This window comes from Pteronotus mesoamericanus, unplaced genomic scaffold (assembly GCF_021234165.1).
Source record: "Pteronotus mesoamericanus isolate MK-2021 breed Mesoamerican mustached bat unplaced genomic scaffold, CSHL_Meso_final scaffold_137, whole genome shotgun sequence".
NCBI lineage: Eukaryota > Metazoa > Chordata > Mammalia > Chiroptera > Mormoopidae > Pteronotus > Pteronotus mesoamericanus.
Genome location: NW_026555306.1, coordinates 6,058,859 through 6,168,571, shown reverse-complemented (window position 1 = coordinate 6,168,571; position 109,713 = coordinate 6,058,859). Strand labels below are relative to the sequence as shown.

General features: G+C 54.5%; 2 protein-coding genes and 1 non-coding gene across 7 annotated transcripts; 2 read left to right on the top strand and 1 right to left on the bottom strand.

The window, feature by feature from the left end:
• Positions 1-2,838: 2,838 nt before the first annotated feature.
• KCNC3 (potassium voltage-gated channel subfamily C member 3) lies at positions 2,839-15,047 on the top strand. Of its 3 annotated transcripts, none has more exons than XM_054588759.1 (5): positions 2,839-3,711; positions 7,653-8,760; positions 10,225-10,416; positions 13,485-13,544; positions 14,492-14,616. In XM_054588759.1, the coding sequence occupies exons 1-4, from the start codon at positions 2,839-2,841 to the stop codon at positions 13,499-13,501; spliced, it is 2,190 nt and encodes a 729-aa protein (XP_054444734.1). In that variant the 3' UTR covers positions 13,502-13,544; positions 14,492-14,616. The 3 variants fall into 3 exon arrangements, with proteins under 3 accessions (XP_054444734.1, XP_054444733.1, XP_054444732.1); XM_054588758.1 differs by lacking the exon at positions 13,485-13,544 and adding an exon at positions 10,653-10,780; XM_054588757.1 differs by lacking the exon at positions 13,485-13,544 and having other exon boundaries at positions 14,492-15,047.
• A 3,314-nt stretch (positions 15,048-18,361) lies between these two features.
• MYH14 (myosin heavy chain 14) lies at positions 18,362-98,797 on the bottom strand. Of its 3 annotated transcripts, XM_054588751.1 has the most exons (44): positions 98,747-98,790; positions 97,772-97,964; positions 97,129-97,341; positions 93,244-93,654; positions 87,874-88,030; positions 85,512-85,539; positions 85,282-85,384; positions 84,598-84,621; positions 83,228-83,320; positions 82,820-82,883; positions 80,388-80,486; positions 79,292-79,432; positions 69,090-69,185; positions 65,570-65,688; positions 64,173-64,325; positions 63,786-63,959; positions 63,327-63,500; positions 61,859-61,973; positions 58,134-58,321; positions 56,756-56,877; positions 54,492-54,561; positions 54,208-54,368; positions 53,054-53,162; positions 50,303-50,434; positions 49,241-49,447; positions 47,478-47,615; positions 45,665-45,788; positions 44,918-45,089; positions 42,842-43,054; positions 42,224-42,368; positions 41,433-41,639; positions 39,508-39,612; positions 39,270-39,422; positions 37,842-38,090; positions 33,566-33,778; positions 31,600-31,812; positions 30,633-30,794; positions 29,211-29,339; positions 28,463-28,551; positions 28,254-28,377; positions 22,988-23,196; positions 20,797-20,905; positions 19,430-19,602; positions 18,362-19,072 (listed from the first exon to the last, which is right to left on the bottom strand). In XM_054588751.1, exons 4-44 carry the CDS (start codon positions 93,649-93,651, stop codon positions 18,919-18,921), a joined length of 6,018 nt encoding a protein of 2,005 aa, XP_054444726.1. In that variant the 5' UTR covers positions 93,652-93,654; positions 97,129-97,341; positions 97,772-97,964; positions 98,747-98,790; the 3' UTR covers positions 18,362-18,918. The 3 variants fall into 3 exon arrangements, with proteins under 3 accessions (XP_054444726.1, XP_054444727.1, XP_054444728.1); XM_054588752.1 differs by lacking the exons at positions 97,129-97,341; positions 97,772-97,964 and having other exon boundaries at positions 98,747-98,797; XM_054588753.1 differs by lacking the exons at positions 97,129-97,341; positions 97,772-97,964; positions 98,747-98,790 and adding an exon at positions 96,417-96,527.
• TRNAC-GCA (transfer RNA cysteine (anticodon GCA)) lies at positions 43,680-43,758 on the top strand. Its single transcript has one exon. It is a non-coding gene; the product is annotated as a tRNA-Cys (tRNA).
• Positions 98,798-109,713: the final 10,916 nt, after the last annotated feature.

Below are 109,713 nucleotides of genomic sequence, written 5' to 3'. Positions count from 1 at the left end.
CCTGGCTGCTGTCAAAAGCAGAAAAGTAGAGTTGGGTGGGGGGTGGGGCGGCCGGTGAGGATAAGTGTAGATGGCTGACTAAGGTCCTTACCCTAGCCCCTACCCCCAGCCCCTAGTGTCTACCCAATCCCTGCTCCAGCCTCCACCCCCCACCCCTGACCTGCCCAGAGCCTTATTCAACCCAAGCCCTCACCTCAGGATTCACTGCTTTTGCCTGGGGATACACCCGACTTCGGGACAGAGAGGAGTAGGAATCCCTGATGTCTTCTTTCTGTCCTCCTTGGTCCTGTCGGGGGCTTGAGGACTACCGGAGGATCCTGAATCAGGGACAGTGGGGAGCCCAGGGTCTGAGGGGTGACAGAAACTGCCTCTCTGGTCTGCAGGACAACTCTGCAGTGACGCAGCTTGGAGACCTGGCCAGGACGGGGGTCAGAAGGGAGAATGTGGGCATGTGGGCAGGAGGTAGAGCCTGAGAGAAATGGACAGAGAACCAGCGATCCAGAAACAGTGGCAGAGACTGAAGGACAGCAGGACAGAGTCCCAAAAAAGTGTGAGCAGAGACCCAGAGAGAGGGAGACAGAGACTCAGAAGGAGGTGAAAAAGAGGGTGGCATAGAGACCCGTGGAAGGGACAGACAGAGAAGGGGCAGAAAGAAAAGGCGGGGGCCGGGGGGGCGGTGGAGAGACAGAGGAGGGAGAAAAGATACAGGAAGGGAGATCAGATCGCAAGAATGAGGGGAACAGACCCAGATGAATGGGCAGAGATCCAGAGTGGGAGAACAAAACCTGGGGGCAAGGGGAGGCAGTGTCGGACAGAGCCACGAAGAAGAGGGACAGAGATCTAGGGAGAGTGGGATCGAGGCCCAGAGAGAGACCAAGAGAAAGAAAGTGGGGGTAGCAGTATCGAGACACGGTGGGAGGAGAGGCTACTGAGGCTTAGAAGAGAGGCAAAGACTCAAGGAGGCAAACAAGTTCAGAGAACAATGGGACAGTGACCCAGAGAGGACTTAGAAAAGAGGGGCCAGAGTCTCAGAGGGGCGAGGGCAGAGACGGGAGGACAAATTCTCGGAGAAAGGGAATAAAAAGAGACACAGAAACGGGAGCAGGGGCGGGTGGGCAGGCAATACGAACCACACGCCGCCCTGCAGAGGGAGGCGGCGGGCCAGGGACCAAGCAGCGAAAGCCCGCAGCCCCTGACCCGCCCCCTCCGCTCCCACAGGCACCGCCCCCTCCCGCCGCAGCCCCAGCCGCAGCCGCTGGCCCCGCCCCAGCCTGGGCGCCTGCGCCCTGCCTCCTAGCTGCCAGGCCAGCCTAGGGGGCGGGGCCGGGCTCGCTTCCAGGCCCGAGCTTGCTCTGGCAGCGCCCCTCCACTAGCCCCGCCCCACTCTCCATCTCTCCCCTCTGACCCCCAGGAATCTTCCACTTTACCCCGCCCTGTTTCCCATTGGCCCCGCCCACTGCCTCGGCCGAGGCTGTGCTTCCGGGAGCGCTTTGGTTTCTCACCTGTTCCTTGCTCCTTCTTCATCGGACCTCATCCATCCTTTGTATCTTCTGTCTGCACTCGGCTATTTTCTAGACCTCGTCCCCTTTCCCACACCAGTTGGAAGTTCTCGTCCCAGCCTCTAAGTCCCATTGACTCTTAGGACTCTCTCCCAGGTTCTCTGGTTCTCAATACTCCCCGTTCCAGGTAGCCCCTCCCGCCCCCGTCCAGCCTGGTAGCTTTGTACTCTTTACAGGTCCCTTCTCATCCCTGTCTCCGTTCCTTACTCTCTCTTAGCCCTCCCCCTCCCCAGCTTAGCTTGGTTGCTTTCAAGGCACTTAAGGCTACTATCCTTCCTCAGTCTCGCCCTCCCACAGCCCATTCAAGACATTTTCTAGCACTTGTAGACCCCACCCACCTTTCTTAGTCCCGCCCCATCCACCCTGACACTAATTATCCCGGTAGACTCCCGTCTAATCAGACCAAACTTAAAGCTCTGGTCCCACCCCTTCTTTACGTTGCCCGGACCGGTATTCCTAGCCAGGCACTCTCATGTTTCCAGGCCTCGCTCATCTCCGCCCCTTCTCAGTGGGTCTCAGTCCCTGTAACCTTTCCCTTTTCCCCTTTCAGTCCAGCAGCCTAGTACCATTTTGCGTGACCATACTCGCCACTGTGCATTTCCAGCTCCCTCACTCGTTTAATCCCGCCCCCTCACACAGCCAGACCAATCAAGAAGTTTATTACTTTTCTCGACCCCGCCTCTTTTTAAGATCCGTCCTTCCCCGTCCGAGCGATATCGGGAGCCCAATCCCGCAGTCTCCATCCTCCCTTCCCCACAGTGTTCTGCTTATCCGCTCCTTAAATCCGGGCCCGCGATACTTCTCTGTCTACTCAGAGCGGTCTCCGCCGTTGCCGCCTCGCTCCGCCCTTCACGGCCTGTCCTGCCTCTTTAAATAGCTTGGACATGTCCCTTTTCTCTGTCCCGCCCCATCCTTTTTTTATTTTAATCGGATCTTTCTTATATCTAACCCCGCCCCCTCCATTTTTTTGTGCTGTCAAACCAGCCAATTTTAGAGGTGCATCCCTCCTCCTGTAACACCTCGCCCCGCCCGTGTTCTCGGAAATATCCAATCGTTGTGTTTTGTCTGCTGTCCCACCCCATTCTTCTTGGCCCGGTTAGATCCCGGCCCTCCTCCCTCTGCTTCAACTCCGCCCTACTACCTCAGGCCAATCACTTCGGCTAATCTCCTATGTAGGCCCCGCCCCCTCATCTATTGCTTTTTCTACCCAATCACGTCTGTCTCTACTCTGAGACCCCGCCCCTCAGGCCCCGCCCCACTGGCCCCGCCCCCCCGGCCAATGTTGAGCTCAGTCTGCGTCTCCTCCTTCCGCCGGCGCCAGGGGGCCAGCAAGCAGCAGCCCGCACAGCCGCCGCAGCCTCCCGACTCCCCGCCGCCGCCAGCGCCGCCGCTGCAGCAGCAGCAGCAGCCTGCGCAGCCCGGCCCTGCCGCGTCCCCGGCGGGCCCCCCGGCATCCCACGGGCCCGGGGACCGGCGCGCCGAGCCATGCCCCGGGCTGCCGGCGGCGGCCATGGGGCGGCACGGCGGCGGCGGTGGCGACAGCGGCAAGATCGTGATCAACGTGGGCGGCGTGCGCCATGAGACGTACCGCTCGACGCTGCGCACCCTGCCGGGGACGCGGCTGGCCGGTCTGACGGAGCCTGAGGCGGCGGCGCGCTTCGACTACGACCCTGGCACTGACGAGTTCTTCTTCGACCGGCACCCTGGCGTCTTCGCCTACGTGCTCAACTACTACCGCACGGGCAAGTTGCACTGCCCGGCCGACGTGTGCGGGCCGCTCTTCGAGGAGGAGCTCGGCTTCTGGGGCATCGACGAGACCGACGTGGAGGCCTGCTGCTGGATGACCTACCGGCAGCACCGCGATGCCGAGGAGGCGCTCGACTCCTTCGAAGCGCCCGACTCTGCGGGCGCCGCCAACGCTGCCAACGCCGGGGGCGCCCACGACGCGGGCCTGGACGACGAGGCGGGCGCGGGCGGCGGCGGCCTGGACGGCGCGGGCGGCGAGCTCAAGCGCCTCTGCTTCCAGGACGCGGGCGGCGGTGCCGGGGGGCCGCCAGGGGGCGCGGGCGGCGCGGGCGGCACGTGGTGGCGCCGCTGGCAGCCTCGCGTATGGGCGCTCTTCGAGGACCCCTACTCGTCACGGGCAGCCAGGGTGAGCGCGCTGTCGGAGTCCCCATCCCTCTCCCCTCCCCACCCACTCCCAGATCCTTCAGGAGCGCCCCACTCCAACCCTCAGAATCCCACAGCCGGTCCCAGCCCCTCCTGGCCTCTCCCGACCTCCCAGTCTCCCACAAGCCTCTAACCCCAACGCTGAGTCTCCCGCACTCCTCCGAACACACCCCCTCTCCCGTCCGTCCCCAGATCCTCAGAGGACGGCCTCTCAACCTTTGGAATCCCCGAGATCCCTTCGCTTCTCTAGGTCACCCTAGACCCTTAGTTCTCCAGGACTCTAGCCGAGACTCGCAGGAGAACTTTCCGCAACCCCCAGTTATCAGAAGCCCTCTGAACCCCTCACTTCTCTTGGCCACCCCTCGGACCCCCAGAAGACCCCCTCCTTAGCCCTCAGTTTCATGGACCATCCCCACACCCTCAGAAGACATCCTTCCCTAAGCCTCAAAGTATCCCAAGTTCTGTGAAAATGCCCCCCTTTCCCCGCCCCCCTGCGGACCTCTGCCCCAAGCCTCCTGTCCAGCCCACCAGCCCTTAGCTCTCCCCAAAGCTCCCTGCTTCCTTTTATCTTTGGCCCTCTCCCTGATCCCCCCCCCCCAAGTTTGAGTCTCCTGGCTATTTTTGAAGCACCCCCACTCGATTCTTCTGCCAAAGTCTCAGAAGACTCCCCACCCTAATTTCAGGGCCTCCCGCACCCCTCTGAACCTCCAGACCACTTGCTCTGGCTAGGATACTTCCCCTCCCCCTCACTGCAACGCTAAGCCTTGGGACATCTTTCCTCCTGGGACCTGCCGGACCTCTCTGTGTTCAAGTGCCTCCCGGCATCCTCCACACCAACTCCCGTCCCAGGGACTTTCCCCGTAAAGCTCCAGACTTGCCCAGAGCCTCTCACACTCCTCAGTCTCTCCCGAGCCCCCAATAATATGCCTGTCCTCCTCAGGACCTCCCATATGCTTCCCAGAACTGCGGCCTCCTCACCCGTAGATCCTCCCAGCTTCTTCCTTCCATCGTTTCAGCTGCACAGCCGACCCCCTTCCCTCTCTCTGGGACAACCCCCACCCCGGGCCGCAGCCCCTTTCCTAGTGGTTACAAGACTTCTCTGCTCCAGAACTTTATTTAACCTTAATCCTTGGGACGTCCCTCAAGTTATCAGCCCCAGAACTTCCTCCTCAAAATAGCTCCCAGTTCTTTCTACCCGGTCTTGGTGTCTTTCCACCCGCCCCCAGCCTTGCTTGCTCCCCTTTCCCAAACCTCCCCCCCTCCCCGTCCAAAACCCTGGGCTGAGCTCCTCAGCTTCTCCCCCCACGCCAAGGTGAACCAAAGAGCACACACCCTCCAGCCTTCCCTTTCCTCTACCCCTGTCTCCCTTGAATTCCAGATTTTCCCGGAGCTCCCTTCATCTCCCCCCGCCCCAAACTTTTATAACTTCAAGCATTTGTAACTTCCCAAGCTAAATAGCTCCCTTTCCCCCTCACGCTCCCTTGAACCTCTTCCTCCTCCTAACTTCCCGCGTTGGAAGAGAGGAGGGCAGTTCCAAATGGGGGGAATTAGAAGGAGGGAAAGAGCGACTCCAGGGACCCCTCCTAGCCTCCCGGGGACCTAAACACCTTGAGGAGCCAGTCCGGCCCCCTCCCCCCACCGTGCCGCGTCCTGAGCCGGGAAGGACGCGGAGCCGCAGTGCCGCATTCATGCTGGGGGAGGGAACAACGGGGAGGGGGGCCCGGAGGCTCCGCATAAAGTTTGGTCCCCGGGAAGCGCTGAGTTGGCGAGATTTGGGGTTGGGTGGGGGGAGGTGGGGAGGACGAGGTACAGAAGGGACATGGCCCGACATGCCCCTGTCAGGCTTCCAGGTGGCCCCTTCCCCCCACGGCCTGGGGGCGCCCTTCCTTCTTGCGACCCCATTGAAGGGTGCGGAGGTGAGGCTAGATGCCCGGGACAGCTACGAGGCGGGGGGGGGGTCACTCATTGAGTCCACAAATATTTTTGAGTGTCCCTGGCATGCCAGTCACTTTCCAGCCTCCAAGTGAGATAGCTTCGTAGAGTTGGGAGCTGAGGCCAATGAAAAGTGGAGGGTCCGGCCCTACCTCCCCCTCCCCCCTTTCCTCATAATCTCGCCTTTACTTCTTACAGAGACTTTATGCCCTCCTACCCCTACCCCTTCTGCTTTTGAGGCTTCTCGGGACTGGGGGTTAAACCAGTCCCGACGCTGTCCATCCTCTACAGCTGCGCACTGCGGCGAAGCCCACCTTCCTCTCTCTGTTCTGGGAGGGAAGGAGTTAATATAGCACAGGGCCCGCGGCCTCCCGCGGTGAAGCGGCGGCACTGCGGCTGCGCAAGGCCAGCTCTGTGGTGGCCCCGAAGGGGTTAAGACGGCTCCCAGCCCCTGCGGCTGCGCACTGCGGCGGGGGGAGCTGTCCGCGGTGCTGGCCGCCGCGCGCCCCGCCCCCCGGCCCGGCCGGCCCGCCCCCACTGCGGTGCCGCATCCTGCGCCGCGCGCGGGGTTCGGAGCAGGCGCGGGGGAGCTCCAGGCATGCGCTCTGCGGCGGCCTCTGGCCTCTTAAACCACTGCGGAGAAACGAAGAGTGGGGCGGGGCAGAAAGGACCCACCGGGACCCCAACCCTCCCCAAGGCTTAGGGTCCTCTCTGCAGCCTGACCCTGGCCCTCCTCTCTTCTCTGCATCCCAGGCCCTTCCTCCTCCTCTCCCCATCTGGTTAAAGCCCCAACATTGATTCCCTTCCCTAACCAAGGACTAACTTCACTCCTTCACCCTACGTATTTGGTAAAGCCCACTATCATCTCAAGGGGCCTGATACATCCCCTTCTCCAAGATCTTGACTCCACCCCCTTTCCTTCCTCAGCGCTCTCCTCAAAACCCACAGCAGTTTGGCAGGGCTGTGGCCATCCCCATCCTGAAATAACCAAGCGCGCCCCGACTCCCAATTCTCTGTGCCTCTGCAAAGCTCCCTCACCTTCTTTCGCCCTAAGTCCTGTGCTCTCTCCCAGGTGTAGGCCCCTGACCCTCCCTCCCTCTTGAGAGCCTTAAACTCCACCTCTCCTCATCTCTACCCCCCTCTCTTTTTGCAGACTTGACACTTCCTTCCCCCTTCAGGGCCCGAACATCCCTCCTCCCCTCTGTGCTTCCACCCCGGCCCTGTCCTCTCTGGGCGAGGGCCTCATGCAACCTTCTCACTTTTCTGGGGCTCAGACATTGGTGCCCAGGCCCTTAAACCCTGGCTCCTCTCTGAGGCCTTGGCCTTGTCCTCGTCCCCCCTAAAAAACTGATGCTGCCATACCCTTGTAAGAGCTCAGACGTTAGAGTCCCAGGCACTGTTTTTCAGCCAGGACCTTCGTCTACTTACCTAATGTAATCCTCACAACAATCCTGTAAAAACTTGAGGTTTGGGAAGCTTAATCGCCTTGCCCTGGTTAGGCAGGGGGAAAGCTGGATTCAAACCCAAGATTTTACTGTTAGCCACCTCGTGACTCTGCCTCCCCACCCACTTTCTCTCCTTCCCCTTCCACTTCCTTCAGCTCCAGGCCCACCCCCAAACCCCAAACCCCGGGATACAGGATGTGTGACCTTAAGTCTCCCCTCCCACACCTGGATCCCGCAGCAGAGCCCAGAGACAGGGGCCGGGAATAGGAGAGAGAGGGGAGGTGGTCCCGGAGGCAGAGCATGGGCCAGAGATCGCTGTTTCCCCGCACAGAAGTTGCCCATATGCTTTGGCCACTGGGGCCAGCTCCTCTCCGGAGCTGCATCTGATCCTCCGCGTTCCCTTTTACCAGAGTCAGTGGGGAGGGCATCCGAGGAAAGCGTTCGGGGCTGGGCAAGGAGCCGCTGGGGTGGGGGGGGTCTTGTGGAGGTGGCTAGTTGATCGGATACCCGGGTCACCTTTCGCCTTCTCTCCCGCCCTGTCCCACAGTATGTGGCCTTCGCCTCCCTCTTCTTCATCCTCATCTCCATCACCACCTTCTGCCTGGAGACCCACGAGGGCTTCATCCACATCAGCAACAAGACGGTGACGCAGGCCTCCCCAATCCCCGGGGCCCCACCGGAGAACATCACCAACGTGGAGGTGGAGACGGAGCCCTTCCTCACTTACGTGGAGGGCGTGTGTGTGGTCTGGTTCACCTTTGAGTTCCTCATGCGCATCACCTTCTGCCCGGACAAAGTGGAATTTCTCAAGAGCAGCCTCAACATCATCGACTGTGTGGCCATCCTACCCTTCTATCTCGAGGTGGGCCTCTCGGGCCTCAGCTCCAAGGCCGCCAAGGACGTGCTGGGCTTCCTGCGGGTCGTGCGCTTCGTGCGCATCTTGCGCATCTTCAAGCTCACGCGCCACTTTGTGGGGCTGCGCGTGCTGGGCCACACGCTCCGCGCCAGCACCAACGAGTTCCTGCTGCTCATCATCTTCCTGGCGCTGGGCGTGCTCATCTTCGCCACCATGATCTACTACGCCGAGCGCATTGGCGCCGACCCCGATGACATTCTGGGCTCCAACCACACCTACTTCAAGAACATCCCCATCGGCTTCTGGTGGGCCGTGGTCACCATGACAACCCTGGGCTACGGAGACATGTACCCCAAGACGTGGTCGGGGATGCTGGTCGGGGCGCTGTGTGCCCTGGCCGGGGTGCTCACCATCGCCATGCCCGTGCCTGTCATTGTCAACAACTTCGGCATGTACTATTCGCTGGCCATGGCCAAGCAGAAGCTGCCCAAGAAGAAGAATAAACACATCCCCCGGCCCCCGCAGCCCGGCTCGCCCAACTACTGCAAGCCTGACCCGCCCCCGCCGCCCCCGCCCCATCCTCACCACGGCAGCGGTGGTATCAGCCCCCCGCCACCCATCACCCCGCCCTCCATGGGGGTGACTATGGCCGGGGCCTACCCGCCAGGGCCCCACACGCACCCCGGGCTGCTCAGGGGGGGAGCGGGTGGGCTCGGGATCATGGGGCTGCCCCCTCTGCCAGCCCCTGGGGAGCCTTGCCCGTTGGCTCAGGAGGAAGTAATTGAGATCAACCGGGCAGGTGAGGAGGGGGCGCGTGGGGGGTGGGGGGGGTCGCGCGCAGAGATGTGTGGGCGGAGGGGGGAGCTTCTGAGGGGGGCAGGAGGGGGATGCTGAGGTTCGGAGAGACAGGGCGCTCAGCCACAGACAGGGAGGAGAAAAGTGGATGGTCGCGGCTGAGGCCGGGGAAGGGGCACAGAAGTAGTGGCAGAGACGGAGATTTCGTATGACAGACGGTGTCTGAGAGAGAGGCAGACATGTGGCCGAAGTATTCAGGGGGGCCCGGGGGAGAGGGTCTCACACGTGAATCACGGGCTGGCTGGAGATGAGAGGCCAGATGGTTGCGGCACCTGAGCTTCCCAGAGAACGCCCTGAACAAAGTCTAAAGGCCACGGGTCTGAAACTGAGAGACCGTCAGTGAGAAGAGGGGGAGAGAGAGGGGGGGGGGACCCGGACAGAGGGAGGGGCGGAGAGTTTGGGTTTGAACAGTGAGACCAAGAGAGGAAACAAGACTTAAAACGAAAGAGTCCGAGAGTGGCTGGGGGAGACAGGCCCAGCGGCTGGAAAAGCAGAGCCACGTGACAGGACAGTGACTTGGGGCCCAGCCATCTCTGGCTCGGCAGAGAAGGGTCTGAGAGATTCAGAGAGATGAGAGGAAGAGGTGAAACCAGGGAGGCAGGAGAAGAGTTGCCTGCGTGCATCCCTCCCCCCAGGGGAGCCGGTGCCTCAGAGCCAGTGACTGGGGTGTTAGTCTGGGACGCGGGAGAGGCCGGTGGGCCCCACCCCCATGTCTTAAGTAGGTCAAGAAAGGGAGCTGGGCCGCCCGGCCCCTGGCTTGCTCCCTCAGCCGCTGACCCAGTTTCACACCAATTAAAAATAGCTGGAGTCAGAGCCTGGGGGACCCCCACTTCCCCCTCCCTCACCTGTCACCTTCTAACCCTTCCTCACTGTGTCCTTTCCAGCGCCCAGCACCCGTCCCTAAACAAGCACCTCCAGCCCCTACATTCCCACCAGCTGTCTACTCCAGGCGGGCGCCCCACCGACTCCACGCCCCACCCCAGTCCTGCCCCGCTCAGGTCGCCCGGCTGCTTCCCAACTGCCTCTTCCCTGCTGCCCCCTCCACCCATCCTTCCAGGGGCTCAGCTCCGTAGCCCGGCCCTTCCCAGCACCTGAAACTTGGCGTGAGGGCCACTTCTTAGCGCTCAGCGCCCGCCCTCCACCCACCTCCATCCAACACTGTCCCCATGTTGCCCTTCCCAACACTCAACACCCGTCCCCAGTGACTCGCCCCCCAAACTCAGCAACCAAGCCCCCAGCGCCCAGCTCCCAGCTGATCGCCGCCCCGTCACCCCCTGCCGCACCCTGCCCTTCTGTCCCTTCCGGCACCCGAGTCTGCCAACACCCTCTCCTTGCTAGTGTCACCGCCACCCCGAGTCCCCACACCTCACTCTGTCCTTTGTGTCTCTGTCTGACCCTGGGGACGCAGATCCCCGCCCCAACGGGGACCCAGCAGCGGCCGCGCTCGCCCACGAGGACTGCCCTGCCATCGACCAGCCCGCCATGTCCCCGGAGGACAAGAGCCCCATCACCCCCGGGAGCCGGGGCCGCTACAGCCGGGACCGAGCCTGCTTCCTCCTCACCGACTACGCTCCTTCCCCTGACGGCTCCATCCGGAAAGGTGAGGTGCCCTCCACTGGACCCCGGGACCCTCCCTCTCTCGCCTCCCCCAGGGGAGGGGGGAGAGGGGGGCGGGGGAGGAGGTGCTGGACTTCCCTTCCCCCATCCCCTGGCCCCAGGCCTCCTCCCTCCCAGAGCCCCCCCAGCCCAGGTTTCCTCACCACTGACCCTTCACCTGTCTTTATTCCATCTCCATTTCCCCCACCCCGACCCTCTGGCCTCTTCCCCCACCCCCAGCCACCGGTGCTCCCCCACTGCTCCCCCCAGACTGGCGTAAGCCAGGCCCCCCCAGCTTCTTGCCCGACCTCAACGCCAACGCTGCAGCCTGGATATCCCCCTAGTGGACGAACCCCCTCCCCCCCGGGGTAAGTAGCCCCCGCCCTCCGAACCCCTGCCTCTTGACTAACCCCTCTGAGAACATGCAGCTCCCACTGACCGAGACTCCCGTCCCTCGCCATGAAGAGCTCCATCCAATTAACCTTCACGCGTGACACTGACCCCACACCCACCTGCCCAGGACTTGCCCTGCCCCTCACTGACCCTCCGGAACTAACCCCGACCCTCCCCACCACGTGCCTGACCTCCCTCCCTGCCCTTGCGACTGACCTCCATCCTCACCCCATCGACATCTCTCTCCCTGCCCCCCGCCTTTTGGTTTTTTAAAAATCAATCAGGAAAACTGGGGTGCAAGCCCAGAACACCCTTTGGAGCGCACGATGGGATGAGAAAGGCTCAGCCACCCCTTTAGTCACCTGTGACCTGACCAGTTTGTAAAGCAGCCACAGGCACCCCGCACGGGGCCTCCCCAGTGGACAGGATCGCCCCTCGCCTCCCCGGGAGCTCTCAGTTTGGGGGGGAGAGGCAGTCACAGACAAAGTCGCTCCTTGAGGCGACATGGAGGTGGCACAGGGTCAGACAGTGCAGAGGAGCAAGCTAAACCCCCCAGGTGGGCGTGAGCGACAGGAAAGGCTTTCTGCAGGAGTTGATAACTGACAGGGTTATCCTGCCTGCCAGCAAGGAAGCGACCCCAGGAGACAGCAGTGGCCGGGGTGACGAGCACAGGCAAAGCCCAGAGACTGGGGGCCAGTGTGTAACTGTGAGGCAGGAAGGCAGGACCCGGCTTTGGGGCTGGGAGCTTGTCCAGGGACCTGGGGGGAGCAGGTCAGCTCTGGGCCCTCGGGGGTGGCCTGGCGGAGGAGGCGGGACGAGGGCGGGGCGCGGGGGGCAGGGAGAGGGCAAGTCCTGAGCCCTGAGCCCTGGTCAGGGCTGTGGGGATAGAAAGGAAGGAAGGAAAGGACTGGGGACTGGCCCTGGGGAGGTCAGGGGACAGAGGGAGAGGGGAGAGAGAGCTGTTAGTGGACCATTCAGCAAACCTAACCAAGCACGTACCACGTGCCAGAATGTGACACCTGTTCTGCCACCAGCACAATGACCACAGCTAACCCCTGGCTCCATTTATCCCTCCCTCCATCCGCCCATCCATGCGGCGACCAACTACTGAGGGCACAGCTCCAGGCGCTGGAGGTCTGGCAGGGCACAGAGTAAGAGCGCGCCTCACGCAGTTTACACTCTGGGCCGCGCTTCTGTGCGCAGAGCCACCCGGGGGCCCGCTGTCAGCCAGCCGCTTCCGAAGTACAGCTTTCCTGGAGCACAGCGGCTGCTCTGCTGCAACAGTAGAAAAAAGTAGTTGCAACAGAGACCGTGTGGCCCACAGAGCCAAAAATACTTACTCCCAGGCCCTTTGCGGGATAAGTTTGATACCGCCTGATTGGAGGAAGCAGAAAGTGAACAAGTACAAACAAACCCACGAAATACCTCCTGCCACTTCAGATGAGAGGGTCTGTGGAAGACCTTTCTGAGGTGACGGGAAACCTGAAGGGTAGAAGGGGCCAGCAGCCAGAAGGAGCAGCAAGCGCCAAGGTCCTGAGGTCCCAAGGTGGGATGAGCTTGGTTTTTTAGAGCAACAGCAAGGAGGGAAGCGTAGCCACAGCCGCGTAGCAGAAGGGAGAGGGGTGCCAGGCAGTCTGTGTGGAAGGATCGAGAGGGTGTTTTTGGCCACTGCGAGAGGCTGGATTGATCTTGAAAGTGAAGAAGAGCCACCTGAAGGAATTTGACCCAGCACTTACTCATGCAACAAACATCTGCGGACTCTCCCTTAGAAATACAGAGAGATAGGTCCTAAATCCGCCCCCACAGCCTAAGGAGGTGCTGTCCGGGGCTCGGGGAGGCTCCGGAGACGGCCGTGTCCAAGCCCCTTGTTTCACAGAAGCCCAGGGAGGGACATGGCTGCCCCAGGTCACACAGCAGAGGCCGTGGGAACCCAGAGGGGCCCGTGGGACTTTTCCGTCTCGCCACCTCTCCTTGCACCACCCCCCCCACCATCTTCCATTTTCATCTCATTACCAGCCTCCCCCAATCCCATCTCACCCCCCTCCCCGCTTGCACCCAGTCCTGTTCCCGCCCTTTGTCCCCTCCCCAGGTCTGGATGGGCCCCTTGGAATGGAGGGGGAGTGGGGAGGGTGGGGCGATGCGGGGGAGGGAGGGCCGGAGGTGCGGTGGGAGGTCCCTGCTTCTCTTGCCTCAGATGCCAAAATCCATTCATTGAACTCAAATGATGGCCGGAGCTGATGGGGCTGACTGAACCCTGGACCCGCCCTGCCTCCCCTCCCGCTTCCTCTCCTTCCTCCGAGGCCCGCCCCCCCCCCCTTGCCCGCCTCCCCTCCTCCCGCGCCTGCCCCGTGACCCCTCCCTCCTCCTCCGCCGGCCCTCACCACCCTCCTGGGTCTAACTCCTGACCCTGTTCCCCCTGCTCCCCGGCCTTCCCCTCCTCCCGTCCCGCCTCCTCCTCCCCGGCCTCCACCCCCCACCCCACCCCAGCCACCCCGGAAGCTCCTTCCATATTTGATGTCTCTGGCCGCCCCCCATTTCACTGCTCCCCTTCCCCGGAAAACACCAGAGAGGAGGAAGAGATCCGGCGTTTCTCCGACCCCCAACAGTGAAGCTGTGTTGGGGGGGTTCCCCATGGCCACCCCCACCCCGCGCCATGACTCTGTGTATTTCTGTCCCCAGCTCTTGTCACCGCCTGAGACCTCGCGAGACCCTCGGTCCCCCCCTGCCCCTTCCCCCCAGGTTAGCAATGGGAAATGGCTGGGAAGGGGTGTCCCCAGGATAGTGGGCTTCCGACCCCTCAGGCTCGCTCTCCTGGGGCCAAGACGCCGTTGTCCAGACAGACCCCTTGGCGCCGCTTAGAACAGCCCCGACGCTGGCGGGACTCCGGGGACATTGCCGAGCTTCCCGGGAACCACACACACGCCCCTCGGCCTCAGATCCCCGTGGCGACCAAGACCCGGCTAGGGCCTCCCCGTCCGAGGGTCCCGGTGAGGTCCCCTGGCCCCCGAGAGAGGCCCCGCCCTCAGCCTGCCCCGGAGCTGCCCGCCCGCCCGCAGCGCCCCGCGGGCCGTGGCTGCCCGCCCTCGGCCCGCACAGCCCCTCCCCGGCTGCCTCGACACCTAGGTTCGCCCCCCGCCCCCGACAGCCCTGCCAGCCCTGCCAGCCCCTCCCCAGGCCTCCTCACGCTGCTCCCCCACATGCCTCCCACCCGAGCGCCCCCCCCCCCGCCCCTGCTGCCACCATCCGCCTCGCTGCCCCGCCACCTTTGCCTCAGATGAGGGGGCCAGTGCGGGGAGGGAGGGGGGCCGGGCGCGTGGGGCGGGGTGGGGGAGGCTCGGTGGGCGCCACCCTGCCTCCTAACCCGGAGTCTCTCCCCCCTCCCCATGTCTGAACCTTTCTCCGTGATGCGACTGACTGTCCGATTTGTTCACTTCTCTCTCTCTCCATCTCCTTGGTCCGCCTCTGTCCATCTCTCTGCCTCTTGCCCTCTGTCTCTCTGTGTCCCGGTGCCTCTCCGTCCGCATCTCTCGCCTTCTCTCTGTCCCTTTCTCCACCTGGCGCCCCTCTCTGTCTGTTTCTCTCCTGCCCCCCTCCCTCCCTCCGTCTTGGGGTCTCTCTGTCTCCGGGACCCTCCCCACGCACCCCTGCTCCATGCTTCCTCCCCGTGTTTCCGCCCCTCCCCCCAGGTTACGAGAAATCCCGCAGCCTGAGCAGCATCGCGGGCCTGAGCGGGGTGTCCCTGCGCCTCGCGCCCCTTGCCACTCCCCCCGGCTCTCCCAGGGCCGCCCGCCGCGCTGCCCCAACCCTGCCCTCCATCCTCTAGCGCTCCCCTCCCCCCCGTGGGGGGACTCGGGGGTGACAGGGAAGAAGGTCAAAGGAGCTGGGGGTGGGGGGCTGGGGAAAAGGGTTTTTTTAAAAATCAAAAAGTCATTAATAATATGCAACGGAGACGACCACGCCAGCAGACACCCCCGGGCCCCTCGCCCCGACCTGGGCCCCAGGATGGAGGGGGAGGGGCCAAAGCCCACGCCCCTCAACTCTCCGCCCCGCCCCCCAAATAAAGCCTTCTCAGGTCTCCATGAGCCATAGGACATCCCCTCCCATCAACTCGTGTAAATACGTCCAAATTATGCCAATTACATTTGGGGCACCTCCCCCCTACTCTGCATGCCTCCCCAACCTGGACCCCTCCCCCCACAACTCCACCTCAGCAATAAGCGCCCGGGGGCTGCATGCCACGCGGCTGAGGGAAGGGGCGCTCTGGGGAGGGGCGGGGCCTCAAGGGGGTCGGGCTGCCCTTTCAGCCACAGGAGGGTTTCCTAGCCCCCTGCCCTTCACCCCTGCATCAAATTAATTAGCGACAGTGTGGGGGAAGGAGGAACAGTGGCCCAAGCCAAAAACCGGCGCTGAGCTCAGACGGTGAGGGAGGGGGGCTGTGGGCAGCTGCTCCCTCAGCCTTTAGGAGGATCCCTCTGGTGAACTGCACCCCTTCACCACCCCCCCATCTGCTCGCCTCGGTTCTTGCTGCATGGACTCAGACCTCCCACCCCGACTCCTGGGATGGTCTGGCCCTAGCACACAAATCTCCCCAAACACCCCCACCCCCGGATTCCTAGGACATGAGACCTGCACCCAGAACTCCTGACACTGACCCCGCACCCCCAAACCCCCACACACCCCTGGAACTCGGCCTCTGCGCACAGACGCTGCCCCCCAAGCCCCGCCGCCACCCACTCCCTGGAGTGCACCCTGGCACCTCTCAGTCCTCCAAGAGGCGGCCCTGCCTGCAGCTCACTTTCAGCCTTTGGGATGCTCCACAACCTTCCCAGTCTCGGACATTTCCTGGACATCCCCCAATCCTCAGGCCTCAAACCACCAGACACCCCCCATCTCCGGCATCCTCCTCAGGTTCCCTGCAGCTAGCATCTCCCGGATGGGCCCTGCCCGTCTGCCCTTCCAGGGAACCTGACCTTTCCAGGGCACCCCCTTTCGTATGCCCAACCCCGTCCCCCACCAGCGTCTTCCCTGAAATGGCACCCTCTTCGCGGACACCACTGTCTCCCAGAGGGTCGTGTTTGTGCCTCTGCCGGCGTGCTGAGGTTTTAGGCAGCGTGAGGACAAACGCTCGAAAGGTTTGGTCTTTCATGGCACTTCGCGCCTAGGCCGGGAACTCCAGATATGACTGCTGGGCCAGAACAGCATTTGTTTAGGCCAGAAGTGTCTCCATTTACGGTAGAGACTGTGCCCGAGTGGACGGACACTGGAACATCAGAAGCTTAGGAAGCGACAACCTACCCACTCGGGCTGGCGCCCCAGCCCGCCGTTCCCAGGCGTTCCTCGCCCTGCCACGCCCGTGGGTGGAAAATCACTTCTCATATCCCATCCTGGCTCAAGGATGCGCTACCTCCCCCACGCCCGGAGACCACACCGGTCCCAGAATCCTTAGAGGACCCCCCCTTTTGGAGCCGGGGGTCCACAGAATTAGCAACCTTTCTCCCTCTGCTCCCACAGCCTCAGGAACACCCCCCCCCCAAATTCCCCATCCGAGGGTCGGGGAGGGTGTCACTGAGCACGATTCTTGATGCAACGATTCCTATGCAAGGGGCATTTTGAGTCCCCCCCCATCCTTCCCTCGGACCCTAAGCCCTGGCGAATCAGGGGTGAGGGGTGGGGCAGGTTCTGCGGGGAGCGGGGCGGGGCAAAGGGCTAGGGGCTCCAGACACCAGGGTATGGGGGTGGGGACTGATTATATTGCCAAAGGGTTTAACTTCTTAAAAAAAAAAAAGCCCCCCAGATTCCCCAGACCCTCACGGAAGCCAAACGGTGCGGGGGAAAAATGGGGTGAGGATCTTTTCCAAAGGGTACAGACCTCTTCCCAACGTCTCCCCCCTGCTCGCCAATCTGCCACACGTACCCAGCTTTTTAGTTTAGCTTTTAAACAAGAACCACGGTCATTATAAGCCTCTACAAAACGTGATTCTCATCCCCCAGATCAATAAACAGTGTGGGATTCGGGGAGGGAGAGCGAGCGAGCTAAAGGGACGACTTCCAAGTCCCGCTCCCCTTTCCCACCCCCCCGGCCGCCAGGGTGCCCGCAACTACACGCATGCGCTGCATGACGCGCTCCCCACACGCATGTCGCGCCGCTCCTGCGCTCCGGGAACGCACGGGCACGGGGCGGGGGCGGGGCGATCGGGGAGGAAGGAATGGCGGGGGGCCTCCTGAGCTCAGCGGCTCCCCCTCCCCAACACACACAGCAATAAGTTTCTCTCACTCAAACGTGGGTGGGACGGGCCTGGCCTGTCCACGCGCAGCGGGGGGAGTGGCGAGGGGGGCGCTCTCAGGGATGGGGGCGGGCGTCCGGAGTCAGTGAGGGGAGGGGAGGTCTGCAAATCGTCCAACTCTGGTGCTAACGGCGGGTCTTCTCAGCCCACCCCCAGGGCAGGGAGGGAGGGGTCGGCACGGCCTCTCCCCCAAGCCTCCCCCACGCCCACCCTGGGTGCATGAACCGCCCAACGCAGAAGCTGCCGCATGTCACCCCCCCAAAGAAAAAGTGTCATGCCCCCTTCCACCCACCCTCTCATTCCCCACCAAAATTAAAGTTTCCTTTTCATTTAAAAGTTGTGTCCTGTCTGCGTGCTGGGAAGGCCTCCCGGTTGGGGCTGGGGAGCTTTGAGGGCAGACAGGGGGGCTGGGTCTTCAAGAGCAGGGGTCAGATTAAAGTGGCAGGCGTGTCCACTTTGGGGGCCCAGACATCCTTTTGATCACCGGCTCCCACCTTGCGGTTTGGGGTGAGGGCCTGCCTACGCGCCTGGCTGGGAAGTCTGAGGGCACCTGGGTGAGCTCCTGAGTGAGGATGACTAGTCTGGCGCGGGGAGAGGACCTGGCTCCAGTGGGGATCCAGGGGCCACGGGCAGCGCGCTCCATATCGCTGACTAGGAAGCCAGCCTGCATGGGTTCAACGTCGTGGTGGCTGTGTGTCCTTGGGCACGTCCCTCAACCTCTCTGGGCTAGTTTTGGCACTCTTGAAAGGCCAGGACCGCGTGATCTAGTCATTCAGCAAACACGTGAAAGCCGACGAGGAGCCAGGTGCTGTCCTGGGTGCTGAAAAGCAATGGGCTCCTCGCCTCTCGTGGTTGTGCTGGGGGTGGAGACAAACGTCCCATGTTTGGCCCAGCTAAATAAATGGGTCACAGACTCAACAAAGTCACTGCTGTCTCTGTTTTGCAAAGACCTGAGAGTACAGCAAGCACCTCTTCCGTCACTCACGGACTGGGAGGTTTGGAGGGAGGGACGTTGCGGCTCTGAGCCTCAGTCTCCTCATCTGTGCAACGGGGGCAATACCTCAGAGGGAGGGGGTTGGGGGAGGGGAAATGCCCAGTACCCGGGCGGCCCCCCGACACTGGTCAGCTGTGATCAGAACCAGCAGACTGCCCCACCTGTGGCCCCGGCAGGCGGACGGAGTCGGTGCCCGTCTGGACCCATCAGAGACACCCTCCCACCCCCCACTACCGCCACAGGAACACATGCCACCCCAGCAGGTCCAGTCAGGGCTGGAGTTTATTTCTGCCAGAGCCGGAGGCTGGAGGGCCAGGGAGACTCTCCCAGCCCCTGCAGGGACTCCCACTGAACTGTGATCACACAAGAGCAACCCGAAGGAAGGGCAGGGCCCGGGGAGAGGGGACGATACAGGCCCCCTTATCCTGCCCCTCTGCAAGGACCAAAGGCCGTGGCGTCCGGGGAGAGGGAGGGGCAGAGGAGGAGGGCCGCGGGCAGCCCTGGCTGAGGAGGGCTGGGGAGCCAGGCTCCCTTCCTAATAAAAACCGTTAACACCCGAAGGAAGGACGGGAGCTGTAGGGGACCACAGCGTGCCAACTACACCTGAATTTCCACTCCAGGGAGAAAGCCCCGGTCCCTGCCTCCCCGCTCCGCGGCTCCTCTGTGTTTACAGGAGGTCTGGTGTGGGGGGCCCCTCTGGGGTGGGGTTGGTAAGTGCTGTGGTGCCAGCAGGTGGCGCCATTTCCAAAGTGCAAGAAGCCACAGGGTGGGTTCGTGGGACCAGCACCTGCCAGGACCGGGGAGGGAGGGGCTGACGGTTGGGAACAGGGACGGGTCACTGGGGCTGCGCTTCTGGGGACGCCTCAGCCTCGGGGGGCTGCGGTCCAGACCCCGGCTCGGCCTCCTCGGCCTCCTCGTCTGATGCCACACCCTCCTCCAGTCGGAAGACCTGGCGCACGGTGCGCGTGGTGAAGGTGAGGGGGACGCGTCTGTGGGGAGGAGGAGAGACCAGGAGACAGAGATTAAGTGAAGGGAGCAGAGAGGAAAGAGAGAGAGAGGCGGGTGTGGAGAAGGATAATGAGAGGGGAGAGATGAGACAGGAGAAATGGAGGGAGATGGGCGGAGGACAAGGGTGGGGACAGAGAGAGATGAGGGGACAGAGGGACAGAGAGATGAGGACAGAGGAACAGAGAATGAGGGAGACAGAGGAACAAAGAGATATGGAGGGAAAGACAGGCAGAGGGAATGGGGGCAGAGAGATGGGGACAGAAAGGGCGGGGGACAGCGAGAGGGGGAGATGGGGCCGGTGGAGGGAGGCTGTGCCTGCACTGGGCGGCCGAACGTACCGGAGCCGGTTCCTCAAGGTGGTCACCTCGCGGTTCAAGGACTCGGCGGTCTCCGTGACGTCATCCAGCTCCCGCTGCAGCCTTCTACGGTCTGCCTGAGCCCTGGACGCCTCCTCCTCGGCCTCCTGCACCTGCCGCTTCAGCTGCTTCACTCGAAGGTTCCCCTTCTCCATCTTGGGGGGAGCGGGGAGGCCGGGTCACATCTTGGGGTGCCACCTGCACCCCTCATTCTCATCGCTCAACCTGCGCCCCCACCCTATTCTTCTCTCTGGCCAAACCAGTAATCTTTGGGCTCCAAAGTCACCAAGCTCATTTCCGTACCCCAGGGCCTTTGTACCTGCTGTGCCCTCTGCCTGGCTCTTCCTTACCCTTCAGGTCTCAATTCAAAGGTCACCTCCTAAGAGAGGAGTCCCCAATTCTCTGTGTCTCCCTTGCTCTTTATTCCCTTTTTTCTTCATAGGCCTTGTCACAATCTGGAATTACTTTTGCTTGCTTACTGGTTTCTTGTGGCTTTTTTTCTTTGCTGAACATGTGAGTTCCGTGAGGGCAGGCACCTCCGTCTCACCCACAGCCCTATCCCCAGTGCCTAGCCCAGCGCCCAGCGCATAGTGGGTGCTCAGCGGTTGTTGTGGAATGAATGGTACACGAAGTACGGCTGAGCTTTTAAGGGCACGGCAGTGCCATCTAGAGTCAGACAGACCTGGGATCCGATCCAGGCTCTGTCTCTACTAACTGTGACTTTGGTGCCAATTACGTCCCCTTTTAAAGTTCCTGAGTCCTCACGTGGCAAATCGGGCTGGTGAGAGAATGCAAGCGTGTAGTTTTTTAAAAGCAGCTGGCGCAGAGCTCGGGATTCAGTAACTGCTCAAAAATTAAGAGCGTAGACTCAGCAGCCAGGGCTGGGGTTTGACCCCTGGCTCAATCGCTTTCTGGCTAAATAATTTTGAGCAAGATACTTCACCTTACTGTGCCTCGGTTTTCTCACCTGAGTACCAGAGGGAAAGAACTACGCTACCATCGGGTTCTGATGAGAAATAAATGTACTACTACACAGTGTGTGTTGAGCAGAGCGACTGACGCATTGAGAGCACCCAATAAACACTACATGTGGTTATGGAAGCCCTGGCCTAAACTCTCCTTGGCTGTCTCAACTTCTAGAAAGCTCAGCTTTCCCAGATGCCAGAGTTTATGGGTCTCAAAGCCCTTGATCCCAGCTCCCGCAGCAATGGCACCAAGGCCCGGGCGCACTCACTTCCAGGGCGGTGCCTGCGCGCTGCCTCTTGTGATGGAAACTCCCTACCTCCAGGGAAGTGGGCTGCTATTCCCAGTCGGTCGGTGCCCCGCCCCCGCGCTCCCTGGAGGCTCACCTGGTCCCTGAGCTGGTCGGCCAGCCTCCGCTCCTCCTCCACCTGGAGCACCACTTCCTTAAGGCGCTTCTCGGCTCTGCGCACCAGCTTGCCTGAGAGGATGCGCTCCCTGAAGAGCAGACAGGTCAAGAGAACTCCGGAGTCTAGCTCAGGTGGGGCACCCCGCTAGACCACGACCTCCCTGTCTCATCCTTCATTGTTGCCCCAGTGCCCGGGCGGGAGAGCGTAAGCAGTACACTCTCAGCACATGTTTGTTGAATGAATGAATGCAAAAGGGAGCCTTATATACTCTTTGGTATTAAAAAAAACTCATCTCCACCCAACAATGGTAGAGGAACTGAATTACAGATCTGACATTCAAGATTTATAGCCTATCTTAGCCTAAGATTTCCTGGATATAATAGAGGAATAACAATGGGCTTTCTCTCACAAGGATTGTGTGGCCCATATATGTGTCTACAAGTACCAGAGTCCAGCGTCTGACATAGTAAGTCCTCAATGGAAACTGTTATTTTTGTTACTGAATAGTATTGCGTGTAGAAAAATCTACTGCGCTGAAATAGCGACACTTATTAGGATTAGTGGTAAGCATTCTGTTAGTTTTATTAGCACAGTGGTTCTTTTTTTTAATTTTTATTTTTTATCCTCACCCAAGGACATTTCTTCATTGCTTTTTAGAGAGAGGGGAAGGGAGAGAGAAAAACATCAAAGCGACAGAGAAGCATCGATTGGTTGCCTCCCATACACACCTGGACCAAGGATCAAACCCACAACCTTTCAGTTACAGGACAACTCTCCAACCAACTGAGCCACGCAGGCCAGGGCAGCAGAGTGAGTCTTAACTGGGAACACTGGAGGGTGTTCCTGGTTTTTCCAAAGGCTGGAGGTGGAAAACTCGACGGCTGTTTCCTGGCTTTTACATGGATGTATGGGTGTGATGCTGGTTTCAAGCGCAGCCATTTTGTGACCATGAGGGAAAGAACAAGGGAACTACCGAGACACTGACCCAGAGCCCAGCCATTCTTCAGCCACCCAGCTCCTTGTCGTGCTAGCAGAAGAAATCCTTTGTGATAAACTGATGACAAAAATGGCTTCAACTGTCACTCCTTCCTGTATCCATATCCAATATAACTTTGCAGCTGCTCTCATCAAGAGGTAGAGTCTATTTCTCTGTTTCCTTAAGCCTGAGCTGGCCATGTGACATGCTTTAGCAACAGGATGCAACAGAAGTGACATTGTACCAGTTCTGAGTCTAGGCCCCGAGAAGCCTGAACACTTTCCCTCACTTTTGGAAGCTTGACTCTGCCATGTGAAAAATCCTGGGCCAGCCTGGAGCAGAGACAAGTGAGCCTAGTGGTTCCAGGTGGGACCTCAGACACCAGAGAGCCCGGCCAAGATCAGCCAAGCCACCTAGCTCCCCCTCAGGTGAACAGAGATGTGTGAGTGAGACCCCCTAGGCTCAGATCCGTAGACCCTACCAGCCAGTCCAAAGACTCATCAGCAATAATAAACCGTTGTTGCCCTGGCCAGCTGGCTCAGTTGGTTGGAGAGTCATTCTGTATGCCAAAAGGTTGCTGGTTCAATCCCTAGTCAGGGCACGTGTAGAAGGCAACCAATCGATGTTTCTCTCTCACATCTCTGTCCTCTCTCTCTCTCCCCCTCCCTCCTTCCTTCCTTCCTCTTTCTCTAAAATCAATAAACATATCCACAGGTGAGGATTTTTTAAAAATATTATAAGAAAACAGTTATTGTTGTTTTAAATGGGCAAAAGACTTAAGCAGGCATTTGTTTCACAAAAGAGGATATCCAAAATGCCAGTAAGCACATGAAAATGTGTTCAACCTTATTATGCATGTTGTAAATGCTAACTCTTAACTGAATTTATTGGGGTGGCATTGGTTAATAAAATTATATCAGTTTCAGGGAAACAGTTGGTATTGTAAGCCACTAAGTTTTAGGATGGTTTGTTATGCAGCTGTAACTAACTGCTACATTACTATTTAGATCATACTTGTGATGGAGGTGTGGGTACTTGTAGTCCAAAGCATCTTAAATGATACAGGAAATCAGCCACCACTGATATTCTAATGCCTCTGGATGTTTCCAAACCAGGTGTTTGTAACACGACTCCCCTTCATCTTGATTGGAATGTGGGCATCACCCTCCAGCTGCGCACCCCTCCCCCACCCACCTGGACTCCTGCTCCAGCTGCTCCTCAGCCTGGGCCAGCTTGGACTCAAGGCCAGCGATGGTCATCTTCTGGCGGGCCCGGGCCCCAGCGTCCTCCTCGCCCAGGCGCTCCCGGAGCTCCTGGATCTGCCGCTCCAGCTGCTGCCGCCCGCTCTCCGCCTTAGCTGAGAAACTGCGCTCAGCAGACAGCTCTGTGGTCAGTGACTCCACCTGCAGCAGTGAGAAAGGCAGGGTGTCATGCTGCAGCCTCAGAGGGAAGGTGGCAGGTAAATCCAGGCACCCAGAGTTAAGTGAGTTGATGATTGTGTGCAGAGCATAAAGCCTGATGCATACAAAATTCTTAAACACATGTGAGTATGTATTTTTCCTAACTGACTTATCAGCTAGCAGAAATAACCAGCCCTGGGGTTTTTTTTGTTTTGTTTTGTTTTTAAATTATGGTCCTGATAGCTGGGACCATTTTTTAAAAAGGTTTTATTTCTTTATTTTTAGAGAGAGGAGAAGGAACGGAAAAAGAAAAGGAGAGAAACATCGTTTAGCTGATCTTCTCATATGTGCAGTCAATGGGGACCGAACCCACAACCCAGGCACGTGCCCTGACCAGGAACTGAACCAGCAACCTTTCACTTTGCATGATGATGCTCCCACTGGCTGAGCCACACCGGTCAGGGGCCAGCCCTGGATTTTAACCTTTTGGATAGATTTTTGCTATTTTAATAAGTCCACAAGACTATCACAACCAGAGGATGGATTTAACTTGTTTAAATGCTATAAAGTCTACCTCTGACTGTGAATGAGTCTATCTGAAGGGTTACCACACTTGTTTTTTGTTTTTGTTTTTGTTTTGGCAACAGGGAACTTTTGAGAAAACATGCAGACAGAGCAACCCTACCCTCCAGAGATGGTGCTTCAGCAGGTGCGGAGCAGGGTCTGTGGATGCACTTTTTTAACAAGCACCTCAGGTGCTTCTGAGTGAGATGCAGGATCATTTGGAGAAATGCCGGCTAAATGAACAGTAGCTACTACACGGAGAACACGTAAACACACCCCCAATAACAACTCCCGCTTATTTATTCAGCTCGTCCTCGAGTGACGCCCTGCGCTGGAAACATGGGTGTGAGTCAGATCCATTCTGATTCATACTTTGTATCACCCTCACAGGAACTCATCGATGTGGTAATTAGCATTTCCTTTTCTTTTTTTTTTTTTAAAGCTCTAATTGGAGAGTAAAACTGTGATAAAGTAAAAAACTGATCAAATATATGGCTTCCTGGGTTAATTCAAGCAGAACACCATTGCCACCACCTCTCAGGTCAAGAAACAGAAGGCGGCAAGTCCAGAAGCGCCCACACATACCATCCTGATAGCAAGCCCTCCCACCCGCTGGAACAGCACGCTTTCCCGGCTTTTAGGGTGATCACCTCCTCGCCCCTCTTCCAAGTTTTATCACGCAAAGGTTTGTCCCTAGAGCCTATAGTTGAATCCTGCCAATTAAAAAATTATATCTATGTCCTTTTTTTAACTTTTGAAAATTAATTTGAGAGAGAGAGCGAGGAAGGAAGAGACAGAAACATCGATTTGCTGTCCCACTTATTTATGCACTTATTGGTTGCGTCTTGTATGCGCCTGCCTGGGGGTCGAACCCACAGCCTTTTGGTGTACAGGATGACGCTCTAACCAACTCAGCCACCCGGCCAGGAAAACAGTGACTAATTTTTAAAAATACCATGGTGAACGCATGGATTTAAGACAGATTTGGTGGGTTTAAAGCAACTGCGATTATTATCCTTGTTGAAGCTCAAATTGTTCCTTTTGGGGCCAGCAGAAGCCAGTCCAGGTTGACTCCCAAGTGCTTTTTAAAAAGATTTTATTTATTTATTTTTAGAGAGAGGGGAATTGAAGGAGAAACAGAGGGAGAGAAACATTGATACGAGAGAGATACATTGATCGGCTGCCTCTCATCAGCGCCCTGACCAAGAACTGAACCTGCAACCCAGGCATGTGCCCTGACCGGGAATTGAACCAGCAATCTTTTGGTTTGCAAGATGACACTCAACCCACTGAGCCACACCAGCCAGGGCTGGGTTTTGTTTGTTTATTTGTTTGTTTTGTTTTTAACTTAACTTCCTCCCTGTGACATTTATATCTGGACTCTTAACATGTTGAGAATCCTGAGAGGGTAGACACAGGTGATGACAGAATATTCTGTCTTTAACCACATACTTTATCCTTCATTATATACACAATGGTCTCAGAAGCACAATGTGAATACAATCACTGCCAATATAATTACTGTATGATAATAATTTTTTGCCTACTTTTCCATTCTTTCTATTTAAAAAAATAGTGGTACTGCACATAACAGCATCTAGCTGTTATCTTTCTTACTCCTTTTTAGCCTTCACTTGGTCTCAGAACTATAAGTAAACTGTATGCTCTTGGCTACCGTGCTGGTGCCTGTCCAGTGATTCTGACCGCGTGAACCCGGCTCTCCAGGGTGGTGGTTCTCGGAGCACCGGGAGGGCTTGTTAAAACAGCTGGCTGGGCCCCAGCCCTGGAATTTCTCGCTCACTTGAGCTTGGCTGGGGCCATGACACTGTTGGTGTTGGGGCCACACTTTGAGAACTGATAGTTTTTCACATTCCTCCACGCTGACCGCCTATTCGTATCCTTTATACTTGAAAGTAAGTCCTGCTTGGTAAGAAATCCATTTGCTTTCTTTGAGCAGCTTAAATATATCCCTCCACTTTCTTCCAGCATAAAGTCTGTTGTCAAAAAAATACTGCCCTGGCTAGGTGGCTTTTTTGTTTGGAGAGCCATCCCATATATCAAAAGGTTGATGGTTCGATTCCTGGTCAGAATACATACCTAGGCTGCAGCTTCTATCTCTGGTCAGGGCACCTACTGGAGGCAACCAATCAATGTATCTCTCACATTGACATTTCTCTCCCTCCCTCCCTTCCTCTCTCTCTAAAATCAATAAAACATATCCTCAGGTGAGATATTTAAATTAAAAAAATATATCTGATGATAATCTAATTTTCTTTTCCTTATATATCACTTACTCATTGTTTCCTGAATGGCTAAAGGATACTTTTTCTTCTCTTACATGTCCAGTAGTTTTCCTAGAATCTGTCTCGGTATCAGTTTTTACAAGTCAGGCACAGTGTACTCTTCTAATATGTAGCTTCTAATATGTCAAACTTTTGTTTCGCTATGTATGATTTTTGGTTATTTGTTCCTTTGCCTTTCCTATCTGGGGACTCCTATTATCTATATGTTGGATCTTCTTTGCCTGCCTTCAATATTTGCTATTTTCTTGTGAATTCCTTTTTGTGTCTTTTTAAGTTTCGATTTCTTAAAAGGCTCTCCATTTCACTAACAGCCAGGGTCATGGGTTGGGTTAAGTCACATCATTCAATATATGGTTGTAGAGTCCTATACTCCTTCCATTAGAGCATGTATTGGCTCGATCATTTTATTCATAATGAACACTCAGGAGTGTTTTAGGTACTGGGGCTATAACAGTGAACAAAACTCAGACAGAGGTCCTGCTCTTAAGGTGCTTACACTCTGTTGGGGAAACAGACAATAGACAAACAGGTAAATACATAATATAATGCCAGGTAGTGGTAAGTGACACAAAGGAAATTAAAGCAGAGAGAGGGAAATTATGGGAAATTATGGAAGGGAGAGTGGCTGTTTCACACAGGGTTGTCAGGGATGTTTTGAGGGAGTGAGGCACGTGACAGCCTGTAAGAAGAGCTTTCTAGAAGGAGGGAACAATACCAGCAAAGGCCCTGAGGTAGGAATAACCGTGGCACCATCAAGGAACAGTAAGGAGGCTGGTATGGTTGAAGCAGAGTGGACTAAGGGGAAAAGGGTTAGAGATAAGGTCTGAGTTAGCCAGGGACCAGTGTGCAGGGCACTGTAGGTGACTGGGAGTTCAGTCCAAGTGCGAGCTGTATCGTCCTGTGGACTCCTCAAGGGTTCTTCCTCTTTGAGCACCCAGCAGTGTCAGGGCATGGCTCATGGGAGGCCTCAAAATCTGTCTTTAAAAATTAATGAGCCCTGGCTGGTGTGGATCAGCGGATTGAGCGCCAGCCAGCAAACCCAAAGGTTATAGGTTTGATTCCCAGTCAGGGCACATATCTGGGTTGCAGGCCAGGTCCCTAGTTGGGGGCATGGGAGAGGCAACCAATAGATGTATCTCTTGCACATTGATGTTTCTCTCCCTTTCTTTCTCCCTCCCCTCCTCCCTTTCTAAAAATAAGTTAAATCTAAAAAAAAAAAAAAAAAAAAAAATTAATGAAATAATGGAAACATAGGTCTCTCTTTGGAAATCCCAGCCCTCTGCTGTCTGGCAAACTCTTAGCTTCTTACAAGACCTCCTTGGGCATCACCTCCATCAGGAAGTCTTTCCTGATAGCCCCCAGCCTCCAGGCTAGGTCAGTGTCCCGTCTAAGGTCTCACAGTCTCTTGTGCTTCCTCTGTGCTCATCAGAATTTCTGTACTGAGGTGGTCTGTCTCCTCCATGACACTAGGATGCCCTTGAGCACAGAGACCTGAAATGCTCCATCTCCAGGTCCCCACATCAGCCAGAATAAGACCTGGGCCTCTAGAAGCCTCAGAAAATATTTTATAAATAAATAGACAAATGAAAATATGCTTTTCTCTGTCTGCCTAGCTCCTCCTTATGCTTGAGAACCCCAGCCAGGCCTCGGCTGGGAAGCTCAGAAGGTTAGAGCACCATCCCAGTAGGCCAAGGTTGCAGATTCAGTCCCTGGTCAGGGCACATACAAGAAGCAACCAATGAATGCATTAGAAAAATAAAAAAAAAACAACACAGTCAAATGTCCTTTCTTCCAAATTCCTAATGCCTTCTTGTGACTGTTGCAGAGACCTGTCTCTCTCTCTCACTCGCTCTCTTACTCTACCTCCCTCCCTCCGGCTCAGAATACATCTCTTGTCACACATGACACCCTAAAATGTGACACTATAGTTCCATGTCTCTTTCCCCGAGAACTCTGAGGACAGAGACCCCACATAGTTCATCTCTGGATTCAGCCCTCAAGAAGCCTCCTAAATACAAGTGAATGGAGGCATCAATACCTCCCCCTTCCTTGAGAACTTCTATTCAGCCTTCAAAACCCAACTCAAACATTCCCTTTTCCAATGTCTGTTGAGTGAGAGGACTGGAGGCCCGGTCCCAGGAGGGGGTGCCGGGCTGGCGGGGCGACCGGAGGCGGAGGCGCGTGCGCGCTCACCTGCAGGAGCAGCTTGCGGTAGCGGTCGTTGAGCAGCTCCGCGTTGCTCTGCTCCTCCTCCAGCTCCTCCTCCACCTGCCCCAGGCGCCCCTCCAGCTGACGCTTCTCCTCCAGAATGGCTGCCCTAGGAGAACATGCCCACGGGGCGGGTGAGATGGCAGGACGGCCAGAGGAGGGCCCCGTGCCCCGCATTTCCGTGGGCCACTCACTTGCTAAGGCTGCCGTTGGCCACCTCATCCGCCATCTCGTCCCGTTCCTGCTGGGCCTGCCGGCGGGCGCGGTCCGAAGCGGCCAGTTCCTGCGGTGGATGGAGGGGGTGGTCAGCAGAGCCCGGCAGGGGCGGGGGACGGCTGCTGGGCACCAGCCTCCCTGCCTCTCACACTCAAGTGTCTCGGCCTTCTTTCCCCCACCGCACGTGAACATGCCGTTCCTGGGTGACTTTGGTGTGAACCTCAGTCTACAGACCGAAGTCTCCTAAATCGAAGGCTCACTGGGCTCCTGAGCCCTGTCCACCCCTGGCGCCGCGCCCCCAGGCCCCTCCCCCTCAGCACCTCCTCCGCGAGCTCCAGCATCACCTGTCAAACCTGCTCCCCCTGGCGGTTGCCCCAGTCACGGTGGCCAGACCCCCAGGCCTCTCCTCACTCCTCTGACCCCTGACGACCCACAGCCATGCGCCTCCCGCCCCTTCACTCCGCCTGCCTTGCCCTCCCTCCGTGTCCCCCCAGCCCGGACTCGGGGCTCACCCTCTCTCCGCCGCCTTCCTGCTCCCCTGCCTCCAGCTCCCTCACTGGGGGCCACCGTCTGCCAGGCCCCCGGGCAGACCCCGGGTCTCCTGCTCAGAAGTCTCCCAGGGCTCCCCAAGGCCGCCGGGCCTGGCGGAGGCGCCCCCCGCCCCCCGGGGCTCAGCCCACTTTCACCCCCACTTTCCACCCGGTGCCCCGCCCCTCCTTGCTTCACCTCTTGCAGCCGCAGCACCTCCGCCTCCAGGCCTTTAAGACGCTTGTCACTCTCCCGGTTCTGGGCGAAGATCTCCTCCCGGGAGTTGCGCGATTCCTCCACCTCGCGCCACAGCTCCTTCATCTGGGCCTGGGCAGAAGCAGCGAGGGTGCGGGTCAGCCGGGTCCTGACTCACGGGGAGCACCCCCGCCCCGCCCTCGCGGCAGCCCTCGGGGCGCTCCAGGGCTCCCCGGCCCCAGCCCTGCAGACCTGGACTTCCCCTCCCGCCCCCAGCGGCTTGCGGCGCGACCTTAAACCAGCCCTCCCCGTCTCTGGGTCGCAGCTGCCGCCTCTTTCAAAAAGCAGTCCCTTAAAATGAACGCAAGCCGAAAACGGTGACATTTGGACTGTGCAGACATCATCGTGATGGTACACCCTCGCTGATGTTTGCCTTGGGCCGGGCCCCGTTTCATACACAAACTGGTTCCTTTAATCCTCCCAAGGCCCGTTGAGGGGGGATCTGTTTTCTTCCCCAGCTGGCCGGTGGAGGTTTTCGAATGGCTTAAAACAGGAAAACTGAAGCACAGACCACCATTTAAAAGCCCACTCCGTATCTTTACAACAGAATAGTGCATAGCGATTAAAACCCTATACTGAGGACAGCAGCGGGCTTGAGAATAGTAGGACAATCGTCAGTGTTTCAACAGCTCGTGCTTGGTCATAACCGCCTTTCAGGGTTAGGGGGTTTCTCTCGGGGAGGACAGAGCGGCCGTTTTGACTTTCTGGGAGGGGCCTTGCTAGGCCCGTGCCGCCCAGTGGAAACACACTGCGAGGCCGGTGCTGTGGACATAGTCTAGGAGCCACGTGAGAAAGGGGAAAAGAAAGAGGGGAAATGAGTTTCAACACTAATTTAGCCTAAGATAGCCAAAATGTTATTTCCATGGATAATAACCCAAAAATTATTGAGATATTTTTACCTTTTTTTTTTTTTGTACTAAGCCTTCATAATCCAGTGTGCAGTTAGGATTTTGGACCCCCCCCCCCCACGTTATACATGCCCAATAGCCACCCTGGGCTGGTGCCCACTGTATTGGACAGCCCGGTTCTATACTTTTTTCCTTTTTTTAAAGACTTGGCTTTTTAGAGCAGTTTTAGGTTTACAGCAATATTGGGCAGAAGGCATAGAGGCTTCCCATACACCTCCTCCCTCCCTAGGCACGGGCTCCCTCATCACCAATATCCCCCCTCATCCCCGGGGCCGGATAAAAATATTAAAAGAACCAAGTGAGCCTTTGGGCTTGACTGTTCAGAAGGATGGCGACTCCTCTGGGTGCCGCTGGCGGGGTGGAGCGGGAGAGGCCAGCGGGTCTCCCGGATTGGCGGTGGGGCCGCCCATCCCCGAGCTCCGGCCCCGCCCCGGACGGGCTAAGCCCCGCCCCTCACCTGCATCTTGCGCAGCTGCTTCACCGCCTCCTCCTTGCCCTGCCCCGCCGCCGAGATCTGGGCCTTCAGCTCCTCCAGGTCGGCCTCCAGCTTCTTGCGCGCGGCCACCGCCAGAGCGCGCTGCTTGCGTTCCTCGTCCCGCTCCACCTCTGCATCCCGCAGCTGACGTTGGGGGGTGGGGGCGGCAGGGGCGAGCTCAGGGCACAGGAGGCCCAGGCTCCCACTACATGCCAATGACAACGACGCCCACCCTCCGGCCCCGGCCCCGGCCAGCGGCCGGGTTCCTTCTGCCCCTGCCTCTCCCCGCCCCCGGCCCCCCCTCCACTCCCGCCCATTCCAGCAGGGCTCCAGAAGAGTCTCCGTATCAGAGCGCGCATTACCCTTCCCCTGCTCATGGCCCTCCTGGGGCTCCCCAGTGCCCCAACGTCGTGGGCCTTCACTCATGGCTGGACCAGGAAGGATAAAAACACCCAGAGAGCCCCAGGCTGGGTCACGCGTGCCATTTCTCCTTCCAGTCCTCCCAGCTCCAGTCTCCCCTGCTCCCGCCTGCGGCCCACGTGGCCCGGAGGGGTCCCTGTGACTCTCAGAGCTGACCCGCCCCTGCCAGCCCCGCACCCGGCCTTGGCCGTCCAAAGGACTGAAGAGGAATGAAGGAAAGTGCAGAGAGGGAGCGGGCGGAAGGGTAAGTGAATGAAGGAGTGGGACTGCGGGTCAAGGGGGGTGGCCAAGCTGGTCAGCGCGCATGTGATGAGTGCGTGGGAACGTTGGGGGTGCGGCGGGATAGGGTTAGGCTGCGGGAGGGGCTGGGGAGCGACAGGCTGGTGGGCTAGCAGCCTGGTCTTCAGTTAGAAACACTAGGAGCAAGCAGATGGATGGGCGAGGCTTCGACCTGCTTGCTGCCTGCAAACCCGCGCCAGCTGGACGGCGCGGCGCGCCGCCGCCTCCCGCTGGGCCTGCCTGCCGGTACCTGCTTGGCCAGCTGCCGCCGCCGCTCCTCGCCAGCCTCGTCTCGGCCCTGCAGGTCACGCTCGTGCTGTGCTTTGAGAGCCTGCACGGTCACCTCCAAGCGCAGCTTGGCGTCTTCGGCTGCCGTCAACTCGTCCTCCAGCTCTGTCACCTGCGTTCGCAGGTCACTGGCCGCCTGCTCTGCCACCCGGCGGGCTCGCTCCAGCTCATGTACCTGGTGCGGAAGGAGAGTGAGCCGCGGGAAGCAGGGTCCCTGGGGAGGGGGGAGCCCAGGATCCTGATCTGTCCTGGGAGAGAGGGAGAAGACCCCCAGTGGATGTGCCCATCCTGTTTCATTCGTTCATTCATTCATTCATTCAACGTTTCCTCGCATCTACTTCCTCTGTCTCATTCTGAGTCATTGTGAAACGTTTTGTTTAGAACCGAAGCGTGGCAGTTCTATTATGAGAAGCTCCTGAGAGTCCAGTTCAAGTCTGTTAGGTCAGCTGACTCTCAGGCGCCGCGCACTACTTTGGACTGTGAGCCTGCTTCACTGGGACTATATCCTCGGGAATCCTGTGCGGAACCGGGGGAAGGTATGACTCCACACGGGTCAGGGTTGGTTTCTGCCTGACTCCCCACTACCTCCTTCTATTTTTTTCAGTCTGGGGGTTCCCAGACTTTTCAGGGAGGTGTACATTACTTACAAACCCCATACACCCTGTGAAACAGGTCTGCGCTTATGAATTCCCAGAGACCCCTGCCCCCACACCTCTGTTACCGGTCGCCTCCTCAGAGACGCGTCCCTTGACGTGTCGGGGCCTCCCTGCTGCCCACGCCCCTGGCACTGAGCCCCTCTTCGACACAGCCCTGGTCACAGGGCCACTTAACACGGGCTTGACTGTCTTTTGGAGCAACACCCGCCTCCCACACGGCACTGTGGTTCCACAGGGCGGGGACCGTGTCTGCAGAGGACCCTGCTCTGTGACTGGGGATCTCCCCTCCCATTCGGCACCTGCCAATCAACTTTCCTTGAAGGAATGACTTTGTCCCATCAATATCCTAGTCCCCCCAAAAAGGTCTTTGGACTCAGGACAAATAACTTGAAAGTTTTCCCAAAGGAGAGGCCTTAGGAGTTTGAGTATGAGCTGGATTTTTGGCTCCAGTGTCCCTGGGGGTGCAGGCCAAAGGTATTTTTCAAGTTTGGGGGTCCTTTCCAGGCCTGCTGAAAAGCTCCACTGCACCAACGCCAAAGCCCAGAGGCTCAACTGAACACGTGTCTGTCGGTGGCTGCCGTCACAGCCAGGGGGGCCTCAGCCCCGGGCCCCTCACAGCTGGTGCGCCCGGGGATATACCGATGGGGTGAGTGAAGGAAGGACGAAGTGGGGGGTGGCCCTTTTAGGCTGGGACACTGGCTGGGTGAGGGGCCTGGGAACAGGCCTGGGGCACCCCTCACGGGCCCTGGAGGGATGTGTGAGCCCGGGAGGACAGAGGCCTGGAGGGTAGGCCTGTGTGGGCTTAGGGGTGACGCGGCGGGGTCTCCTCACACTGTGTGCGTGTGTGCGCGCACGCACATGTTCATGTTTGGGGAGTGGTTCTCAGCCTGTGTGTTGCGGTACATTTTATGTTTTCTGTCTCTGAGAATCACACACGCATGTGACATGATTCTCATGCTCTATGAGTACATGTGAACATGTGTGTTTAGTGGAAGAGTCTCCTCATACTCCATGTATATACATGGGAGCATGTATGTTTGCTCAGCAGCTCTCGTGCTTTGTGTGTAAACATGTGTGTTCAGTGGAAGATTCTCCTCCTGGTCTATGTGTATGTGCACACGTGTGTTTGGTCCACAGCTCTGCTCCTGTTCTGTGCTTGTGCATGAACACATAACTTGATGACTGGGTCTCTTCATGTTCTGCATGCGAAAGCATGCTTGTGTGCATGCAGTTGTCACATGGGTGTCTCGGGCAAAGGGGACCCCTGCTCACACTCTTGCCGACGTCATCCTTGCTGCTCAGCAGCGCCTCCATCTCCGCCCGCAGGGCCCGGTTCTGCCGCTCCAGCTCCTCACGCGCTTCCTGCTCCTCCTCCAGCGCCCGTGCCAGCGACAGGGCCCGGGCCTCCCGCTCTCGGCCCTCGGCCTCGGCCCGCTCGCGTTCCTCCACTGCCCGCAGCACAGCGGCCTTCTCCTCTGCCAGGAGCTGCCAGGGGGAGGGAGATGGGGGGGAACAGATTAGCTGAAAGGAGTGTACAAGGGGGTGGGGAAGAGGGAGCAGCCAGGGACAAGGACAGACAGACAGACAGAGGCAGGGACATGAGAGGGAGGGAGAGGGATCCAAGTCGAAACCAAGTTCCAAACCAGCTCAGCTGTTGGGCACCTCACTCAAGATTCCGAACAGAGGAAAGGGTGTATCCTCCTCTTGGGGTAGTGGTAGGAAAAACATATAGTTACATTTTAAAAATGCACTTCAGCCCTGGCTGGTATGACTCAGTGGACTGAGCATGGGCCTGCAGACCAAAAGGTTGCCGGTTCGATTCCCAGTCAGGGCACATGCCTGAGTGGTGGGGCCAGGTCCCCAGTTGGGGGCATGAGAAAGGTAACCAATCGCTGTTTCTCTCCCTCTCTTTCTCCCTCCTTTCCTCCTCCTCTAAAAATAAATACGTAAAATCTTTAAAAAAATAAAAATGTACTTCAACCTTTCCTGTCTTTCTAAGACACGGTCATTGAAAACACTAAAATTTATAATACAAGCAAAGAAAGGAAGAGAGCGGGACTCAGTCAAGGGAAAAACCAGTCCATGAAAACATACCCACAGATCGCCTCGATACTATCGCAGAAGGACTATGATACGTTTCAGGGTAAGATGGACACAGTGGATGAACAGACAGGATTATTTCAGGAGGGATTAGAAACTGTAAAGCAGAGCCAAAAGAACTGAAAAATATGACAACTTGACTCAGAAAGTCACTGGATGAAACTGAGGGCGGGCTGGACACAGACAAGTTAGTACAACTGAAACCAGGTCAATAGAAATTCTCTGAACGGAATGAAGAGAGCAGGGAATTAACAGAGCTTTCATAACCCATGAGACAGCACCAGGCAGTCAGACATAGATGTGTTTGAAGCCCCAGAAGAACTGGAAGAAAACCCAATGGATCTATTAAAAAAAACCTGCTGGCACTAATGAGTGAGCTTAACTAAGTTGTAGGAAACAATATCAATATACAAAAGTGGATTGTATTTCTATTCCCTAGCAGCCAGAAATTGAAAGAGAAACAATACCATTTAAAATAGCATCAAAAATATGAGATGCTTAGATATAAATCTGACAAAAGGTGTGAAAGATATACACTGGAAACCAGAAAACATTCCTGAGATGAGTTAAAGGAGATCTAAATAAATGGTTCATGTTCCTGGGCTGGAAAACTCAGTATTATTAAGATGTCAGTTCTTCCCAAACTGAACTATAGATTCTACGCATTCTCAAATCAGGAGGATTTCTGTGGTGTAGAAATTGACAAACTGATTCTAAACTATATGCACCAAGGCAAAAGACCAACAAGAGGCCAAACAACTTCAAAAAAGAGAAAAATTAGAGAACTAACATTACCTGTTTTCCAATATCTATGCAAAAGCAAGGGAGTGGAGCCTTTTCAACACTTAGTGTTCGAACAATTGGATATCCACACACATTAAAAAATTTGCTTGGACATTTTTAAATATTAGGGTGTATTAACATGTGTATGCCTTTTAGCAGGTAAGTATTTAGTTCTGGTTTGGAGAATTTATTGTTCGTGTTCATACAAGGAAAAGCTGGATCAATAGTGTCACTGGTGTGTTTTGTATTTTCATGACATGCAGTAATATTTTGACTAGTAGAAAATGGGATTTATAGAGAGTATGGAAAGCACTAAAAGTACAAAGTCAAAGTTTGACTGTCCTGACCAGTGTGGCTCAATTTGTTGGGCATCATCTCACAAAGCGAAAGGTCTCTTGTTTGATTCCCGGTCAGGGCACGGGCCTGGGTTGCAGGTTCAGCCCCTGAACGGGGCACATACAAGAGAAAACCAATCAATGTCTCTCTTTCATATCAATGTTTCTCTCCCTCTTTTTCTCCCTCCTTTCCTGTCTCTTCAACAATAAATAAACAAAATCTTTTTAAAAAATAAAAAAAAAAAGATCGCTTGGAGCCATGATAGTACCATATATAAAAAGCAGTTCAGAGTGGATCGTAGACCTAAATGCAAAACCGAAAGCCAGAAAACGTCAAGGGGAAAATGGAGGAGGAAATCTTTGTGATCTTGAGTTAGGCAAAGACTTCTCTCTCAGGTACAACACCAAAATCATGACCCATAAAACAACACATTAATAAATTGGTCTTTGGAGGGGAAATCAAGACAACTGTAATAGCATAATCAATAAAATATAATAAAAAATAAATTGGACACTTATAGACACTTAATAGAGTCTTTCAAAGAACACAAAGAGATGAGCTCTTTGAAAGACTCTATTAAGAGAGTATAAAGACGCCACAGACTGGGTGAAAAAATGTGCTAAGCTATGTATCTGATAAAGAATTTGTGCCCAGAATATAAAACAAACTTTCAAAATTCGATAACAAGAAAAGAAACAATTCAATGAAGAAGCAAAAGATTGGAGTAGCCACTTCATTGAAAAAGACGTATGGATGAAATAAGCACGCGAGGTGCTCAACACCATAGTTTGTTAGGGAAATGTGAATGAAAGCCACTACATCCTATTAGAAAGACCAAGGCTTTTTTTGGTAATAGCCCAAACTAGAAACCCCTCAAATGTTCAACAGGTTAATGGATATACAAAATGTGGTCTACCTTCAACAGGGACAACACTCGGCAGTAAAAGGGGGAAAAAAAAAAAGGAATAGATTATTGTTACGTGCAAAAACATGGATGAATCTCAAAACATTGTGAATGAAAGAAGCCCACCAAAAAGAGATTTGTATGAAAAGAATTCATATAAAATTCTAGGATACAAAAAAAGTGGAGATACAAGAAGCCGTGCTGACCTTTGGGACCGCATTAGGCACATACAGGCCTTTGGAGTCTGAGAAAAACCGGAAAGAGAGAAGATGGGGCATAAAAATATTTGAAGAAATAATGGCTAAAAACTTCCACTTTTGATCAAAAACACCAACCCAGGAAGCCTGGGTAACCCAAAGTAGGATACACACAAGCTCCCCAGGTGCACGTACAGTCAAACTGCTACTAACAAAAGATAAAGAGAAAAAACTTAAACCAGCTAGAAAAATGCGTCACATGACCCACAGGGAAACAACGGTTTCAACGTCTGCTGACTTTTCATCTGAAACAGTGGAGGCCGGAGGTCGCAGGACAGTCGATTCCAAGTGCTGGAAGGATAAAACTGGTTACCTAGAATCCTCTATTCAGCAAAAATATTCTTCAAGAGTGAAGGCAAAATAATGATGCCTCCATTTTCTACATTAAAAAAATAAAGCACAGAGAGGGTGGAACAATTCTCCTAAGCCACACAGCCCGTAAGGGGCTGAGCTGGGATTTGAAGCTCAGGGTTGCCTGAACTTCACTATTATTTTTTATCCTTACCTGACGACTTGCTTATTGATTTTAGAGAGATGGGAAGGGAGGGAGAAAGAGAGGGAGAGAAACACTGATGTGGCAGAAAAACATCGATCAGCTGCTTCTTGTCTTGCCAAACTGGGGGCTCAACTCTCAGCCTAGGCATGTGCCCTGACCAGGGATCGAACCCGCATCCTTTTGGTTTATGGGACGACACTCCAACCAGCTAAGCCACACCGGCCAGGGCTGGCTTGCCTGATGTGAATGCTCTGGGGTTCTGTGACCATTTGATCATCCTAGATTTCCAGATGCTTAATATTACCCCCATTTCCTGGATGGGTCCATTGAGGCTGAAATGGGCAATGCAGCTTGCAGGAGGAGGCACAGTGAGCCAGCAGGAGGCAGGATGTGCTATTTCATTTAATCCTCGCCAGCACCCTTTGGTGCACCTTGAGGACACGTTTGGGAGTAAAAGGGGTGCTACCAATAGTCATTCTGGGATGAGAGACTTCCACCAGGTTGGAGGGGCGCCTTATTTCACAGACTCAGAGGAAAGAGGCGTCTTGCCCTAGGGTCCCCCTTCAAGTTCACGGTGGAGCTGTGACTTGTCACATTACTGATTGCCCACAAGGACGGTGGGAAGCATGGACTGGCATCCTGGCATCGCAGCGGGGCAACCACGGGGCCCACCTGGTCGAATTTGCGCTGCTTCTTCTCCAGCGTGCTCACGAGCTGCCGCTGCTGCTCCAGGTCCATGGCGACATCATCCAGCTCCTGCTGCAGCTGCCGGCGGCCCCGCTCCAGTCGCTCCACCGCCTCGGTCTTTTCCATCAGGCGCTGCGTCAGGGCCTCGGCCTCGCGGATGGCCCGGCGCCGGGCCTCTTCCCCGGCCTCCAGTGCCCCCGCCTCCTCCTCCTGGCGCCGCCGCCACTCTGAGAGCTGAGGGGGAGGACAGAGAGGGAGGGTGGCAGTCATGGCTGTGACCAAGGAGTGAGCCAGTAGCGCCCCGTTTCCCAGATGAGGACACTGAGGCCTGAAGAGGGAAATGCCTCACTGCCCCGGACTCTTCTGCCTCGGTGTGGGGTTGAGGTTGTGAGTTCTATGAGCCCCAGCGTCTCCATGAGATTAAAATTATTCCTGCTGTGACCCAGAAGATGAATCAGACCCGGGCTCTGCCCTGGGGAACCCCCAATCTGGTGGAGAGGACTAAGTGTCACAGCCAGGGTGATGGAGGCTAAGGTAGAAGTCTGGGAGCCGTGGGAGTCCTCAAAAGGGCTTCAGAATCTACTGAGAACATTTAAGGGAGACTTCCTGGAGGAGGCGGCATTTGAGATGGAACTGAAAGTATGCATAGGAGTTTGCCAGTTGAAGAGGGGTATTTGCAGGCATGTATTCAATACTCTGTTCACTCAACAGGCATTTCTGCAGGCCTCCCATAAACTGGGCTCTCAGCTGGCCTATGTTGGGGGCCAGATCTAATTCAAAGTCCCACTTTAAAGGAGGTTTCTTTCCATTTGGTGGGGGGCCTCATGGGCAGAGAGTGCTCCAGCCCAGGATGACTGGAGTGGGGACGGGGGAGAAAGAAGTGTCGTGGGAGCGCAGAGGCAGGAGGCCAGGGGCCTCCCACGATCGCAGAGCCCTGAAGCGTGGAAAGAGATTCCCAAGCGAAGTGGGGAAGGACACAGGAGAGGCGAGTACAGCTAGAGACGACCAGAGAATGTGGGGCCTCCGGCACCGGCCGGGAGCCGCGAGCTCTGTCCGGGGGGAGCTGGGGATGGCTGTGAGCCAGGGAGGGGCAGGGCCAGCTCTGAGGGTCGGAAGGCCGTGTGGAGGATGAGCCAGGCGGAAGAGGAGAGACTGGAGGCAGGGAGGCTGAGATGAGGATGCAGGAGGCGGAGGAGGAGGCCTGAGCAGGCCTGGGGCTGCGTGGACGGAAAGGAGCGGGTGAGACGGAGCGTCAGGGCTCTGCACGGACCGGCCGCGGGGGACGAGGGCAGTCGGAGGTGAGACTGGCACCCGGGAGGCCGGGCTATGGGGGCCGTCTCTGCACCAGGGAACCAGGGGGAGCAGGTGGGGGGACTAAATGTCTCCGTGAGGTCCCCCTCGGGCCCTGCGCACCTGCACCTGGGCGGTCTGCAGCTCCCGGCCCGCCCGCTCCCTGGCGGCCGCCTCCTCTTCCAGCTGCTCCCGCAGCCCCGCCGCCTCAGCCTCCAAGGCTCGCACCCGGGACCCCAAGGCCAGCTTCGCCCTGGTCTCCTCTTGCAGTAGCTCCTGTAGGTGGAGGAAAGAATGGATGTCAGGGGTGGGCAGAAGGGCGGGAGGGGCTGGGCGCTGGGCGGGAGGGGGCTGCGGTCACCTGGGTGTCATGCAGCTGGGCCTCTGTGCTGCTCAGCTCCTTGCTGAGCCTGATGCCTCTGGACTCGGCCTCGCTCAGCGCCCCAGACATGTTCTCGAGTTCAGCCTGTGGGAGAGGGGCACCTTCCAGTGGCGGCTCCCCCGAGCCCACCCCGTCCGCTCCTCCACCTCCAACCCCCACGGCACGGTCGGCGGGAATGCAAGTGGAGCAGCCGCTGTGGAGCACAGCCTGGCAGTTCCTCACACGGTGAAACCTCGAGTTTCCGTGTTGCCTAGCAATTCCGCTCCTAGGTGTGTACCCAAGAGAAATGAAAACATACGTCCACGCAAAAGCGCATACAGGGACACTCATAGCAGCATTAGTCACTATAGCAAAAGGTAGCAACAAGTCAAATGTCCATCAGCTGATGAACGGATAGACAGAAAGTGCCCGGGAACCACTCTAGGCACTTTACAACTTTTGGCTCGCTGGACTCGCACGCCGACCCTATGAGGTAGATTCCACTATTATTCCCAGTTTACATAAAGGAAAACTGAGGCACGGAGAGGTTAGGAAATGTGCCTGGGAGCCCCCGACTACACGCAGCAGAAGTGAGATTTGAGCCCAGGCCGAATGGCTGCAGAGCTGTGCTGTCCAAGATGGCGGCCACTAGCCATATGTGGCCACGTAAACTCAAATTAAGCAAAAGTAAAAACCCAGTTCCTCGGTTGTACTTGATGCAGTTCAAGTGCTCGCAAGCCAAGTGGGGAGCACAAAGGCAGAATATTTCCAACACCGAGGGAACTTGTACTGGATAGTGCTGTCTAGAAGTTTTGCCAGCAGCCATCGGACGCTACTTTTGGTGCCATTTTTACTCTTGTGATGTGTAAAGTCCTAGTAGAGTGGCGACTGCACAGCATGGTCCATTTAGGGCAGACCCTAGCATCCCCCCAAATTCATTCTCCCTTGGTCCCCCTGTGATAGGTTATTAACTCGGCCCATGGCCGCCAGCCAGAAACTACATTCCCCAGCCTCCCTTGCAGAGAGATGTGGTCATGTGATTATGGTATGGCCAATGAAATGCAAGCAAAGTGATGTATGCAAATTATGTCCCTTCCTAAACTGGAGCAGAGATGTGCCCACAACCCAGATTCCACTCTGAAAATGAGATCAACACCCTCAGGAACTGTGAAACAAGACCAAGGAACCTGGCTCTTGAGTCACCTCATGGAGCAAGCACAGTGTCCTGCCAGCCTCGAAGGCTTACCTTGAGCATGTTTCTTGAGAGGGAAAGACCTGTGCATTGTATTCAAGATGAAGAATTCTGGGGTTTCTCTGTTATGGCAGCCTAACCTTTAATGAATACGTACACAGTTTTCATCTCTTTTCCCCTGGAGGGGTTGGGGAATTGAAGTCATTCTTTCCTCTGTTCTTTTTGCTGTTTGTATTCTCAGTAGAGAACAGGTATTGGTCAGTTAGTTAAAAAACAAACAAAGCATAGAACCCGCGGTTCCCCTAGTCACAGGAAGATGGGGTCCTGGGAAGATGGGGTCCTGGGAAGATGGGGTCCCAGGCATTTGCTGTGCGCTTTTCTAGCCTGACCACAGGTTACCGAGGGCCAAAAGAGAAGCGTGGGGAGCCCGAGGGCCAGTCCGGCCTGGGTTCAAGTCCTGGCCCTGAGGGGCTTTAGACGATCAGCTTCACCTCCCTGGGCCTCAGTCTCCTTGTCTGCACAGTGAGACCAATAGCAGCCCTGCCATCAAAGGAGTCAGGAGTACTCAGAGAAACACACCAGACGTTTGGTACACAATAAATAACTGCTCACCAGATGCTAGCTAGCCGTGTGCGACCGTGTTGGAACAGTCGGGAGGGACCAGACAGAAGCCCAGAGAGAGCAGGCGTCTCCCCCCAGGCCACACAGCAGAGACCACACCTGTCCTGCTCACCTGGGCGCGCTGCAGCTTCTCAGCGGCCTCCACGCGTGCCCGCTCCCCGTCGCTCGCCCGGCCCTGTGCCTCCTGCAGCTGTGACTCCAGGCGGCGCCTCCGCTGCTCGCCCTCCTGACGCGTGGTCTGCAGGGAACTCAGCTCCGTCCGGAGCTCGGACACCTCGGTCTCCAGAGCCAGCCGGGTCTTCTCCCATGCACCTTTGCCCTGGCAGGGGATAGGAACAAGCAACAATGTATGATTTCCCCCTCCACCCAGGCCAGGCGCATTCCTGCCTCAGGGCCTTTGCACCGGCTGCTCCCGCTGCCTGGAACTCACTTCCCTCTGATGCCAGGATGGCTCAGCCCTCAGCCCCCTCAGTTTTTTTAACTCAGATGTCACCTTCTTACACAACCCCTCCATGGCCTCTATTTAAAGTCACCCCCCAACTTAGCACCCAACCCCCTTTTCCTGTTCATCATTTCCCCATAGCACTTATTACCCCAATATCAACTACGAATGGGTTTATATTGTCTACATTCTGCCCTTCCTGCAAAAACACGAGCTCCACAGGGAAGGATTGTTGGCTGTTTTGTTCACTGTCGGGTTCCTAGTATGATCTCAGGAACACGGTACGTACTCAACGAATGCTGGATGAAGATGCAACGAGGACATGGATACGTGAGGGAAGAGCCCCAGACAGACGCGCTGCCCTAGAACCTGCCAAGAATGCCTCCCCCAACCCAGCATCCTGCCCCCCTCCCTCCCATGGCCCCCAACCCCCCACGCCCCCCACGCCCGCCTTAACCCACCCTCCGGGCCTGCTCCAGCTGTTCGGCCAGCTCGCCCAGCGCCTGCGTGTGGCGCTGCCTCAGCTCCTGCACCGCCACCTCGTGAATGCGCGTCTCCTCCTCCAGAGTCTTCTTCAACTCTGTCACCTCCTGTTCCCTTTTGGACCTTTGATTGGGGGAAGGGGGCGGGGAACAGAATTTCAGAACAGAGGAAAGCAGGGACTTTGGGGGAGCCCCCCCCACAGCTGGTTGTGCTTCTGTTTATTGTTTCTCTCCACGGATGGGGGCCTCGCTCTACATTCCCTAAGGGATCTGCACGTGGATCCCTTCCTGAACCCCCTCCCATAGAGGTGGCCTAGGGGCCTTCTCTTATATGCTACACTACTCCGTTAAAGCACGTTTTCTTCTGCATTGGGCCTGTTCTTTGCCCAAATCTGCCTCCCCCAAGTGGGGAGCTCCTGGGGGTAATGCCTGGGCCTGACTCCCCTCTGTGCCCAGGCTGGCCCCGAGCTGGCACTCGGCAAGCAGTTGCTGAGTGACTAAATCTGTGTAGGTGGAGAGTTCCCACCCAAGCCCTGCTTCCCTCCACCGCTGCCGCCTGTGCCCAGGCTGCGCCAGCCGCCGGCAGCGCTGCCTCACCGGAGCTCCTGCTGAGCGTTGGTGGAGTCCAGCGTGTCCTCCAGCTCGCCCCGCAAGGCCTCCAGCTCCTCGCCCAGGTCCCGCCGCTGCTTCTCGGCCTTGGCCCTCGCCGCACGCTCGGCCTCCAGGTCTTCCTGGGCCTCGGCCAGTCCTGCTTGCGCCTCCCGCAGGGATTTGAGCAGCTGGGCCCGGGCCCCGCCCTCCTCCTCCACCCTGGGGGCAGAAGAGAACCTTGGCGTCAGAGATGGGGAGCAGGTGAGGGGCAGGGATGACTTCTGGGGGGTGAAGAGGCCAGATGTGGACTGTGGGGGGGCTCGTCCTGGGTTCAAACCCAGCTCTGTCCCTGGGCTTGCGCTTCCAATACTCAGAGCCTCCGTTCTCTGAGCTGTAAAATGGGAACGACACGGACAGGAATCCCAGGGACTCTTGCTACGCTCCTGCCACATGCAAGCCCTTGACGCTGTGGTCTCACTTAATGCTGACACCTAATGAGGAAGCTGAGGCGCGGAACAGGGAAAGCGCGTGCCGGGGCACACGGTCAGCGAGTGGCAGAGCCGACCCCAGAGACCCGCCTCATAACCCCTACGGGGCAGAGCCTCTGGCAAAGAGAAGAGGAATGGAGGTGCAGCGCTGACGGGGGCTGGGCAGACAGGGGTTTGTGGCCCCTGCTGGGCCACCTGCCTGGCAGGTGACAGTGTCTCTGAACAGCAGGCTCCTGGTCTGTGAGAGGCATGAACACCCCACCACACAGGGTTGCTGTGAGACTGGCAATACAATTAATGAGAAGGCAAAAGGCTACATGCTGTATGGCCCTTCTTATGAAGAATAGGAAAGTCCTGCCCTGACTGGTGTGGCTCAGTTGGTTGAGCATTGGCCTGCAAAGCAAAAGGTTGCCGGTTCGATTCCCGGTCAGGGCACACGCCTGAGTCATGGGTTCCCTCCCCAGTTGCGGTGCGTGTAAGAGGCAGCCAATCAATGTTTCTCTCTCACATCGATGTTTCTCTCTCACATCGATGTTTCTCTACCTCTTTTTCTCCCTCCCTTCCCCTCTCTCTGAAAATAAATAAAATCTATAAAAAAAAACAAAACAGGAACAAAGGAATAAAATAATGAAAAATAGAGACAGACATACCCAGCAGTTACTGAGGGCTCACGGTGTGCCAAGCATTTTATGAGCACTTTCTTCTTAAAAATATATATATATTTATTTACTTTTAGAGAGCGGGGAAGGGAGGGAGAAAGATAGGGAAAGATTGCTTTTCACATGCCCCCAACTGGGGATGGGGACCTGGCCCACAAGCCAGGAATGTACCCTGACTGGGAATCGAACCAACAACCTTTCGGTTCACAGCCCAGCACTCAGTTTACTGAGTTACACCAGCCAGGGCATTATGAGCACCTTCTTATTTAATTCCTACACTAACCCCCATTTTAAAGAGGAAGAAACTGAAGCTGCAGAGGAAATGGCACTTGGGTGAGGTCACGTGGCCAGAAAGGGGAGTAGTCAGGATTTGAACCCAGAAGTCAGACTCGAGAGTGTGTGTTTTTAACCACGAACGCACGCACACACACACACTCGTGTACCAGTGATTCTAAGAAGCACATTTTCCTACAATCAAGGGCATCTCAGTTTGCATGAGGCACAGTGGACCAAAAAGCCTTTGAAACACCCAGCACCGTATCTGGCACTTAGTAGGTGTTCAATAATTGTGAATGTCTATCATTGTAATGATTATGGTCCCTAAGATGGTCAGACCGCTTATCAAATCACGCTGACTCTGGGCTGCTTGGTGATGGGAAGCTGAGTAGGCGCAAGAAATCACATTTTCTTGCCCCTGTTCTGCACCTGGAACCGTGCAAGTTACTAGACGGCAGGGTTGTTTCACCTTTCCCTTAAACAGGTGGGCTTGGAACTCTCACGAGGCCCATTTTACACAAGGGACACTGAGAAGGGGCGGCGTGTGCGCAGCCAGCGAGGGGCTCCGCACCCAGGAGGGCCTTGCTGGGGCGTCCCCCTGCTGGCAGGCCAGGTGCAGTGCTTTGCACTCCGCCAGCCTCCTGCCCGCGACCCCGCACCTGGCCATGGCCGCCTGCAGCTCCTCCTCCTTGCGGCCCAGCTGGATCCGCAGCTCCTCCACCCGCTGCTGCTGCTCCACCATTTGCTCCTGCAGCTCCGAGCTCTCTCCATCCAGCCGCCGCTTCAGCTTCTCCAGCTCCTGGCGGCCCTTCTCCTCCTTCCGCAGGCGGTCTGTGGTGGGAGTAGGGGCCCTGCGTGAGCGCTCCACACCCACATGCCCCGCACCCAGCAGCTCCCATGGAGACCCACGGCCTGGCACTTGCCAGGTATAAGGCTCAGCTCGGCACCTCCTTCCTCCTTCCAGCTTCCCGGCCAGACCCCCAGGCACCATCCTCTCCTCCTGGTCCCCAAGGACAGCCCCTGCTCCTGCTCGCTGCCTCTCTGCCCTGCCCTCTCCTCCCTGTCTCCCCAGCCGCCTCCTGCACGCGATCCCTTCTGCTTCTGATTCCCAGTCCATAGCAAGAGACAAACAAACAAAAAGTCTGAAGCAGGGAGTGGAACAGTCAGAGAGAGAGAGAGAGAGAGAGAGAGAGAGAGAAAGAGGCCTGAGACAAGAGAATGGCATTGAGAGGCAGAAACACCGTAAGATCCAAGAGAACACCACTCTGGCTCAAGCCTTCTTCCCTGCCCCCATTTAGCAGACACAGCCACTGAGGCCCACGTGGCGCGGGAGGCTGGCCCGACGTATCCCCAGGAAGTGCGCACAGCCCCTGCCCACCCCGGCTGCCCACTGTGGGGGCGCTCACCCTCCATGTCTGCAATCGTGGCCTCGTATTTCAGTCGGAGCTTATTGAGGCTCTTGACCTTCTCCTCCTCCTCGGCGGCCTGGGATGAGAACTCGACCAGGCGCTCCTCCAGCAGCTTCCGCTCCTGAGGGCATGGGAGGCGGGGCGTCAGCGGCAGCACCCCCCCAGCCCCATCTTGGGCGTCGTTCTCATTGCGGGGGCCTGCCCATCTCCATGCCCCCTGGCACTCCCTGCCCCCAGTCCCTTCCTCCTGTCCATTCCAGTCTAAGGTCTATACAGCTGCCCCAACTCGCCGGGTCGTGCCTGCCAACCGTGGCGTAGACTCTCATTATTGGACATACAGCAACATTCACTGACCACGTCCCCCTGAGGAGCCCTGAGGGTGAGTCTGATCATTTGCTCTGACAAATGACACTGCAACCAACGTCTGAGGCATCACATGCGAGTGCTGGACCCTCACTGCTGCCCAGTGTACAGGTCGCAGACCAGCAGCATCAGCCTCCAACAGGAGGTTGTTCGAGAAGCCGGGTCTCACCCACCCTGGGCCTGCTGCATCAGAATGTGCACTTTCACAAGCTCCCAGCGTGAATGGGTCCTCAGCACATGCACGTTCAAGAGGCACCAGCTTGGGGCACTACTTTTCAAACCGTGAGCGGTTTTAGAAATCCATACAGTGGGTCAGCACGACCCTTCGAAAGAAGGAAATGGAACAGAGTACAATAGAATAGCTAGGGCACCACAGGAATGTTCCAGAAAACTCCTGTGCATCCTCGAGCCCTCCGCTTGGGCATAGATTCTTCAGGAACCCTGCGGGCACCCTGACCACCCCCGGAAGAGATCAGGCCACCCCTCTCCACAGTTTTCTGTCCTTTTCTGCCATAGCTTATCATTAAGGCACAAAGTGTGGTTATGTTTATTTTCCATGGCGACTCATGTAGCATCCCTTCCTCCCATGTGAGCATGGATGGCTCTCTAGGTATTTCAATGCCACGTCGCCCGTGCCGCGCGCAGCCCTGGCTGTGGCTGGTCAAAAACCGTGGCAGGTCCTTCACCGTGTCCTTCTCCTGGGGTGGAGTCTAGTTCCCCACCTTTGCATCTCTGACTCCTTAAGCTCAGCGGCCTGCAAAGCACAGTCCGCAGGCCAAATCTAGCCGGCTGCCTGTGTTTATAAGTCAAGTTTTATTGGGACACAGCCACGCCCACTTAACTATGAACTATCGGTGGCTGCGCTCAGCTACAATGGCAGGACCGAGTGCATGTGACGGAAATAGAGTGGCCTGCGGGTGTCTACTGTCTGGCCTTCCAGAGCAAATGTTTGCCAACACCTCATTGATAGAATTCAACAGGAGCGATGCCGGCTGCTTCTGCGTCCCCGCCCCGGAGCCCTGAGCAGCGGTGTCAGACCCCCACGCTCCTTGTGGAGAGACAGGCCCCATGGAGGAGCCCGGAGACACCAGACACCCAGCCCCAGCCCCCTGAGAGATGGATGACCCGCCGCCTGAGAGGGCCGCAGAGCAGACAGAGGAAGATCTGCGGCCGAGCTGCAGAAGGATGGGATACAATGAGATGGCTTTGGGGTGTCTTGCGGCACAGCGACAGGTAATGACACACAGCAGTTGCTCGCTCAATGCCGGCTTGAGCGACAGTGAGACAAAGGGAGGTGAGGAGAGAGAAGGGGTTCAAGGGGACCTCAGCCAGGACTGAGAGTGACACCCCACGGCAGGGCGAGCTGGCGGGGGGCAGATGCAGAGAGGGAGCCAGGCGCCCACCGTTGCGCCGGCTCCCCCGCCCACGGGGCTCACGGGCCGCCGACCTTGCTCAGCTTGGCGTTCTGGTCTTCCAAGAGCAGCAGGTCTTCCTCGAATTTCTTCATCTTTGCCTCCGTCGTCACCTTCTCCAGCTGCAGCTTCTGCCGGGCCCCCTCCTCAGCCTCCAGGTGGGACTCCAGCTCCTGGGGGGGAGGGCAGGGTGGGTGAGGACCCAGGACCCGGGGGCTGGGGTGTGATGGGAAGGATGGGGGGAGGGGACGGTCCGCGGCCCCAGGGGCTTGGGGCTCAGACAGGGCCACACTCTGGGCGAGGCTGGGAAGGCTACAACCCTCGCTGGTCTTTCCGTTTCACTCATCAGCTCAGGGACCATTTATTGAGCGCCTAGTGTGTGCCGGGCGCTGTTCTCGGCACCAAGGACAGATAAAGAGCTTTGTCCTTGCGGGAACTACACCCTTCTGTGCGCGCAGAGATTTTGATCAATATAAACATAATAAATAATCATATCATGTAGACGGGCACTGCCCCCTATGGCTTCAGTGTGAAGCCAGAAATTATGACTCAATGTTATGAGCTGCCCTGACACCTGGCAAAACTGGGAGGAACTACGGGGTCCTCCTACCCGCTCTGCTCCACGGACAAGGTCCCTGAGCCCAGTGACCCCTGTACCACGGGGACCAGGCACCGTGCCTGCTCATCCCGGCAGAGGGGGTATCAGAGGCCTGCGGGTGGGAATGAGTCAAACAGACCAATCACGTCTTTCTGCAGGAACCAGGGTCTCCTCGCCCGCTTGCCACTCCAAAGCCTGTCTCCCAGAGCCACGGCTTGTTCCCGCTATTCCTGAGTGTGCCCCCAGGCGGCTCCCAGTGGCATGGTATCTGCTTCACTCAGGTTGTGAGGATTCGTGACCAATAAACTGCTGTCTATCCATCTGTCCAGGCTGCGAGGGTGCGTCCGGCCATCTCCCTAACCGAAGGGCAGGATCTCGCCCTCACCAACCCGGTAAAGGAGAGGCTATGAAAACATTCCCGAGCTCTTGAAATGTGGGCAGTGTGAATGAGCAATTAAGTTGCTCACTTTATTTTATTTTATTTATTTTAAATTTAAAATAAGACGCCCAGTTAGCCCTGGCTCGTGTGGCTCAGTGGATTGAGTGTTGGTCTGCGAACCAAAGGGTTGCCAGTTCAATTCCCAGTCAGGGTACATGCGTGGGTTGCAGGTCAGGTCCCCAGTAGGGGGCGTGCGAGAGGCAACCACACACTGATGCTTCTCCTCCCTTTTCTCTCTCCATTTCTCTCTCTAAAAATAAATAAATAAAATCTTTAAAACAAGACACCCAATTAATCCCTGGGAAACTTTTAAGCATGTTTGCAACAACTTGGGCATGTAAACTGACTTTTTCAACTGAAGAAATTATGAAATGTAAATGTAGAAGAAGTACTGCTAATGGAAACTCAGCCTCTAAATTGAGATGTGCATTAAGTGTAAAACATGCACTGGATTTTGGAGGGCCACCCTGGGAGGGCCGCCTGCCTGCAAACACAGCAGCACAGAGGCCGACGGAGCCAGGAGATGGCGAGAGGCAGAGTGCCGAGGAAATCTCTTTAGCACCTGGATCCAGCCATGCCTGAAGCTTACACATTCTGGAGTCTCCCATTACTTGTACCCAAAAAAAGGGTTCTTTCTGCTTAATCCACTTGGAGCTGTTTTCTGCCAATCCATCGCCAAAAAAGACATTGTTTGCAAAAGCAAAGGTAGGCGGGGCAGACAGAAGGCAGGGGGCGGGCCCTGCGGGTCCTGGGGACCAGACCTGTATATGCTGCTGCAGCCTCTTCTTCTCATTTTGCAGCTGGCGGCTGCACTCCTCCTCCTCGCCCACGCGGGCCTCCAGCTCCGACACCACCAGCTCCAGCTCCTGCTTGCGGGCTGCCAGCCGCCCCCGGGTCTCCTCGGCCTCGGCGCACAGCTCTGCCTCTGCTCGAAGTTGCTCTGCCAGGCGAGCCCGCTCCTCCTCCAGCTGTGGGGGGGAAGGGTGGGGGGGTAGCAGTTAGCAAGCGGGGCTCCCACTCAGTGGAGCACCAAGTCCCTCCTGTCCCCTGATTTGCTTTGCTCTTTGAGGCACAGCCCCCGAGCCCCTTCCTCCCCCAGGTCCCCATCTCAGGACAACCCCACAGTCTCCTAGTTGCCGAGTCAGACAGAGCCCTGGGTGCCGCCCTCTCCCTCACTACCCCATCAGTCCCCTGCCCTGTCCCTCCTTCCCCCCAACTCCCTCTGCCTTGTCGCCTCCTCTCTGTCCTCACAGCCCCACAGGCTCAGGTCCCGGTCTCTCCCAACGCACCCTCTCCCCAGCCCCCTCCCCAGCCTGCAGGCCTCCAGCCTCTCCCTCTCTGGTCCACCCTGCAGACAGCCCCGAAGAGGCCTTTTCACCATTGTACATTTCTTTTAACACTCCTACACCCAGCAATTTAACCAAAGGACATAATTCAGGAAAAGCAAACAAAAATTCTCAAGGGGATTGCTTCAGCATTATTTTAAGACACCAGAAATACTGGAAACAATGAAAAGTCCACCGCCTGTACACCCTAAGCCTGCTCCGTAGCTGTTCCCAGGCCCCGTCCCTACTCCGGAGGCATCTTGTCTCAGCAGGGACCAGCCCCCCACCCAATGTAGCCAATACCCTGGCTACACCTCCTGCACATCACATCTCTAACACACCATACAATTTCAACCCCTGTTCGGCCCCAGGGCACCTTGGCTCTGACCCAACCTACCCCTTCTGCCTACAGCCGTCCCGAGCCCAGGCGACGCAGGCAGAAGCCCCGCCCCTTGCGACCTGGCCCCACCCAGCCCCGCCCCAGCCCCGCCCCTTTACCTGGGTCAAGCGGCTCTTGAGCTCGCCCACCTCGCGGGCACTCTGCTGCTGGAGCTCCTGCACTTTCTGCAGCTCCTGAGCCCGCGCCTGCAGCACCTCATCCTGCCGTGTCACCTGCAGCAGTGGCTTCACCTAGGGGCAGGCCAAGGTGGTGAAAAGGCTGGGAGGCCGCCTGGTCCCGGACCTAAGAGCTCACTCTCTGATAGGGCCGGGTTCCTGGGTTCGAAGGCCACATCCTCCACCGACTAGCTGAGTGGCCTCGGGCAAGTCGAAGGCCACATCCTCCACCGACTAGCTGAGTGGCCTCGGGCAAGCACCGTAGCGTCCCCGTGGGGACAATAACAGCCCCTACTGCGCAGGGTTCTTGGAATAAGGGAGGGAGTTAATACTTGGGAAGAGCCTAGAGCAGTGTTTCTGTTTTTGCTAACTGAATCTTTGTATGCAAGAGACTCTGGAATTCAGCAGAGCGTTTCTCAGAGTTCTCAGTCCCAGGTCCGTGGGGAGAAAGGCACTTTCCGCGCTGCAATTAGGTGGCAGTCGCCACACACATCAATAACGGAAATGAGGGTTTCACAAAACCAGCCTCCCCGCTTGCTAAGCGGGACCCACTCTGATAATTCCTGTTCTATTGCTTTCTATTCAGTGCTCAGCTATTCACGATTCTTCTCTGCTTGAGTCTTTTTCTAGTCTATTATTTCCTTTTCTGCTCTCATTCATAGCATTTATCATAGCTCTGACTTTATGGTTATTTGCGGGATTCATTCACGGATGTCAACCCTTCCCACCAGCTGCCAACCTAGGGCAGGCGGGCAAACTTTTTCTTAAAGGGCCAGCTCCGAAATATTTGAGGCTCTGCATACCTGTCCCTGTTTTAATGGCTCCACTCTGCTGCTGTAATGCAAAAGCAGCCCCAGGCAATACGTCAACCGGGGCGTCTACAAAAAGGTTTCTGGTCCCTTGGTCTGCAGACCCGGGCCTTAGACTGGGGACTCCACAGGGCAGGGTTTTGTCTATTTGTATTCACCATTTTATCACGGTCCCCTAAAAAGTTACTGGCACAGAGCAGGTGCTCAGTTAACACTGGCTGAGGGCACGTAGGCAGACAGCTCAGACATCGTATTCAGAATTATACAGAAGAGCTATGTTTTCGCTTCCAAATCTCCATCCTCCGTCCCCCTCTCCAATTCCCCACTGGGGGACACGCTGCTCCCCAGCTCACATGGCACCTGATGACCTGGCTCTGTCCCTCTGCTTTGGACTGGGACGTGCACAGTCAGCCTGGTTCCCCTGATGAGTAGAGTGGTTGCATAGTCACATGACTGCGCCGGCCAATGAGAATGAAACCTGGACTCTGAGCTCTGCGATACGAAAAGACCACGCTGGCTTGGCCATGGGCCAGTCTCAGTCTGCTGGTGGCCTCCTGAGGGTAAGTCTGCCAGTGACAACCACCACGAAGGAACGTCAAGCAGGAGACACGGCAATCGGAATAACTGACATCACTGCCTGGGCCCTTTGTGAGCAGTAAAGGGTTAACTCAGCAGGCCTGTGTTGTCCAAAGGCTGCTCATTCCACAGAAAGGGCTGGCGCTTGCCTGGATCCTCGAGTGGCCTCTAGTTCCTTGGACTATCTGCCTGACAGATGCCCGGGTTTATCTGGGGTTTGGGCCACATGGCATCAACCTGACCTGGAGGGGAGGGGCCGGAGACTGAGGAACAGGTCATCCACATGGCGGTCAGCGTGCCTGTGCGACTGACCCCAGTGGAAGCCCTGGACACGGAGGCTCGGGTGAGCCTCCCGCTTGGGCAGTACCCCCTCCGTGCTGTCACACGTCATTTCCGGAAGGTCAGGAGCTGTCCGTGTGGCTCCACTAGAAGACACCTGGAAGCTCGCCCCGGTCTCTCCTGAATTCTGCCCTGCGAGCCTTTTCTCTTCACTGATTTTAATCTGTAGCCTTTCACTGTAATAAACGCTGACCATGAATATAATAGTTTCTCTACACCTGGCTGGTGGGGCTCGGTGGATTGAGTGCCGGCCTGCAAACCAAGGGGTCGCCGGTTTGACTCCCAGTCAGGGCACAGGCCTGCGTTGCGGGCCAGGCCCCTGGTAGAGGATGTGTGAGAGGCAACCACACGCTGATGTTTCTCTCCCTCTCTTTTTCCTTCGCTTTCTCTCTCTCTAAAAATAAATGAATAAAAAGTCTTTAGCCCTGGCTGGTGTGGCTCAGGGAACTGAGCACCGGCCTGCAAACCAAAGGGTTTCTCGTTCGATTCCCAGCCAGAGCATATGCCTGGGTTGCAGGCCAGGCTCCCAGTAGGGGACATGCAACAGGCAACCACACATGGATGTTTTTCTCCCTGTTTCTCTCTCCCTTCCCCTCTAACAATAAAATAAATAAAAAAGCTTTTTAAAAAAGTCTTTAAAAATGAATAGTTCTTCTAATTCCTGGAAGGCCTTCCCGTGAGTCATTGAATCTGAGGGGGTCTTCTGGATCCCCTAACTCAGCCCTGGGTCCAGCCGCACCTGAAGCTGTCCTGCATCTTCTATCCATGTGGGCTGGAGTCTGATTTTTTTGGTCACTTGCTACGTAAAGAATCCTGATCAACAAAGGTCAGCCCGATCGGCCGCATTTTACAGATGTAGCAAATTGAGGCCCACACAAAGGAAGTCACTTGCCCCAGCAGATCTGTCCCCAGGCCCTCCCCCCGCTCCCCGCCTCCTTGCTGCTCGGGCCACCTCCCCAGGTGCCCTCACCTTGATGAACAGCCGCCACCACTGCCAGTGTCTCAGCTTGAGGTACGCCGCGCAGTTCCGCTGCATCACCCTGAGCGCACTCTGCTGCTGCTGCCGCTTCTGGAAGGCCCTGGGCGGGGAGACGGGCGCGTGGGAGAGTGGGCACTCGGCCCCTCCACGCGCTGCCCCCTTAGCAACAGAGAGCTCCCTTTCACTCGTCGACCATTATTAAATGCCTACTGTGGGCAAGCATCGTTCTATTACTGGTAAATCTTCTTGTGCACAGTTCACCAGTCCTCCCACTCTCGACCCTCTCTGCCCTGTGCCCTCCTCTGCCGCCACAGCCCCAGCCCTAATTCACACCTCACCTTCGCCCACCTGTACCCTCACCTGGCCTCCTCCCCAGCCTCCGGTCCACCCCAACATGCCTCCAGAGGGGTCTTCCACACCCACCCCTCCCCTGCTCACAGCCCACCTGAGGCTCCCCAGCACCCCAGATAAGGGCTCCGCCCCTCAGCCTGGTATTCGGGGGTCCTTTATTTATTGACCCCTCCTCTGGGCCCATTCCAAGCAGAAGGAGAGGGTCCTGAAAACTTCCTGCATTTCTGGGGCCTGGAATGCCCTCCCCACCCTCCTTGGTCCACCTGGCCGTCAAGCGTGACCTGGAGTCTTGTGTGACCTGGAGTCTTGTGTGACCTGGGGTGCCCTGTTCTGCAGGGCCTCCCAGTGCGCTTGTACGACCCCCAGCAAAGCACATCTTGCCCTGGACTATGTCGTTTTGTGCCTGTGTTGTCTCCCCTTCCAGACTGAAGTCTTTTGAGGGATTGGCCAGTAGGGCGACCACCTCGGCCTAGTTTACCTGGAGCTTTCTCTATGTTGGCACTGAAAATCATGCATCCTGGGAAACCTCCACTCCCAGGCAAACTAGGGTGGTTGGCTACCCTATGACAGAGTCTAGATCTTCTCTGTGTCTCTAGCGTCGCTCAGCACTGGGCCTAGCTCACAGGGGCCTTGGGGACTGGAGAACCGAGACGCATGGGCGCCCGGTGGCTCTCTCCCTTTGTCTCTCAGCCCTTCAACCATTTTGGAGGCCTTGACACCTGGGGCCATCTGGTCAACCCCTCCCTCCCCCACCCTTAGTCAGTGGAACCCCAGAAGACAGCATGGTGCCCTACTTGCGAGCCAGGTATCCCCGGGCAGCTGCCTGGAAGGACACGATGATGTCTGTGACCTTCAGGTCCCGCTCCTCTTCCAGCTGGGCCAGGACCCCCGCCCGGAAGAAAATTTTACTCTGTCCCACGCGGTAGAGGTTGGGATCCAGTTCTAGGGCCTGGATCTGTGAGGGGTGGGGGAGATAAGGAGAAGGGGCAAGGATGGGGGGCGGTCCCAGTCCCTCTCCTCCCCGCCTGGGATTAGGCGCATGGGCACGGACCGCCTGCTCCTCCCCGCCCACACTCACCATCTTCTCACAGGCCTGCTTCCCATCCATAAAGCCCTTGGGGATGGCATTGGGTGTCAGGATCTCATACCTGTCGGACACGGGCAGGGGTGGGGAGTGGAGAGTTACAGCAAACTGTCGCCGTGGCCGGGCACTGGGCTCAGAGTGACAGATAGCAATAACCAATGACAATAATGAGGACAGTCAGAAAAATGGACATTCGATCTCAGCCACACACCGGGCCAAGAGCGTTAATACCCCCACGGCCAGCATCCATAGTAAAAGGACCTGACTCCTTGGACACCTACCGCGTGCTGACTATGGGAGTTTATCCCGTCGCCACCACGTTTCACTGAGACAGAAAACAACAGTGGGTCTCAGAACGGGAATGTGAGAATAACAAAAAGTAGCAGCTGAGCCCTGACCAGGTAGCTCAGTTGGTTAGAGTATCATCCTGATACGTCGAGGCTGCAGGTTCAATCCCTGGTCAGGGCACATGCAAGAAGCAACCAATGGATGCACAAATAAGTGGAACAAATAATGGTTCTCTATTCCTCTCCCTTCCTCTCTCTCTCTAGAAATCAATTTAAAAGTTTTTTTTAAATAGCAGTTGATGTTTTGAACCTCTTATGGGTCAGGCCCTGGGCCAAAAGTGCTTTATCGCAATTTCTTTCAAATTTCTGAGTGGAACTCAGAATTTAAAAAGAGGGCATTTTGTAGCCCTGGCTCACTGGATTGAGCGCCGGCCTGCGAACCAAAAGGTTGCTGGTTCAATTCCCTGTCGGGGCACATGCCTGGGTTGTGGGCCAGGGCCCCAGTTGGGGGTTTGTGACCAATGGATATTTCTCTCACACACATTGATGTTCCCCTTCCTCTCTTTCTCCCTCCATTCCCCTCTAAAATAAATAAATAGATAGAGAAATAAAGTCTGTAAAAAATACATTTTATAAACATATACAGATCTGTCCTCAGAGCCTTTCCCCTGCCATACCCTCTCCCTGGATTTCAATATTTCCTATAAAATAACGTATATTATATACACAGTTTATACACATGTATGTACACACTTATATGTCATATATAATATACATTATTTTATGATTGGTGATTGAGCAACGTGCGTGAGTGTGTGTGTGTGTGTGTGTGTGTGTGTATCAGAGTTTCTCAGTCACCATGGGTCTTGTTAAAATGGGGACCCTAGTTCAGTAAGCCCAGGCGGGGTCTGAAAATTCACATATCTGACAAGCTGCCAGATGCTGGTGTCGCTGGTCCAGCAGCCAGACTTCACTGAGCAGCAAACTATGGGCATGTACCGTCAAGTACGGCAGCTACTAGCCACGTGTAACTGCTAAGCACTTAAAATGTCACCTGGGCAACTGAACTGGATTTTTAAAAATATATAATGTATTGATTTTAGAGCGAGAGAAGGGGAGGAAGGGGAGAGAGAAACATTGATTGGTTGCCTCCTATATGCGCCCCGACAGGGATCAGACCCACAGGCCTTTGGTGTACGAGATGACACTCCAACCAACTGAGCCACAATGGCAAGAGCTGAACTGGATTTGTAACTGTATTTAATTTTCACTAACTGAAATTTAAATTTAAAAACTGAAGCAGTGTAAAATATTTTTTTGTTAAACATAATGTCATTGTTTTGACAGGACTAAAAATCACTTCGACTCATGGAAATGTAGTGTATGACCCACCAATTTTGAAGACTTGGCAGGAATAAAAAGTATGCACAACGTCTCACCACTAATTTTATATACTGATAACACGTTTTTCCATATCTTAGATGCAGTGGGTTAAATAATATAGCTTGTCAACATTAATTTTGCCTGTTTCCTTTCACTTTTAAAAAATGGCTATTACAAAAATTTTAGTTGTATACGGGGCTAACATTCTATTTCTAATGTACAGCGCTGATAGCTGATATAAACAGCTTGTATGAATCTTCATTTTTATTATAATATTTACCATATTTGCTTTTTTGTAAGTTGATAGTTTCTGTTCTATCCCATTACACTGAATATTTTTCAGAAATGCTGGCTGCAACACGTTGATTGCAACATGACCCGCTATGCCCTTTCTCCCTGGGAGAGCGCGAGTGGGGTGTATGAGGGCACGAGTGGGTGTATGCTCGCCCATTTCACAGAGGGGAAAACTGAGGCTCAGCAAACCTATGAAGTGCCCAGTGTCCCGGCTCAAAGTAGCGGTGGGAGGCTTTGGATGCAGGTAGGGTGGCTGCCAGGCCCGCGCCCCGCCCCAGCCCTCACCCCGCTCACCGCTGGCGGAACTCCTGGAAGAGGATGCGGTTGGGGAAGCCTTGGCGACAGATGCGGATGCCCTCTAGGACGCCGTTACAGCGCAGCTGATCCAGCACCAGACGCGGCTCGAGCTTCCCGGCCTGCGGGAGCGGGATGGACACGCAGGGTCAGCGGCGCCCGCACGGGGGCGCCACGCACTGGACGACGGCCGAGAGGGGAAACCGCGTGGAACGGCCGTCTGGGGCCGGTCAGCAAGGGTTGGCAATTTCGTATGGTTCGGCCTATAATTTACTGAGCACCGACTACGCGCCAGGCAGAAATCCCTGTCCTGGAGGAGCTGACAGTCCAGGGGGAGAGACTGACGGTAAATGTGGTGAAGTGAGTAAGAAATGAAAGAAAGAAAGAACAGTAAGTGCAGAGGGGAAAGAATGGGGTGGGGGTCGGGGGGAAGGCCCGGGCCCCCAAAGCAGTCATCACAGTCCCAGTTTCCCATGGAACCTTCTAGATTTGTTGTTCTCAGCCCTAGCTGAACACTAGCCCCCATGGGAAGCTTAAAACAAGTAAGACAGCAAAAACAACAAACCCCCCAGAAAAACCCCACACCCAATGCCCAGGGCAGAGCCTGAGCCACTGGGAGGGGGGAATCAAGACATGAAAACCACCAGTCTGGGTCTTTTTCTATGGCCTTTTAGGCATATTATTTTCTATTCATGCATCCACCAAACATTTACTGAATATCCACCATATGCCACGCACTGTCCTAGGTTTTGGGGACGCAGCAGTGAAAAAGGAGATAAACACGCCTAACTGCAGGTTGTTTGTGTTCCAGCAAAACGAGTTCCTGCTCGTCTATTACTATGCCTGTCCCCTGGACCTTGGCAACCAGGCTCCATGTTGTGGGAGGGAGCCATTCCTTCCCCTCTGCTCTCGGGCCCGGGGTGGCCAGGGCGGATATCTCAGCCCCGTGCGTGGTCATGGGACCCAGGGCTGGCCCACTGGAGCGACTGGTTCAGGGGTGGGCACAGAGCCCCCCTGGGCCAATGAGAGCTAGCCCTGGGACTTCTGTTAGGGCGGCGGGATGGGAGGCTCCCTTTCCCCCAGGGCTGCTGAACTGGGAGAGAGGGAGCCTGGACCCACCCAGGGCTGCCTTCCCACCCTGAGGGTGCGGAGAGAGAGCGCGAGACACAGAGAGAGTCCTTCAGAGTGAAGGCAACACACAGGAAAGCAGAGGCAAGCCAAGGAAAAAGATTCCTGATGCCACCGTTTGAGCACCAGGATCCAGCTGTGAGCCCAACAGTGGCATTTTCCACTCCGTGCATCTCTACCGTCTCACCAAGTCGAGCAGCGAGGCCTTTACCCGCTGCCCGAGTCCCCTTCCCCGGCCCAGGTCACTCACCCGCTTCTCGTGGTTGGGGACGATACAGCGGACGAAGCTGGGGTTGGTGTTGCTGAGCGTGGCCATGAGGCGGCTCAGGGACTCCTTGTAGAGCTGCCCCACTGTCCGGAACATGCCGCGGCGGGGGCGGCCCCCTGGCGGGCCATCCCCGAGGCTGCTCACCTGCTCCAGCCCCACGATGCCCTCCACTGTGTGAGGAAGAAATCAGAAGGGGGCGGTGTGAGAAGGGGACCAGGGGTCCGCTTTGGGGGGGTGGGGGGCTGGGTTGGCTAAAGGTGAAGGGTCTCGCTATTTACAAGCACTTTACCGATGCAATACCTCACACAGCCTGGTAAGGCCGGCAGCGCCGGCCCCTTTGGACCGGTGGGCAAACTGAGGCTCAGAAAAGTGGAAGACTGCGCCCAAAGCCACGCAGCTTAGAACCTGCAGATCCAGGACTGAAACCCAGGCAGCGCGAGCCCTCTCAGACGCTGACCACTGACCCCTCTTCTACCAAGGACATGATCTCCGTTTTCCTTACCGGCAGGTGATGACAATGACAGCAAATGCTACCTTAGCGTGCGTTCTCTGCCGGACACTGCCGGACAAATGGGAGAATCGCTCCCATTTTACCGATGATGAAACCAAGGTGCGGAGAAGGAAAGGGGTAATCACAAACACAGCACTGCCGCATTTGTAGGGACACGAAACAGAGTCACGTTAAAAATGTAATAGTCTACGCCCTGGCCAGGTGGCCAGTTGGTTGGATTGCCGTTCCGTACACCAAAATGTTGCGGGTTCAATGCCCAGTCAGGGCACGTTCAATGCCCATGGGAGGCAATCGATCAATGTTTCCCTCTCACGTTGATGTTTCTCTTTCTAGCTCTTTCCCTTCCTCTCTCTCTCTAAATCAATGATTATATTCTCAGGGGAGGATTTTTAAAAAACGCAACAGAGCCTGGCTTTTATGTACAATATGCGAAATAAGGCAATCTGCCTTCATAGTAAGCATTTTTCTAGAAAGGCCTGATTTCATGGTTACTCTGTTTCTCTATTGTCATTTGATGGTGTTGCTTCAGCAAGTGAGAAATACCCACTCAAATTCAATGATCAAATCCTGCCATGTTTCTCAGGGCCCTGCAGCTGGGGCTGACTCTGACGTCCTGCTGTCCCTAGTGATGAGGGTCATCGGGGGTCAACCAGATTATCTGCACTTAATCAGGACCTGGCTTAAGGGGGGGGCTCAGATATAGCATTTTCTTCCTCAGATTCAACTTTCCCTCCCACCGCCACACTTACAGTTATTATCAATATGATAATTACTATTTATTAAGCTTTATAGCACAGGTAAGAGCCGAAGCTCTGGGACTCAATATCCTGGGTTCAAATCCTGGCTCTGCTGCTTATTGGCTGTGTGATCTTGGGCTGGTGACTTAACCTCTCTGTGCTTCGATTTCCTCATCTGTGTAAGGGGAGTAATAGTACTAATACCTGTTTCAGTGGGTCCTTCAGAGAATTCTATGTGTTAATGATCATAAAAGGGTTTTGCACAACGCAAGGCATGTAGCAAGTGCTCAACAAATGCCAGCTGGTAGCAGCACCATTGTACTCTCGCATGCAGTTTAGTTAGAAGAAGGCATTGGGTCTGGAAACTGCTGAGGGAGCTGGCAAGGAGGAAGGAGAAGCGTGAGAGACCTACTCATGGAGAAAAGAGGGGACGGACATTCAAAACCAGGTTCCCGGCCCAACAGGCCCCTCCCCTCATCTGGCAAATCTCACCCAATGATGCACAGCAACACCCACCCCCTGGTGGAGAAATGGCAGAGCCGTGCCTCCCTGAAGATCCTGGGGGCGACGGTGGGAAGGAGCCAAGGAAAGAGAATTGCTGGAAGCCCCCGTGTTCTGGGAGGTGAGGACAGATGCGGGGAGATGGCCACAGACGGCGGGGGCGGGGGGGATGGGAATGGGATGCGAAGGGAGCAGCATGAGAATTGAAGAGGGAGAGAAAGTGGCAGAAAGAAAAAAGAGAGGAGAGTGTTATTAGTCAACAGCACAGGACAAAGCAGGAGGGAAAACCTGAACATTGGCTATTAACGTTTAAGCCAGGGAGACAGTCCTGTTCACCTTTGTGTCTACCCATCGAGGACATCAGTGTCGGCCGAAAGGACAAATGTCCGCTCTGAGACTTAGTACTGGCGGGAGGAGAGCTCTCTCCTTGGAGGGTGGGTCTGTATGTTTTTATTAGGTTTCCTTTCCCCTGACTGCCAGGAGGCCCGCGCACTACCTTGATGCCTCTGCCCAGCTTGTGGCACCTGTCTCTCTGAGGCTTGTCCCCTTTGCCTTCTCCCCTGGGCTGCCAGGATGCTGGGCATCCACCTCTGGGCGCGGGGAAGCTGCAGGAGGGACTGATGCAGAAAGAGCCCCCATTTTCTCCCCCTCCCTGTGACCTGCAGCTCCTCGAGCGTGGGCTGGCCTCCTGACTGCTGTGCTCAGAACTGTGGGGGACGCGATCCTGGGCCGTGTTCCAGCCTAGGACTCAGGAGGGTTTGCCGCTGCCACTTCCTCTCTTGGCACCCTTTGAGAGCCAGCCACACACGGGGTGGGATGTGTGAGGGATCGCTGGGGGCACCGTGTGTCAATGAATGAGGCACAGATGTTAAACAAGTGGGGTGGGTGGGGGAGGGGATTTTCAGTCTCAAGGAGATGATTCTCATGGCAGAATCTGGCTGTGTTGCTGAAAAGGAAACACTGCTTTTCGATCTCCCTTGGGTGAACTCTATGAGACACAAATATCAAACTTTTCTTTCTCAACTCAGCTCACAAGATCGAGGTACCCCATGCCCTTCTGCTCTGTGAGTTTGTTTTGGAAACCACTCATCTTGCTTATTTTGTTCTCTTGTCTAGTTGCATGGGCTGGCACTTCTACAACTACACTTTTTAATTCCATCAAAGTTTAAGGCAAACTGACAGATTCTGGAAACCTGGAAGAAACCCAAGACGCTGGTCCTGCCAGTTGTGTAACATCATGTCTCAAAACCCCTCTAAGGTTGGGGGGCAACAGACAAGGCTTGGAAAAATACAGGGTTTTTCCACAAAGGTATTTGGCTTTTTGCCCATGCCTCTTAGAAATGTCATTCTAAAAAGACCGATGAGCAAATTCACATGGGTCTTGTTGGAGGAAGAAAACTCCAAACCTACGTCTCAGTCTGTTGATTCTTTTTTTCTTCCTGGGGGCCCTGAAGGGAACTTTGTGAGAGAGTAAAGAAAGAAAAGTCTAAAAGTTGGCCAGCCTGTAAAACACCACCCTCTGAGTTCTCTTGTTATTAATTCTTTTCCAAATCTCTTTTGGAAAAGAGATTAAATCTCTTTTCAGGGACCACATGCCATCTACAAATAATGTTATCTCTTTCTTTACAATACTCACATACTTATTTCCTTTTCTGGTCTGATTGCATAGCCTAGTATTGCAAAAACAGTGTTTCACAGCAGTGTTGACAGTGGGCATCCTTGCCTTGTTTAAAGGGAGTGTTTTATCATTGAATATACTGGCTTGAGATGTCAACCAATCAACACTAATTGGGAACACAATTGTGAGACTGTCTGGCCTGCCTGCCTGAGTCCTGCATCTGAGCAGACAACTCAGCCTCGGAAACAGGTGCTCACACTGTGGGTTGGGAGATGGGATGCCCAGAGCTCCAGGGACAGGGCCTGGGGTTTGGGGGAGGGTGTGCGAAGCCAGGCCTCACCATCTTTCCAAATCTCTGCCGTTAACCGATCTGTGCTCTGGTGCAGCAGGGCTGCGACGTTGTCATTCAGAGGATCCATGTTTTTCATCAGCCACTCATTAGCCTTGTAGTCGACCTGAATGAAGCCAGGCATGGGACAGCGGTGAACTTGAAGGTTCGCTGGCTCTCTGGATTAGCCAGCTCCAGGGTTCACCCTGGGAGAGGGTGTTGGTGCCACCTTGTGTCCGTATCTTGAACTGCACCCTCCACCAGCCTGACTCTTCTCCCTCTACTTCCCTGCCCACCTCTGACCCGGTCGACCACCACTTTCTTCCTTATTCATTCCACCCCAGTCACACTGGCTAACGCACTGCTCCTCAAATGCGCAACCTCATTTCCACCTCAAGTTTTTTACCCCAGCCGTCCCACCGCCTCTGTCCCCTCATGCTGGATCTTCCCACGGATGACTGCTTGGGAGAATTCCGGGTTTTGCTCTCAGAGTTCCACAGAGTCACAACTCCCCTCAGCAGAACATGTCACCCCCACCAGACAGGGGCTCCCTGAGGCCAGGACCTGGGCCCGACGCACCTCAGCACAGGGCTGGCACCAGGAGGTCTTAGAAAATGTTTGGGAAACTTAAGTGCCATACTCAGGACACACGGGGCCCTTGCCTCCCAGCTCTTGTGCACGCTGTCCCCTCGCCTGCAGAGCCCGCCCCCCGCCTTGGCCTTTCTGGCACCTGTTACACACCATTTAGAGCTTTAGACTGTACGGCCCCAAGCCAAACCGCCACTGCCGCTTCTTCTGGTAAATAAGGTTTTATTGGACTACGGCCCCATTTGTATATTCATTTCGGCATTACGTCTGGCTTCCCTCATGCGGCAATGGCAGGACTGGGCAGTTGTGACAGAGGATTCGGCCTGCCAAGCCGAAACCATTTACAAAACATGTTTGCTGACCCTTGGTTTGGATTCAGGTCAGGTATTACACTCGCCTGCGGAAGCTGCCCTGGCGTCCCTCCCCGGGGCTTTGACGTTGACGCTGCCCTCAGCTGCCCCTGTTAAAGCATCTGTCAGTCCTACATCCCAATTGTCTGTGTTCGCCTCCCTTCCAGATAAGGAACTTTGGAAGGACAGAGCCATGTCTGACCTGGGTCCCCACTTTTGTTCAGCACAGGGCTAAGTGCACAAAAGACACATGTTTGCTGAATGAGTAGATAAAATGCATATAATTCCCCTCTTGGCGAACTCCTATCCATCCCTCAATGCCTGCTGCAAATATCCCCTCCTGGAGGAAGACTTCATCAGGCAGTCCTCACCCCTTGTCGGGCTTTCCCAGCCCCTGTGTTGGCTGTGTCCTGTCCCAGTGGACATCCGGCGGCCCCTGCTTTCCCTCTGCACCCTCCCCCAATCTGCACCCTCCCCCACATCGACAGTCACGCAATCACCACGCCCACCCACATGCCCCGAGGCTGGCCCCAGCCCCCTACCTTGCCCGCATAGTGCAAGACGCTGAAGTCGGCCTGGTCCCGCAGGTGCCTCGGCCGCTGGAACTTGGGGTGGCCCCCCTGCTCCTGGGCCACCTTCTCAACGAAGGACTTGTCCGTGGCCTTCGGGAACCAGCATTCCTCGTCCAGCAGAGCCAGGAGTCCCGGGGGGTTGGCCTGACCACGGACCGGAAGGGGAGACCAGGTCAGATCCCCCAATGCTGGACACTTAGGCTGCGGCTAGTGTTTAGCTTTTATAAGTGACACTTGGACGGAGAACCAAAGAGAACAACAGTTGCAGCCACGGATGAGCCCCGGGGTGGGAGCCAGGCCCTGTGGCAGGCACGTTCCAGGCCCTGCTCTTCTAGTGGCCACACAGGTCCGTGTCCTTTTCTCCATCTACCTGGCGGGGAGGCCCGAGGCCCGAGGGGGCGGGGCGGGGACGGGTGTGGGCGGGCTCACCGGCCGCTCGATGAGGTCGATGCAGGGCTGCAGGTCGAGGCCGAAGTCGAGGAAGGTCCAGGGGATGCCCTCGCGCTGGTACTCCTCCTGCTCCAGCACGAACATCGTGTGGTTGAAGAGCTGCTGCAGCTTCTCGTTGGTGTAGTTGATGCACAGCTGCTCGAAGGAGTTCAGCTGCAGGGATGAGGGGACGTGTGAGAGAGGGGACAAGGGCCCGGGGTGGGGGACAGAGACCCAGAGAGAGGGGGACGGAGAGCCAGAGAGAGAAGGATAGAGATCCAGAGAGGGGGGATGGGGGCCCGGAAAGAGAGGGACAGGGAGCTAGAGAGAAAGGGGCAGGGCAGCATGATGGCGCCCCCAGGCCCCTGCCGGGCGCCAAGCACAGACCTGGAAGATCTCGAAGCCGGCGATGTCCAGGATGCCCAGGAAGGAGGCGCCCTGGCGGGGGCTGCGGTCCAGAGCCCGGTTGAGGCGCAGGACGAGCCAGCGGAAGAGGCGCTCATAGGTGGCCTTGGCCAGGGCTTCCAGTGCGAAGTCAGCCTGCGTGCAGACAGGGTGGGTAGTCAGGGGCCAGCCTGTCCTCTGAGGCCAGCGAGGAGACACGGGGTCCTCCAGCCCCCCGCCCCAGCCATGGGGTCAAGAATGGCAACACTAACAGCCGCTGACCATGATTCAGCCCTCCTGTGCTCCAGGCAACGCGTGAAGCCCTCAGGGCTCATTTGTTCATTAATCTTCCCCCTCTTCGGCACCTCTCCCGCCAGAACAATTAGCATGATAGTTAAGAGGGTGGACTCTGGAGCCTGACAACCTGGGTTTGAATCCTGCCTCTGCCACTTAGAGGTTGTGTTACCTCAGGCTGTGAAAAAAACCTCTCTGTGCCTCAATTTCTTCATCTGTGAAATGGATCCTCATAGTACCTCAGCTGAGAGTGGAATCATGACCTGCGTGACCTCCCATCTCTAGTCCTTGTCTCCCTCACTGTGACTTCTCCATCCTGGGGCCTCCAGTGCCCAGCTGGGGCCCCCGCAGAGGCCTCCGCCCAAGAGCTGGATTCCCAAAACCGCTAGCCCGTGTTGACATCTTTCCCTCCGCACTGCCGCCAACTGGTCTGAGCCACACTGTCCTTTGCTTGGTTCGCGGCGGCGGCCTCTTCCCCACCCCCTGCTTCCACCTGTGCCCCCGACTCCATTCCCCACACAGATGAGGGGCTCCTTATGAAAAAACAAAAAACTGAAGCAAACCGCTCCCTGGCTTAAATTCTCGCTGGCCTCCTGCTGCACCCTGAATAAAACTCACCTCCTTACCGTGGCTCCTAAGACCTTGCGTGATCTGTCCCCTCCCAACAGCCCTGCCTGCAGCTTGAACCAGCCTCTTCCCTACGCTGTAGCCTCAACTACCTCCTCAATGTCCCCACCTCGCCAAGTTTGTTCCCACCCTGGGGACTTTCCCTGGGCTGTCCTCTCTGCCTTGAACAGTCTCGGTCTCAGCTGGAACTTCACCTCCTCGGAGAGGACTTTCCTGACCACTCCAACCCTCTCCCAGGTGGAAGGCACCCCCGTCTACAAGCATCCTCTTCTCTTCGTTTATTATCTTTTCTGACTACAGCCTTTGCTCCACGTTTCCATTACTGCTTCCATTCCCAGCACCCAGCTCAGAGGCGGTAACTGAGCAAACGTTAGGGTGAGCGAGGAAAAACGGCCTAAGCCACTTACAGACCCAGGACCAAGGCGCCGTGGTCGGGGGTCGGGGGAGCCCCATACCCGACCGCCGCCAGCGCCGCCCACCTGCTCCTTGGTCTGCGCCTTCTGCACGTAGTCTCGGCCAACTTTGATGCGGGGGGTGAGCAGGGCGCGGGAGAAATCCGTCACCCCCAGTCCCAGCAGGCGGCAGAGCTTCTGGGCGGCTGAGGACGACAGGCACCAAGGTCGAGTCAGCGCCCAGCAGCCCAGCAGCGGGAAGCGGCAACGCCCCCGCTCGGCCGGGAAACGTAGCCCCCGGGCCTTTGCGGCTAGAGGCATCACAGGCCCTATCAATGAGCGCATCCTCCGCTGGGGGCCCAGCAGTTGCTCTCTGGGACCCCAGGTGGGGGGAAAATTACCCCGCCGTGAGCCAAGGCTGGACTATGGGGATGTTCAACACAGCGTTGTTTATGGTGGAGAAAACTAGAAAATAATCGGAATGTCCAGGGATTGGGGATCGGGGAGAGGAATGGAGTTCACCCATTTCAATGGCTATTCTACCATAATTACGTGGGAAACTCGTGAGAGACTAAGCACACAACGTGTGCATTTCACATGTGTATTCCGCTTTGAATCAAAGACAGGACTGTAAAAACAAAAACCAAAAAAACTGGGCGCCAGTTAAAGATACGCAGCTAAGGTGTGTGTCTGTGAAATGCGCGGACGTCTCCAACTTTAAGATGCACCAGAAAATAAGATGAATGAATGGTGGATGGGCAAATATCCGATACAGCAAGTGTGATAAAATGTTAACGGTAGAATCTAGACTCTGCCTAGGTGGTGGGTATCTGGGAGTTGATTAGAAAATTCTTTCAACTTTACTGTAAGTTTGAAGATTTCCTCATAAAATGTTGGGGGGCAAGATATCAGAATAAGAGGTCACTGAGAGAGCTGAACCCAAAATAAACATTTAAAAATTCGTTGCTTTTCTATATTGTGGAAAAGAGGGAAAAAGTAAAATTAATTAAAAAGACCATTTACAATCACAAAAATATTAACAGGTCAAGAGCAAAAATGAGGCCAGGGAATGCAACCCTTTGGCCAATGCAGAAACAGCCCTGGCCCAGTAGCTCAGTCGGGTGGAGCACCATCCCCTACACCAAAAGGTTGTGGGTTCGATCCTTGATCAGGGCACATGCGTGGGTCGCAGGTCCGATCCCTGGTCAGGGTGCGTACGGCAGGCAACTGATGGATGATTTTCGTGTCTACGTTTCTCCCTCCCTCTTTCTGTCTCCCTCTCCAACATCAACAAATATATCCTCAGGTGAGGATTTTTCAAAATACTTTTAAAGATGAAGAAACATAACATGTTTCTAAACAAATCCTTTCAACCTTTCTACATGTTTGAAAAAAAATTTCCACAAAAGCATTGGGGCAAAATTACACTGAGAACTATTTAATAAAATAGAACAAAGGGTGGAAAACACTAAATGGAAAACACTTGGGTTACAAAACATTAGGTGACATACATTCCTATTTTTAAAAATATTTTATTTATTTATTTTTAGAGAGAGGGGAAGGGAGGGAGAAAGAGAAACCTCAATGTGTGGTTGTCTCTCAAGCGCCCCCTACTGGGGAACCTGGCCAGCAACCCAGGCCTGTGCCCTGACTGGGGATGCAACCGGCGATCTTCTGGTTCGCAGGCCAGCGCTCCATCCACTGAGCCACACCAGCTGGGGCTGCATTTCTATTTTTGTAGGAAAAAAAATGCATAGAAAAATGCCTGGGTGTCAAAATGTTTAACAGGTAGGTGTTTTTGCAGGATATGTGGGTGGGGCCACCTAGGCAAGTGTGTTTCTTCTTTCTCCTCTGAATTAAAATGAGAATGAAGAAATGTTCTCGCCTTGGCTGGGTGACTCAGTCGGCTGGAGCGCCGTCCTGTAAACCGAAAGGTCTCGGGTTCAATTCCCAGTCAGGGCACATGCCTAGGTTGCAGGTTCATCCCTGGCTGGGGCACATATGAGAGCAACTGATCAATGTTTCTTTCAATGTTTCTCTCTCACATCAATGTTTCTTTCCCTCTCTTCCCCTCTCTCTAAAAAAAAATCAATAAGCATGTCCTCAGGTGAGGATTAAAAAAAGAAAAGAAATGTTTGCAAGCCTCTATCTGATAGGGGTGCAGCCCAGGAGGGCTGTGAACATGGCCCAACACAAAACTGTAAATTTACTTAAAACATTATGAGATTTTTTGTGTGTGTGATTACGTGTTGCAACGTATTTAATGTGTGGCCCAAGACAACTCTTCTTCTAGTGTGGCCCAGAGACGCCAAAAGATTGGACACCCCTGAATCACGTCTGTAACAGGAAAACAGTTACTACCAATACTTACAAAAAATGAAAAAGAAAAAATAAAAACTCCTGGGAAGAAACACTCCAAAATGCTAACAGTGATGATTTCTCAGAGGTCCTGAGAATTTAAATTTCTCTTTTCTGTCTTTTTTGTTTTGAGAGGCATGCAATTGCAGTTTCTAATTCTCCTACAGTAAGCTCACATTAATGGGCAGTAGTTAAGAACGAAAACAATGCCAGTAACAAGGTGGCTTTATAGGGGTCTAATCCTTTGCCCCTTGCCGGCTGGGGAATCCCATGGGCTGCTTCTCTGGTTAACGTTTGCAAATGCAGAAAGAACAAAATACACAGGATTTTAAAGGAGACCAATTATACCGACATCCAGTTCTCCTCACACGCCCCAGATGAAGAAACCCTAGTACAGTTCCAGTTAATAACCTTGAAAAGTCACCCCCAGTGCATGAAGGGAAAAAAGCAGGTTTCCTAAGAGCTTATAAGATCTGCTCCCAATTCTGCAAACCGAATGAATGAGTGTGCAGGGCACACCTGCCACGCCTGTGAAAAGGGCCCCAGTGTCCCAGGCGATGGCTCTAATCCACGCATCATGGGCAACGCCCCTTCCTTCATGTTTTCTGTGTGGGACCATTTTGGAAAATGAACCATAGGATTTTATAATCAGGACAGAAAACTCTATCTTGAGGGGACAGGGGTATGAAGCATGATTCCATTTCTGTGACAATTATTTCCACATGGGTACAGACAGAGCACAAAGCCCAGAGAGAAATACCCCGAAGTATTAGCGGTAATTATCCCGCAGGAGTGTGATTATGGGTAATTTCCCTGCCTTTATACTGTTCTGTCTGTCAGATTGTCCCCCGTCCAGCTTGTAGTATTTTGTAAGAATAAGGAAGCAGAGCTATTTCCATTTTGATTAAAAAAAAAAAAAGAATATCAATTACAATTCTGCTTTTGAAAGACAAAAAATATATATATATGCAAGCACAGGGGTCAGGAAGGGATCGGCCCAACACTGATGGCCGGTCTCTCCAGGGGCAGGGATGACTGGGGACCCTGCTGTCCCCCATTTAGACCGCTGGCGTTGTTCAAACCTCCACCAGGCATCACACTTCTTATAACAGAAGGGTGGGGAAATGCTGTTTTGGTAAAGACTCAGGAAAGGGCAGGAAATCAGAGCAGCCAGCTGGGGAGGAGGCGCTTGCGCATGGGACAAGGAATGCAGGGTCACGTGGGTGGGCCGCAGGCCAGGGGGTGTCACCTGTGTTGTCGGGCATGGAGGCTTGATCGGTGTTGCGTTCTCTCTTCAGGACGATGTTTCCAAACTGGAGAACCGCTGAGACCATCCGCAGCATGGCTAAGGGGAGGCAGAGAGAGAGAGGTCACGACGGCTCCAGACACTGTGTGCGCGCTTCACTAGCCCCTTGGAAATCTGGCTTAAAAATCCTATGTCAGCCCTGGCCAGATGGCTTGGTTGGTTAGAGCATCGTCCCGTACACCGAAAGGTCATGGGTTCGATTCTCGGTCAGAACACATACCTAGTTTGCGGGTTTGATCCCCAATCGGGGCATGCACAGGAAGCAACTGATCAATATCTCTCTCTCTCCCTTCCTCTCTCTCTAAAATCAATAAGCATATCCTTGGTCCTTGGGTGAGGATTAAAAAGAAAAAGCCCTATGTCAGTTTACATCCCCACCCTGAGCTTAAAATTCACCCGTGACACTGGGCAGGCCTTAAAACACATGAACAGATAAATGAGTTCTGTATTTTGTGTCTGAGGTTTGCTGTATCACCACTCAGTGTCTGCCTATGTTGTCTGTTTTATGAAGGGATGCATATAAGACTTAAGAGAACTTAGAGAATGGATGGGCAATATGGAAAGTTTTCTAAAATATTGAGTGAAAGATGCACGGTGCAGAAGGGTGTTTATGGCATACTCTATGTACAAAAGGCAGAAAATAGAAAGTCCAGTTGATTCTCATTATCTGCAGTAATGTTCTACAAAGCCACCAAGAATACTGACATAGTCACTGCAAATGAATGCTCCTAAGGGGAAATAAAATGTTTGGTTCCTATGAGCCTCTGGTCACAACATTTTCATCGACTGATCAATACATCACCTTGTTTTACATGTATTTCTGTTTAAAGACACCTTATTAATATACCAAGTGGGGCAAAATTAGGTTTACAGCTGTTCATATGGAAAATAATACAATAACTAATAAATAATACAAGATTAAACTCCATGTTTCACATACTCACAACCATATTCCTACTCCTGCCCCTCCCTGTATATCACTGAACTCATGGCCAACAGCACCATAATGCCTGCCAGACCGAAGCTCACCTGACAGGTGTATTTTCTCCGTAAGGCACGTCTCAGCCTCCCTGCGCTTAGGAATGCTAGCCACCACTTCAGCGCTACGCTTGGAAGCCATTATACACAGTGATTCACCACCAATCATCAAAAAAGCACAAAATTACTAAAAACAGACCACAAAAAGGACACCGGTCTACAGCAAGACACTGAAAGATGACGGCAGGGCACCTCCCTGGGGCCTCCGTGAGCGTGCACCGGGTAACTCAATGCTCCCCACTCCGTGAATGACCGCGGCGACCTCAAACACGCCGGGAGTGTCGGGCTTACAAATAAATGCAGTGTGTAGGGGCATTCCCAAATGCAGAAATGAGGACATACAGGCGGTCCCCAAAATACAATTATTTGAATTGATACATCCTCAGTAGAGATGCATACTCCAAATTTCGAATTTTGATTTTTTTTTCTCCCAAGAGCCAGCTCCCAGTGAACCACACAATCACAAGGGTAGACAACCCTTAGTCTACCGGGCGCTGTGCTGCCTGCGTATTAGGGATGCTGTGTTTTGTGCTTTCACATCCCATCATGTCTGCAAACATCCACCTGTGTCTTCTACTTCTGGCGAGGAGAAGACTATCGCTCTTGAGATGAAACTCAAGATGATTGACCAGCACGAAAGCAACGAACCATAATTACATGATACCTGAGGTATTCGACATCTGACTATAAAATAGGCTTTGTTAGATGATTTTGCCCAACTGTAAACTAATGCAAGTGTTCTGAACACATTTAAGGTTGTCTAGGCTAAGCTCTGATGTTCAGTGGATTAGATATGTTACATGCATTTTCAACTTAGGACATTTTCACCTTATTATGGGTGTATTAGGAGGTAGACCCATCTTAAGTCTAAAGGCATCTGTATTTGCCTGTTGCGCAGAGCTTCTAGAAAGCGCGTTAAAAGTGGGCAATGCTGCCCCCTAGTGTACACCTCAGGAACGTGCAGGGTTTGGCTGACGTAAAGACGAGGGCCACTGTGGCAACGTGTGGTGTGTTTCTGGATGTCACAGGGAGTGGGCAGGTGAGAACAGGAAGCAGACATCCCTCTGGACCGCAAGAATTGCCCACATCTCCTGTGACTCCTAAACCTCCCATTGGACAGTCACATCCATGAAATAATAATTTCTAATGATAGGACACTAATCCCAACTGTTTTACGCGTATACACAAAAGGGTTTGGTTTTAGCACACAGTGACATTTCCGGGAGGGGAGCCACTGTGCAGTCCCAAGAAAGACTGTTTTGGTTTCTGTTCAGAATTTTCTTTAGATTCTGTCAGCTTTCCAGGACCCTCTCCTTCCAACAGCAAAGCTGTGCGCGGCTTTCGAGTCGACTAGGTAACACGCCCACCCCAGGCTGGGCTGGTATCCGCCGCTTTCAGGGAGATGCCACGGATCGGGGCAAGCACCCGGGCCGCTCATCAACGGTCAGTTCTGGGACAGTCTTCAGGATTTACCGATTGACACTGACGCTGATTTTTTTTTTTTCTATTCTCCATGCCACTTCCAAACACTTTACAGAAGACCTCATTGAACCTTTGTAGCAACTCAATGAGGCAAGTCCTGCAATAGCGTTTATAGGTAGGAAACTGGGTAAAATCCCCATTTGACAGATAGGGAAACGGAGGCACATCGGATGATGAACTTGCCGAGGATCTTCGAGCTCATAAGTGGCAGACCTGAGATTTGAACCCAGGCGGTCGGACTCTGGGGTCTATATTCTTAACGACTGTGGTTCCCTTTTCCTCCCTCTTTCTGCGTAAAACTCGAACGTAAACATGTACATAGAGCACACACGCAGAGAAGCGCGCACATCAGTACTTCCCGCTCAGCGAGTCTTTCTTTACAAAGAGAAGGCACCGGGGAGCCAGCTCCTCGGTCGCCCCCTGCTGGCCACTCACTAAACATAGATGAATTTTGCAATCACAGGGTTGCATGGAAGAAGTCAGACACCAAAGTGTGCGTACTGATGGGTCTGCTTGTACCAAATTCAAGAACAGGCGACACAACTCCATGCTGTTAGACACCGGAATAATGGTTACATTCAGGGGGTGCGGCTGATGGGAAGGGGCAAGAGGGAGTCTCCAGGCGCTGGTTATGCCCAGTGTTTGCTCCCCAAAGACCCGAACTAGACGCTTACAGTCATGGGCATTTTTTGGTGTCTCTGCTATCCTGGAACACAGTTTACTTAGAAAAAGGGAGTGGTGTATGGGTGAGGAAGGTGTATCCTCCTGGGATACTCCTGACAAAAATGCGTAACACAATCTAATCGCGAGGAAACACACCCAAGTTTGAGACAAAACAACTGGTCTGTAATCGTCAAAGGTGTCAAGGTCGTGAACGATAAGGACAGACTCGGGAATGGTGCCAGGACAGAGTGTGAAATGCAATGACTAGACATTACCTGGGATCCCCGACCAGGGAAGTGTGCCTGCGTGCGTGTGCATAACTTTAAAAATTTTTTTCTTTTTATTGTTCAGTTATGTCGTCCCCATTTTCCTCCGATTTCCCCTGCTCTGCCCCCCCCATTCAATCCTCCTCCTGGTTGTCCTTGTCCATGGGCCCTTTATACATGTTCCTTGACTTGACCCTCCCCTTTCTTTCCCCGTTATCCCCCTCCTCTCTCCCTTCTGGTCACTGCCTGTTTGTTCTTTATTACCTAAATATTTTATTTATTTATTTTTAGAAAGAGGGGAAGAGAAGGAGAAAGGAGAAACATCGATGTGTGGTTGCCTCTTGAGCGCCACCTACTGGGGACCTGGCTCACAACCCAGGCCTGTGCCCTGAATGGGAATCGAACCAGCAGCCCTTTGGTCTGCAAGCTGGTACTCAATCCACTGATCCACACCACCCAGGGCATGTGTGTGTATAACTTAAATTTTTTTTTTCTTTGCTATAAAGTACATTATTAGGAAAACTGGCATAAGGTCTATGAAAAACTGTTTTCGGATGAAAAACATTATTGGGATAACATGGGTTTGGGATTAGATAATAGTACTAATCATGGCAATGTTAACTTCCTGATGAGAATACTGTGCTGTGACTGTATCAGACAATGTTCTTAGAAAATAGACACTGACAGATTCAGGGGGGCAGTAGCTGAATAATGCTAATGCCCACATCCAAATTCCTGGGACCTGTGAGAGTTACCTCACAGAGCAAAATGGACTTTATAGGCATAATTAATTTAAGGATTGTGGGATGGGAGACTACCCTAGATTACCACGGTGGGCTCTGAACGTAATCATAAAGGTCATTACAAAAGGGAAGAGCTGCCCTGACCAGTGTGGCTCAGTGGATTGGACATCTTCCAGCAAAGCAAAAGGTCACCGGTTCATTCCAGGTCAGGGCACATGCCTGGGTTGTGGGCCAGGTCCTCAGTTGAGGGGGTGTGAGAGGCAACCCATCGATGTTTCTCTTACACGTTGATGCTTCTCTCCCTCTCTTTCTTCCTCCCTTCCCCTCTCTCTAAAAATAAATAAAATCTTTTTTATTTTGTAAAGGGAGAAGCCATGTGAGCAGAGGTTAGAGTGATTCTCTTCAAAGACAGAGGAAGGGGCCACAAGCCAAGGAATGCGCGCAGCCCCTGGGAGCTGAAACAGGCAAGAAAACGGATTCTCCCTGAAGCCTCCAGAGGGAAGCAGCGCTACTGACACCCTGGCTTTTGCCCAGTGAGACCGATTCTGGAATTCCGACTTCAGAGCTGTAACCGCGTAAGTGTGTGGTTTTAAACCACTGAGTTTGTGGTCATTTGTGAGAGCGGCCTTAGGAAACTAATACAAAGGGTGAAAGGGGACCACGTCTATACCCCTATTCCCACGCAACTCAGTAATTAGAAAGATAAAAGAGGATAAAGCGCATATGACAATTGGGGACTCTGGGAGAAGAGCATGTGGCAATTTTCTGTACTTTTTTAATTTTTTGACAACTTTTCTATAAACCTAAAATTATTCAAAATAAAATGTTTTTAAAAACCCTGACAACAAAAGGGAGTGTCGCTGGCCTGATGACTTTGACAGGCCTTGCTCTGAAGGACACACAAGGAACCGCTAACAGATGTGGCCTTCTGGGAGCTGGGGACATTTGAATGATCGTACACCTTTTATTCTTTTTGAGTTTCATACCTTTTGAAATGTAAGGCCTAGTCCAGGAAAAAAAAAAAAAAACACTGTCAAAAAGGACACAGTTTCTGGAATTAGGTAGGGAGGTTGTAGTGCACAACCTTGTGACTATAATACAAACTAAACTGCACACTTTACAAACAGCAAATTTTATGGTACATAAATTCTATTTTAAAAAAAAAAGCTTTGGTACAGTTTGCAGGGCCAGCTGGGCGTGCGACAAATATTAATTTTTCCTGTCCGTCTCCACTGACATCGTAGCTCCTTGTGGGACATGCCTGTTTCTTACTCCTCTCCTGTGTACCCTGCATGCAGTAAGCACTGCATCCATGTTTTCATGAGTGGACTCTAGCTTGCCAGTTTCGGGGGAAGAATTCCTTCCGTGGTCCCCACTGCCTCTGGGATTCGCTCGAACCCCTTGCCGGGGTCTTCGGCGTCCTGTTTCCCACTCTCCCACGCCCCCCAGCCCGGGTCCCATCACCGACGCGAAGCAGCGGTGCTAGCCTCTCGGCTCCTCCAACAGGCCTTTGGGCACGCAGCGCCCTCCCCTTAAATGCTTTGCACACACGGTCGGCGCCCCGTTCATTCCTGCTGGACCGTGAGGGCTCCGCTATGGCCTGCAACCTCCGGGGCTGCCCTGACCCTTCCCCCGCGCTGTCAGCACCCCGCGACACGCAGTCACCCTTGCACGGGCTCAGTTTTAATCCACGGTGCCATGTGACGTGCCCTGTGTCTGAGCGCTCCACGGGCCCCGGGCTCCTTCTGTCCCCGTCACTGTTAGCTTCGCCCAGGCCCACAGATTCCCTCATGTGATGAGTGAATCGATGTGTTAATGAGTAACTGGCAGAGCGAACTAACGGAGGACACGTTACTGAACGGCAGGAGTTTGCTGTGACCTTGGGCAAGCAGGGGGCCTCTTGGGCCTCGGTTTCCCCCGGCTGCTCAGTGAGAGGGGCTGGGCTCCGCCTCTCTGGTTCTGCCCACCTGGGGTCTGGGGGCTGGGTGGAAGAGGACAGCAGAGAGCCCCCAAAATGCTGGGAGTTTCCTGGGGGGTGCCTACCAAGAGATACATATTGCCCCTGACAAACTGAATGATCATTCAGTCGTTAATGCCAGCTCAGACCCGGCCCAGACTGCACCCGCCCCTCCCCCTCCTCCGCCGTGGCCTTTAAAATAGCTTTTTACAGTTGGCTTGGGCATCTGCGCCAGTGCCAAGCTCCGAGGTGAATCTGTCGTCCGAGGAGCTGGCAGTTTGCTCTCCCCGGTGGCTTCAGGCCGGGGAGATGGCAAGCAAGCCACGGCCTGCGGACGCCTGGGCTGGCGACGCCGCCGCTGCCTCACGTGAGTGAGGACCCGCCTCCTCGGAGGCCAGGCTCCGGCTCAGCCTCTCGGGGTGGCCTTTACGGCGCCAGTGCAGGCGGACGGACGATGGGGGTCCTGCCTGGGCTGGCCCCCGACGCTTTCTGCCCTGCTGCTCCGGGCTTCCCGGGGGCGACCCAGAGGTGTCCGCCTGCCAGTCTGGGAAGCATCCAGGCCTGGCCTTGTCAGTACCTCCCCATCAGTCGCGGGGCGTCCCGGGCAGGCGCTCCACCTCCCTGGACCTCTATCTCCTTTTGTCAACAGGAAAGTCTATGAAAAAGTGACCCCCTGGCTCCAGTCCGTTTAAGTGAAACACAAATCAACTATAATGGCTCGATCCACCTATTACACCAAAAAGCTCAGAGAGGTCGTGCAGGCGGAGGAACGGGAGGCTCAGGGAGCGGGAAACTAGCGCCACCTTCTGGACGGTGAAGAGGTTGATGTCTACAATTAAAATGCACGAAGGGTGGGAGGTATGCTTGGGGGAGTGGAGAGAGGGGTTAGAGGTGAAACCCAATAAGCCAAGAGTGGGTAATTTTTGGATCTGATGCCAGGTGCTCAGGGAGTCATTACCCTCTACTGTCTACCTTCACACGTGTTTGAAATGTCCCATAATAAAAAATAAAAATCAAAATTATTCAGCAATAAAAAGGAATGAAGCTCTGATATAGGCTACCTCGCTGATGACCCATGAAACATCAGGCCGAGTGAAAGCAGCAGCCACGAAGGACCTTGTACGGTCTGATTCCATTTATAGGGGCGGTCCAGGGTGGGCAAATCCACGGAGACAGGAAGCCGAGGAACGGCTGCCAGGGGCTGGCGGCGGAAGCCGGCCCGTGACGGCCAAGGGTGCGGTTCTCCCCTTGGGCCACTGATAACGTTCTAAAATTGACGGTGGGGGTGGACGCACGACTCTATCTATGTACTAAAAGCCACTGACTCGTACACTTTAACTAGGTCAACGGTTTGACATGTCAATTACATCTCAATAAGGCTGTTATATTTTTTAAGCTGGAAAAAAACAAAAGTCGCACCTCTGCTCGGATCCCCCATTTCTTGTCTAAGAATTGCTCCTACAGTTCTGTTCGCACAGGAGCACAAAGACCTAGGTACAAAGACACTTGCGGTGCTTTTCTGGTCATTCCAATAGCAGTGGGACGTAATCGCCCTAAGACTCTGTCTGCAAGGAGCAGGGTTTGGATACAAGGCTCATTGAAACGATGAAGACTTAACACAGCCACACAAAAAACTGAAGTTCGCCTATACGGACTATAACAGAATGATGGTCAAAATACACTGTTTGGTGGGAAAAGTGGGGCACAAAGTGCCCAAGCACTGGGTGATGAGCTGAGTAACCGCAGTGCCCCCTGGGACCCAACCTGGGGCCTGAATTGCCAGGTGGTCTTTACTTGCTGGTCAGTCTCAGCTGCTCTCTCAGGTGCTCCTGGGAGGAAGGTTGGGAGGCGGGTCCTCCCGGAGCAACTGCTGTGCAGGAAATTTTAAATCAGTAGAGAAATATCTTAACATTCGAATCACCAGGACAGCTGAGCATCAACCTTGAGGCTAGAGAATCTCTGTCTTTATAAAAAATAATAATAATAGCCCTGGCTGGTGTGGCTCAGTGGCTTGAGTGCTGGCCTGTGAACCAAAAGGTCGCCGGTTTGATTTCCAGGCAGGGCACATGCCTGGGTTGCAGGCCAGGTCCCCAACAGGGGGCGTGCGAGAGGCAACCATACATTGATGTTTCCCCCCCTTTCTCCCTCCCTTTCCCTCTCTCTAAAAATAAATAAATGAAATCTTAAAAATAAATAATAATAATAATGTGTCTCTTTTCTAACTTATCTAAAATATTTCTCAAAAGTGATACAGGAAGCTTAACAGTGAGAAATTAGGGCTAGGGGCAGGGGGCAGTGCGTTTTAGGAAACTCGGTTCTCCCAGGATAACCTTTGGCTGTAATCACATGTCATACATTGTGCCAGAGGGTTATTTGAGGTGACATGTGTCAGGAGGCCAGGTGGAATCTGAGGGGCCAGGCAGGGGCCATCTGAATTTGTTTGCCAGCTGCCCAGGGAGGAGAACGGAGACAGGCAGGCGGGGGGATTATGCAACCATGGTTGGGAAATCTAGCGGGGAGGCCTGGGACCCCGTGTCACTACGCCCAAGGAGACCGGGGAAACAGCCAAGCTGGCACTCTGTTTGCAGCCCTTCCACGTGGGCCCTGGAGCCGCCAACAATAGGTCCCGGGGCCGCCGGCAGTGCCAGGGACCAGAGGAGAGCGAGCCGGGTGCTGGCTCAGCCCTGGAAATCCGGGTCTTTCTCCTGGGACCAGTGGAAAACATCATCGTTCATCCAAACAACAAAGCTTTCGGCCGCCGCAAGAAAACAGACGGAGGCCAATCTCCACGTGCCTGTTATAGGCTGACTCACATCCTCCCCACCCCCCAAAAAAGGTATGTTGAAGTCCTAACCCCCAGGAGCGCTCAGAATGTGACCTTATTTGGGTAGTGGGTCATGGCGGATGCAATCATTGCAGTTAAGACGAGGGCATACAGGTAGGTGGGCCCCTAATCCAGTATGACGGGTGTCCCTTCACAGGTGGCAACGGCACACACAGGTGTGCACATGGGGAGAACGCCATGTGAACATGAAGGCAGAGATCGGGTGATGCGTCCGCACGCCAGGGAACTGGGAATTTTGCCAGGAAACCACCAGAAGCCAGGGGAGAGGCAGAGCAACCCTGCCAACACCTCGATCTCAGACTTCCGGCCTCCAGACCTGGGCCACAGTCAGTTTCGGCTGCGTGAGGGGCTCGGTCTGGGGTGCTTTGTTATGGTGGCCCTAGTGAACAACAGGACTATTGTGAAAACATACTGTTTGGCGACAAGGTCAGAGGTAAGCCGACAGAACAAAGGCTGATGCTCTGAGTATCTCACACCAGGGCCGCCTCACCCAGACCAACACCCTCTCCCCTGCCTCCTCGAGGCCGCAGCCCCCTCCCGACCGCCAGTCCACCCTCCACAAGGCCCAGGACTGCCCCTGCCCTGCTCCCAGCACCCGGGGACAAAGGCCCAGCACCTCAGGCTGGAATTTGAGGCCCCGCCTGCCTCTGCAGCTCCGACGTCCACTCTCCTGTCACATACTAGACCGAAGTTTCAGTTCCTCGAACGGGCCATGCCTTCCCTGCCTCAGGGCCTTTGCACAGGCTGTTCTGCCTGCGTGAACAGCTCTTCGCCCGTATCACCCATGCTCACCCCCGGGGCTCCCCCAGGCCTTTGCTCAAACACCACCATGTCAGTGGGCCCCTCCTGATCCCCTGCTTAAAGCTGCACATGCCCCACCTCCATTCCCTGCACTGTTTTCCTCCCCAGCGCTCATCACCTTCTCACAGACCACAGATTTCCTTATCTATCTGGGCCGTGGTTCTCGTTTAGTCAGTCTCCCCGAGACAGGGATGCTTATCGGTGTCATTTCCTGCTGCGGCTCGGTGTCTGCACACAGTTCTTGCTCAACATACGCTTGAGCAAATAAACCAAGGAATGCAGGAGCAGGTCCCCGGCCGGCCCACACAGAGCCCACCCCCACCCTCCGTGGGGCGCGGGGCCTCACTCACAGGTGATCTCCTCATGGGTGAATCCCAGCACCCGCAGGGACTCCAGCGTCTCCTGGAAGAGCTCCCGCTCCTGGCCCGGAGAGGACGCCGGCCCGTTGGTGAGGAAGCGGTAGTGGGAGCAGGGCTCCAGGAGGAGGTCGGCTGCAGGGGAACGAGCAGAGGCCAAGGTCAAGGGCGAACTGTCGGGTCAGACTCACATCCTGGCTTCCTCAGAGGCCACCCCAGACGCGCCAGTTCCCCGCTGGGAACCTCTGTCTCCTCCTCTGCTAAGTGAGTGAGGATCCTTTCCTCACGGGTTCAGGGGAAGGGCTGGGTGTGGAGTGGGTGTTTAGCACATATGAGGCCTTTCATCTTCCCTTTTTTCTTAGAGATTCTCAAGTCTTGGAATTGCCCAGAGCAGGCAGGAGCCGCTGGTCGGCAGGAGCAATGGGCCCGAGGGTGCCCAAGAGAGTGGAAGCCGTGGGCCAGCAGGGGCCAGCAGCAGAGGGCATGTGGGCTGAGAAGCCCTCGTGAGCGGGAGCCCGGGTGAGGAGCGGCCAGGAGGAGGCCCAAGCTACGGGGTGGCAGGAGCCAGAAGGAGAGGGAGCCACAGGGCAGCGGGGCCGCTGTCTGTAGCCAGCAGGCAGGAGGAGCGTGAGCGGGAGGCGGGCAGAACCTCAGGCAGCAGCCAGAGTGAAGGGAGCCATGAAGCCACACAGACCAGGACCACAGGGACCCATGAGGCAGCGGGAGCCACAGCAAGGCTGGAGTCACGCCCACTGGAGCGGGCAGAAGAGACGTGAGTGTGAACAGGAGCCACGTGGCCACATGGCCCGTGTCATCAAGACCCAGGAGACAGCAGGACCAGGGGGCAGCAGAAGCCACCCAGCCGCACAGGGCGGCGGTGGCGGGGGGCGGGGCTGGCCGGACTCCCCACCGGCCAAAGTCGTGAGGCGGCAGGAAGCAGGGGCAGCGGGATCTAGGACAGAATCCACTCCCCAGCAGGAGCCTGATGGGCACAAGCACCTCCCATTTCCTCCCCCGGGGACCCAGACAAGCCAGAGGCACATGCCGCCCACATGCCGCCCCCCTAACTCCCCTGAGCAGCAACACTGACCCTTGAGCTGCTCTCCTGCGCCGCCCAGCAGCTGGTAGAAGATGTGGAAGCTGCACTCGTCCTTGGCCTGGCGGATGGCCCGCGACTTCTCCAGCAGGTCTGGGTGGAGGCGAGTCAAGGTGCCGCAGCAAAGGGGAGGGACGGGACCCCACCCAGCCCCCTCTGTCCATTCTGGCCCCCTGCTGTCCCGTAATGCAGTGAAGTGCTTCTCAGCCCAGGCCGGCGACCTTGTCGCTAAGCAGGTGAGTGGCCTTGAGCGTGCCACTTAAGCACTTGTGCCTCAGTTTCCCCATCTGTGCAAGGAGCTGCATCATAACACCCATCACTGAGTTGCTGTGGGGGGGTAAATGAGGCATAGTAAGAATATCTCCTGCCATCATTTACCCTCCCAGCCTCAGTTTCCCCATGCAGATAGTGAGGCTACTGGCTCCTCCCTCTTAGGACAGTCACCTGACTCGTTCAAGCACTAAGCATGGCCACACATTTTAGAGTAAATAAAACACTCAGTACCTCGCCTGCCCCTCCCTGCCATGACCCTGTGTGACAGTCATAACACAGAGCCTGGCCCAAGGTTCGCTGCAAACCGAGGTCCATTGACTTAAAGCCGTGGGGTCGCGAACCTGCTGGGGAAATGGGGAGCAGGGGGGAGGGTCCCACAGGCAGGGTGGGCTGGGGGAAGCACATGCAACCTGTGCGACCCTGGGTGCCGACAGCCCCACCTCGGTTTCCTCTCGTTAAATGGGACGATGATGGCCCCTGCCTCGCGGGCCCAGCGGGAGGAGGAGCGGAGATAACAGACCGAGAGGTCCCAGGGCCGCACCGGGCGCATGGGAAACGCTCAGGACGTGTCGGGCGCCGGGCGGCGCGGGGTGGCGGGCGGCGGGGGGCGGGGGGGCGTCTGGCAGAGCCCGAGACCTATCAGATTGGTCTGGGCGTGGCACCTGCCCCGGGGAGCATCCGCCCGGCGGGGACCGGCCAGGAGGCAGAGACCGCTGCTGTGCCCCGCGGGGGCAGCCGCAGGTGCCTGGGGAGTGTGGACGGGAGAAAGTGAGCGTTCAAACGCAGGCGGAGAAGACAGGCGTGAAGATAAAAAGAGGATGCAGGGACCCCAGCGTCGGGGGAGGTGGGGGACAGCAGGATGGGCGGGGCAGGAAGGGCCCTGAGCTCTCAGAGCCCAGGCGCGCAGGTGCCGCGAGGCAGAGAAGAAGCCGAGGCCTCGGGACTGCGCGGGGCAGGAGCCGGGGGCTGCAGGGGCACCAGGCCTCGCAGGCTTCCCCAGGCTTCGGAAGACAGAGAGCTTATCAGACACCCCCGGGCACGGGGATATGGTTTCTTATTCATATCGGTAACATTATGATGAATAATTATTAATCAATAATATGAACATCAATGAGGACATTGTTAATTCACTTCAATCATCAACTTCTAATAACCAGAGCTCGTTGCTGAGTGCTTACCACGTGGTGAGCGCCGTGCTAAGAATTTGACCCACATTGTCCTCTAAACCCTCCTAGGGCAGGTTCCGTGAGCCTTCCCCACCCACGGAGGGGGAAACTGAGGCACAGAGGGGTTTCATCACGTGCCCTGCGTTCCAACAACCTCCAAGCAGCAGAGCTGGACTGGAGCCCGGGTCTGCACGATTTGTTTGCTCTGCGCCCGGGGAGCTCCTGTGTTTCCCTTGGTACATTCCCACTGAGCTCGCAGGCCGCCTGTGCAGAACGGGGCAGACACAGTGGGCCTGAGGCAGCCCCTGGCTGGGGGCGGGGAACCTGGGTTTCAGGAGTGGCTCCGCAAGCCTATGCTGCACAAGGTGACCTGGTGCTGAACACCAGCTCTCCTTTGGGGAGTCTGGGAGGTTGGTCCGTTCCAGGCAGGGGGTGCTGACTGGTGACCAGCCCCTGATGAAAACCCCGGGTGCCGGGTCTCTGATGAGCTCTCCTGGTACACACCATGTGCTGTCACCTCTCTTTGCCGGGGCGCTAGTGTGTCCTGTGTGACTCCACAGGGGGAGGGCTCTGGCAGCTGTGCTGGGTTCCCCTGGACTTCAGCCCATGCCCCGCCCCTTCGCTGACCGTGCTGCGCCCCTTCGCCCTGATGCGTCCCGGCGTGAGTATGACTATATGTTGAGGCCCGTGAGTCCTCCGAGTGAATCAATGCACCCGAGGCGGGTCCCCAACCCACCACCCTTTAGCCAGGCTGCGCTGGCCTTCTGCTAAAAGCAGCGGAATCCCCTGGCCTCCTCCTTCCAGGTGCAGAGGCTGTGAGCCTTCCTCTCCTACAGAGGGGGAAACGGAGGCACAGTTTCTGAGCAGCAGGAGCCGGGGTTCCCTATGCAATCTGATGCCTGTTTTCTGAAAGCAGTGAGATCCCAAGAGCCTCCCTCCTCGGCTGCCCCTCGTCCCCCCGGGCCCCCTCAGGGACCTGAAGGATACAGGTCTCGATGTTGGCGCCCACGATGTACCCGGCAACGTCAAAGTTGATGCGGATGAATTTGCCCTGGGCGGTAAGGGGGTGAAGGGGGCTCAGCTGAGGGCCCTCTTCCTCCAGAGGGTTTGAAGAGCACCCTGCTCCCACACTCACCCCTCCCAGAGCCAGGACGGCCTCTTGACTTCCTCCTTCCCATCCCTGGAGTCCCGCCCCAATCATGGGGGTCTCAGCAGGGGGCTCCCTGGGGAATCCAAGGTCCAGGCCCCTTTGACTCCTCTCCTCAGGACCCAGGTCCCTGGCGCCCCTGGCCCCTCCTTCCTCAGCAGACCCGCATATGTTGCCTGCCCCCCCCCCACACGCCCAGCTGCTGTTTGGTGGACAGGTAGCCAGCACTGCCCTCTCTCAGCACTCACAAATCGGGAGGAGTTGTCGTTCTTCACTGTCTTGGCATTGCCGAAGGCCTCCAGGATGGGGTTGGCCTGGAGAAGTTGCCGCTCCAGCTCGCCCTGTGCAGGGGGTGGGGGGATGGGGGGAACGGAGGTGGGGGGAGGAGATGGTGCCTCAGCAACAACATGGGCAGAAGACTGGGGTCTGGTTACAGCTGACTGAGTGTGTGCATGAAGGACCTTTGTGAATCTGGGTGTGTGCCTACTTCCCTGTATCCGGGTGGTGCCTGTCAGTCTGTCGTGAAGGGAACAAGGAAACATCTCCAAGATAAATTGTTGAGTGGAAACAAAGAAAAACAAACAAACAAACAAAAAAAATTGCAGAACAATGGGATGTGATCCCATTGATAAAAAAAATAAATCGAGGAAAAAAACACCACTAAACAAGACTCCCATTTCTACAGGTATATAAACATGTTTGTAAACATTTAGAGAAAGGTCTACAAGGATACACTCCAAAGTGTAAACAGCGTAAACCACTTCAAGGAGGGGGCACTGAGATTTTAGAAGTTCTTTTAGAAAGAAAGGAATTTCACTCTATCTGATGTTTTTGTTGTTGTAACAGTGAATATGTACTCATGCATTTAAGGGAAAGTCTATACCATCTATATAAAGTGTTTCAAACTGACACATCGTGGGTATTCAAGAAATGGTAGTTTCCTTCCCTGTGGGTAGGGATCTTACTCTAAACTTCCCATAGCCATCTTGGTGTCAGAGCCAGGAACATAGTAGGTGCTCAATGAACAGCAGTTTTCTTTTCCTCCTTCCTAGTCAGGCTCTCTAGGGTATGGACTATTTCTTTCATTTCTCTGTGAGCCCTCAGAGACTAGCCTGAGCTTTGGACCTGAAGTAAATGGCAGTGAAATAAATGGCCTGAAATAAAAGTCATTCTCTGGATTATGTGAATCCATGGGGTCTATGGGCCTCATCTACAAACATTTAGCAGATTAGCAATAAATGGTACTTTTGGTCTCTAAGTTATTTCATGTGGGTATCTATGGCCAGTCTGCACAACGCAGTAGAGGTAACACAAGTAGCCGTGCAGACTGGGGTCTACATACACACCGCACAAAATGACATCATGGACCCTGGGTGTGTTTATACAGAAAGGCTGCCACAAACAACGGTGGGTGGCCCCGTGTATACACAGTAGGGTTGCATTAAATGACAGTGCAGGACCTGGTGTGCACCTAGTGGGACCGCCATAAGCGGCAGTGTGGCTCCCTGGCAGGTGAGACCACCAGTGGCTTGGGTCCTGTCTGCCAGAAAGACTGTGGGTTGGGGTGATCTGGGTGGCATTAGGACATCATGACTCGAGGTGACTCCCTGCTACTCACATAAGACATGGCGCTGGTGGAGGCCTGAAGAAGTCACGGGACACGAGACACGGACCAGGACACGGCACATGAAACATGGACAGACACACAGGTGAACTGGCGGTCTCGGGTAGTGGCCAGGGCAAGGGGAGAGACGAGGGGGAGAGACGACGCGTGTGGAGTGGGGAGGCCTGGGGGGACCCCAACGCCTGGGTCTGGATCCACTCTAGCCCTTGCTGGGTGTGTGACCTCCGACACCGACTCACCCAAGCTGTGCCTTCAGTTTCTCATCTTCAACACAGGAAAACAACACCCGCCTCACTGGGGTGTTAAATTATGGGAGCAAAGGGACAAGCACTATATAAATGCCCACTTAGAAAGCCAACCAGGGCATTGCAGGTACCTAAATCAGTCCTGGCACATAGTAGGTGCTCAGGAATATGGGTACCTACTATGTGCCTGGTGCTGTTCCAAAGGCCAACAAGGCTAAGAACTGGCCTTTACATTTCTTGTCTACCTGCAGCTGCTCCCAGCACTATATCAGGCACATAGTAGGTGCACAAGCAGCATGGGAAGCCAGGAGAGGACCCACAACTATGATCCTTCATGAAGGATGTAGGGAGTTACAAGGGAAGCAGAGCCTGAGAATGGAGAGGGCATTGTTGGTGGCAGGGTCTAGAGCGCGTCGCAAGGCAGGTCACTTACCGGTACGCCCGGCTCCTTCCTGCCCTTGGGCGATGATGCCACGTGGGCAAGGTACTGGATGACCTTCTTGGTGTTTTCTGTCTTCCCGGCTCCGGACTCCCCACTATGCAGGGGAACAAAGGTAAGTAAGAGGGGTCAGCAGTGATTTCAGGTAAGCACAGCCCATTCCAAGGAAAGCCACACCCAGCTCAGACCCCACCTCCACCAGGAAGCCCTCCAGGATTACTCACGTGCAGAGAATGGACTGATCCTCACGATCTGCAGGGACAGAGGAGAATGTGTCACCTGGGATGGCCTCTCCTGCAGGACCCTGGCCGCTTATGCTGGGCACTCCCTTTGCAAATTCATTCCCCGGGGGATAAGGGAAAGCTTGGGTTTTGATGTGTGATCCCCTTGGAGTCTAATACCCCCACCCAACTTGGCCTCTTGCTTGCTGTGTGACCCCAGGAAAGCAGCTGTCTCTCTCTGAGCCTCAGTTTCCTCACCTGAGGAAACAAGAAACTCCAACTAAACAGCATGAAATTCATTCAACAGATTTCAATTTGAGCCCCTCCCTGTGCTGAGCAGGAGATCTGAAAACAGGAGAGCAAGATCCTGGACCCCAGGGAGGCAGTGACCGAGGACTCTGAGTTCGAATCCCACCTCAGCCACCCACCCACCAGTGGGACCGTGGGTAATGACCACACTGCTCTGTGCCTCAGTGTCCCCAGCTGGAAGTCAGGGAGATCTCACCTGTTTCATGGGGTTGCTGTGAGCTTAAATGTGCTAACCCATGAAAAGGACTTGGCTCAGAGTAGGCGCTCGCCTTTTCTTTGTTGTACCTTCATTCTTAAGATATAATAACTGGGATATAATAACAGCTCAAAGTTATACAAATAAATGTATAATAAATTATATTATATAATCAGGTAAGTATTACCTATGATTAAGTATAGATTTATAATGTGAATCTAAAAACATGACATCTAAATATGTTCTACTGCATGAAGCAGGTATGTTATAATCAGGGGTACCCAACCTTTTGGCATCTCTGGGCCACACTGGAAGAAAAAGAGTTGTCTTGGGCCACACATTAAATACATTACAACACTTAACCACAAAAAAAATCTCATAATGTTTTAAGTAAATTTACGATTTTGCGTTGGGCCGCATTTATAGCCATCCTGAGCCGCATGCAGCCTGTGGGCCGCAGGTTGGACACCGTTGTCTATTAGACCGGTGAGCCTGCATCAGGATCTGCAGAAGGACCCGGGGATGTGGTCTTGTGAAAACATGAGCCTCCTGCCGCTTCCCCTCGGTTTCTAACTCAGCAGGTCTGAGTCTGAGACCGCCCTCTGAGAACCATTGCGTAATACAGTATGTTATTATAACATATCTTGGAAACAGCATATATTAAATGCTGCAAGTTTCATATGTATAATATAAATATACTGCTGCATACTATTATATGTCGTATGATAGAAAAGTATGTTTTTTAATATTTAATTTTTTAAAATCCTCACCTGAAGATACGTTTATTGATTTTAGTGAGAGAGGAAGCGGGGAGACAGAGAGAGAGACATCAGTGTGACAGGCAAACATCAATTGGTTGCCTCCTATACACGCCCTGACCAGCGATCGAACCCGAAACCTAGGTATGTGCCCTGACTGGGGATCAAACCTCAACCTTTTGGTGTATGGAACAATGCTCCAACCGACTGGCCACCCAGCCAGGGCTGTTTAATATGTATTTTTAATATATACAAAATATTTATTTAAAAAGATGATATATAATAAATGCATAACGAGCTCATCATGTCTGTTACATGTGGGGCGTGTAGTTTCGTCAGGACTGATTCACGTTGTCGCGGCGTGAGTGGCGGCCCCTGTTACAGACAACACGCAACCTGCCCATCACGCGCGGGGCTGCTGTTCGCCCTGTGACAATGCAGACCCTGTCAACAACACAAGTGCCGAACGAATGAATGGACGCTCCAGGGATCACTGTCTCAACAGAAATTTTGGCAGAAGCCTGGCTCCAGCTGGCTCCCAAATGATACTTGTTGAGAGAAGGGGTGAACATGGAGGCAGATAGAAAAGGGGCCAGAGCCCTGGCTGGTGTGGCTCAGTGGACTGAGCGCCGGCCTGCGAACCTAAAGGTCACTGGTTCCATTCCGAGTCAGGGCACAACCTGGGTTGCGGGCCAGGTCCCGAGGGGGGGGCACATGAAAGGCAATCACGCATTGATGTTTCTCTCCCTCTTTTTCTCCTCCCTTCCCCTCTCTCTAAAAATAAATAAAATCTTGAAAGAGAGAGAAAGAAAAAGAAAGAAAGAGAAAGAAAGAAAGAAAGAAAGAAAGAAAGAAAGAAAGAAAGAAAGAAAGAAAGAAAGAAAGAAAGAAAGAAAGAAAGAAAGAAAGAAAAGGAGCCTGATTAGGACCCAGGGCCTCGCCCAAGCCTCACCCACTCCCTCGCCCACTCAGCCTCCATTGTGTTCCCTCCTGCCCTGCAGGGAAGCCTCGCAGAGTCGGGAACCCTGGACCCGTCACCGGATCCCGTTCCCCCACCCCGCCCCCACTGGAGGGCGGCCTCCGTGGCCAGCTGCACACGCACCTTGGAGCATGCTGCGGTAGGCTCCCTCTGTCACGGCGTACACGTGGGGTGGCACTTCGTGGCGCTTCTTGCCCCGGTACATCTCCACAATGGACTCCGTGTAGATGGGGAGCTGCTTGTACGGGTTGATGACCACACAGAAGAGGCCCGAGTACGTCTGCAGTGGACGAGAGGGAGGAGGGTCTCAGGCGCGGGCCTACGATGCGCAGCTGGGCCGGGGGTGCGCTGCACAAGGGGGTTGCCGTTCATACCTGACAATGTCCACTCGAACACTTATGACAAACATTGCAGGCTGATGGTGGGAAAGAATCTTCCCAAATTGCACAAAGGTGCTGTGTGGGTACGGATTCACCCGGAGAGCCAGGCAGCCTTAGGTCACAGCCTGTCACCCCCTAGACTCACACACACACAAAAGGACCGTGGGCAAGCCCATTTACTGCAGCTTTCTTTATGAGGGCGAGGACTGGAAACGGCCTGAAGACATGTTTGTACAGCGGATTCCCGTAACGCTCTCAGCGTGTGGGTATGGGACGATCTCCAACATTTTCAAGTGACAGGAAGCAAGGCGAGAGCCGTTGGCATTGAACAGGGTGGAAGAGGAATGTTTTTATGTACTTGCTTGAACACACAAGGAATAGCCCAGGAAGGGCGCGCATAGTATCAGCAGCCACTGAAACACGACAGGAATATTCTGTGGTTTCTATTAATAACAGACTCACAGGGACTGCTTAGACGAATTAAATTATGTAACCAGCTAAGTGCTACCTATGATTAAAGACATTTATAACGTGAATATAAAAACATGACATCTCCATATGTCATTGCACAAAACGGGTACCGTGTAGATTGTCTATTATACCGCTGGACCTCAAACTTGTGGTCCACTCTCATTGGAGGGAATGCTAAATTTCAAGTTCTAGACACATCGAAATTAAGACGTAATTTTTTTTGCGTCCAAGTTCACTGACTTCCTGAATCCGTTCGTACACACGCTGGGCCTGGGTTCGGGACCGTTGAAGAACCGTTCCAGCTGACCTGGGTAAGCAACTGGTACTCAGGACAGATAGAGGTAATTATACAACTAGAGAGCTAACTGGTTGCCCAGTTAAACCAACCCAGAGAGCAAACTAGCTAAGCTAGCTGCAATTAGTTAGCTCAGCTAGCCCAGAGAATTAGCTGCTTAGTGGCTTAGCTAGTTAGCTCTTAAACCAGTTAGCTACTTAGCCAGCCACTCAGCTAGTTAGCCGGCTTGCTGGTTACTTAGTTGGCAAGTAGCAGGGCTGCTTTTAGTTCCCTGACGTCTTGTGCTTCCCAAGCAGAGCAGGGTGTGGCCACCTCAGGCTGCCGGCTCCCAGGTGCCAACCTTTTAACGGCGGGAGGGTGGGTGGCCAGCCCGGAGCGGAGCAACCGGTTTGCTGGGTGCTCCGAGGAGCTCCGCCCCCTTCCGAGGGCGGGGCGGCCGGACCGCATTCCCTGGGAGGGTATCTCATGGCTGCTGGCGCCCCGGCCGGCACTCCTGGCTGGCGGGGAACCCACTCCCCCTGCTGCCCTCCCACCCCTGCCCCATCCTGCCAGCCACGCCTTGTCGCCTGGACGACACCCCGACAGGAACCTGAGTTGGCTGCCAAGGCCAGGGGGCAAAGGGCAGAGGCCGGTGCCCCCAGGGAGGGACACGCGAGTGCCCGGAGCACAACTGGGGAATCTGCTGGGAGGGTCTGGAGTGGTGTCCCAGCACTGGGGACTCTGAAGGCAGACCCGCGGGGTCCAGCTCAGCCCCGCGACTCTACCCAGTCTCAGTTTTCTCCTTGAGAAACCGGGAACGACACTCCCCGCTTCATTACCGAGGCTGTGGGGATTAAGGGAGATAAAGAATAAAAACCAGCCGGCCCAAGGCGGGGCCCATAATGGCATTCTAAATATGGGTCCCGAGACTCCCAGTTACCCATCCCACCTGGGAGCTCAGAGCTCGCTCAGACTTTGAAGCCACATCAGCGGGTTTCTAGCTGCGTGACCTGACACAGGGCATGTGTCCTGCGGGAGCCTCGGTCTCCAACCCCCCGGAGAATGGGGCTTTGAACCTCGCCACCTCGAAGAATTCTAAGAGTAAAGGCCCACAGGGCATCTCCCAGTGTCCCCTAGAGCAGGGAGCATCACAAGTGCTCAACCACCGGGTGCCCTGCGCTGACTGGTGTGGCCCAGTGGGCTGGGCGTCATCTAGCAAAGCAAAAGGTCGCCGGTCTGATTCCCAATCAGCGCCCATACCTGGGTTGCGGGTTCTATCCCTGGTGGGGGCGTTGCAAGAGGCAACCGATCTACGTTTCTCTCACATCGATGTTTCTCCTGTCTTTCTCCCTCTCTTCCCCTCTCTTTGAAAATAAATAAAATCTTTTTTAAAATGGGTGTCCTTCCCAGTGAAGGACAGTGACTCAGAGTCATTCAAGGCCAAATACTTAATTAGAGGCAGAAACCAGGCCTCTGGACCCTTGGAAGCCCCACTTCCCACCGGGCAACACTGCCTTCCCCTCTTCAGCGGCCAGTCAACAAAGATGTCTTAAGCACTGGCCCATGCTTAACAAGCAGGGCACAGCTTGAATGGCACTTGTAATATCTTCTAACTGGGCGGCTTCAGCGGGCACCTTAGCCTATCTGAGCCTCATTTTCTCATCAGACAGGGACGGGAACAGCGTGCTCACATACAGATGCCAGAAGCCATCCACAAGTTCATGTGGCATGTACAGGGCTCAGGGGTGCCTAACACCTGAGCTGTTACCCGCTACTGGGCCAAGGCTTCCCCTTTCCAAGCTGTGGGAAAAGGAGGTGCTAATCCCTACCTCACAGCCATATGCAGAGGAGGGTCAACAAGATCTCATTGGCAAGAAGTTTAGAAGAGCACCCAGTAAGAAATCAGGCCCTCACTAAGTGCCAATTCGCTTCCCATCTGGGCTTCTAGAAACTTTCATCTCGCTTCCGTTTGTCAGGCCCCAGTTCCCTAGTTCCTGGGCCACAGCCTTAGCTTAGGCCTCGCCATTCCCCACTGTCCTCCCAACCCCCCGCTGCCCCAAACCTTCCCAATTATCTTCCTACTGCAGTAGATAGGATGTGGGGTTTGGAGTCAGATGATCTGGGTTCAAATCCCAACTTAGCCAGTTCCTCGTTCTGAGGCCTTGTTCAAGTCCTGGCCCCTCTCTGAGGGGCCGTTTCCCCACCTGAAGAATGGGGATGATAGCAGACACCTTACAGGGTTGCTGTGAGGGTTGGGAGTATTTGTTAAACGGCAAAGGGCGGCACGGTGTCTTGGGGGTCCCTCTGATCTCCTTGCCTTTGGTGAGACCCAGGGGAGTGGCTCAGGCAGAGGCCCCTCTCCCAGGCCTCACAAAGGCGAGCGAGGAATCCGAAGGGGCCTGTGCAGCCTGGAGAAGATGCCAACCCCATCCAGGGTCAGACAGCCCTCAGTTCGAATCCCACATCTGCCACCGCCACTGAGGGACCCCGAGCCGGCGCTGGCCCTCACACGGCCTGCCTCCTCCTTCCCTTCAGGAGTCAGAGCTCACACAGACACGCCACTCTTGTGCCTTGTGATGCTTAACAGGGTGACTCTTGGGGCCAGTTTTCTTATTTTCATTTTTTTATATATCACATCATTTAGTGACTTTTTTTTATTATTCTCATTGTGGTTTTGTAGTTCTTTTTAAACATGAAACCAGCGCTTTGCCTTTTAGGCTTCTAGTTAGGCGTTTTTGTGGGTTTCTTTCCTGGTGGCCAATTTAAACGAGCGAGGCAGCGAGACTCCAGGCCTCCAAGCTGGTGTCGGGAGCAGAGCTCTGGGGCCAGCTGCCTGGGTTCCTGCACGTCTCCGTGGCCTGGGATCCACATCACTTAACATTCCTGAACGTCAGGCCGGAACAAGAGTCCCTGGCCTAGAGGTGAGCTGATAACCCACACGCGGTACTTAGAACATTGCTTGGAACATCGTAAGTGCTCAATAAATATTTGCTAGCCACCACTGTTATTATTTTTTCATTATTATTGCTGACATTCCTTGTCAATCTCTCTAATCCTGTTTGCTCTTCATAACGCTTTGGCTGCCCATTAGAACCACCCTGGAAGCTTATTAAAAATACCAAATACCTGCCCTGGCCGGGTGGCTCAGTCAGTGGGAGCGTCATCCCATACACCAAAAAGGTTTTGGGTTCAAGCCCCAGCCAGGGCACATACCTAGGTTGTGGGTTTGATCCCCACTTGGGGCTTGAACAAGCGACAACTGATCAATGTTTCTCTCTCTCCCTTCCTCTCTATCTAAAATAAATTTTAAAAAAATTATCTTACAGTGAGGATTAAAAAAAAACCCCAAAAACGAAAAACAAATACCCTGTCACACCTCAGAGAGCCTGATTTAAATGGGAAATGTATTGGAATGGAATTCAGGTGTTGATATTTAAAAAAAAAAATACAAAAAAAACAGAACACTCCCCAGATAATCCTAACACGAAGGCAGGGTTAAGAAGCACTATCCTATTTCTTTCGTTTGCTGTAAAGATTATATAACAGGAGAGACATGACGTGCCTCCCAGAGACTAGGCCGCCCCAGTCCGCCTCCCCATTGTCAGTCCCGTCTCAGCCTTCAGAAGCACCACAGCAAACGGTCGAACCCAGAGCTGGACGGGCCGGGTCTGCCATGTCCAACTGGGTGACCTTGGTCACGGAACTTGACCTTTCTGCGCCTCAGTTTCTTGAGCTATAAAATGCTTTACAACTGTGAAAGTGTCCTGAGACAATATAAAGTCCTTATGTAAGCTACGTGTTCTCATTAGTTTTTTTATCTCTTTGCAGTAATATTTAATTATAATCTGCTATGATAATTTTTCCACCCCCTTCCAAGAGACAATATATTTGAGTGCTTAGTATATGCTTAATAAATGTTAGTTTGTATTGTTATTAAATCTCTCTGGGCCTCAGTTTCCTTTTAGGTAAAGTGGGGATCATGATAGGCTACTCATGCAACGTTAGAGGAACTGAATTAATACACGAAAGTCGCTTAGCACGCAGCCGGGTGCGTGGTTTTCCACACTCAGCGGTTCTCATTAAGTATCATGACAGACCCGTACCCCTTTCTCAAAACACCCTGGATGCATTATAGGTGAGAATTCAGAATTTTTTCATACTTTAGGAAAATAATAAGGTACATCTACCATATAACATTATGGGGCACCCCCAGTGGGGTCCGAAGCCGTCCTGGGAATTCGGTCATTCGGAACCCGGCCACTAGCCGTGGGACAGGGATAATACACAGCCTCCTGTCCGTTCTCGGCAGGGCGCTGACCCCCAGCTCCCCATCGCGCACAGCCCCTTCGGGGGCAGGCGGCCACTCACGTAGATGAGGCCGGAGTAGTAGCGCTCCCGGAGGTTGTGCAGCACGGAGGCCTCGTTGAGGCACGTCAGCTCGGCCATGTCCTCGGCCTTGCTGAACTTGGGCGGGTTCATGCGCTGGATCTGGTCCCGGGGCAACCGGAGCCGCCTCCCGCTCTCCGCCAGCTCCACCTCGGCCTCTTCCTCGCCCTCATCCAGCAGCGCCGCCGCCTCGAACCCGTGCAGCTCCGAAGGCACCCACACCAGGCGCCGCGCGGTCCATTCCACCTGCGGGGAGGTGCCCGAGCCCCCAGCGCCAGCGCCCACGCCGGGCCCCAGGGGGGCGAACAGGAACGGCTGGGCCGCCTCGGGCACCGGGCCCGGCCTGGGGGGCACCTTCCTCCTGGGCATGGTCATGGTCACCGCCGCCATGGTCTGCAGGGGATGAGAAGGGAATGGCGGTCAGGGGGGCTCCGTCCCCACCCCCAACGTCCCAGGCCAGTCCCCACGGTCTTTCTTCACCGGACCTCTTTTTATAGTTCTGCAAAGTGGGTCCACAGACCTCTTTTTTCATTTCATTCATTCGCCTCTCTATCCATTTAGTCTTCCAATAATTATGTAATATGCCAGGCAGTGAGCCAGGCACTGTCCAAGGCACTGGTCATGCAGCAGCAAACACGCCGGGAAAAGACGCCTGCCTTCCTGAGGCAGTTACATTCCAGCCCCGCGCTGTCCAACACGAAGCCACGGCAGCATGTAGCAACTGCACACTTGAAATGCGGCAAGTGCGCCCTGACTGGTGTGGCTGAGTTGGTGGGTGCGCCCTCCCACAAACTGAAAGGTCGTGGGTTTGATTCCCAGTCAGGGTACATGCCCAGGGTGCGGGTTCGGTCCCAGCTGGGGTGCATGTGAGATGTTTCTCTCTCACGCAGACGTTTCTCTCCCTCTCTCTCTCTCTCTCTCTCCCTTCCTCTCTTTCTATAATCAGTAAAAAGAAAATTTAAAAAAGAAGAAGAAGAAGTGTGGCAAGTGGGACCAAGGAATACAGTTTTCATTGTATTCAACTTTAATTAAATTCAAATATAAAGAGCCCCATATGGTTGTTGGGCACTTGAAATGGAGACTCCAAATGGAGATGGGGGTCTAAGTTGAAGGCACACACCTGATTTCTTTTTTTCTTTTTTTTTTAAATTAATTTATGTACTTTTTAAATACATTTGTCTCTGCCTTCCCCCCACCTCTTTCCCTTGCCCCCTCCCACCTTCCCTCCCTCAGCTCTTCCCCTTTGGTTTTGTCCATGAGTCCTTGCTATATGTTCCTTGACTTTCCCCTTCCCTTCCCTTTCCCTGACCCCCGCTTCCCTCTTGTCTCTGTTGATTTCTTTTCCTTTCAGTGTTGCTGGTCATATTTTCCTTGCTTCTTTGCATTGTTGGTCTGATTTCTATTTGATGACATATTGCAATAAACATGTGGACACACTGAGTTAAATAAAATACAGCATTAACATTAATTTTGACTTGAAAAAAATATTAATATGGCTCCTAGAAAACCTTAAATTATACACTTGGCTTGCATTTTATTTCTATTGAATAGTGCTGCTGTAATCCCAGGAGACAGATAAAAAGATAAATAATTATATAGCATGTTAAATGATGAGAAATGCCAAGGGAAAAAAATAAGGCAGGGAACGGTGGACGTTAGGGCTGAGGGGCGTTGTGGTTTTAATTGGAGTGGCCAGGGAAGGCCTCTCTGATGTGGTGTTCGAGAAAAGGCCTGAGGGGAATGAAGGGAGCAAACCATGGGAATGTCGGGAGGGAGGAAACGCATTGCAGGCTGGGAGAACAGTCAGTGCAAAGGCCCTGAGGCAGGAGTGCGCCTGTGTGTCTGTGGCACTGTCAGAGGCCAGAGAGGCTGGAGTCCGGGTATGGAAGGAGAGAAAGTGGTAGGTGAGGTAAGACTGGGGACAAAGGGGGCCAGATCAGGTCATGATGAGGAACTCGACCTCTTAGACGGGAGCCCCAAAGGGCGCCAGTCTGATGCCCATCACTCAGGTCCCCAGACTGCACCTGGTCTACCCGGGGCCTGCAGAACAGACTTGAATGTCCTTCCTCAGTTCACAGGACCTTCCTTCCCTGTGACCTGACTTCTGTCTCTGTATAATGGGGAGACTGGCCCCATTCATTCACTCCTCCATTCAGTCACCCCTCCCTGCGGCCGTGGAGCCTGGGGACCCCGAGATAAGTGAGGCGGGGCCTTGCCTGGAGGAGCTCACGGTGATCCCCTTCTGCTCTCAGACCACCGCAGCCCCCTGTGAGCTGCGAGCTGCGATGGAGGCACTGGGTGAGTCAGACTGTACTAGGCCCCTCCCCGTCCTCAAAGGGGCCACAGACCAGTAGCGAACAGAACACAGCAATTCCAGGACAGCCTGAGCACCATCAGGAAAGCATGCTCCCTGCCCCTCGTTACGGCCCTGCCCCTGAAGGAGCCTCGATGCTTTTCCACTGCCTCAGACGGCCGCACCACCACCCTACCACGCCAGCCGCAGGAACACCCCATCATCGCGGTCTCCCCCACCTCAGTGCCTCCAGGGCCCCCTCCACCCCCAACATACCCCTGGAGAAGCCCCTCCAGACACCCAGCTCCTCTTGAGGCATCCCCAGACCGGGTCCCGTCAGGCTCTTGTCTTTCCTGCAGAGCCTTTCCCACCGGACACCAGGCTCCAAGCCACGCGTCCCACTGCCTCCTCACGTGCCCAGCACCGGCAGTCCCTGCCCACAGAGACGCTTGCTCCTGGCGCTCTCAGGCCTCCGACCCTGGGCCCCTGCCCACCGACGGCAGGGTTCTACCACCAGCGGGGGGTGTTTTGCCACCTCCTGGGCCCCAAAATTGCCCAGGCTCGCCCCAGGCCTCCTGTGTGGCCCTAATCCACCCAGAGCCCAGCCCCGTCCCTAGGACTTTACCCCCATGCACCCTACCCCACCCACTTCCTCTCCAGCCCTTGACCTTTGATCAGCAAGGGTTTGGGAGTTTTTGCAATCACCCAGTCCTATGTTTTCCCCTTCCTAGAGCCAGGAGCCGGGGCCCCCAGCGCCCTCCTCCTCCGGGCTCAGGAGCCCAGGCCCCCAGCACCCGAATCTTCTAGGGCCGAGGACCCGAGGCCTCCTCCTCCCTTAACCCCAAGGGTTCAAGCCCCTCACCTCACTGCAGTCAGGCTAGAGGTGAGGATGCCTGGGGACTGATCCTGAGGACCGATAACAGCCCTGACCAGGCAGACTGCAGGCCTCAGCCTCGAGCCCCTCAGGCAGCCCCACCCTCTAGCCAGCAGGAACGCCTCTGCCTGGGCTCATTACTGTCACCCGGGCAGGTGAAAGCACCTGCCCTGGGCGGGGCTGAGACTGCTGGACTAGAAAAGGAAAAGGAGCCAGGGATCCGCCCCTGGGGCAAGGGTTGGGGCCCCTGGCATCCAGCCCTCTGACCTCAGCCGAGCGCTAGTACTCAGGAGTCCCCTCCTCCCCCACATCCAGAGACCTGGGCTCCCGGCCCCCTCCTCCCTCAGGCCCAGAAGTCTGAAACCCCAGGCGCCTCGTCCTCAGACCAGGAACTAGGTTCCCAGTCTCCTCCGGCAAACCCAGGATTCTGGACCCCCAGCCCCTCCTCCCTCAGACCCAGGATTCCAGACCCCTAGCCCCTGCTCCAACAGACCCAGGAGTCCAGGCCTCCAGACCCACAGTTCTGGCCCGAGTGCCTTTCTCTCTCAAGATCTAAGAGTTCCGGCCCCCAGCGCCGTCCTTACTCAGACTGGGATTCCTGGTCCCCAACCCCCCTCCTCGGGTCCAGGAATCCGAGAGCCCAACCCACCTTTCCCCGAAACCCAAGCTCCTGGGCTGCCGCCCCCTTATCCCGAAGTACCTCCGCACTACCTGGGGGCGCCAGTCGGAGCAGGAAGCGGGAAGGTGGGGAGGGGGCACAGGAATCCCTGGTCCCCTTCGGAGCTCTCAGGTGCGGCTACCTCCGCGGTCCAGCGCGAGGCGGGGCCACGCCGCGTCACCAGGAGGGAGCCTGGCTCTGATGTCACCCAGCACCTGCTTGGCTTGGGAAGGGGGCGGGTCCTGGAGCCGCAAGCTGGGGAAAGGAGGATGCGGGGAGGCGGGGATGAGCCGGTAGCCAGGTGGGCGGCAGAGGCCGCGGCGGCGCCGGGAGCCCCTCCTTCTGGCGGGTAAAGGTCAGGCGCTCGCTGCGGAGAGGGCTGAGATCTCCAGGGTTTTTGAATCCCGCTCAAGCTTTCTGGGCCTCAACTTTCTCTCTGTGAATTTCGGCCAGTGAAATAAAGAAAACAATGTGGGAGAAAGAGCCCAGCGCGGGGCTTAAATAAGCAATGCCTCACGACATCATCTAATCTCTCTGAGCCTCAGTCTCCCCAACCCTGGAAAGGGGACAGCACAACCTTCAGAGGGTACTGTGAGTACCAAAGAGGGCGACAGAGCGTTATTTTGGCCTCGGGAGCTTCAGCCTCCCCAAGGGTGAAACGAGGACTAAATAGTGGTAAGCGCACCTACTATGTGCCTGGCGTTTTCTGCTCTTAGAACAGCTCTCCGAGTTTTAACTCATAAAATGATCTCAAAGAAAACAATGCGATGGGGACGATGACCATCTCCAAGTCTCCAACGGGAAACCGAGGCACGGAGAGGCGCTCAAGGTCATGCAGTCAGTAAGAGCGGGAGCTGGGTCCAAGCCCGGGTCGTTTTCTGCCATTATAAAGAGGGGTTAGGGGGGGAGCGTGTAGTAGCAGGTTCTCAGAGATGTCACTTTTCTCCACTCCTTTGGTAACGCTCTCGAGCCGGCCTCGCCACCTAAGCCTTCCTGAGTGGGCTACTGTGGGACGGAAAGGCTAAGGGACCCAGCATGCAGCTGGTCTCAGAAGTGTCATCCTCAACCCCGTCCCCTGCAGTAACCAACTCTGCCCAGCCTCGGTTTTCCCCTCCCTGTACAATGGGTGCAGTAGAGCCCGCTTCGAGTTCATATAATTAAAGGGCATTTTTGGTTCCAAAAACAAAAGCGCCCAAGTACACGGTAGGTGCTCAGATACGCCTTTCCCCACCCCTCTGCCCCTGCCAGTCCGGACCCGTATCTCTGGTCCGCAGTTTTTACAAGTGAAAACAGAGACACTGTCATCTGGGGGCGGGGGACCGAAGGCGATGACTCAGGTATTAAAGAGTTCAAGGTCCCAAAGCGAGCCTCAGTTTCCCCACCTACGGAATGGGCCCGGGGCCGGCAGCGAGGACCCCGACCCGGCATCGCACACAGTAGGGACTCGAGTTGGGGGGAGTACAGACGCCCCCCGCCCCGCCCCCGCTTCCCGGCGGCTGTCCCGCAGCACGCCCAAGGTGAGTGTCCCTGTCACCGCTCCTGCCCCTGCGATCGCGTAGGGCTCCATGGCCACGTTGGCAGCCTCGAAGCCCCAGCCTCCCAGGGCCCAGCCCAGCTCCGCCGCCTCTGGCGGGCAGCGAGTCCCGGGGCACTCACTCACCGGCTTCCAGGGCCGTCCCGAGGCTTCGGCCTGAGGAGAAAGAGGGGCGGGCCCGTCAGGAAAGCCCTGCCCACACGAGCGCAGCAGGTACCAATCGGTCTCCGCTGCGGCAAGCTCTGGCCCCGCCCATTGGGGACGCGCCGCCAATCAAGAGAAGCAGCTGGTGGGAGAAGCCAATCAGAAGTTGTCGGAGTGTGCCAGCCGTGGGAAAAGAACCGCGCCTGAGCTCGGAGCTAGACAGTGCGGTTGTGGGCGAGACCCGAGGCCTGACGGACAGCGGGTTTGACCAATGGCAAGGCTTGGGGGGCGGCCTGGGGCGGGAGGCCCAAGGGACCGGGGTGAATGGGCAGCTTTGTACGCGAGGAATGAATCAGGGCCTTTGTAAGGGCCCGCGTAGGGTGGGGGGGGCGGCTGGAGGCCGGAATGCCTGGGTCCCCGGGGAGCTGGCGGGCAGGAGAGATGAGAGAGAGAATTCACTTTTGTCGAACACCGACCGCGTACCAGGCACTCTCCCAGGCTCTCACCCACCGGGGAGGTGTGGGCGATACTGTCAGTAATAATGATCATGTACTGAGTGCTCGATGAATGCCAGGAGCTGTGCTAAGCGCTTTACCTGCATGATCTCATTTAATCCTTACAACTAGCGTTTGGAATTGGTGTTATTAAGATCTTCATCTTCCAGATGAGGTAAACCGAAGCTTAGAAAGAGGGTGTTAACTGCGGAAAGTCACAGAGCTGGCAAGTGACAGAGTAAGAACTTGGATCTCGCTAAATCTGACCCCAGAACTTCTGCACTTAACCACTATGCTACACCCAATCGTTGGTTCATGTTTCCCAACTTACAAATGGAAAACCTGAAGCGACTTGCCAAAGCCAAAGGAAAGACTCTGCTGTACCCCGAGGTGGTGACCGTGTCCGAAGCTAAGCTGTTGCTGGTGAGCCGTGCACCATTGTGGTCTTTGAGCTGTATCCCCATTTTACAGGTGCACGCCGAGGCTCCAGGAAGGGCAAGGAGATGGAGTGGGAGCTGGCAGTTGCCTGTCTATCAAGCCCCAGGCCAGCCTGCCAGCCTGGCTCTGCTGCTTAACAGCTGTGTGGGCTTGGTTCAGTTGCTGGCTTTTTTTGAGACTGCGTTTATTTCTGCATCTGTAAAATGAGGATGATGGCCTTTCTGCCTCCACTCTGATAATCCCCCAAACACACAGACTGTCTACTGCCAATGGGATCCTGTTAAACTTTATTCTGATGGCTCACCTCCTCTACTTAGAGCCTTGCAAGGCTCCATCTCAGAGTAAAAGCCAATGTTGACACCATGGCCCACAAAGCCCTTCACGATGGGCCCTGCCCCCACCTGCCCCCACCCCTGAGGCCCTGTCTGATCTCCTCCCTTTCACTTGGCTCCAGCCACACTGGCCTTCTGGCCTTTCCTCAGTTCCTCAAACACTCCCCAGGCATGGGTCTGCCCCAGGGCCTTTGCATTTGCTCTTCCTTCCACCAAAAATGTTCTTCCCCCAAGTTTTGCATGGCCGCACCTCTCTCACATTGTCAGGCCTGCTCTAATGTCACCTCCTCCAGGAGGCCTTTCCTGACCATTGCATATAAAGTTCCCCTCATCACTCTCTCTCCCCATGACCCTGCTTTATTTTAGCTCATGACTAGTGGAGTGTTTGTTTGTTTGTTGGCTTATCTGTTTATCATCAGTCTCCCCACTAGAATGTAAGTCCCATGAGGGCGAAGATCTTCGATGTGTTCCGTGCTGGTTCTTCAGGGCCTGGCACACAGAAGGCGCTCAATAAGTGTTTTTTGCATCGCTACTAACACATTTTGTACTGTGTGAATTAAATGAGTCAATGCATGAACAGTCAATGCATTGGGAAAAAGCTAAAGAAACCGAGAATGATTATTATTACCATTGTTACTTATTGCCCTACAAAAAGCCTTCCGATAGCATGCAGGAGAGGACCAAGAGAGAAAGTCCAGAACAAGGGGAAGAGCCAGAGAAGGGAAAAGGTTGAAAGGCAAGAGATGGGGCATGAAGAGACAGGGGGAGAGGCTGCGGCTCGACAGAGGGCAGACAGAGGTGCGAGCATCCAACTCTCAGTTCATTTGGCATTTGGCAACGGAAGAGACAAGTCCTTGTGGGCAAGAAGCATTGAAATTGCTGTGGCACTGCGCCCTTCTTTGCAAACAGGGAAACTGAGGTCCAGTTAGGGGAGGACCTTGCCGAGGGCATCTGCAGGGATAATACAGCTCATGTTTATGAGGCCTGATTATGTGCTGGGCACATGACTGTCATTACCTCAATGCACCCTCATGCCAGCCTTATGACGTTGGCGCTGTCATTATCCCACTTCATAAGCCAGCAATGTGCCCAGGTTCTCCTGGCTGCTCCTGGTGGCAGATCTGGGCTCAGACCACAGTAAGTCAGACCTCTGAGTCTGTGCTCTTAACCAAGACTGAGCTGAGGGCACCTGTTGCTCTGGCTGAGTGTCCTCCATGGAAGTCTTCTGCAGTGAGGCACCAGGAGCTGCATTTTATTTAGTTATGTTTATATTTTAAAAATATGTTCATTGATTTGAAAGGGAGAGGAACCCTGGCTGGTGTGGCTCAATGGACTGAGCACTGGCCTACGAACCAAAACGTCGTGGGTTCGATTCCTGTTCAGGACACAAGCCTGGGTTGCAGGCTCGGTCCCCAGATGGGGGCATGTGAGAGACAACTGATCGATATTTCACTCTCCCTCTTTCTCCCTCCCTCCTCCTCTCTCTGAAAATAGATAAATAAAATCTTTTAAAAAATAAAGAGAGAGGAAGGGTGACAGAAAGAGAGGGAGAGGAAAACATCAATGTGAGAGAGGAGAAATGCTTACTGGTTGCCTCCCATAGGGACCCCAACTGGGGATCGGACCCCCAACCTTTTGGTGTACGGGACGACACTCCAACCCACTGAGACACACAGGCCAGAATGGAGCTGCTGTTTATTGACTGCTGACTGTGTGCTGGACATTGTGTCCTTTGTATGCATTAACTCCCTCTTTGGATTCTCTCAATAATCTTATTAGATTGACACTTTTATTATCTCCACTTGACTTCTAGAAAACTGAGGCTAGACCGATAAAAATCCCACGCACCCGAAGGTACCAGGGAAGAGTGTGGACTGGGACCCAACTGACATTTCAACGGGAGAGAAAGCTCTAGCACACACATTCCAACCATATTCTGCCTGGCAACCGGTGATGTCATCAGTGGTCTTTAGGGTTAAATCTACCTAGCAACTAGTGATGTCATCATTCCCACCAAGGGTCTAAACTAGAGACATTAATTCTGCTCAGTCTCTGGGGTAATTTATGACATCACTGAATGATAATATTAGGCTGCCTTTCGCTGAGGGTGTTCTTTGATCTGGATCCCTGTGCTAAGCACTCTAATAGTTGCTGTTATTTATTGACTGCTTAGCACGCACCAGGCACAGTTCTAAGCCCTAAATATGTACTAAATCCCATAATCCTCCCAATAACCCCACGTAGTAGGTACTACTGTCCTATGCAATTCCCAGATGAGTACATCGAGAGAAGGCGGCCCAAGGGTGCACGGTTAGAGAGCACCAGAGTCTGCGTTTGAACCCAGACGGTCTGCCACCGCAGCTTGGGTCATGGGTCACTATATGAGACCACCAGAGTGGCCGAGGCCCAAGAAACAAGGTCAAAAGGAGGCACTCAGCTCACTCAGAGCCTTGCCTCTGTCCTCCACCCAAATCTGCCAGACGGGCAATGCCTTGACTATGTCCCTGGGTCCTCCCCTGGGCAAAAGCATGGTCCCCGTTAAGTTGTGAGCCCCTGACGGTCAGCAGCAGGTCTGATTCTTCCTTGGGTCCTGAGGGTGCAGCATAAGCTCTGATACTCAGAAATGGGGGTGGGCGGAATATTAGAACGGATGTCTGTAGCGGTGGGGAGGAAATGAGAATGTGGGAGACGTCAGAGTTCCCAGAGAAAGAGAGAGATTCCTGCCGTTACTCTAGGGTCGTCACTACCTTGTTATGCACAATCTGAGTAATGGGCAGAACAGGGGTGTGTGTGTATGTGTGTGTGTGTGTGTGTGTGTGTGTGTGTGTGTGTGTGTTGCGGGGGGAGGGGAAGCCAGGGGCAGCCAAGTTCACGCCCAAGAATAAAACTTTGGAGCTCAGACGGAGGAGATGGGAGAGCCAGGGAAGGGCTGCTGAGTGGAAGAGAGTTTGGGGATCTTTTTGAACAAGAAAAAGTTGGGGGAGCAGCTTCTGTGCCTAGGGGTGTTAAGGGGGCTGAAGTCTTGATAGAGAAAAAGAGAGGGGCAAAGAGCATGCCAGGTGTCACTGTGGGTCCCGACTGTGATCCTGCTTGGGCATTTTCTCTGTGGCAAAGATTTGAGTGGTTCCGCCATTTTATTTTTGGTCACTGGGCTGTTGGTTGTTTTTTTTTGTTTGTTTGTTTGTTTTGCATGCGCCTCAGAGCTGGAACTGGCTCTGAGACGAGAGCAAGTTGGCGACCTCGTGTGGGTCACAGATGAGTGATGGACTCCGTTCTGCAATGATACACATGTACTGAGTGTCTACTACATGCCAGGCCTTGCTCTAGACCAGGAGTCAGGAAACATTTTCTGTAAAAAGCCAGATAGTAAATACTTCAGCTTCGAGGGCAAGATGCTCTCTGTTGTAAATACTCTTCTTGCCTTTGGAGCAGGTAGGCAGCCACAGATAACAGGTAAGAGAAAGGGCGTGGCTGTGTTCCAACAAAACTTTACGCAAACAGGAGGTGGACCCATTCCCAAAGGTGAGGAGTGGGAGGGAACGAAGGCAATCCCAGCCCTCGCAGAACTCAGCTATGATCTCCTCCCATACAGCAGGCAGGTGGGACCCAAGTGAAGTCCACCCCTGGCTCCAGGCTTGCTCAGCATTAAAGCAAAGTCCTCGCCCTTTGCCCCCTGTCTACCTTCACCTGCCAAACCTCTTCCTCTTGATTACTCTGCTCCAGCCACACCGATACTCTTGTTTCTGTTTTCTGTAGGACTTCTTATCTACCAACATATTCTATCATTTACTTATTTACTGTGTTTTTCTTATTTATTGTCTGTCTGTCTTCGACTGCAGAATATCAGTCCTAGAGAGGGTGGGGACTCGGCTTCATTTATTGCTCTGGGCCCAGCACCTGGGACAGTTCCTTGCACACAGTGAGTGCTCCATAAATCTCTGTCCCGTGAGTGAAATAAACAAACCTTTTAGGAAATTCTGCCCAACCTGGTAGAATGACGGGGAACTTTTACTTCCTCATTACTTTTAGTTGCCGCTGGCATTTCTAAAATGACAGTCATTACCTTATAATCAGGAAGGGTGAAAAGGCCACCCAAGCTATTCTTAATTTTTTTTTTTTATTCTCACCCGAGCACATTTTTTTCATTGCTTTTAGAAAGAGAGGAAAGAAGAAACAGAAACATCAATGCAAGAGAGAAACGCGGATCAGCTTCCTTCTGTGTCCGTCCAGACCAGGAATCGAACCCACAATCCTTCAGTCGTTGAATGATGCTCCAACTAACTGAGCCATACCAGCCAGGGACACCCCAGCTATTTTTAAAACATTATTTTCTTTCTGAAGTAAAACGATTTTAATTACACAAGGTGGAAACAATAAGAGGGTAACATTAGCCTTGACTAGCACCTTCCTTCTCCCGCACCCTTCCAGATATACCCCTGATAATATTTTGGTGTGGATTCTCTCAAAAACATGTACTATTTATTTACTTCAGGGATCAGCGGATGACAATCTGTAGGTCGTGTCTGGCCCTCTGCCTGTGTTGTGAATAAAGCTTTATTGGCACTCAGCCAAGGTCACTCATTTGTCTATATGTTTATGACTACTTTTACACTAAAGGGCAAGTTGAGAAGTTATGATAAAGACCATATGATGTTCAAAGGTGAAAATACTCTATTTGAGGCTTTACAGGAAAAGTTTACCAACCTCTGATTTATATACAGGATGTCCTCTCTTAGCACATCAATAGGCCCTGAGGCTTTATGCGAAACAATGTATAAGGAAACCAACTTTACCATAAACTGATCTATTTAAGCAAGAGTTTACTACGGCATCTCCTCAATCTTATACTGAGCCAATGTAGGACAAAACAATGTTATTAGAGGACCTGCTGAAATAAACATGCAACTGAAAAATATTCCTGATGATTTCTTGTGTTTAGAAAATAGGGTAATACTTGATCTATTGAACTATTGAACTGTGACTTACTTTTCTTACTAAACAATGTCTTGGGAAACTTCCCATGCCCCTACATTTAAGTTTACCTCAGTATTTTATACACCTGCGTAGTAGTCCATATCCACAGTTTATAGTTCCTTTGACCCCTCTCCTACTGATGGAGTTTTTATTTTTTTAGTTTTTTTTTATTTTAAAGATTTTATTTATTTATTTATAGAGAGAGGGGAAGGGAGGGAAAAAGAGAGGGAGAGAAACATCAATGTGTGGTTGCCTCGCGCGTGCACCCTCCTGGGGACCTGGCCCACAACCCAGGCCTGTGCCCTGACTAGGAATTAACCGGCGACCTTTCAGTTCACAGGCTGGCGCCACTGAACCCCACCAGCCAGGGCTGATGCAGCTTTTAGCAGTTTCCATTTGTCACCTTTACAAATGACAGCCCAGTGAACATCCTTCTTCCTGCTTCCTCATGAGCCCGGAAGGGATACTGCTGGGCCAAAGGCTATAACGCAGTTAAGATTTTAATAGATGTTGCCAAAGTACGGCCCCCGACAATACTAGCTTCCTTTTTAGGAAAAAAGAAAAAGAAAACAAATCCAGTCAAGTATTTGTTACACAGCTATTCTGTGAAAGGTCCCACCCCTTGAAGAGGTTCACCCGTGATTCCCTGACCTCAGGATGCACGGGGGACTTTCTCAGCCCTGTGGGCTGGCTGTTTGCTCCCTCTCCACCCTTCTCTGCCTGGTGGAACGCTGCTAGGGCCTCAACATCCACCTTAGGTAATGGGACAGGGTTTTTGTGACACGAACCATGCACTTACCCTGTGTCCCAGCAACCCCACCTGCCCAGCAGGAACCCACAGGAAATGTTCACACAGGTGACATATGAGGACATGTCTAAAGGTGCTCAGGGCGGTCTGAGGTGGTGGGAGGGGACATGGAGAGCACATGGGATCTGTGACTTGGGGACAGAGCAAGTCAAAGGGAGCGCTTCCCCGTGGCTTGCTGGAGGCAAGAAATCAGTTACATATTGGAACTGGAGGGATCCCAAAAACACAGCGGCTGAGGGAAGTAAGAAACGAAACTAGGTCTAGAGCACAGGTTGAAAGATATAATTTATATCTTTTGTATCAATTTAGAAGATAGGTTTCCAGAGGTGACCCTGAATGGCTCGCAGGTGTTTGTTCCTACCCAAGGGCGCACGCTCCTTAAACGTGCGGGCTTGTCCGCGGGGAGCGGGGGGAGAAACGGGAGTAAGTAAAGGGCAAAGGGAAAAAGAAAGCAAACCGGGGCATGGACAGGCGATAGAAGCAAGAACTGAAAATACGAGGCAACTCTGTGAGCCTAACTCCACGCCCTGCGAAAGGATCCATCTCAGGGTGTCGTCTCTTCTCGGAGGTCTTCCCCTGCCCGCCACTGCCTCCCCAGCCGGAATCTGTCACTCCCTGGGCTCAGTTCCCACCGGTGCCGCCTGCTGCCACCATTAAAGCACAAAGCACAAGTTCACTGGATTGAGACTCTGCCCACGACTGTCTCTCCAGCCAGAGCAGAAGCATTTGGGGGATAGGGAACAGAGCCTGTGCCTTAATTTTCCCAATCTGTAAAAGGGCGAAGATGGTCAAAGTGTATATCTTAGAGAGTTGTTGGAGGGTTACATCAATTGATCCCTGTCCTGTGCTTAATGCTGTGACTTTTGGCACAGTGCCAACACTCAATCACTACTGGCAGCTATTATTATCATGATTATTTTTGAGATTGGCCTTGGGACATTGGGCAAGGCCTCCCCTCCTCTGTGCCTCCTCCTTCAGGAAGCCTTCCATGATTTTTAATAAAAGACTCTGCTGGCGCCTGTGACCCCTCCACTCTAGCCCCTCCCCCAGGAGCGGACGCCTGCTGCTCACCTGTTGGTCTCCCGCGCTGGTCCGGGATCGCCTCAAGGGTAGGGACCAGGGTTGGTTGTCTCCAGCGCGTCAGAACGCAGCAAAGTGGCTGATGTCCCTTGGGCCTCCAGAACCGTCTGCCCACCTGAATAAAATGCAGGCTGGGAGCGCAGATAAGGCAGGTGGATAATTAACGAATATATGGCTTGTTGTGCCTGATAACAGCCTGGTGACGGTAGAAACCGAGCATGCCGAGCGTCTCTGTCTGGTTTCAACCCACCTCCTGCGACCTCCTCCCCTGCCACTCCCCTGCAGGTTCCCTGCCTCCCCAGCCCCCTGGGGGGCACGCCCCCCCGTGGACCGCTTCTGAGCCTCAGCCTGAGCCTGGGCAGGGGGTTCTCCTTGGGACTCCCTCCTCCCCCTCCGATGGGCTCCAGGCAGGGGATACGGATGTGCCCGCGTCCCACCCATGAGCCCCGCTTCTGCACCTGATGGTTTTAACCTTGTCACGTCTCCCTTCAGCGTGTGATAAAGCCTGCAGATCCTGAGACTAGTTCTTTAAAGTCAGGTAAGTTGAGGTATAATTTATATAATGCGTAATTATATAATAGATACAGATACAAAGTTCCTAGATGAGGTAAAACCCACCCTTTGTAGTGAACAGATCTGTGAGTTTTGACAAATGCTGACAGCGTTGGTAACCACCACCACACTCGGAGCCCAGGACAGATCCACCGCCCCCTCCCTGCCCCGGAAATCCCTGCATCCCCTTCAAAGTTCCTGTTGCCTATGACTCAGGTGATGCTGCACACAATACATCCTCAAGATTGCTATGTGTCATACATCCACCTCTTTCTCATTAAAAACAAAACCAAAAGCCCTGGCCGGGTGGTTCAGTCGGTTAGAGCGCTGTCCCATGACCCGTGGGTGGCCGGTTAGGCTCAGCCCCTAAAAGAGCCTCAGGCAGCGCGCCAGTTGAGTTGCGTGAGGTAGTTTCTCAGGGAGTCGCCCGTGGGGGTGAGTGGTGCTCACTAGGTTAATACAGTTTCAAACTTGGCGCCAATGCCAGGTCGGAGGCCGCTCAGCAAGTCTCAGTGTGGCCCTGACGGGTGCGGCTCAGTGGGTGGGACACGTCCGGCAACGTGAAGGGTCGCGGGGCAGACTGCAGCTCAGGCACGTGCCTGGTTTTCTGGCCAGGTCCCCGGTTGGGGGCATGAAAGACGCAACTGATTGACGTTTCTCTCCGTTTCTCCCTCCCTTCTCCTCTCTCTAAAAATAAACAAATAAAATTTAAAAAAATATTTAAATCCCACAACTCTTCCCAAGGTGGCTGTATTAGTTTTCTACGGCGGCTCTAACAACTTGCCACGATCTTAGTGGCTTACAGAGCACGCATTTATCTAATAGTCCCGGAGGTCAGATGTCTGAAGTGGGTGTTACGGGGCTCAAGTCAGGGCATCAGCGGGAGTTTCCTTCCCTTTGGCAGCTGCTCGAGGCTGCCTTCATTCCTTGGCCTGTGGCCTCCTCACTATGACCTCTACTTCCATCATCACACCTTCTTCTCTGACTTGGACTCTTTGGCTTTCCTTCTATAAAGACCTCGGCGATGACGTTTAGGCATTTAGGGCCCACCAGCTAGTTCAGAATAATCTCCTGAACTCAAGAGTCTTTTCTTTTTAAAGATTTTATTTATCTATTTTTAGAGAGAAAGGAAGGGAAAGAGAAAGAGAAGGAGAGAAACATCAGTGTGTGGTTTCCTCTCGCGCGCCCCCGACTGGGGACCTGGCCTGCAACCCAGGCGTGGGCGCTGACTGGGGATCAAACCGGCGACTCTTTGGTTTGCAGGCCGGCGCTCAGTCCACTGAGCCACACCAGCCAGGGCTCAAGATTCTTAGTTTAATCACATCTGTAAAGTCCCTTTTGCCATGTAAGGTCACACTCACAGGTCCTGGGGATTAGAACACGGTCACCTTTGGGGGCTTTATTCTGCCCGCCTCTTACATCCCCACCAGCTGTTCTGTTTGCTGCGCATCTTTGTCAACATGTAGCACGTCAGTCATTTTCAATAATAGCCATTGTGGTGTGTGTTGTATCCCATTCCGGTTTCAATTTGTACTTCCCTGATGACTAATAGCATTTTTTTTTCCTTGTGCTTACTGACCATTTGTATCTTGTTCTTTGTGAAGTGTCTGTTCAGATCTTTGGCCCGTATTTGAATTGGGTTGTTTGTCTTTTCATGACTGAGTTCCAGGAAGGACGTGTGCCTTTTCTATTTGGCTGATTTAATTCACACCCCCATCATCGATGTAGAAAAGTCCATATGCCCCCCTTTTTAATTCATTTCTTCCTCTCATCGCCTCCCTCCGTTGCCACCTCCGCCTTGCTGAGGCTTGGTGTCTTTGGGGGAAAACAGGGCAAATTTTTATACTTCCTGGGGAGTAGGCTTGGTTTTAGCACCACGCTGCCTAACATAGTAGCCACCAGTCACATGGGTACGTTAACATTTAAATAATTAAAATTAAATAAGATTGAAAATTCAGTTCCTCGGTCTGGTTAGCCACATATCAAGGGCTCAACAACCACAAGAGGTAGGTGGCTTACCTTGTCCACAGCACAGAGAGGCAACATTTCCATCATTGCAGAAAGTTCTAGAAGTATCTACAGGGAAACCCACCTGTCTCTTTCAGGAGTGGCCGCCTTCCTTACGATTACACAGATGACATTGTGCCAGACAACTGCCTTCTCGATGGGGGCGAGGACAGGAAGAAACAAAGGAGAGGCAAAAACGAGAAAAAACCACGGACCATAGTAATCGTTGTCTGGCACTTAGCAAGTACTCCTTACATTAAAAAA

Coding starts and splice junctions, on each gene's coding strand:
- MYH14 (XM_054588752.1), bottom strand. CDS start 93,651: ATGGCGGCGGTGACCATGACCATGCCCAGGAGGAAGGTGCCCCCCAGG. Junction 56,878..58,133: donor TCCCCAACCACGAGAAGCGG/GTGAGTGACCTG, acceptor CCGCTCCCGCAG/GCCGGGAAGCTCGAGCCGCG. Junction 41,640..42,223: donor AGCTGGAGCAGGCCCGGAGG/GTGGGTTAAGGC, acceptor ATCCCCTGCCAG/GGCAAAGGTGCATGGGAGAA.
- KCNC3 (XM_054588757.1), top strand. CDS start 2,839: ATGTTGAGCTCAGTCTGCGTCTCCTCCTTCCGCCGGCGCCAGGGGGCC. Junction 8,761..10,224: donor AATTGAGATCAACCGGGCAG/GTGAGGAGGGGG, acceptor CTGGGGACGCAG/ATCCCCGCCCCAACGGGGAC. Junction 10,417..14,491: donor TGACGGCTCCATCCGGAAAG/GTGAGGTGCCCT, acceptor CCCTCCCCCCAG/GTTACGAGAAATCCCGCAGC.